The sequence below is a fragment of the Sebastes umbrosus genome, chromosome 17 (genome assembly GCF_015220745.1).
Source record: "Sebastes umbrosus isolate fSebUmb1 chromosome 17, fSebUmb1.pri, whole genome shotgun sequence".
Classification (NCBI taxonomy): domain Eukaryota; kingdom Metazoa; phylum Chordata; class Actinopteri; order Perciformes; family Sebastidae; genus Sebastes; species Sebastes umbrosus.
Genome location: NC_051285.1, coordinates 9,093,091 through 9,237,269, shown reverse-complemented (window position 1 = coordinate 9,237,269; position 144,179 = coordinate 9,093,091). Strand labels below are relative to the sequence as shown.

General features: G+C 40.1%; 2 protein-coding genes across 5 annotated transcripts; both read left to right on the top strand.

Moving 5' to 3' along the window:
• The first annotated feature begins 81,820 nt into the window (after positions 1 to 81,820).
• LOC119475902 (leukocyte cell-derived chemotaxin-2-like) lies at positions 81,821 to 91,219 on the top strand. The gene is made up of 6 exons (XM_037748994.1): positions 81,821 to 81,918; positions 82,197 to 82,267; positions 84,878 to 85,192; positions 85,645 to 85,735; positions 86,215 to 86,360; positions 89,929 to 91,219. The coding sequence occupies exons 2-6, from the start codon at positions 82,216 to 82,218 to the stop codon at positions 90,093 to 90,095; spliced, it is 771 nt and encodes a 256-aa protein (XP_037604922.1). The 5' UTR covers positions 81,821 to 81,918; positions 82,197 to 82,215; the 3' UTR covers positions 90,096 to 91,219.
• A 4,022-nt stretch (positions 91,220 to 95,241) lies between these two features.
• Positions 95,242 to 142,333, top strand: sh3pxd2b (SH3 and PX domains 2B). Of its 4 annotated transcripts, XM_037748472.1 has the most exons (15): positions 95,242 to 95,711; positions 100,351 to 100,431; positions 112,294 to 112,369; positions 119,834 to 119,910; positions 126,164 to 126,255; positions 133,063 to 133,088; positions 133,527 to 133,562; positions 135,676 to 135,807; positions 135,883 to 135,984; positions 137,525 to 137,608; positions 138,403 to 138,520; positions 138,739 to 138,947; positions 139,786 to 139,832; positions 139,917 to 140,042; positions 140,197 to 142,333. In XM_037748472.1, the coding sequence occupies exons 1-15, from the start codon at positions 95,640 to 95,642 to the stop codon at positions 141,733 to 141,735; spliced, it is 2,817 nt and encodes a 938-aa protein (XP_037604400.1). In that variant the 5' UTR covers positions 95,242 to 95,639; the 3' UTR covers positions 141,736 to 142,333. The 4 variants fall into 4 exon arrangements, with proteins under 4 accessions (XP_037604400.1, XP_037604401.1, XP_037604402.1 ...); XM_037748473.1 differs by lacking the exon at positions 133,527 to 133,562 and having other exon boundaries at positions 95,243 to 95,711; XM_037748474.1 differs by lacking the exon at positions 137,525 to 137,608 and having other exon boundaries at positions 95,244 to 95,711.
• Positions 142,334 to 144,179: the final 1,846 nt, after the last annotated feature.

The following is a 144,179-nucleotide window of genomic DNA, read 5'->3' as shown; positions in this document are numbered from 1 at the left end:
ATGAGTACTCATCTTACTGAAGTAAAAGTACAATGTCATAATATATTTGTTGATTATATTTTGTATTAACAAAATGAATCTGCAAAATAACTAAAGTTATCAGATACATGTAGTGGCGTAAAAAGTACAATATCTGAGATACAATGGAGTAGAAGTAGAAAGTAGCAGATAATGGAAATATTCAAGTAAAGTACAAGTACCTTGAATTTGTACTTAAGTACAGCACTTGAGTAAATGTAGTTACTGTACACTCCACCACTGGACATATACACCACGGAGAAAAAAATAACTGAAACCCTAAATGATGATGGCATGAAGCCTGAGACACACATGTTGGGCTGTACAGTACATGAAATATTCATGGGGTTGTGCACGTTTCAGTCATGATGGGGATGAAAGGTCATTAAAACACCTGACAGCAGTGTGATGGATGAGTGGATAAATGCTGACAGGTGCTTTCTATTGCCTAATCACCAGAAAGGGTTTCACAAAGTCATATAATGGAGGGACCAGCAGGGTTAATTAAAATTCTTTACTTAAATAAAGTGCATAATACAAGGAAGGAAGATGAAGAGATTCTACATGCACAATATGTGTTATTTCAAAATTAACTTAAGCCAAGATTTATACCTCCCAAAAAGTATTTTATAGATGAAAATGTATGGCTTAATTGTTCATAGTATGCTTAAGACACACCATAGTCATCTGTTTTGTGCACTTCTTCTTTTCAAATTGAAAAATAGTTCATGGGTAAAGTGTTTTTTTTTATCTTAGGATAAACTAAACTGAATTTAAAATACAAATTTAGTGTTAATGGTAAGTTCCAACTGATGGGATAAAAACAATACAGCATCCACGACCTATCAAAGCGGTTAAAATCAGCCCTACGGCCACAACAAGCCCTTGCCAAACCTCATAGTCTGCTATTTTTTTCCGCTTAAACCTGGCTCAAGAATGAAGTGCTCTCTCTATATAATGACACTTCACCACAGCCTCGAGGCATGTAAACATCCCACAACATTACATTAGAGCTGCTTTCTCTTGATTGGGGTTGCAGTGTTGTCTCGTTGTTTATTCTCAGTGCTTCTGTGTTTTCCACTACAGCTGGCTCAGGTGGTCTACACTTTGTCCCAACTATGTTTCAGCATGCTGTGGTCTGCATTTGTTGTTTTAACAGGGGGAATGTACATGTACACTCATTATTACAAGCAACATGGCACCAACAGAATGTGTGTGTGTGTGTGTGTGTCTGTCTGTATTACTGATGTTGTGGGGACATCTGTTTACACAGTCACATTGTGGGGACTCGCCTTCCTTTTGGGGACAAAATGCACGTCCCCATAACGTAAATTATTATTCCATATTTTAGGGTGAAGACCTGGTGTAAGGTCAGGGTTAGGCAAGTAGCAATGTAATGTCCTCAAAGTGATGGAAACACAACTGAGTGTATGTGTGGTTACAGTGTTCTTAAATGGTCTGTTAACCCAAATTACAAACCCATTCTATCTATATCTATATTTTCTTATCTGGCCACGAGGTGCACACAGTCCTCGTAAAAACTTGTGTGGATTATCCTGAGCAGTGGTTCCCAAGATGATTATCAGGGTAGGAAGTAAGAAAAATCAATACAAAAGTTGTCATATTTTTCTGACTAGTAATTTGTATTTTTCCTTTGTAATACTGGATAATTGTACTGCTTAGGCCTCAAACAATTATTCAAATGAAAATGTCTGAGGAGGGACAATCAACGAACTGCTCACAACTTCCAGACATGCACCAAGTAGACATTACTGTGAATAAGGGAGTCACACAGGCAGCCTCATGCAGGAAGTGATATTAGAAAAAATGTACTCTTATTTTGTTACTACCCTGTCTGGGATTCACCAATGTTTTCTTAATTTTGCTGTTATATATTGTTTAGGGGGCGTTACCTATGCTAATAATAAACAATCAGTTACACATCTCCAATTTATAATCAAGTGAAATTCAACATTAAACACACCTGCTGATTTGGATGGTTAAGAATGTTTAGTGCATCTGGAGTTGACTTTTCTTGACAGAAAATGAAGAAAGAAATCTAAGATAATGTTGCTGTATGAAGTTAAATGATATTGAGTAATGGAGACCCTTTTTCTGAAGAGAATTGTTTTTAAAAATGTAAGATGTAGTAAATGTAGTAAAATGTCTTCTTTGTGCATTTGCCATGGACACATGAACGTTGCTATTTTTGGCATACTGTCTGTCTCTCCACTATGAAAAAAACAAACTTAAACCTACATGGAGCTGCATTGACACCCAGAACTGGATGTATTGATTAGGATAATTGCTAACCTCATCCACAATGACAACAGATGATCGTGATTCGATCCCAGGGGCTTGAATGCAACTTTGGTCTTTGAAACAAAGCCTCTCACCTATAATTTCACATTGATAACTCCCCTGTTTGTATCTACCCTGTCCATTTGGATTAGAGTCAGAGAAGTGAAAAAAAACAGTACATAAGCTCACCTTTACCAACCTCGCCTAGACAACACGGCATCAAAGAGATCAAAGAATAGGACATTGCACAATGTCAATATGACATTTTGTTGCTTGAGGCAACATGGCATTGAAAAACAGCTTGGAGATTAGTGTGTGAGCAAAACCTAGCAAATCCAGACAACTCAAGGTCATACAATACTAACAAACACACAAGAGAAATACGCATCCACAGGAAATGCAGACAGAAATACTGTATGTACGCATAAACCTCATGAAATTAAATTTTTTACACAAATCAAATCAAGTTGGATTCGACGCCGCAAAGTCAATGCACATTGCTGTTAGACCTTGAGAAAATTGCTTCACAACACAGCACATAATCACCAGGGGGCGAATCATTATGTTGTGTTTGTATATTGTTATCTCGGGAAATTGCTCACCCATGCGTGTTCAACATGAGCAACAACTAACAAAAATAATGTATGTCTCGCTGATAATGATCCAGGGGCTAATGTCCAAAACGTTTCCCATAAATGCCCCTCTTGCTTCCTATCTGACAAGTCACAGGGAATGAAAAAGAAATGCCTGAGTGAGGCGGAGGGGCTGGATCCACATGCACCTACACACTCAGACCTTCCACCTCAGACAATATCTGTAATTTGCATAACAATGTAATTATAATCTGCCTGATTCTCTCCTCAGTTGTTCCCCTCTTGAGTAACAATCGCAGTGGCACCAAATCTGCCTCTGATTGTTTTGGCAAAGCACTGGCTATTTAATCAGGTGAAGTGAGTGACAACCGCATTGAAGAACAACCCCCCCCAGCCCTCCCCCTCCAAAGCATTAATCACAAGATAATTGGATTGAAAATTAGGGAGACGTTGTCTTTGTATTCCATTAGTTTGGAGTGGATTTCTCATCACTCTCTGGCAGTGAGTGCTTCTTCTTTTTCTTTTTCTTTTTTACATATCTCACGCTCTCTCTCTCTCTCTCTCTCACTCACTCGTCCTGAGGCTTTTAAAAGAATATAGAAAAAGGTGAAAAGACAGATAAGGAAAAAGAGAGCACAAGGTGGAAAGGGAGAGAGGGAGAGGGAAGAGAGTAAACAGGAGTTGGATAAATTTGATTCACTTAATTTTGTATGAAGGGTGCTGGTGTCCTCAAAGGGTAAATTGATCCAGTCTTTGTGATGAATAGGCTCAATTAATCCACCCACTGTGGGACAAGGGTGAATACATGTGTTAGGAGACACCCCCGTGTTAGCTAATTTCTCAGACATCATCTTACATCTCTTCAAGTAAGTCAAGTCAAATATGGATGCCATCGATTTGTGAAAGCTCATTAATTGATTGCTGCTATATATATATATATATATATATATATATATAATGTCACCTGTCATTTGTATAGTATAGTACTTTGCATACAAACAGCTGTAGTGTAATATATAAAAGCTGTAATGAGTGTGTGTTAAAATAAAATCCAGCATCCGTTCATTCTTGTCACATTATGCCATGTTGTGCTTTGAATTAGTTATAGTCAATATGGCTTATCATAATCGTCATGAGCACCGTTATGCTCATCTGACAGAGATCATAAAACACAGCGGTATAACAAAACAATGGACAGCTGATGCTGCTCTGCCACATGTCATATTTAATTGACATTGTTTTAAAATAACAACTCCGAGGCGAGGATGTCTCATTTGTTTAATGCCTGTTGCCTCAACTCCACTGTCCTCGCGACTGTTCCTCGCCTCCTCCGCTCGCATCTCCCAATGGAAGGAACTAAGACGCAAGGAAATGGGTCAAGGAAAGGAATCGAGGAGGTATAAACTGCGAAATGATAAAAGGCCTCTCCTGACATCTCCCTGACTCTCCTCTTAGTTTTAACGCATCTGGTTGGTTTGGACAAATTACACCTTTATCATCCCTATCAGCACGTGGAGTCTATCTTCAACCTGAGGTCTAATCATACAGATTAAGTGAAAGCACCTGTGTGTGTCTGTGCACGTGCACAAAGCCTTTAGGAAGAGCTCTAATCAGGCAGATTAAGTGAAAACACCTGTGTGGATGAATGTAGGGCATTTCATCTCCTCAACTCCTTGTAGTTCTCAGCAGCATTCCAACACTTTTACATGTTATTGTCTCTCTTTGAGGAAGCATGATTTTATTTTGTTTTTTATACAAATTATGCGAGTAATAATACTGTGCATCATACATTTTAAAATGTTCATGGGAACATTTCAACCTTCCACCTCTCCCCAGTTAAACCATATGTTCCAAACAATCATCACTATATCAAAATAAATTGCTAACAGGCTCACCACGGCAGAGTTGTGGAGCTATAACAGGACTCTGAAGTAGCCGGAGCTGTGTTGTGGACAAATCGAGTTGTGGGAGTTGCCATGTGGCTTGTGCATGTATGCACAATTTCACAGTGACTTGAGATATATGACAATGATCAATTTGCACATAGAGGTTCATAAATCTGGCACAGATTGCATATTTCTGCTTTTGTGCATACACAGGCTTTTTAGTCATGAATCTATAAGGTTTTATGCATCAGTTCTCAGGAGTCCAGCCAAGGCTTTGAATGCTGTGAGCACTTAGTAAATTGCACAATAGTAATTTACACTGGGCTAATAGGATATTCTGCACATCTCCCCATTCTAAGAAACTCCTTTACATCTTTTTTTCTCATATTTCTCATTTTACTCAAGCTTCAGTGTATTACTTTTTCATCACTTTAAATTGGATATCCCAGAATAATAGTGGCCCTGTCTATTATTAATATACTGAATCCATCATGGCAGGAAGAATCAGGGTTTGGAAACCCCATGAAAGATTTTGAGGGCTTGGGAAACTTACATTTTCTCTGCACGTACATCCTCCTCCTGTTCGAATGTGTGTCTGATAAGGATTTGAATGGGGAGCATTATACAAGACCCCCACCGGCAGATCTCTTTTCAGTGACTGTTAATAAGAGTAATCTACCTCACAAGTGACACAGTTCACAGTGGAAAGACAGCCCCAATGTGTTTCCAGTCACCTATTCTATTTCAATTTCTCATACATTATTTTGTCTGAGGGATTAAATATTGACAACATATTATTGAACAGTGGTGGCAAAAGTAAATCCATCAAATTGCCTTTATGACATTGGCAACATACCGTATTTGCTTTATGGGTTAACAGTATGTTTTCTATGTTAAACCTCATTCTTGAATTGAACTACTAACTACAACTGTGTGATGAATATAGTGGAGCAAAAAGTACAGTTAGAGGTTCAAAGTTCATCCTTGACCTCGCAGTTTAGAACAATCAAAGTACAAGGTCTGTAGCTGTCCTGGAGCTTTCGATCAGATCACATGATCTTCATCAGCACATGGAGTTTGTGTGTTTTGTTCGTGTTTCATGGTAACTGCTGATGAAGATCATGTGAAATGATCAAAAGCTCTAAAACAGCCTCTACATGGATCTTGTGGTAAGAGGTTTTTGAAATCTTGCGGAGAGAAATATTAATGTCAAAAAACAGTTTAAGTATTTAATCCCATGTTGTTACTTAAAAAAAAAAGAATCCACATATTTCAATGAAACTAGCCTGACAAATAACAATAACACTATCGATATTTGAGTTTATGAATTTGATGAAAATATGAAAAATGCATACATTTTATATTATATTATATTACAATTTTTATAGATAAACACACAACACCAACATGTTTGATATGGATTACTTACATCAGTTGTGACCAGGATACTGAGCTGTACTGACATTTTACAGTTGAAAAAAAATCATATTGAATCTTTGCCATGACAGACATCTACATCAATACCATTATATCTGTAATAAACTGATATATCCTGGCCTGGCTAATTTATTGTTCAAGCTCTGGTTTAAAAATCAGTGTTGTGAGAAATCAGGAAAACTAATTGTCAGTGTTTTGTCCTTTCCGAGAGAACCAGCGAAAAAGTTTTAAGAGAACTTACTCAAACCAAAGTCGTAGCTGTGTTCATCTATATTTCATAATAAAAAAACTATTTACTTCAGTTTATTGTGATAGTCGATGCCTTGAGGACACTTCATAGTGGCGCCCCGTGAATTAGAAGTTGTATTGTAAATTATGAAAGCAGCTAAAGGGGACAGCAGCAAAGAATACTCATCACTGTGAATGTACTCTTCTTAAATTTATGAAAAATAAAAACAAACAACAGTGTTGTCCCACTGTATCTTGAGTCACAAACACTGTGCCACATATTGTATCTCCCCAGGCACATCATAAGAATTAATACAGAGGTTAACAATGATGCCATCACATGTCAAAGATGCATTATTTATGAGACTACAGTAGCAGCGTAGCCAGCAGCTTTAAGAGCTCCAACACCAAGGAAACAAAATAATCAATCAATCAAATACCCAACACTGCAACCATCAAAGATAAACACACACAAACACATACAAATATATATGTTTTTCATAACCTGTAAAGATTTAGGGGTGAAGAATGCTTCAATGTCGAGTTTGACCTTTTAACAGGTTTGTGGCAGCTCTCACAGCTTGACCTTTCCTTTCCTTCAGCCGATGGTTTCCTCCACCATCACAGGGAAGAGTCTCATTACCAGCTAATCCATGGCTGTCAGATTTGCACCTGTCTGACACATACGTACTGTGTGTGTATGTGTGTGTACTCGTACCACAGTATGAGTAGAGTATGTAGGTTTACTGAAAATCTTGCAACTAAGAGTGCAAGTATAACTAGAAAGTTGCATACAGTTTACAACAATGCAAATTTTTAGGAATACAGAGATTTTCAGGAAATTATAATTAGAGTGCAATTTCAAGTCTGGTTTATTTATATAGAGCTTCATCACGACTGAAAGGACAAGACTATCTACACTATAATTATCATTAACAAGAAAAAAACTTAAACTGCAAGCAGCTATTAGCAGGGTAAGGGAAAAAAAGAGATCGCTGGTGTTGAAAGATTTGTCATAGTTCTTAACCGTGAAGTGAAACATTTAAAGCCCAAATATCATCAATAATTGTGTGAACAGAGTTTATATGTTGACATGATGTATTTTAAACATGCAGTACAGACTATTAATGTTGCCTAAGTTATAGATACAGTCAGGATTATTGAGGCTCATTAACGTAACTGCAGTGCTTTTAAAAAATAATTCACATTTACAGGAAAAAATTAAAAAAAATACAAATCTATTGTTAGTAGTTAACATATTGAAATGTTCTATATTCCAAGTTTTGCAATGGTGTAATCATTTCCAACACGTTCTCACCCCAGCTCCTCACATACCACCTTGGCGTCACGCCATTTTCGGCATCAAAACACTATAGTTACCATTGGCGTCACTTTAGGATTAGGCAGCAAAACCACTATAGGTGGGTTTAGGAAAGAACTACATGGTTGGGTTTAAAATGACTACATTTGTACAGTGAAAATGACACCGAACATTGTGAACAGGGGATACGAACGAACAGCTGATCGTAACATGACGCACAGGATTTGAACAGCAGTCTCCTGGATGGAAGCTTTGTGTTTGTTGGACTCATCTACCTCCCTTCCAACCCACTGTGTGTGTCTCTTTCGCTCTTTAAACTTCGTCACCACAGCACTTTCTCTGAGTGTTTACTGTTGCCACGTATGGGTTTACATTATAGTTAATGGAACACCCAGTAGGTTTTATACCGGCGCTAAAGGATGCCTCGGTATTTAATGCCCTGGGAATAAGAACAACTTCCCCCTTTGCAACTAAGAGAGGACTGTCATTATTCACAGGTTGTAAGGAGGAAAATATAAATTCAACAAAATACGAGTGTCTTCATGTGAGCATGTGTGTTTGTGATCTGCTGAATGTGTGTTATGTCTATGCATAATGTTCTGTTCATGTGTTTGTAGTTTGTTCACGTGCATATGTGGAAGCATGTTGAAGTAGTTCTCAAGGGTTTCCTTAGTTTTGACTCTACATTAGAGTAGTTATGCATTGGAGGTTTGTCTTCATTAGCTTTACGTTTTCGCTTTTTTGGTACGCAGCCAGACATCAAATTGGATGCCTTGTTAACATTTCTTCCGGAACAACAATACAGTGCCGGCTTCATATTATTTTTCTAAATGGCCTGAGGTTGTAGCAATTTACATAGGAAAAAGTCAAAGCTGCAGTTGTACACTTGATGTGTTTACCTATTTGGCAATCAACAAACCAAGCTTTCCAGATCTGTGGGATCATGGGTAATGCACAGAGAGGCTGCCACACAGGAAAAGCAGCGGAGTAGACATTTAATCCACTCCAGCTACATATTTAAGGAAATAATCAGTGTGAGATTATTCTCTAACAATTTCTTTGCATAACTTATTTGAGAAAAAGTAATTAATGAAAAGATAGCTGACTGGAGGTATTGTGCTATAGTCTTTGGGTAATAGTCTTTTTGCAATCAGCACATTATACACATTAAAGAAGTTAATAGCACAAAATTAGCTTTTGATAAGCTCATAATGTATCGAACATTGTTCCCACCAATAATGCACAAAAAAGGTTTTTTTTTTATTTATTTAGTTTTACTTTATAAAGTTTATACATATTTCAGTGAAGACTAGGTAATAGACTATCGTATGGAAGACATTGTTCTCTAAAAGCTGGGATTTAACAAAGTTGTTTACACACAATTTGTTGCAGCCATATGGGAGTAGACATTAGTGAGACATAGGTCTGCTCACCCCAACGTCCCCCTCAAGCACCTCACAGATGTCTCTATCTGAGTTAAGTAATTGTTAATGTGTGCTGGCATACTTCATAAACAGGGGAAAATCACAAACAGTACAGCTTATGATTGTTATGCTTTTAGTCAAATTACTGCTTAATGTGTAACAGTAGTTTACCTGCTATATAGAAAGGGAACTTGACAAGTACACTATGTGAAATATCATGATCATCAAAATACTGTAATACCTCGACAGACTGCCACTAGCCATATTCTGCCACCAGCAGTTGTACATTCTACTGGCACAGATCCATACCAGTTGCTGTTTAACTGACATCTCCAATACTGTTTTCACAATTTTACATCTGCTTCCAACTTTAAAACACTTGGGAGAGACAAATTTCATCACAGTGTTGCTGGAAATATTAACAGTCTGTAGATAAAACGTCATTGTACAATGTCATTGTACTTGCATTAAACACAACTCTAAATCCAGCATTTGGAGAAACAATAAAGCCTCTCTTTGCAGTAAGCATGAGGGACTTTCTATTTGTCCTGCATGTGTGTCTTTTCATCTGCATCAATTGTTGCTTTGTTTTATTTTTTATGTTCTCTCACCAGTTACACAAGGCCCCGTGGGGGACTGATGACCTAGAAACTGAGATTCTGTCAATTCGCTTCAAAGCAATTTTCAGCTGGGTTTTAGTGGTCTCAGTCTTCTCTCCGGTGTAATATAGTCCAGGTGCAAGTGTAACACGTCGTCACTGTGTGTGTGGTTGTACTTGTACTAACTGATATCTGTTCAGAGAGCCCCCTTATCAGGACCGGTCCCCACAAAGCATTTATTTTAGGATTATAAAACCTGTTATTTTGTTCAAAGATAGAAATGAAGCTTGGAGTAAGTTCAGTCAGAAAGACTCTCTTTTACGCTCTCATTCATTCGCTTCTCCATCAGCTGACTATGGATGTTCACTAAATTAAACCAAACAGATTGTGCCACGATCTCCCTAAGCCCATCATATCGTTGCTGTCAAACTTAAAAATCTTGTCATTTCATACGAACTGATGCAACCCTCCTCCACTCCATTCCCCTCCAGTCTTCATCATATCAGTACCCAAGGTTCCTTCCACTGAGCTCATCAGAAGTCCTGCTCTACATCCCATCATTCAGATATTCAGCCAACACCAGTGTCTAGACTCCACCAGGGGGTATATTCCTGTACTAACCATGGCATCACTACCCCTCTAAATATGACCACATCATGATTGGGTCTAATCGCCAAAGACTCTCCAGAATTCTAACTTTATTGTGCACCATGTAATGAATGTATTTGTTCACTCTAAATGAAGTGTCTCCTGATTGAAATAAGCTTAGGTTAAGAGGAGGGAACGTTTTGGATTTAGAAATGCACCGGGTGAGTTTAGGGAATGAAAGTGGGTCGGTTTAATGTTCCAACAAGTGACAAAATACTGTGAAGATGATACTTTTTACAAACTGCAAACAAAAGATGAAAAACCAAAACCTGTAATAATTGGTCACTTATTACAATTTCAGAGAGATTTTTTGTGTCAGCAAAACTGTAAATGGCATCTCTAATAGGATACAAAAAAGTTGTGCAGTGATTTTCAATCATGTAACTACTTCCTCCCAACCCTCTCCCAAACATACTTTGTTTTCCACTATTAAAATCTCATATGGCACAATGTGCTTTTAAATGAAACAGCTCTTGAGTTGGCTGGCTTCCCTGCGTGAATCCAAAGGGAGGACCCTCAAGGGAACCGTGGGTGCTGGTAAACCCCTGAGAGGACACAGCTGCAAATGCTCATGGGAATTAAAGATGGTAGGCTTTTTCAGTTCCTCTGCCTTGAAAAGAGAGACTCCATAGACTCAGTTTCTCAAGAAGATGAACCTCTGTGTGTTACTGTATGATGAATACTACACCCTGGGATCCTTCTCCTGTAACATTGGAAGCATAAAAAAAATATGATGTTTCTCTTCCATCAGAGAAACATCAAAAACTGTAAAAGGATAAACACTGTATTTAATATTTTGTACATAAAACACCAAAAGAAATTCGATATGGTGTCATACTATTGAAATACTACTGGGTTTCAGTTAGCTGCCTGAAAACAACCCCCACAAAATTGGGTGGTACCAGCCAAGATTATTACCATCGCAATAGAAGCAAAAAACAATACAAAACAGTGAATTGTAATACAATGAATTAGTAATGTGAATAAAACAAGACTAAGGGAGGAATCTCCATCATAAGTGGCGAGTGCCACTGGCTGAAATCCAAAAATTGCAAAAGTAAAAAATGTAAACTTTATTTTCTCTAAGTGAACACGAGCAAAAATGTGGAAAAATAGTTTGGATCCCCAATATAATGAACAACTAAAAAGACTAAAAACTACAAATTATGTTGTTTAGGTTTCGGTGTTGTCTGTACTCAGTTTAGCAAAATGCACAAAAAAAAAATTCTATATAAAATATGATACCCAGGACAGTGGTTTTTCAGGAAATTACTTTAAAGATGGAAAAATGGAATTTCCACAAAATGGAAATCAGTGATGCCCAAAAAAATTTAATCGAAAAACGCCTTGCTCACCCAGAATAGCATGTTGATATAATATGGACGATTGAGCATACGCCATAACACTTACTGGTGTTTTATGCTCTGACAATATGGTGCAGTGCTTGTTTATGACATTGTGAATGGCACTTTACAAGTGTGATGTGCCACAGTCAGCTGTGCACACAAATAAATGCGTTTTTATGACATGTATTTATCCAGCATTCAAATGAGTCGGCCTGTAATCTCGACCATTCTTCGCTGTCGTCACTTCATCAAAGATCTAAAACATCATAGCTGCCGCTGGTTCCCTCCAACACTACATTTGTCTTTCATCAACAGACCAGCATCTACGAATCCTGTTAATGTTTCCCAAAGATGACCGTATCCCAGTTGGTTTCACAAGAAAAGCATGTTATGTCCCTTCTTGTGTGCCTCATTAGAGATAATTGCATACACTTATGTAAATTATAGAAATGTGCTGTTTCTCTGGAGGTTTGACACATCTCCTCACCCACTCATTCTTTTCAATTTTGTCTCCCTCTGTAATCTCTAGGCCTCCGACAAACATTGCCAAGTCTAAAATATGCTTATACTCCCCCTCTCCCTCTGTGTGAATGGTGTCCTTATCTTTTCTCCTTCTGTATGAAAAATTGATGAAAAGAAAAAAGAAAAAACTACGCTTCGCTCAGGTCGTCATCACGGAAGCGTAGCGCCTAACCTCCGTGTTACCTCTCCAGGTTAACACTGTTAGCTCTGTCAGCACTTTTGCCATTTTTGCACAGTTAGCACTGTTAGCTGTGAGCCGTCGCCATGTTGAGAGCCGTGTGGAGGCAATAGATATGATCTAAAATTCGTATTTAGCACCTTTAAGCCAAGCTTTCACAGTAAGCTACTTGCACCAACCAATTCTGGCTAGTGCACCACGTAGCCTATAATTAGAACAGAGGGTGATCTGGTGCCAGAAAAGATATCAATTGGAACAGAAAAGGCCCCGTCACAAAAGAGACCCAGTATCACTGATCACTGGTTGAGTTCTGGAGCTAGGCACCTAAGAATTTCACTAAACATTGTACTGTGTATAATTGTGTATGGGACAATAACACTTGATTTGATTTGGTCTGAGTGAAATTCACCTGCTTGTCTTTGTTAAACGGTTATATACATTTTAAAATAAGATATATTTTTTAGATTAACATTATTTTGTTTTGTTTTTAAATGTTGTGACTTTGATGTTTCACATATTTCAAAGCTGAGTTATCATCCATCCTGCTACACCACAATCAAACAAATCAAGAATGGTTATCCCCATTCTCCTCACCTTGACTCTCACTTTGATTCTGGAGCCAAATATAGCATCATTCAGTTCCAGCTTGAACAAAAAGTAGAAACAGCAAGCAAAACATATATATGTCTTATCCTTTCATCTTTACCTTTCAGTGCACCCATCTGGCTCAAACAAGGCAAGTTTGCAACATCCAACAATGGCATATGACATTTTTAACTCCTGAACTACAAAGTGCACTAAGTGTCTTGACACTAGAAAGGTTTCTGCCAACAGTGACAAAGGCTGTCAAACACATTCGCAATCTAGCTTTATTTCTGACATTGCATCACTGAAGCTGGCTCTTGCCTCAGGTTGCAGTGTCTGGTGTGTTGCTTAATTTAGATGCAGAGATGGATGTAAGGATCTGGTGAAGGGCTGGGAAAAGGTGGGAAGAATTACTGTTGTTTTTTATATATCATTATTATTAATATTAATATTAATATTTATATTTATATTATATATAATAAAATAATATAAATAATAATTATGAAAATAAAATGAAATATTTTCAAAATTATTGTTATGATTATTATTGTATTAGTAGTAATATTATTTAATTACATTTATATTATATTATATTATATTATATTATATTATATTTTTAAAGGCCCTTTTAGGGATGGGCATTGGAAATTAACATAATAATAAACATGAAATGAAATGAATATATAACTGAACTAACAGCTAGTTGTATTGTAGCGTAACTACATGCTTTAGAGCCAACCGTGTAGCAACACCCCAGGTCATATGTAACCTTTGTAACATGGAAAGAGCAATGGTACGTAAGTGATCTTACAGTACATGTTCAAATCCTCTATGGAAAGTCTGTATGGGTAACAGTAACATAATCTAGCACCTAATGCATACAGGAAATGAAAGCAACTGGAATATTATGTTAATGTATGAAATGCATTAGTGAGAGTAAAATGTGTCCTTTCTGTGTAGCTTAATGGTGGATCACTTTACTCTACAAGTATAATCATTTTAAAAACTGAGAGCTAAACATGACACGGCATAAAAGCTCCTCCACGAGGCTTCTATCCAAAAGAGATGAAGGGAGGCACATTCGCAGCCTTTGGCTTTGGAAACAGAACAACACGAGTGCGAACATGCACACTAATAAAGCCACACACCCAACACACACACACGGATGTAACTGGGCATGTAAGGCATGTAAGGTAAGGTTATATACAGCCTGGAAGCTTTGCTGTTCCGGTCAGTCCAACTTATGTAAAACATGTACGTGTGTGTGATTGTATTGTATGACACATTGTCTGTACAACTGTTATGGCTTTCAATCCACATAAAAGGAGAATAACTGAATTTTACTCCAATTACATGGTTACAGTCTGCAGATATGTAAACAGCTAATCACATGAACCTTGTTGCATATAAACATTTAGCTCATTCTGTGATTAAGACTGATTTGATGAGGTGCTAATGAATAAAACATTCACCATACCCATGTATGTGTGAGTCACAGAAATCAGTTACAACCTAAACCGGAGCTGGATGGGTACCGAACAGACTTTGCAGCCTTAGGCGTGCCTTCATAACGTGTCTATGTTTATTCTATATGCGGCAGCTGTACTAAGGCCTGTGGCAAAACTGTGCTCCGATGTGTCATATGTGCTGACAAGCCTGCATACATCTTTAGCTTGCAATGACAAGCATTCTTTCACACCACCAAGCCCACAATGCCATCCCTACCCTGAGTGACACACATGGCTGTTTCATATACGCCACACATGACCCTTTTTTAATGTCTTTTTCTCAGAAAATGAGATGAACAAGTTGGTTCATGTGTTAATGAGTGTGAAAAACATCACTCCTCCATACCTAATGACTGAAATCTAAATGCAAATGTAACCTGCCAGCATTTTCAGATTAAATGTAAAACATATAGGGGAATGACGTATAGGATTGACACATCATGCGCATTTGCACATGACAAGATGTTTTATTTAGCCTATAATTGCGCCTCTGTCTCCTGGTAGCTTAGAATATGTTGAGCCTGTCAAGCCACAGCTGAACCAGATGTGGGGGCAGAGAGTTGGGAGAGGAGGAGAAAATAGACAAGTCTGTATTTGGATGTGTGAGAGAGAGGGAAAAATGGGCACAGGAAAGAGACAATGTGTGAGGGAGAGGGAAATCATGCAACAGCAACTGTGATGTGCGTTATTTAAAGCTGCATTCATCTCTCTTTTTTCCTTTTTTGGTCACCTGGGGGCAAAAGAACTCCAAAAAAAGTTGCCTTATAAAGTTATGGCCCACATGTTAGCAAACAATTATCTGCTTACACATCCAACAAGCACGGAGCAACATTAGCATTCATTTGGACTGTGTAGCTCTGTTTTGGTCTCCACCAACTCGGTCTCTAGTTTGCTAACTTTCTTCACCAGCTAGTTACTAACTTTGTCTACTGCTCTATAGAGCTGCAGAGTTGGGTGGTAATTTGTCACTATGAGCTACAACTTTTAAATTATTATTACACAGTAATTCAAATTTGTATGCCTCCGCACCAGCAACAGCCGTGGCTTGAGGCATTATGTTTTCGGGTTGTCCGTCTGTCCGTCCGTCCATTTTTGTGAACGTGATCTCTCAGGAAGGCCCGGATGGAGTTTCTTCAAATTTTGCACAAACGACCACCTGGACTCAAGGTGAACTGATGAGATATTGGTGGTCAAAGGTCAAAGGTCAAGGTCACTGTGACTTCACGGCCGTCCCATTCTTGTGAATGTGATATCTCAGGAATGCTTTGAGGGAATGTCCTCAAATTTGGCACAAACGTCCACTTAGACTCAAGGGTAAAGTAATTAGGTCTTAGTGGTCAAAAGTCACTGCGACCTCATGTCCGTCCCATTCTTGTGATATCTCAGGAACAGCTTGAGTGAGTTTCTTTAAATTTGGCACAAACGTCTACTTTGATTCAAGGATGACCTGATTCAATTTTGGTTGTCAAAAGTCAAAGGTCAAGGTCACTGTGACCTCACAAAACATGTTTTTGGCCATAACTCAAGAATTCACATTGAAATTATGATAATTTCACGTAAATGTCCAACAGGATTAAAATACAAAATGATGACATTTTAGACAGACATGGATGTCGGAGGCATACAACCACAAGGCAGTATTTCTAATTCTTAATGGATAAGGCAGGCAATATTCTAATTCTATATCTTTCTTAATGTCTACAAATCCAATGAAAAGAACAAATCCTAATGTCTATTAGTCCTCTGTTACAAAAGCTATTAAAAACTCATCAATAAGCGACACTGTTGCACTGGATGACATGTTTCTTTATTACCATGAACGTGGCCCCTATAGTTTATTTTAGGCTGAACAATAAACTGTTCTTCTGTAATACAAAAGTGTTGTCTAAAAATGAGCACTTAATTTCTGCATATTAATCAGGCTCAGGCATTTAATCTCCCATGAGACAGCATATGATCTTATTTATGACTTGTGTTTATGTATGCACAGTATTGCACCTTTGTGTTAATTTCCAGCTATATGATATTGGTGCTCTGAGGAGGGATGTTTACACTTTCCCTGCTGAAATAATACTGCATGTATTCCACCAGGAGCAATAACAAAAGATCATGTATGTATCAGAGCACAAATACAGATATAGATCAAAACAGCATTGTCTTTTGGTCTTTGCTCAACAAGGAAAGAATGTTTTATTCAAGACTTTCACAGAAAGCTTCAGTCTTTTTTTCCTTGAGTTCTGGTTTTCCCAGGATTCTGTTTCATTGGCAGAGATGCTGATTTAAGAATTTAACAATTTCTGCAGGAGGCAGACGCACCGGGGATTCCTAGATTGGATTTATTTGAGTTTGCTTTTTTTTCATGGTTAAGGATGAGACAAAAATATGTCTCAAAAGCAATTATAAGACTTGCTAGACAGACCGTCGATTTATTCACAGCTCGGTAGGGTGCATAAGTGCTGAATATCATATTGGTTAGCATTTGGAAATATCGGGGGAGGTTGTGTTTTCTGTAAGCACTGTTCATAAGCAGCAGGACACCTTTCAAAATTTCCCTCCAGGAGTCCCACTCCCCTAGGACATGATTTCCATTGATACTGTCATCCAAACGTTACAGCTCTGGAGGTTATCAGCATGATTATTACTATTAATAGGGACTGTTTTACAGGAGCGTTTTAGATAAATGCTCTCTGTAATTTTAACACATTTTCCTTTAAGTAGAATAACAGTGTTTCAGACAAGTACTTTAACAAAACTATAAGATGAATACCTGTTTATGTTCTCTCCTATTCATAAACTGTGCTATTCTACATTTAGTGTGGGTGTTAAGATTACAGGTAAACGCCTTTTCGTATATATCCATTTTACATGCTATTGAATGGCTTAAGGCGACCATCAGGCCCTAAGCCAAATATGTCATATTTTGCATCAAGGTCAAGCTCAAGCACATGATTGTGGCGCTAGATAAAGGCTGCTCTGCTCTGGCCATCTCATCTCAACCCGACCTCATGTGAAGGCGTATAAATAGCATAACATTACAAGGACATTTCACGTGTCGTGAGAACGCAATTTAGCCTTTTTGCGTGTCATTTGTATGCAACGCAACAAAACTACGGAAACAGCTGCAGTTAAGTTTAGGCAATAAAACCACTTAGGTTTTTGGAAAGGTTAGGTTTAGGAAAATCATCATGGTTGGGCTTAAAATAAGTATGTGAATCAAGCAAAATACATATGTAACATAGGTACAGAAAACACGTCACAAACATCACTAAAGTAACTTACAAAACAAAACACCGGACAAAAGTCCTGTGTTTGTTGGACCCATCCCTTCCCGCAGACCACAAGCTGTCTTTCTCACATTTTATTCTACGTCACCAGCTCTGAGCGTAGCATATTTAAGCAGATGCATTCACATTGCAGTCAATAGGCCTACAGACTACATGTAATACACATATATGACACGCCAAAAGCAGGAGTTCAGTGCAACCAGGCTGCCCATCTACACGCGTAGGACTGTACTACCTACTTGGCAGCATTTCACAGCATGGACAATGTTGCTCCAACTGTGTTTTGCATTGTCGTCCTTTGAATAAACCAAGGATTGTCTCAGCTTGTTGCCTGGTTTGAAAAACAGGGGAATATTGTGTTTGGAAAAAAAACACAATATTAGGCAGGCATACAGTATGAGATGATAAAATGGTTCTCTGACCACATGCGTTGCTCCTAGGCTTGTGACAGTTGCTCATTTCCCCTACACAGACTTTTTGCTGGACTGGACTTTACACCTTTGATGCTCCTCTCACACAGCCACTTCATATTGTTCCAACACTTGAAGAGGTCCTAGAAACATGTTGAGTTGAGTTGATATACATTGCCAATAATAATCCGAGGCATATGAAAACTGAAACTGAAAACTGAAAACTGAAAGTGTTTTTCACTGAAAAAAACAAAAAACAGACAGCATGTTTTCAGGTAAAGCGATCGGTGAACTGGGTAAATAATTAATGCTGGAAAATAGATTTTGGAACAGCAGTGGGGTTTATAGCGGGAGAGATAATTGCCTCTTTTCAGCGCTGCACGTGAGAGGTCACAACACAACATGGCCCACTTCGCAGCAATCAGTATGGGGACAGTGTTGCCGACTCTGCAATGATGGTCAGTAATGTTATGTAAATATGGAGGGAAACCATTATGATCGCAGATGGGAGGGAAGTCAGCCGATTTGAGCTGTCTAATGAGTGCGAGTGTGCGCATGCGAAGCGCGCGTTAACCACTGAGGCTGATGTAGGATGACAGTTGAGATTAAGCATGAGGCAGTCATTGACATTTGTTTTCCTATCCATTCACAGCTGGCAGTTTTCTGTTACTTTATGGTCGTAATATCGACTGCATTACCTAGTGGTTATGATGCTGCCAGAAACCACTTTTCCGTTGTGATTATCAGGATGTACAATGCAAAAGGTGCCAATTTGACTTTTGGGTGGGAAAGACAATCACATTTTTATGTGACTGCAAAGGACACATCCTCATTAACACGTGTGAATAACATTTAGACACCTAATCTGTGCACTTTGCACCTTTGAAGTCGGATTGGAAACAACTGGTAATTTAAACGCTGCTTTTTTTGGCTGTGTAGATCATTTCAATTGAGCTGAAGAGGAGGGGATATGTGTCAATGGAAAGAGAATAACAGGTACTTCATGAAAGATAAGCTTTCTCCCACAAATTACAATAGCAAGAGAGTTCGAAGGCCACTCCATGATGGTGAAGTCAGGACCGAGAATTTTACAAGGTTGGTTCGGGTAGAAAGGGGTAAACAGCTTGAACCGGCACAACAGAAAGCTCGCCTGTAGACCAAGTCCAGTAAGAAGTAACTTTTTGAATGTACTTAGACTAGGGCTGTCAACATAATGGTGATTAATCGCATTGTTGTCCATAGTTAATCGTGATTAATCTCAAATTACATTTTTTATCTGTACCTTTAATGTACCTTAAAGTGGCAGTAGGCAGTATATTTTTGGCATCATTGGGCACACATTCCATAATAACCGTTCAGCATATTGTAATTTAAGTGTTTTGAGGGATAACTACACTTCTGCACCTCATCGTGGCTCTATTTTCAGACTTTAAAAAATGACGTGACGGGAAACTTTGACCAATCACAGGTCATTTCATTGAGAAAGCGTTCCTATTGGCTGTGCTCCGGTCATGTCACCGGAATTTGGCATTCCTTTACCAGATTTCACAATGGAAGCGACGTCACAAACAAAAGTTTTGGGCGTTATTTAATCTCCTTTGCGACAAGCTAGTATGACATGGTTGGTACCAATGGATTCCTTAGGTTTTTAGTTCCATATGATGCCAGTATCTTCACCATAGCTTTACAACTGAGCCCGCTACGATTTGTAATAATTAAGATAAAAGGGAAGTGAGACCGGAGAGCAGTGGGATGTTAAGACAATACTGGTTGCGGCATTATGGATGAGATATGTGATCGGAGGAAGCCTTCCAGGTAGCTGGCCCGGGAGGAGATGTTGTGGTTCAGAAAGGAGAAGCTTACAAAAAAAGAAGAAGGGAATGTAGGATAATACTCGCCTTGTGTTTTGTCATTCAAAGGGACAGGCCGATAATTGGACTGGAGTAAAATGCAGGGAAACGGCCGGGTAAGAGAGAGTGAAGCACGATGAGGGAGCGAGAGAGTCTATGAGGCTACTTTATATTTTGGTTCATTTTCTATTAACGGAGATGGATCATCACTAGGTCAAACTTCAATTTGTTAGATGGCGATAGTGAGCCCCAATCAATCCACTAAAATGTTGTGAGTGGTTTCATTTTAGGAACAATGGATCTGGGGAGGAGGAGACGGATGGGTGCGGGGGGGCACAGTGATGGAGATTAATGTTAAAGTGGACTAATGGACTGTCTGTCTAAGCACTCACCATGGACAAACTCTGTAATCAGGAAGCGGCTCGGGTTTGCAGGGAGGCAGCAGGCTGCAATGGGGTTGCACATAGAATTTATTAGAGTGTGTCTTGGCAAAACGCCTCATTTCCCAAAGCCTCCCAGTCCTGTGATCTGCATTTTAATTGTTACTGCATTTACATCCTAATCTGCAACAGCACAGCACTTTGATTGAGACATTATGACCTTGATGATGCCCCTTCTTTTTCTTCTTTTCCTTCATCCTTTGTCACTGCTCTCCATCACATTTCTCTTTCTAATCCCTCTCTGTGGTCATTCTCTGTTTTCCAACTTCTTCAGCTCTCAGTTTATTCGTCCGTACTTCACTTCCCATTCCATTAGTGTTTGGGCCTGATGAATACACTGGTGTGAAACTGTAAGATTGACATATGGAAAGGTCAAGAATTAGAGCTGATATTGCACCCGATTCCACTGTTAAGCCATTAAATAGGCGTTATTGGCCGCTATAAGCACCATAGCTGTGGGCCAGTGGGGGCCTTCTACGCCTACTACGTTGTAAAAACTTGTAAAGAAACATAAAAGCAACACATTCCAAAACTGAATGAAACGTTATGTTTTGAACACAAACAGAAAGGCCTCTTCAGGTTTAGGCCACAAAACTACAACTTCTTTAGGTTTAGGCAACAAAAGCAGGGGAAAACGTGTTTTGGCTTAAAATAACTACATTTTAAAAGTGACAGTAAGATTTAACGCTTGTGAACACAAAATCAACTACATGTTGTTGGTTTCACTCGGGATGCAAACCCCAGCCTCATGGGTGAAAACCTTGGGTTTTGTGTCCCATCCATTGCCCCCGACCTCCACCTCATATGGAGTATCACGCTGTCTATACTACAACGCCTGACTTCCGCATCAGCTCCTGTGATACTACGGTCACTAGAGGTCGCTGCTGTATTCTTTTATACTTTCTTTCAGTGATCTACCATGGGAATAGATGATAAAAACCTACTGGTGGGTGTAGTAGGCCCCTATTGACCCACATCTATGGTCTTATAGTGACTGATAACGTTTAATATCCTGACAACAGTCTAATCGGCTGGATATTACAAGTCTACCTGAAGCAGGCAACAGTGGCTTGTGCATTTGTACTATATTACATATGTTACACCTCCAAACTGTAACTTTACGCAATTGCTTTTTTTTGTGAAAACGTGCCATTGTGTTTCACCTTCATTTGACTGAGAAAAAGAAATTTGAATGCATCACGTACATTATATGTGAAATGGCACTGACACTACTGCTTTGTAGCTCATGTTTCTCATTCTTCAGTAAAGCATAACTGAAAGCAGAATGTGATATTCTTACATATTTAAATATACGATAAGCTGCTTTTGAAACATGGAAATGCAAATTGACGACTTAAGTACCTGGCTTTTAAACTTTTTCTTTATATGCTTTCATCATGGGCTTACTTGAAGCAATAAACTTCAATCAGAACGCTGCATATCTGTATCGAATATGTTTTACACACCCTGGACACCCTGCAGTTGAAGTAATTACAATAATATTTACACTACAAAGACGGAGGAGGACAGCTGTGTAATACATATCATTCATGTAAAGGCAAATATGCCCGATGGCAAGTGAATTGCATGATTTCAGCATTGCAGAATTGAACTAGCTCAATTAAAATTACAGTAGTGTTTAATTAAGATGGTGGAACCATAATCTTTGGGCAAAACTGACATTTGGGGAAAGACTTTTCTGAGGAAAACAGAGATATTACAAAGGAAGAAGAGTGTTCCATGTCACATTATCTCACATCATCATCCTATCTGGTCTAATCTGTCTGTGTGTCACGTTGCCATGGGGATCATAGCCGAGCTCTCTGGGTCTCCTGTCAGGTAATGGAAACGTCTGTGGCACAAACACGATGCGAGCGTGTTCTAAATGCAAAACAACATCTCAGTGTCCAGCCGTCAAGCCGACGGAGGCTCAGAAAAAGCGGCTGGCAAGCATCCACAAACTGACAGAGCGAATCAAAGCGGACCTCCTGACGGCCCTGAAAGTGACATTTTGATTTGATCACATGCAGAGTCGAACCGCTTTGGATGTGAGCACATGGTCACACGACTGTAGATGAGAAACCTCAAATGGCCCACTTTAGGATGAGGGCCAGCGATGTCTGCCATGGAATTAGAATGGATATGAATACAATTAGCAGGTTAGGGTATTTGTTTACTCTAAATTGATCGTAGGTGTGAATGTGAGCATGAATGGTTGACTGCCTCTATGGTCCTGTTCAGACCTGGCATTAACATGCATCTTGGGTGATCCCATTACAACTGGACAGTTCTAAGTGTCTGTTCACACCTGGCCTGAATGCGTCTCCACATGCGTCTCGAGTGACCACTTGGGATCCGATCTCACTTCCCGCTCTATATGCAAATAAACATAGTAAACAAATGGCTAATACAGCAGATGCTGCAAGGTAATATTAAATGAATGTCAGTAATATCCTACATGAATTCGGGTACATTTTATTAACAACAAAATATGAGGCTATACCGGTGGTGCCCACGGGGAGCTCTGTGCGGCTCACACTGCCGCATTTACCAGGCGGCGTACATAGTTTCAGAGCTGGGGATGAGAGCGAGCAGGCGGATGGGTGTCAGCTCTGTGCAGAGCACCAGAACAAAAACACATCACATTTTACAGTATGATAATAATGCACTTCCTGTGCCTAGTCTGATTTTAATATGTTTTTACGGCAGGATTTGTACACAGCACAAGTGCAGTGGGTGTGTCGATGAAATATTCATTTTTTTCATAGAAAAGGATGGTGATGGAGCTTGTGACAGATTGTCGATAATAAAACAAATGGTAATTATGGTAATGGCAGTAGGAGAAAATGTCTGACACACTTATCAATGGCTCTTAATTTGATGAATTGATCATGGCATGATGCATCTCAAGCTATTCTAAGTCAGTGTGCCGTACTATTGTGTAATCTAGATATTCAGATTTCAATTTAATTTTTGTAAAGAGAAATGAGCCAAGACTTTATCTTGAGTTGAAGTTGAGAGTTGTTTGACTTTAATGAGAGTTCGTGGACGTATACCCCTTGGCTAGTGATATATTATATTTTGTCCTTTGTTCTGGCCTGAGAAAAAGAAACGTTCTATTGTTTTTTGCCGCCATTAGGGGGTGCTGATTCCTTTTAATACAGGCTTTATTGCTTGTCCTTTGAACCCTGTAGGTGGACATCTTTGTTTTCCTTGCACTCCTGGGTAGAAAGCACATTGTGGAACTGTTTGGTCAAAGCATCTACATCCATCTTCTTTGGGAATCACTTTTAGAAGCATTGTCTGTAAGTACAGATTTTAATGGATGCCCAAATTTTGTGTCAATGTTTATATTTTGTGTGGATGGCTAGGTTAGGCCATGTTTTTATGTGTTATGCACTATTCATTGTTCACCATGTAACCCGTCCTGTCTTTCAGCTAGCTACAGTATATTGGTAACCAGACATATCAGATAGGCTTTATGAGGCATATAATAGACATGATAGATATTAATGAGGCTTATGTTACTCATTGTTTCCTTTAATTTATTTATTTATTTCAGTTTTACTCCATTCTCATACTGTCAATACTAAACGGTGGTGCGCAATACAACAGAGCAGAATTTACTGTGTTTCCCTTCTCGGTTCGTCTTTGTTAACTTCACACTACCAAACCAATAGACAAATTGTAGACTAAAGGCCACACAAGTTCTTTATTTTGTCCTTTCTGCTTTATTGGAGCTGTAGATGAGATTGACCGTGCCACTGGATTCAAAGCGGAAAAGTGTGCCATGCCCTCATTTAGATGGTGCTAATTCACACTTCAGTGGCCATCATCAAGGTGTCAGCGGTGGCATGCATGAGCACGCACACATTGTCCATCACTTTCTAGCACCCAGCGCCTTGCGGCTGTCTGTGGCCTGGTCTTAATCACTCTCTCCTGGGGTGGAGATAGGTCACTTTAATCTCAGGGATAAGTCACGCTGACCTTTCACATCTCTGATGCAGACCTCTACATGACCTTTCATGACGAGTGCAGGATGTGTCTCTCACTAGGCAGCCATTTCTGGCAAGTAGGAGCAAGAGCAGGTCACACCAGAAGTACAACATGATGGAATTTGACCTTTAAACTCTAGCGAGTACAGATGGAATGCAACCATCGCAGTAGGGCCAGATTCCCCTGACTTTCTGTAGTGTAATCATCTCTGGCTCGGTATTCAATTTACAGCTCAGAAAAACAGCTAACTCCCACATTTCAGAAGCTGATATGAAGATTAAATGATCGTCAAAATAGTTGTGCACTCTCACTTTGTATTGTAATTTGTCACTTCAAACAGCAGTGCAATAAGGACTGCCCCAAATTAATTGCATTTTTTCCCCCGGCCCACTCCACTCCACTTTGAGAAGCTCAGTGCACTATTCAATAAAGATTACAAACCTTGACTACCTCAACCGTTACAAATTTTAATTGATTTTAATTTTCACACATATAACTGCTGGGCATGCACGCCGAAGCACAGGAGACTCAGGAGTGTCATACCTTATTACCTTGAACAAGACATGCATATGGATGAAAGAGCCTTGCTGAGCTACGTAATATAAAAGTGAAAGGAGCCGTGCAAAGACCGAGACGTGGGGATCTGACAATGACACGCAGCTAGTAATGGGCGAGAGAAGCGTTAGAAAAGTAATTTCTGCAAATCTCCTTGTCCCTGTGACTACTCGTCTCGTTTATGACCAATGATGGCGTTTACCTTTCCTCCACTGAGATGAACAATGCAGCGTTTTTGGGATGTTTGTCATTGATTGACTCTGACAAGGAGCTGTTATAGTGGTGAGCAATGATAAGAAGACAAACACAACAGGAAAAGAGTTGCAAGCTTGACTCATTGCAATTTTTCCTTAAAGCAGCAGTGGGTAGCATTGGAGCAAATATGATTAAAAAAAGTTATTTTTATAAAACTGTCACTATATCCTGGCAGTAGTGCATGAGACAGGTAATCTGAAAAAAACTCATATGCCTCTGTGTCGTCCGGTGTTCTCCGGTGCTCCTAATGTCATCTGTTTAGCTGTTAAAAGAGAAAGTTTGTGACCCGGCACCACTGAAAACATTTCAGGTGAGAAATAGGCATTGCAGTAACAGAATATATATTCATATTTGATCAGCGCGGCCTAGTTTGACCGTTTGATCGGAGTTTGCGAGTGATTGACAGCTGCCTCGTCAAGGGCTAGATTTTTTTAAAAGCCTGAAAACAGAGCCATGAGGATGTGCAGAAGTCTAATTTTCTCTCAGAACACTTTAATTACAATATGCTGGAAGGTTATCATGGAACTTTTGCTTAATGATGCCAAAAACATTCTGCCCACTGCAGGTTTAAATGTAATTGTGTTGTATATTTGCAACACATGAACACAAAACAAACCAAAGTGTTTGTGTTGCGATATATCGAGAGGAAGAAAATATTCAAGATGAAAACAGCTATGATATACAGCAGAAGGAGTTCTTTGCCTTTTACCTTTCACGACCTGTGCACGTAGACTGACAAACAAATGGCTGCAGCAAAGAGCTGGGACATCTACACTCGCAGGGTGCCAGCTGAAAATGTCGACATCTGCCAGCCAGCCTCATGTCTGCCTGTCTCCTTTACTCAGGGAGAGGTATTATTTATGAATGCCAGAGTTGTTTATGCACTGCAAAATAACACTCTGAGTGGGTCAAAATGAAACCAGCGTAGGAGACTGTGATGGGAACCGTATTATTGTCATTACATCTGCTGAAGCCTGAGCTGTAGCTGGCAAAGAAAGTAATGTGAAGTAAGACACTGTCAGCAATTCACATTAAACTGCTTCAACACGCTGTTCTTTGACTCATAGTGGCTATACAACTACAGAATTGTGGCTATTAGAGCTTTGAGTTCTTACATAAATGCCAATAAAATTATATGACTTTATTGATTTTCTGGGAAACCACTCTCCCCTTGTGTTCTCACCTTTCCAAGGAGCCCAGGCCAGGGTGAGCTGCATCTTGTATAGCCACACCTCCATATTAAATGATCCATGTCTGCAGAAAATTCTTTTCAGAAAATGTGCGATAATGAGATACTGCCGAGCCAAAGGCAGAATACTGACAGGCTGCGAGTTTGAAATAGGATTCTTTCAATCGCCCCTGGAAATGGCAGCTATGGTTGGTTTATTTTCCCAGATAAATACGCTCCCACAATACAAAGAAATACGCGCTGGCGCCAACGCTTGTATTTGCACTTTCATGAATAATGGCTTTAATCCTCTCCATCTCACTGGCACTCCAATTAAATTTTATTTAAATGCTGTGACATTTGACACTCGCCTTTTGAAATCCTTTGCTTAAAATGTTAATCCTGACTTTTTTTTCCTGCTGGCAGAGACTGAAGTATTTCGACTCCTGTTTCTATTTATTCTGAGCTCTGACAAGGCCCTTTTTATGACGGTCAACACATTCAATTACGTTGTTTCTGTCATTGTAAGGGTTGCAAATTTTGTCAGGGTTTTCTCGGGCGTCTAGTACATCTTTCTCTCTTAAACAACCGGATTGATTTGTTCCAACAGATTGCCTCCTGCAGCCGGTGGCCAATATGTGGTAAAACTGAAGCCAATCAGAGTGATTTCTCTCACCGACGGGCGACGTCGCCCATTCAAAATGCTCAATCGTCCGAAACACCTCCGAGACGGGCATTGTCGTATATTTTCGTTGTGAAAATATCCGTGCATTGGAACGATCAGATGAGATGAAAATGAAAAATGAGAAGAGGTTTCTGTTTCGGTATGTCCCGCACCGTCGGCTCTAGTCTGCTCGTGGTTTCAGCATATTGAATCGGCGGCGGCGGCGGCGGCGGCGGCGGCGGCGGCGGCGGCGGCGCCGCCCGTCTATGAGAGAAATCAATCTGATTGTCTGCTCAGCTTAAACGAATCAGTGCCCAAGAAGAGAAACGGAAGTGAGGAGAGCAAGCCAACGAGTAAAGTCAAGGGGACAAACACAGAAGGCCCTCTCATTTTTCATCTTCATCTCATCTGATCATTTCAATACACGGATATTTTCACAACGACATGGCCATCTGGAATGAAGCTAAGTGGTGAGTGAGAGTGGTGTGAAAATGGTCGGAAAACGGCGCTTTGCTTCATTTACATATCATAACAACGGCTTGTATATCCGCCATCCTCGGTCTTCCGGTTTCCTTTTTAGAATGACGAATATAGACAACCACGACCTGCTGGTGTGGAGAGGTATTTCACATCACGCAGCTGCAGAACGTACGTGCTAACTGGCCGTCGGCTGTAGTCTTTGCAGTGTGTTCGAGTGCAACTTGTCGACCAAAACAAAGGTGTCGTGAGGCGACGCAACAGGCGGCCTTCATTGCCGCTAGTTCTCTGATGTCGGGTTGGTGTGTCCAGGGCTTACGTTTAACACCTACTGTAGAAAGACATGTTGAACATTTCTCATGAATTACACATTTCTAAAAACAAAGCCACTAAAACGTATTTCACAGTCTTGGAGTTCACGCTCTGTACAGTTTGTACAAGTCAAACATGTAATACAAGTCATTAAAACATAGAAATTACCAGAAATCTGATATTTACTAAAGGTATGAGGTCCATATGGTGGCCCAATCTGGGGATGGCAATGCTGTCTATTCAACCACACACACACTTGCACTCACAGATGAGCATCTAATTCAGAATGGACTATTTTCCCAGCGCAGCAAAGCTTCCATTACTGCCAGAGCGGGCGTCTTGATTATTCAGTCTATCACAGCGGCACAGCGTGGTACCTCTCGCCAATGCTCCTAATGGGCCACTTATTATCATGCAGTATTCTAGCACCAGTTGAACTGGCCTGCAAAGATTATTGCTGTGCTTTGTTGCACAGAATGACAATAAAATCTGCCTTTTTCTTTTCTTGCGCTGTTGTTTTTTTCCTTTTGATAAATGGGCAGTTATGAAACAGGACACAGTGCAGAGGTCAACAGTAACACTTGCCTTTTTTCCCAGTGAATTTGTCTGCTGGACAAGGGAACATTTTCCTTTGCCCAAAATGTCAAGTCAATTTTCAGTCGCATTTTAAGTTGAATTTGAAAAAAAGATTTAACAGATCTTTGACAGTCTTTTCAATTATGTCCATGTTTGCTATTTGGTTTTGCATATTTGATTAACTGATTATGCAATCCTTTTCTACATTTTAAGATGTCAGAGCTTAACACTGAGCTACCTCAGCCTGTGCCAGATCTTGCACTGCGTGGGTCTGTCGCATTAATAAATGTCACAGTGTATGCATATGTAATTATTGACATATTTCTTTGCAGAGACGGCTGGCTTGATAAAATCCACTACTTCAGTGCTGCCAAATTTTAAAATGCAGCCTTTACTGGATATACCCGAAACTCTTGGTGTGAGAGTGAGACAATTTGAGTTTTGTAAAACCAGATGACCTTGATGGTGTCCTGAAGAAGATTTATTCAAGGAAGGTTCTTGCTAATTTCAGAATTAAATTGTATCAGCAGTGCTTGTCGGATATCTACCCTTACCCGCCACACACACACACACACACACCTTTCTGACATCGGCTTATGGGTGACTGTGTCTGACCATTTCTGTAACTTTCGGAAACTAGCCCGTTCGCATGAAAAGGATGATACGATAATGTGCAAGGCATTCAACATGTAATAAGAACGCCGTTCTTGCGTTAGGCATATCATTTGTACGTCATTTAGTCTGTAGACTGCAATGTAGATGCATCCGCGTAAATATACTACGTTCAGAGCTAGTGACAGAATAAAAAGTGAGAAAGACCGCTTATGGTGGGTGGGAGGAGTGGTTTTGTTGCCTAAACCTAACTGCGGACATTACTGTAGTTTTGTGGTCGTGTCTAGAAGGGAACCCGCAAATTGCGAAATCTGTTCTGAGATCTGCAAAAACCTAACCCTAACCTTAACTATTCAAGGTCAATGCCTAACCGTAACAACCCTAACCGTAACAATCTCGCGAGAGTTTCCCCAGTTTGCTGGTTCCCGTCTAGACACTGCATAGTTTAGACACGTGAAATGCCTAAAATGCGTTGTTAAGACACACTGAATGTTCTTGTAATGTCGTGCCATTTATACGCCTTCCTGTAGACCAGGTTGCCGAAACAGACAATCCAACATTCACACCCACTTCACGTCATGGTGGCCAGCTGTGCGGAAAAAGGATCCAGGGTTTGAACTTCTCTCTCTAGCTCTCGTGTAAGAGATAATTAAAATGTAAATATTACATATTTGTTTCAGCTCAGTGGGATTTTTTGGTTCGTGCCATGACTTTCAACCTCTCTATAGCATCACTGTTACCTCCTGAAGAAGTGAGATTACAGTCCTGCGACATAATTCAGAGTCCAGTTTTAAATTCTTGTTAAAATGCCACTGAATCATGCCAGAGGAGTCCAGTTTCTCTAAAAAAAACACACATTATTCATCTCCATATGGTGTGTCAGTTTGGCCCTAGCAGTTGACCACAGGACCAGGGCTCCGTGGCTCGGCCCCCTCAGTCTGTGCATATGGCCTCCTTGGCTCCTCTGGGCTCAGATGATACACTAGCCACTGATGCCATCCTGCTCGCTGCCAGGTAACACCCACCCACAGACACAACATTACTGAGGCCTGTGATCGCATGGAAACTGTGCTTGTTTTTGAGCAGTTTTGGCTCACGCAGTTTCTGTCATGTTTTCGTTTATTTGCCTCAGGCGTCAGCCCCGCAGCAGGTTGTGCAGTTGGTGTGAAACAGCGTATGACGGAGACGAAACTGTATGAGGCGCCGTGTGACAGCAACAAAAGCATCTGTGTTGTTTTCAGGTCAAGTCATTCCGCTTTTCGAGCTAAAGAAATAACATTTACTACCTGTGCTATTTTCAACTTTTGCCACATTATTCCTTCAATTATTTACCAAGCCTGAATAAAATTCCTCTACTGGCTTTGAAGTCAGTCTCACACATGAGTCATACTGCACTTGACTTAAATGGACTGTATTGTGTAACTCCGTGAGTCAGTCGAGTACTAAAAATAGGATTTTTCCATCAACAACGGGAAAAAGAAAGTGTTTACGTTTCATACAGAGATTTATATGGTATAGATAAGTGGTTCCCAACCTGGGTGTTTCCAGTCCCCTACTAGGGGTCGCCAAAGCCTCAGGGGGATTGCAAGGCCTTGTTTTGAATATACAATTAGCCTATATCTCAGTATTTCATAGATTTCTGTGAAGAAAACTAAATTAAATTGTTATTTTTAAAGCTTTGATAATAATATAATATATTATTAGATATTCATAAAATTTGTAAAGGAGTCCCTTACATAAAAATGTTGGGAACCACTGGTATGGAGCATCTGGTAAAAATAGCATAAACATACTAGATGTGTTTTTGATGTCATTTTATTGCATGGATGCATAATGATGTTGATGGTACCCAAACTCTGCAGGGAATCTGCAAGCTCCAATCATGCTAATTTGAATATTTACACAGCATGTATAAGAGGAATGGGTCAATACAGCCGTGGAAACGTGCTGCAGTAAGTATCATATATCCAGAGAAGAATCTAAGGTAAAAGTAGCACAGCTATCCATAAAATCAGGGCATGCTGTGAGATGAAGCCTCAAGCTGTTCTCCTCGTGTCAGTCATTGTTTTCTAATTAGTGCACATTTAGACGATGTCCTGACATACCTTGGCTGAGCCCACGCTGTGCCGTTTGATTACAAACAGCCAGTGTTGATTGTGATGATAAAAAGAGACTTGACCCGTCAGTGCCCTTCTCTCAACCGATCTCGCTCGCACCTTGCCAGACTTTCTGCGGCTGTTTTGTGGAGGTAATGAGGAGGCTTTACCAGAGGCAATTAGTGAGTCTATAATAATGTCTCTGCCATTGCTAAATCGTCGAATGCTTCTAATTCCGTTAATTAGTGTAAACTTGAATGAGTAATACACAATTAACTCTTGAGCAGGATCAATAGAGCCAATGTGTTATCAATATGATTGGCTCTTAACCTTTCAGTTTAGAGGGTGGGAAGGCTTAGGGAAGGATCAATGAGAGCACATGGGTGAGTTGTATGTTGTTTAGACTGTAATACAGGAAGTGCAGCAGTTTCTTTCAGTTTATTTTGAAAGATTATAGTGCCCTAATGCCCTTTTGAGTTTGGCAACAACCCCAGTGTTGAGCAGTTTTTACTTTAGGTGATTTTAACTTAATGTATACAGTCACCCGGCATAAAAACAGCATCTTCATACTGTGTTTTTAAGCAATGTATTCTCATACAAGGGTTTGTATGTGCATTTTCCTACGAATGTTCACCACTCCAGTCTTTTCAAAATAAAGTTCCTTCTTCACAGGAAACAACTTTGTTAGATTTAGGCAAGAAAACTACTTTGTTAAGATTAGAAAAGATCGTAGTTAAGTTACGCCACACTAGGTGTGGTTACGCAACACCTGAAGTGGCGTAACTTAAGTATGGAAGTTACGTTGACAAAAACAATTTAGTTACGTTTAGGAAAAGATTGTGGTTTGGGTTAAAATATCTATGTAAGTGACGCAACTTAAGTACGGAAGTTATGTGACAAATAAATCAATATTGACTTCTGGTTTTAACCACCCCGTACTCCTCTCTACGCAGCATTCGCCACTGTTTTTACTTCCTCGTTGGAATAGATGCACACTGATTTTTTAGGAATTACAGTGCATTACTTTTCGTAGGTATATCTATGAACGGTGTTTGAGCACAGCCTGTTTTAAGCTTTTGTTCCTATCTAATTACTGTTGTTGCCCCAAAATGTATATCACGTCCTTTGCCACCAAGACATAAAAGCTCAATATTACTTTAACAACATTACTTGATATATATAAATGAACGAAAAATTTAATTCTCTGAAGTTCTTCTCCAAATGAGGTTTGCATTTCAGTACTATCAAGAGAGTGATCAGAGAATCTAAAAATGAAACTGAATGAGATCATCACAGTTTGTTTTTCTCTCTCAGTCTAATCATATGTATTCATTAAAAGAAAGTACACAGCATACTGTATGCACACACATGCAAACACACACTGAAACAAATGTACTGGTTTCTCCATCTGGAGCAGTCTTCAGTCAATCAGACAATCTGTGTCCACTTTCAAACAATAAATAGACAAATACTCATGTATTTGTGTGTATGTAAGATATTTTTTCCACTGACTCAAATTAAAGAAATTACTTTGATGTGACTGAAGAACAGTGAAGTTCAACATGTAGGACTAATTTCTGGGTTTTAGGACTCTGGGTTTTGGAGCACTGAGATTGATTTCCAGGTCACAAGCCGATTTGATAGAGGAGACGTGGATGCACAAAATCAAGAAATGAGAGGAGCCCACAGTCTCACCTAGTTGTGTGTGTAGAATTTGGCAGAAATGAATTCTGGTCACGTCCGGTAGTGGCTGCAGTTCAAAGAGATGTAACTGGCTTCGCTTGCTGTGCATGTCTCACTTCGTGCTCCACCTGTTCCTTTGCCCTAACAACACATCACTACGTTGGCACAGGATCCACACACACAAACATGCACTTACATACACACAAGCACACAGTGATACACATGTGCACAAGCGAACACCTCCATATGCTCACATAGACTATATGTACTGTATATACACACTCAAACACACTCCCAGTCACACGCACACAAAGTTCCCCTTCCCAACCTCCAACAGCTGCGACAACAGGAGGTTAGACGAGTAAAATAAATTAACAACATCTGCGGACTGCAGATTAATGGGAGAAATCATCTGTAAATTAGGCATGGAGTTTATTCATTTGCTCATCCATGCATTGAGAGAGAAAGAGAGAGAGAGAGAGGTAATTGTATTTTGACGCTTTGGCAACATTTTCTTGAAACTTTCATGCCAATAAAGCCCCATTGAGAGGGACGCAAAGTCACACCATGTAACAAGGCAGCCAGCTCATCTTCTGGAATATTTTGAGTGTGATACAGTAATTTTGCAGAAGCATTTTTAATGGTTTTAATATTTAATACATTTGTTTTCCCATGAAGCGGATATTTTCTCTCAGAGCTGTTTGAATTGACTTGGTTATAAATTCAATTTCCTTCACTGTGGATAATGTACTTTGTCAATGTGCAAGAAAATATATTTTTTTATCTCATTCAAAGTATTCCGAATACGCAGTGGATGCACAGTGTGATCCAATTTTCTTGAGGATATGCTAAAATGGACAGCAAGATATTGATATTTAACTTCAGTAGAACATGTTTTATATCCGTTAAGATATTCAGAAGCTGTCAACCTCCAACACCAACTACCCTGTGGATGTACATTCATTTCCATAATTTCCTCAGGCTTTAAATGTCAATAACCGCAAACAGACATATATTTGAAAAGTATTTTCTTGGGCACACTGGTCTGTTTATGTTTTATTCATTTTATCCCATGTAAGTTTGGGCATGATCAAGTAAACTTACTAACTTGCGAGCTCTGAGCGTAGCATATTAACACGGATGAGTTCACATTGCAGTCAGTACAAACTGCATGGCGTACAAATGGCACACCGAAAGCAAGAACAGCGTTGTTATCGCATGTCAAATGACTTACAAATTGCCATGCCAGTCATACACCATTTGGTGAGGCCGAGCTGCAAAGTCACACACTTTGTTGACCTGTTTCCTCAAGTACTTACGTACACTACTTACTTGTAGTTGAAGTTGAGGTATTCGTACCCAGGTGCTATGACTGATTTCCCGGTCGAAGTTTCCCCACAACTCTTTCACTATAGCGGACAAACTACAAGCATTAAAATCCTTACATATCAAGCATGCTTTTCTGTAATAAATCGTCAAACACATCTTGTTGATAGTGTGGTCTTTGCTAGTGAATTTCAATTTTATGCTACTGAACTACATTTTAGAGGGAAATATTGTGCTTTCTGTAGACACAAAACATCTGATCAACTTCTTAAATATTGGAAAGAAAAATTTAGACTGAACTACCGAACAGTAATAATTATATGATTAAAAAAAAAAGTTGATGACCATATGCATTTAAAATTTTATCGATGAAATATTTTATGTTCATGACCACGTTTTTTTTAAATAAATTGTACAATAAATAAAAAGGACTTTTAAAGGTGTATTTTTATAGTGCGGTATTGCAACTTTTACCGAAGTTTACTTTTCTTTATCCACAAAGCTTTCTGCAACTAGTGGAAAAGGCTGCACCTGAACAAGTATTACAGTGTGTAACTAACACACTGTAGCACTCAGACTTTAATTCACTCAGGCTTTTTCCCTCTTTATGCTTTAGAGGCACACCCCCTGCCATTACACAGACATGACAACTGAGACTCATAATATAACTGGAGCGAGCTGCCACTCAGGAAAGGAGCTGGAATAGCAGGCAAGAACTGAGAGATGTCGCCTCCTCAAATATCACATCTCGAACAAAATTCTTCAAATGGAGCATCACACTGAGTAATGCACCTTAAGTAGATAAAATATTTGAAATCAGCCTAAAATCCATCCATCCCAGAATCACTTCTGAACCTTGAAATGCTCTGAGTAGAGCTACTCCTTTCTGCTGATAACAAGCCAAGCTTTTTGGCATTGTGGCTGGTCCCTGTTTCACCTTCTCTAGCTGTCCGGTGAGGCCTCAGTCAAGGAAGAAATGAAAGAGTTTGTCCATCTGGGGATGATGCTTTGAAGTCGGGGGGGACTTGTACGCCAAACCCCCCTGAATGTGGGTCATGTTCAAAATAAAATGTAGCACCACAAGCAGTAGATAGCATCTGTATGTGTTGTGTAAGAACAATAAAATCAATCACTCAAACCTGACAGGTGACTGACAAACTAATAAAGAGTCATGATAAAACTAAGGGAGACTAATGCAGACAAAAATACTAAAATGTGAATACACTGTGTTTGATCCAGAGTCCTCATTTGGGCTCTAAACCCTCTCCATCACTTTACAAACGTAGTTTTAAGCCCAACCCTGTATTTCTTTGGTGTGACAAAGCAACGCTAGGAGACGAGTTTGGATGAGAACGTGTTGGAAATCCCGTAGCTGCTCTACAGTGTGTTGAGTATTAATGATTGATGAACGTGAACTAAAGTCTGAGAGAAAGTTGTAACAGGAAACCGAAAAGGAAACGGAGCTGTGTTGTTTCTCTTTTGATTAAAAGTTGCTGGGCAAAGAAGCAAAGATCATCTTCCATGAAGAGCCAGTAATTGCTTCAATGTTTAAGGTCAAGCATACTGACCAAATAGTGGAAGATAAAATGAGTTACTTTCAGGACAGAGAAAAGATTGGAATCTGTTCGAGTCTAACTTTTATCTCAGCACATAAGTATTGTCAGGCCAGTTCCAGTTTGTTAGCAAAAAAATAACCTCTCTATGCAATCATACCTTTGTTTTAATTATTATAAGTACAGCTGGATGTTGATGGATACTTTTTTCAAGAGACAAAGAACATGATCAGTATGCCAGCCTATTTCTTTGTCTTTGTATAATATTTATGTCACCACATTAATATTCTGTACATGGGTCTGACAAATACTGTAGAACCCAGGAGAAGTTTGTTCTAAAAAGTAGAGGCCTGAAAAATCTTATTAAAACTGGGATGAAATGTTTAAAACTTCTATTAAACTCATAATGTACCGTACTGGGTGTAAAAGTATGTATCATCTCCCACTCAAAGTTGCTGTAAACTCTTCCAACTTCTAATGACAGCCTTTCACGCCCACAGTCCTACTTGTGCTCAATAAAAAAACTGACAAGCAATGGGATGTGTAATGGAACAGTGCAGTGACTCAGCCTCTATATTAAACTTTCACCATAAAGAAGTGAAATCTGCGATGCAAATCTGACATATTAGCAAAGACCCTTGAAAACGGTTATATCAGGAAATCCAGTAGCATATGTCTGCAAATCCATCAGTCCGTTTGTAAAACTTGATTGAGGTCTCACTGTCACGGAGTAATGCATATCCAAATGCAGCCATTTGTCCACTTTTATTGATTCAGCTGCGGCACGTAGAGTCTTTATTGGTTGGCACATTATTTCCCCCCCTGGCTTAGACTGTGAAAATGAGCTACAAGCTTAGTGGTGGCCTGTGGCCAGCCACTACCTTCATGAGGAATGGGCAAGTAGCAAGGGGCCAAGCCATTACCATAGCATAAATTGACTGCGCTTGACAAAATAATATTAAATTGGACACTTTTTTTTCAGCCAAATGAAAACATGTTCGGTAAGAGTTTGAATGGAATGGAAGAATTAATGATCACACAGTTATCTTGTATACTAAGAATAATCTGGGTTCGCGTAACAAGCCTTTAATGGCAATATTTTATTTATAACATGCATCCTCCACAGCGGGTCGCCTCCCATCGACTGTGGCAATGCAGGGCCAATTATATCTGCGGGTTCATCCGTGACAGGTCACGCTACAAAGGTCAACATCATCAGCGTATTCCAACTTGTTCATCTACCCACCTCAGCATGATTCTAGGTTTTAATATGATGTTTAGCAGAGAGTATGACTTTATAAGCCAACGTCCATTTCGACGGTTTTAAAGCATGCCATCAACGGCCTTAATTACTGCTGTAGAGGCCTCCCTGAATGGAAAAGGTAAGGGCCAAGCTAATTATATGGAGCCTGAGCATATTGATCCAACGGGACGAGCTTTCTAATCATTGGCCTCATGCTGATAAAGTGTACATGGCGGTAGAAGTCAATCTGTCAATTCCATTTCAGGCAATATGCTGTACATGCACCGATGAGTTCTCCTCAGGTTTTTGCTCCTGCAGCAGGGACCTAATTTGAAAGGACGTGTTCTCTATAGGCTATACTTTGCACAAACTGGAGCTGGACCGTGTTCTGAAAAATGTCATCTTGATTTAAATGTGTTCTTTTTCATCCTAACGAAGAGTGGTTTTTCCAACTCCCCCCTTGTTCTAACTGCTAATGAGAATACATGGGGAGAGTAGTGGAAAACTTTTGTCCTTCAAGCTGGACGCCGAAAAGATTCAAATTAATTCACATGAAAATGCATGTAAAGAAATGTTCCCGGCTTCTAACTCTGTGCCTCGCTGACCTTTATTAAATTATGTCTGCTGTTGCTCGCTCTCTGTCAGCTCTGTTCATTATTTGTCTCGCCTAGCTTTTTTACTCGTCGTGCACTTTCGAATCAACTTTATTTGAATGAATTGTTTGATGCTAATAAGCCATCCCAAGATTCTGATGAAAAGGAGGAACCTGAGCAACTTTGTATTCCCTCTGAGCTCAAAACTAATTGCCTTTTAATTGATAGCTTTCAGCTTGAATGCAGCTTTTTTTCATTGTCTGTTTTGTGTCCGTGTTATTCTGAAACACCCTGGCCTGCTTTCTGTTGGTGTGGAGATGTGGCTACACTGAGTTAGCACAGAGCAGACTTCTTTTCATCATTGTCACTGGACATCAATGGGAGCCCGGTCTCATACAAAGAGTGCGTGAACGGCATCCTGTACAACTCTGCAATTAGACCATTTGTTTTTCTTCTCTTGCTGTGGTTGCTTCAATGCTTTAATCCCACAACTTTCTTTAATTTGTTCAGTCGTGCTGCTCATACTGTATCCTCTTAGTAATGCCTTCTTCCCTTCACATTGTTCTTGTCTGTTTGTATCTGTTTGACATACATGATTAGACATGTCTTAGCATGCTGTAGTGTGTGCCCCTTTGTGAGCATATTGGAAGTCATATGCCCATGTGCGTGTCTAGGAGGCCCATTGCCCCTTGTCTCAGCAGGCCGCTGGTACACTGGCTCCAGTGTCTGGTGGCAGCTGTCTCTCTGTGTGTCCCCGTTTCAGGTGACAAGGTAGCTCCTCGTGTCATATCATTGTTCTGGCTCAGCGCTCAGACACCAGTCATCTGGCTCAGCTGCTTACCGTGAGACCGAGAGGTAGCGCTCCCAAAAGAAGGAAGGTGCTCCAGAGATAAACAAAAAAAAAGCAAGAGTGCTTATTCTCATGCCAAGCCCGGGAGATGTTGAGTGTGTGTATTTGTTGATGTAGGCACATGTGAATTTGCATGCCTGAGTGTGTGTGTTTATGTGTGTGTGTGTGTGTGTGTGTTCTCTCTCCTGTATCCCTCCAGTATTTTGGGTCTCCAAAGCTCACAGCTCACAGCGGGATAAGCCAGAAAAGCAAGGCATTCACTTCTATTTCTATATTATCTTACCCCAAGGGCAATGCTGATATAATGAATACATCATTCTGTTATCTGGAGTGAGCAGTACACTCGCTGATACTTTTTGCCAAGTGGACTTAAATGATTTCCGGTTAAGTTTCACATTTAAAAACATGTGCAGTCCTCTCTTTTGTACATTTAAGTAGTTTATCGGCGGCCCTCTGAATTTCCTCTGAGGAGTAAAACTATGTCAAGGTGATCTCGGTTGATATCCTCAGAAGTGTGTGTGTGTGTGTGTGACCATGTGTGTGTGTGTGGTAATGAGAAAGTGAGAGACTTTCAATATCTTTTGAATACAAAGTCATATCAAGGCCCATTCACAGGGGCTTAGCTTATTCCAATGCTCAGAGACAGAGTTGTGAGTTAGGTCCTCTCCACCAAATTCCTATTAAAGTGGATCTGGAGAGGAGGGCATTGGAGATTAAGAAGAGGCACTGAATTTGCATTTGCAGGTGATGTCCTTGGCATACATTAAAGCTTACACGGCCCTCCAGAAAAAGAAAAAATCCATGATCTCTCCACACATCACCCCTGTTCATATTCAGTTACCACCAATTTTGCTCAAAGGCCCACACAGTCTTTTCACGGCCACTTTCTTTTTGAAATTGTTTATTTCTCTGCATATCCGAATTTTTCTGCAAAACATAGACTTTAACTTGAGATGCAGAATGTCTATATCCATACAAATTAAAGTTTGACAAAGGAAATTTAAAGCAAAATAGTGGTATGGTTCGTGAGGGGAGGCTAAACCTGTGAGAAACCAGCCCTCTGGGAAGGACGGGACTAGAGACTGGAACACCAGGCAATTCATAAGCGTCTGAGAACGCTGGGATCCGTAGCGACCACCAGCATGCTAATGCTCTTCTCCTGACTAGATATGTCACTCTTTCTCCTTACGTCAGTGCACGAGGGTGCCGGTTTAATCTCACAGAACAGATGTTTAGAGGAATACAATCAAATTTAACTCTCCTTGTGGCGTCGATGAACAATCCATCCTGACAGTTTTATTCCACATCAGTAAAAGCAGTTGTACGCTCGTGGCTGAGAGAGCACATAAACGTAGAGGCCAATGTTTCGACGGAGAAGAAGACTCCGTTGGTTCTCTTTATTTGATCGATCACAACCTGTCTGGACTTTTTCGCACTTGCAGACTCACATGCTCAACAGGCGTGTACCTGTGAAGTCTGGAGTGCCTATTGAGGTCCTGCAGTTGACGTCAAAAGCCTCAAACAGCTGTAAAACTGGCAGGCATAAAACCTAGAATTCCCAGTCCTGCCAGCCATATCACTGCATTAATACTGACTGCTGAGATACATGAGTTGTGTGTGTGTGTTATCATTGAAAACTTCAACAATGTCAGAAACACATTGTGTAAAAAAAAAATGAAATAAAACTGCACAACCAGAGGAAATATAAAACCTGGAGTTAAAATGTTTCATATTCCTTTCAATAAATATCACTGGCACTGAAGGGGCCTCTGTTTAGGTTAAACTTGGAGGCTTTGCAGTGATCTTGTTATAAATGACGACTCAAAAGTTAACTGTGGTCACTGTTTTGGAAACAGCAATTGGATTTGAAGAGGTGAAACTTTAGCACAATGAGTAGGGAAACAGAAATACACAGAGTTAAGGTTTATTTCACACAACAATCCTTATTTAAGTGCTACTATCCTGAACAGTGCATTTGCCGTATTATGGTCGTATTATGATTGGTTGTGTGGGATGTAAGTGAACTCATATTGATATAGACAGGCACATACATGTTATTTCCCATATTTTACTACTGGTTATTTTATAAATTTCCTTAACGCGTTATTATCACGTCAACTTTGACAGCCCTATGAGAACCACTTGAAATTCTCTCCACTTGACATCCACCTCTCTCGTATTGTGTCACAGCCGTGTATCCAACATGAATCCAAAAAGTAATCAAACCCTTGCAAACTTGCAATGCACATTTCCAAAACACCCATCAACCCCCTAGTGTTTACCGTCAGCATGCATTATCATTGGATGAAGAAAACAAACAATCCGAATTTTGTTCAAGGCTTTGACTTGCTTTATTGTTTCTCCGTGTCTCCTCATCCAGTTCCACTGATGCTACTTGAAGCCTCCCCCCCCCCCCCTTGTTAATCAAAAGGCCTCTCTCTCTCAGGATCTTCTGAGAGGCAGATGCAGTTCAAATCTCCAAGGTAAAAGTTTTGTGCATTTCCATGTCAAAGGAAGAGTTCTTGCGCAGACAGTCTATCCTCTCAAGACCAACTTCAATCAAAGCTGTGTTAACTAGAGCGCTGATTCAGATCGCACCATATAGTATACTGTGATGCCATTTGCTGGGATGCTGCTTCTCAATTACTGCACGTTACACTAACTCATCTGCAGATTGATTTTTGAGTCCTAACATCCAGCAGTTTTGTTATCGGGTAATTGATTGTGACTGGAAATGCTTACTTTCACCGAAGCTCTTTCATCACTGTGTGTTAAACATTGGTATTCTGTCCAAGTCTAGGTAAGGTATTAAGGATGCAGAGAAGAAAACACGAGATGAGAATTTTTCCACATTTTGCATCACTTGTTTACTCAACTCTCCGATTATGCAACCTGTAGGAGCTTTAGCAAACCCAGTGTCAGTGTTTTGGCCTAGAGCAACAAATCAGCAGAGAAAAGGAAGTGCCGACACAGTTCATTGACATTCTGCATAGATGATTGTTGTTTGCATTATTACTTTTCGCTTCATACTGATCACAGCAAAGAAAACAACGCAGAGCCCAGCATGGGGAGATATTAGTGCAGAAAAAAGATCATCAGTTTGAAAACATTATGGCAGGCAGGATGACCTGAAAACCATGAATGTGAACCTAATGGTGCAACATATTGTCATGCAACGGTTCGTATGATATTTTACGAAAAAGTTATTCCTCCTTTTTCATGCGTTTTCCTACAAAAGTCCAGCAACACGTGTCAATTTCTGCTCGTTACATGAAAAAATAAACTTCCATCATCACAGGAAAAAAATTTGGTTTAGGCAATAAAATTACTTAGTTTGTTGAGGAAAAGATCGACTTGGTTAGGATTAGGCAACAAAACTACTTACAAAATGTTGTACCAATCCATGTTGGAGATGTTGAGATATTTCTGACAATAAGAGAACCTGTTGGTGGCGCTAGAGGTAAAGTCGGAGGATCATCAAAATCTTTAGAATCCATCCATCCAGTTGGACATTTAGTCAACTCATGCATTATGTAAGTTGTGAATGTTTCCTCAATGAAAGGACACATGTTAACAGAACTTTCTCATTTTGCAATGAATCACATGGTGAAGATTGTAAATTAACAAGATTATCTCATGTGGAAGCAAAGAAAAGGTTTTTTGGCTCACCTTAAAGTTTTACTTTAAACTCAAATAGTAATCTCTTACTCAGATTAGATTTTGTCTCCATCCCATTATGTATTTTCTGTCTTTATTAGGTTAAGAAATCCATTTTTAAGTTGGCCATTCTTTAAACTTGCACCATTTCTTGCCCAGTGGTGTCCTGCCTCTAGGTCTATGGCTTGTTTGTGTTTTTGTTCGCTGGCTTAGGTTTTTGGTACATTACATTAATTGCATTTATGTACTACCTCTGTCTCTTTTATTTATAGTGGCTGCTGCAAGCCAAGTTTCCTTTGAAGGAACAATAAAGTAAAGTGAAGTGATGTAACATGAAGTCTTTTGCTCACAGACACATAAATATTTAAGACTCAATGCACGGCTAAATCACATCTGAAGATGATTAGCTTTGTGGTGTATGTCTGATGCTTCAATGAGCTATGACCGTGTGCATGTGTTATTCCTACCCATGTTTTCAATAACCTAGATCTTCGCTTTGTACGGTTGTATGGATCCAGGGTAAATGAGGAGTGGGAGTAATCAAACGGTTCAACCTTTCCTATTAAATGATAAGAAGGCCATCTGCTGACAGGTCTGCATGTTAAGAGACCTGCCACTGACAAACACAAGACACATTTCTCTCTTCTGCATTGTTCTTCATCAAAGGCAGCCCAGGGGTGAAGGTTATGTGGGAGAAGGCTTAATGATGTGTGGACCAAATCAATCTATTTCCCCTCCTCAGTGGCTTTTCTCAACACGATAAATGAAGGGGGCTTGCATTTCCCATCTGTACTCCACATGTGTTGTGTTAAAGGTGCAATGTGTAAGATGTGGCCAGAATTTTAGTTTAAAACATTCAAAAAGTGAAGAGGTTACAGTGTTGACGTCATGTCAAAGACGTTTAGTGGCGTACATATCGACGGTGCAACCGGTGTGGCGCCCCCAGGGCCCAGAAGCTATCAGGGACCCATGTAGAATGGTATTTTTTTTGCCGCTTTTATATTGTCAGGTGCTGTCAGCCATTCATTGAATGCTTGTCGACATTCTGTGTAAGGTACAAACTGCATAATTTGCACTTGAAAAAAAGGTAATAAATCGCAATACTCAACATATCGCAAAATGTTTAAAATCCCAGCAAAATCGTATCGTGACTTAAGTATTGTGATAATATTGTATCATGGGCCCTCTGGTGATTCCCACCCCTAATATTTAACAATATTTATGTTGCTTTAAAGGATAAGGTTGGCTATATTATATTCTATATACTGTATTTATGTCTAAGACATCCCATGAAAAGACCAAAACCAACAATGACTTCAATATTAACAAGTGATGTCTCTATAAGCCTGATATAGCTTAGTCTTCTGTGCCGTAGAGCTCCAATGTTGTCCAAAAACTATTAGAGGCACATTAATGAGCCACATTGTTATGCAAGGTGACATGTTATTTCATTACCATGAAAAATGGGCGCCGTAGTTTAATATGAGTCAATCCCACATACACCGTCCTGCTGTTGTGAATACCCTCTAGAGCACTAAATGTATTAATTAGCCAGCGAAGGTAGTCTCCAACAAAAGCACTATTTACTTCTGTGGAATTATTTAGCCTTTCTTTTCATGAAACTATTTGTTAGCTGTGAGGATTTACATCTTACGTACACTTTAAAAAGCATTTATGGCTATAATATAATATTCTTTACCTTTTTTTCAGTATTAGTTTGATCTTATTCAGCAGTATATGTTGTGCTAGTTTCTTGATGTTTGTTGAGCTATTGTACAGGTTCAGAGGTTAATGTGACCCAGCCCGTTCTCATTCCCAGGGCGTCAAATACCGACGCTTTGTCACTGTCATTGGCATTAGATACCGAAGCACAAGGCACCCTTTAGCACCGGTATGAGATGCACTGAGCTTTCCATTAACTACAATGTAAACCCATCCGTTTCAATATTAAACGCTCAGAGAAAGTGCGCCGGGAGCGTGGCGAAGAAGCTTTAAGAGCGAAAAGACACACACAGGGCGGCCGGGAGGGGAGGTGGATGGGTCCAACAAACACAAGGCTTTCATCCAGTAGACCGCTGTTCGTGTCCCGTGCATCACGTTACAATGAGCTGTTTGTTCGTGTCCCCCTGTTCACAACATTCAATGTCAATTTCATTGTAAAAATGTAGTAGTTTTACGTCCAACCATGTTGTCTTTTCCTAAACTTAACTATAGTGGTTTTGTCGCCTAAATCTAGTGTTTACTGCGACTAAAAAGAGGGACGTACAGGGGTCTGACAAAGCGTCAGTATATGAGGAGTTAGGATGAGAATGTGCTGGGTGAAGAGCCTTGATATTTTTCAAAACTGCATTTGAGAAAAGGACTGAAGTATTAAACACCTTTGTCCCAGTTTCTGGCTCTGCAGGCAGCAGATGTGGCTTGACTCTGGGCCGAAGGACACATCCTCGGTTTTAAGGTCAGCCGTCCTGTTAGTCTGTCGGCCTTAATCACCTTTCGCATTAGCATGTTGGCACTGCTGGGGATCGATCGCCTGCCCACACTCTCCATGGGTTCTGGCCTTTGTTCAATCAAACTTGTCTGATTCGAACCAACTATAATTTATTTGTCTTACAAGTGGAGGAGACGCATAACAACCCGACTTAATCAGTGTTCGAAAGGAGACGGTTGGTAACGGATCGATCCCTTATTCTCACATCACAGGCTTTGCCTACGGGGGAAGCATTACCCCAGCCAGAGACAGATATAACTATAGCAACCAACCTTTGTTGCTAACACGATTCCCTTAATTGCAATCTCCAACAAATAAGAACTCCTTACAGACTTTCTAATAGCATGGTGCTTGTTTAAAATCCAGCCATATTGTCTACGGCAATGGTTTCTGTACTGAAGCATGAACAGGTCAGTTGTCACAACGTGAATGACAGCTTTGCTCTTCTTTGTGGACCCAAGTGTGACTTTGTGTACTATTGTTCTACAAGAGCACAAAACAGATTTTAATTAGTATTTGTGCAATGGCATTAAGACTGTTATTTCCATGGCCTTGGAAAGTTCAATCAGTATCTGTGAACACGAGCTCCTCTCTCTCGAAGCTAGAAACCAGAGAAGTAAGTCTCAAACTTGTGATGTCATAGGGTATAAAGTCTTGAGCTGCTACATGATAGACAATGAATGCGAGACTGATTTTGTGGACCAACAAAATGTTTTCTTTTTTATACCCAAATGAGCTTTATTCTATTGTAGTGCTCTCAGTTCTGAAACAGAAAATGTTCCCATATACTCAGAACTTTCCCCAGGGTGCTCTCAGTGTCATCTAGAACAGGGGTTCTCAAACTTATGATCTATCTTAGACCATAGGAATAACGTGCATGTATGTATGAATTTTGAAAATGGGCGTAGTTCCCATTTAAGGTCCTGGTATTTTAAAAACATGCAACTTATTTTGAGAGTTCCTTGAGGATTCATTTACAAAGTGCTCTTTTATATCTCCACAGATTCCTTGGCTTTCATTTTGACAGTCTCAGTATCTTTGAGTTCCCATATGGATGTCTCACCATCTGCTGCGTCTCAGCTCTGTAACCCAGCCTACGTATATCCACCTGTCAAACCCGAACAGCGTTTTGACAGGCTGCCCAATCTATCCTCATATGGCTTAATTCCTAGAAAACTGCTTTTAAGGTACGACAGAGAAATGGGTCACACGGTTGAAGGAGTTACAGGTTAGTTATAGGCAAGTTATAAATTTTGTTATATGCATGTTGTGTGTGAACTTATTCTGGGTGTGTGAAGGCACCATACAGCATCGCCTTCTCTCCTGATTTTACATTTTTAAGTACACCATGACGCAGGTTACACTCATCACACGGCATTCAGGTTTTTATCTTTACATAATTACGTGTCCTTGTGTTGTCTTTTGCTTTGCACATCATGTACTCAGACAAGGAATTATGGAAATTAGTTTTTCATTCTGTACAAAATGATGATCAATTCTCATTTCCTGAACGTCTTTGTGTGTGTTTGCAGGGCTCTAGATTAACATTTTATATTAGTGCCGCCAACAAGTGCAGCACTAGCAGCATACAAATAAATTCTTATGCACAGCACATTTACCATTTAGATGCATCAAATGCAAATTAACCACAATATTGTGCGTGTGTATTTTTATTTTTTTGAAAACTACATTTTTAAATGTGCTTCAACAAGACAGTTGGGATGAGCTCCAATCACATCAGCCCCTCTCCTCCTCTTTAATCCTTAAAAAGCAGCAGACAGTTTAATGAGCCAAGAGGAAAGTCCAGGTGACTTTCTAGAGGATAATAATCTCAATAACACAACACAATTTATTTGGATTTGCAGAGGAAATGTGGTTGAGAGCAGTGGCGGCCACAGGCGCAGTTTGCGTTGGTTCAGGGGGCTCACTGAAACACCTAGTGGCCGTAGCCAATATTCTTTATAATAACACAGAACTAATAATTTACTGTAATGATGAATAATATCGACCTTGCTGTGTCTTCTTATTGCCAGAATAAGAAATCAACAAGTTCTCAGCTTCTGTCCGTCCAGACTAAAACGCAACCCCGCAGCTTTAAAACTAAAACGGGGTTAGCAGCGTATTCAAACGGTTCCGTTTTAGGAGCTTGAAAACACAGAGTAGTGTGGACGCTAGGCATAAACGTAGCAAAAGTTATATGTAGCCTTACACACACACACACACACACACAGAAGTGCACGCAAACATATAGAGCAAATACCGAACCGTCCTCCCTGAAAAAAACGGCCGTACCCTGTAGGTCATCTGTGCAAGCAGCTTATTACGACCCATATTTAAGTTTATTATTAGCTGGCAACGTACGTACGTCATGTAACCTAAGTTATGTAACAAAAATACTTATTTTAACCCAAACCATGATCTTTTTCTAAACCTAAACAAGTAGTTTTGTTTCAGCTTTAATCCACAACTTCAACCACGTGTTTAAAACTGCGACCGTTTCACATCGTGTGCCTGTCGTATTCCCCAACGGTCACATTTGTTGTTTTAGGAGTCATTGGCAAACAACCTATTCTGTTGTGTTCAGGTATGAGGACGTGTTGGTAAATACACTTACATATACACACAGGCACACACACAAGCCCATATGCATCAGCCATAAACAAATTGCCATTTTCAAGTGTCAGTGCAACTGTTTTCAAGTGGTGACTTGAGGTGAATCGAATTTGCAAGCTGCTCTTCTCGTCGCTTTAGGTTTTTGATGTCTGAGGGGTGCTTAAAATGTCAAAATCGCTCAAGAATAGAAGGCGTTCACCCCCCCAAAGTTCTGTTAGAAGAAGTGGATCTGAAAGAAGGAAAAAGTTATTCAACTTTTTAAAGCTTTGCTTCAATATTTCCCCTTGTAGAAATGCAAGTCTGTGTTATAGGATTATCATGTGTGCACTATGGAGTACAATAGAAATGTATTTATTTATTTCAAAGAACAAAGATAACTGCTCAACATGCGAGTGTTTGTCTTTTGAATGTGACACTTATGTGTGTATCTATGCATGGCTGTGAATATTGCAAGCAGAACATCCAGGATTTGCTTTTACGGATTCATCTACAGAACCCTTCACCTTCTACAATACACTGTTCGATTGAATATGTTCCCTATACGGTCTCTCAATGCTGGCTTCAATCACATAGGTCCACTAAGCCACAGAAACACCCACCACTCTGTGCTTCAGGCGATCTATTCAAATGATCAATATCATGGCTGCTCTGTTTTAGCAAGCAGCTGCCATGCTGTGAATAGGATTTTTCTCTTAAATCCCCCATAATTTAACATCACTTAAAGGTGCTCTATACAATCTCCAGAGCACTAATAAAGCAGCAAACAACTATTTAAATATAGTATATATCTATGTACAGATATAGAGTAATGTCTACCTGAGCAGAGAATGAAGTCGCTTTCCCTCTGTGTGTGTTGTAATCTGAGTTTCTCCGTGCTTTGTTGACATAGCCGGGCCAGCCACGCGTACTTGTGAGCACGCATGTGAGCATGCCCCACAGGCTAGCTCATGGCCGCCGCTCTGCACTGCCAGCCCAGTCTCACGACAAAGCGTGTAATAGCCTGTCCACCGGAAGAAAGCGTGTGTCATGTTTTGCCACGCCGAGGCGTTAATATTACGTGCCTGCACGAAGGTGCAGCATTTTGTAGTGACGGACTCCGTACTACACCCAGAGCTAGTGACGTAGTAATAAGTGCGAAAGACCACTCATGGTGGGTTGGGAGGTGGATGGGTACAACAAACACATTACTTTCAACTGGGAGATCGGTGTTTGAGACCGGTGTTTTGTTTTATAAGTTACGTTAATGACGTTTGTCACATGTTTTGGCCTACCAAAAAAAAAGTGGCCTACCTATTTTAAGCCCAACCATGACATTTTCCCTTAACCTAACTAAGTGGTTTTCTTGTCTGAATCTAAGTGATTAGTTTTGTTGCCCCCTTCTGTTACTGCACATTAATACAGGCATGTATTCATGTCTCAGCGAGGCAAAACGTGACAGTGACACGCTGTCCTCTGGTGGACAGGTGGATCTATTACGCGCTTTGGTGTGATATCGGGTCGGCACGGCTCTTATGCGGCGGTTACAGCTGATAACGCCTTGTACGCCTCTTGTATTTAGCACCTTTAACAGAGTTCTGTAGATGTGCACACACTTACAAACACATTCAAGAAAGAAATCCTGTTGACTAATGTTGGTGTAATTGTAGGCATTTGTGTGACATTTCATAGAAGCATCCCTCTCACCCTCTCTGTCTTCCATGCATGCTTAGTTGATTTGTAGTGGGCAGGTAATTAGTCAAGCAGGTGGGAAGTCATTAAGGAACAGACGCTCTGTTCTAACCAGGAGAAACCTGAGCAACAGAGAAGAAGTTACTGTTGTATGGAAAATGTATATAGATTGTAGTCATTATGTGTGGTATCTATTTTTGTCATCATCTCATGCACCTAGCACTGGGACCAGTCATAGATTTGTAATGGTTGCTTTACTGAGGATGGGCTTTGGTCTCCATCGGTTCCTGAGAAAAAATATCTGGCTCTTCAGCTGCTTTGTCTGTCTGCAGAAAATATTGATTAGAGCAGCTTAAACAATATTATGTTTTGTAATGTAGCCTCAGACTTGGACATATACCTACCAACTGCTATACACCCATGCAGCAAAATACCCCAGTGTGTGTTGTTATTCACCATACAGATCTGCAGTCATGCATCCTGAATTATTCATTCAAGATGCAAGTGCGTCCAGGGTGCAGTGTAGGTATCCAACAACCATGGAAGAGCTGGAGGATGTGCCTGGGGAGAGGGACATCTGAGCTACCTTGCTTAGCCGGACACTGATAACACAATCAAACACCCAACACAGTTTCACAGCAGTTTATGAAATAGTCATGAAATTTACTCTATTTGATTAGAGTACATAGACACGAATTTCCCTTTTTTTTCGTGCCACTAAGCACGACTTTCAACAACATATTTTTTTGTACATTTTCCTACAAATAACCAACACCACATGACACGTGTCAATTTAAGCTCCAATTTTTTCAAAATAAAATGACTTAGTGGTTTACGAATAGATCGGCTTGGTTAGGATTAGGCAACAAAATTGCTAAGTTGAGTTTAGGTAAAGATCGAGGTCTGGCTTAAAATAACTCCGGAAGTGGCGTAACATTATGTACGTTATTGTTTTTTGATCCACCCATCCACTCCGACTTCCTCCCTATGCAGCATTTGCCGCTCTTTATACTTCCCGATTCACAATTACTTTGATTACATAGGAATTGATTTAGTGCTGACCATCACAAAAAATTGGAAATTTGTGCCTATGTACATGAAGCAATGCATTACATTTCGGTTCTATTTCACAAACTGTTGTGTGACTGGGCTGAAATACTTACTTAAGAGTAGAAATCAAGTACATACAATGCATTTTTGATGCAGGCCAACCCATTCATGCAGTATACAACTGGGATGTTTGGTAGTGGTCATATATACCAGCTGGCAGCTCAAGCTCGGCAGTGTGTTCCAGGCAAAATTTTGAATACTACTTTGAGCCCATAAAAACTGAATTATAGCACAGTACCTGTTGATGTTGACTCCATACAAATTCTCCTCTCTGGGACAACTTTTGTCTTTACTCACGACTGTGACCGGTTGAACCTTCACAACACCAGCACTGAATCCTTCTCAGAACTGCATGTACTGAGTCTCCAGTGATTTAACACTGAATGTGAATCAGTTTACCTCGCTGACATTTTCTCCTTGTGTAACGTGCCGCAGGCAGTAAGGGAGATAACACTAACTCACATTGATCCTCCATTTCAGCTCTTTTGTTAACTGATTACTGGGGAGGCTTGTGACCATGGGCTGTTAGAGGCCCAATGTCAGGTCTAACTTAAGGCAAAGCAACCAGAATGTATTATGTAGAGGGATTTTGATATGCAGTTAATCTTTGATGTGGCGCTGGACTTGAAGGACGCTGAAGGCAAATTGCCTCTGAGGCGATATGAATCAACATTTTACACAGAGCATTGTGTGAGCATTGTCAGATGTCATCTGATGTCTCTGAATTTTACAGATGTAGCTAACAAAATGATCTTGCATTAGAACACAACAAAATGAAAAGCTCACAAAACCATGCTCAAAGGTCACACATGGCATATTTTTAGTAAAACATGATATCATCCATTCTGACACATACAGTAAGCTCAGAAATCTGTCTGTGCAGATGGTACAACATTCTCTGTTGCTGCTTAAAGAAAGCTTTTACTCCTTGTAAAACCATCTCTCGGTGATACGTCTTTGTGCATGGGTGCTTTAACACAAACTAAAAAGATACGAGTAATCGAGGTGGTGTTGATTTATTTGATGGAGCCATATGATAACGCCTTTCCCTCTTTTTCTGCCTAATTGCATTACTTCCTCAGGTGCCCGGAGCGCTGTGAACAGGTGGAACAGTAACCGTCTTAAAAGTTAATGGTCTCTGAAATGGCTGATGAAAACAGCCATTCTTAAATTCTCGAAGAGAGAGAAAAATACATGGTTAATGGTTTAGGTGACTAAATTTGTCTCACTTTGGCGTCTTCCTACAGTTACAGTAGTACTGTATAGTGTTGTAGGAGAAGCAGCAGAAGGTGATGAGGATGTTTTTTCCAATTCGGATATCAGCTTTTTATAACCTGAAAACCTAGGTCAGGTTAGGTAAATATTTTAGATATTTAGGGATGTCAAGGTTTACGCGATAATAGCGCGTTAACACAAATTTGTTTTAACGCCACTAATTTCTTTAACACATTAACGGGACTTGCAATTTATAGGTTGTATTGGGCTCAGTTTCAAAGCTAGATACTGGTATCAAATGAAACTAGAAAAACCTAAGGAATCCATTGGTACCAACCTACTAGCTATACTGTCATACTACCTTGTAGGGCAGGAGGCTAAATAACGCTCCAAATTTACGCAAAATTTTGGCGTGGAAAAACTGGTATGGCCATTTTCAAAGGGGTCCCTTGACCTGAAAATTGGTTCTATGGGTACCCACGAGTCTCCCCTTTACAGATATGCCCACTTTATGATAATCACATGCAGTTTGGGGATTTCCAATAATAAATATATACATACATTTGCATAAAGCAAGCATATTTGAGTATTACATATTTGATAAATCTCCCTTAAAGGTACATTTTGAACAGATCAAAAATGTACAATTAATTTGTGAATAATAGCGATTAACTATTTTAATCGATTGACAGCCCTAATTAACAATGGATCAAATGACTGTGTAATATGAATGAAGTTGCTCATAGTTATAAACCCACATAGAATTATTATTTGACTCTGCAAATCTCTACAGAGCGTGTTTGTGTGTTTCCATTCACCGTGTTGGTTTTGTTCCCCTCTTAATGCTCTCATTAACCTTTTTTTCCACAAAAAAAAAGCTCTGATAAGCCCACTGCACATAACCTGCCCAGCATCAGCCGGCTGACTAACAATGCAGACTAGCTGAAGAACATGGTGGAGCATTAAACAGCTAAAAAGCGAAATATTTCCCTCAGGAGTTGGTGGAGACCAAAACCGAGCTAAAAGGAGAGTGAATATTAGACTTATGTTTGCCAGGTGGCCAGAAACACAACTCCCAGTGAATGCTATTATTGCTCCATGTCTGCTAGATGTGTAAATAGATACCTCTACGCTAACACGATTGCTACATAAACTTTATAAAGTGATATTATGTCAATGTTGTGTTTACAGCTTTTTTACAGCTTTTGCAATTTAATCTTCCAGAGGATGCTCTCAAACTATTGCTTAACTTTGGGGGTGACATGAGAGGATAGAACCTGTGAATTAAATTTTGGCATAACTTGTTTTTCAAGGCAGGACAGTTGAATGTCACGTTGCTCAGAGCGTCGTGTTTCCACTTCATCTCCACAGAGCTTTCAGACAAACACTTTGCCGACAAAGCAGGTGGAACTCTGTTACCTCGAAGCAAATCAGTTTTCCATTCCGCTGAATAGAATTCATGAGTAAAAGCTAGCCAAATCCTCAAACTGTTTTTGTAATCTTCTTTTTTTGGTCCATGTCCTTCTCACACAGACACAGTATAATGGTAATCACTGTAGCATTTATTGAACGGTACTTTGCGGTTGTTAAGTAATGGGTAAATGAGTTGGAATGGGCCACCGTGGTGCATTTAAGTGTTTATCTGGCTGTGTGGTGAATGAGTGTTTCCAAATCAGGGTTTTATTTTGCTTTAATTCTTTTAAACATCTGATGGACCAGAAAAAAAGCGAATGTGGATGTGTGTCATGAAGGCTTTCCTTCCACTACCTGCAGACTTGGAAATAATTTAATTAATTGTATAAGTACTTAGTTGCCCTTACAAAAAAGTAGATACTTCAAGTTTATTTTATGAAGTAGAATTAAGTAAAGTTCAGGTATATTTCTTTATGTAGTAAGTATACTAATATCAGTTAACTGGTATATTTTAAGTGTACTACTTCAATACTTCTTGGGACTAAATTGGCCCACTTTTTTGTTTATAAAAGTATACTTTTAAGTGTACTTTAATTGTAAGAATAGTAAACTTTCAGCACACAACTACATCCAAGTTGTATTTTGTAACTATACAGTATTATGAAGTGAACTATACTACAATTTAACTTATAGGTATGCTGTTAGTTTACTAGTTATATACTCGCAGCCCACTTTTTAGTTTATGAAAGTACATAAAGTATACTCTAAGTAAACTACTATTTTAATAGTTTTGACTGCAAGTATACTTGTAAGTTTTCTTCAACTTATAATACTTAGCCGATGATTTATGCATTACATAAAGAGACTTTTGCTATTTGATTTGATATTTTGTGATGAGTGGTGAACGAAGAACGCAAAAACATAGAAAATACTTGAAGATTTAAAGTAAATTAGTATCAAAACATACGTTTACAAAGTCTCACACACTCCAATAGGCTACTATATCAAAAAGTAACCATAGGCCAAGTATACTTAGACCTTTCTGTGTACTTGTCAGTATGAGCCAACTTAGACTTTTCTGTATACTTCTCAGTATTAGCCAAGTATACTTAAGTATAATTTTGTTAAGTATATTTCTGTTAAGTACATAAAAGGTAAACTGAAAGTATACTCTCTTATTTTAAGTTTAAAAGAAGTATACTAATAGCCCACTTGAATAAACTTAATTTTGTTAATGGAAGACTTAGATGAATACATGCTAATTTCTGCCATAAACTCGATAAAATGTGTATTAAATGTATAATGAATATCAATGTGGTTATGGTGCACATTTGATGACTGCTTGCGTTTTGAGATTTTACACCAATCGTATCCATAGCAACAAAGCAGTAAAGACTGCCTATCCCTTTCGGCCCTTTTATGCAGCATCACACAGCTGTGCCCTTTTAAATTCTCATTGTCATGCTGAGCAGTCGACTTCAGAACATCTAAGACCACAGTCTGTCAACATTTGGTTTCAGCGATATATTTCCTCCGTCACGCAATCTCACATTTATAACTTGAGTTTACTCAGTACGTTTGCTGTCAAATCATATTCACTTCATCTACCCATTTATGTGCAAACAAACCCACATTGTACTGTATGTTGTATAGTTAGCTGCTCTCGACCTTCCCCCACAGCGCACACACAAACAACACTGTCACATTTCTTGGTCTCAATGCTAGTCAGTTACAATAGCTGAAGAGGCTCTCCTCGGGTCTTTGTTAAACCCACTTAACATGTCAGAAGCAGTGCTCGTCGCAATCTGTCTCTCAAGATGCATCGTGACAGCCTCTCCTGTCTGCTCCGGACAATGTTCCCCCGTGATATGAGAATGAAGGAGGTGGAGAGGTGCCAGGGTAAAGGATGGTGAGACAACAGATACAGAGAGACAGAGATGGAGTTTGTGTGCGAGTTCTCAGTTCTCTGTCTGTTAAAAACAAACATTAAGGGGAAAAAAATGTTGAGCATCACAATGCTGTTTGTCACAATAGCAATACATGTCGAGGCACAAAGAAGAGTTTGGCAAAGAGAGATTTTTCTTTCACTTGGGGAGAAGAAGTTTATGATCTTTGTGTTTGATTGCGGTTTAATTTGAGGAAATTGGTGAGGTATTGGACTCTCATCATGGTTATCAATCTTACTTTGCTGGTTAAAGCTTTCAGCCTCTCACTGGAGAGGTGTGACAATAATACACAAACACGCATGCACCCTTAAGACTAGGAATGTGACAATGTACTGTGCTTTTGACTGAGATTACGGGCTAAACTGAGGTTTATGCTGTGTGATGTGACAGTGTCACGTTTTGCCTCGCAGAGACGTGAATATTACACGCCTGTATTAACGTGCTGTACCAGCAGGGGGCGACAAAGTCACTAACCTAGTTTCAGGCAACAAACCCACTTAGTTAGGTTAAGGGAAAACGCCATGGTTGGGTTCGAAATAAGTACGTAAACTAAGTAAAACACATATGGAAACAACATAATGTTACATGTACACAGAATCCGTCCATTCCACGCTTCCCATTCATTTTCTAGTAAGCAGCCGTGCAATGCATTCTGGTAGCGTGGCGGCGCGATTTGAGGTCTTGAGGTCTAGGCTATTTTATGCAAATCAGGGGTGTCCGGCACAACTCGTCGCCTCTGGACACTCCCTAGAAACTTTAAAACTAAATGTTGTTGATCTGAAATAAAGACAGATTCAGCAACTGCGTGGCTTATTTTCTCACCTCAAATGTTTTCAGAACCACATTACGGTGAACTATTTTCATAATATAAGATAAGAAAGTTTCCAAACGAGCCGCCATGTTGGTTCCGGTTTGAAAGCTGGGAGCAGCAGCCCACGAGGGAAAGCGTTCGTCCAATCAGGTGCTGAGTGCCTAGTGTCTAGTAGCATGTACTGTAACGTCATTACAGAAAATATGTGACAAACGTCACATGACAACCATCACTACAAAACATGTGACAAACGTCACTAGCGTAACTTACAAAACAAAGCACCGGTCTCTAACATGGGTCTTCCGCTTGAAAGTCCCATGTTTGTTGGACCCCTCCTCCTCCTCCACGCCCGCCCGCTATAGGCGGTCTTTCTCAATTTATATACAACGTAACTAGCTCTGAAGTTACACTTCTATGACTACACAACACGTGACAACCGTCACATGACAACCGTCACTACAAAACACTGCACCTTCATGCAGGCGTGTAATATTCACGTCTCAGCGACACAAAACGTGACACTAACTCGCTTTCTTCCGCTGGACAGGCGGGTCTGAGAGGATTTTAAAGAATAACTGTGGTTTATCACAAATTTGGTCTCAGTTTCCACCTCACCACCTTGATTCCAAGTCCCACACAGCACACGAGGAAAAATCGAATAAAGAAGTAAAAGATAGAACAATCCACAGAGAATGTTCAATAGATTACAATTGAATTAAAAAGGCCGCTGCACAACAAATTCTTCTTATTCCTGTTACTCCAAATTCAGAGCACAACCAGAAAGACATGTGTGAAAAAGCAACATCTGGGAAGCCTCTCCACTGACGTCGACCCACGGGAGCACAGAGTGCTCTTTGCACACAGCTGTAAATGTGGCGAAGCACATTGACACATAGTTTTACTGTTAGATCATTAATAATTTATGAGCATTACACTCTTTCTTTTTTGTCTTTTTTGCCTAATGCACCACACTGCCATTTATTATATTAAACTGTATCTCTGTACAGGTGTTTGTTTACATTCTCTTCTCAGTCACAAATTAATGCAAACATCACTCATGAAAAGGTCAAACGTCTAGTGACATGGATGATAAATACAGGACTACAGCACACATAAGATTAAATGGGAACAGATTTGTAAATGAGGGATTATAGGGTAAAAAGAGAGCAAGAAAGAAGTTGAGAACAGAAATGAGGGGTTGTTAGCAGAAAAGACATAAAAGAGAAGAACTAAAGGGAGTAAAGTCACATGACTGAGCATTACACTGTTCGCCTTTGCTGTAATTTTACAGTTAGATACCAAAGATTGCCCAATAAACCTTCCACAAAACATCTTTACAGTTAGTTACTGTAATTTGCATAGCATTATGGGTATAGTGCAGATGTTATACTGTATATTATTTACAGTAACTTGCTGTATTTTGCAGTAACAAATTAGCAGTAGAGAGGCGTACCTTCCATTCTGGTGTCCCGCATGGGACTTTATTTCGAAAGAAATATATACGGTAGTCAACGGTGAGGGACAAATATTTTTTCTGATCCCGTTTGAATTGCACCATGAATCACACATATGATGTTTGTCAATTTAAAAGATAATTTTGCAAGTCACTACTGTAGGGGTAGACCACATGGGCTATGTATGGCTATTGCGCAATAATCCGACAGGAGAGCTAAATGCGAACGTTTTGTTTGTTTATTTTCTGTATTTGTTTGGCAGCGTGTTAATTCACTTAATCTGTTTTCTTAGACACTGACTGACACTTCTGTTTTGTTATGTGGTTGATATGGTTGCTTTGTGTCTGCTTCATTTCTGTTTTATCCTGGTTTGCATTGTTTAACCTTTGTGTAGCAGTTAATGCAAAAAAAACAATCAAATGTCTTAACAGCAGAGATAAAAGGAAAGTAACTGACATCAGGAAAAAAGTATATTGAGATAAAGGTGAGCTTGACTAAAGAACTGTGTAAACTAAGAGACTAAGGGAGCCAAATCCCTTTGCTCTGCGTCCTCAGCGAGTGATGAAAGTCATTTCAATTTTACAGCCATGATGACATGTCCCCAGTGTCCACTGTCAAATCGATCAATTTGAGCACAAGTGTGTGGTTATGTGTGAATGTAACCCATTTACAGTCTGTGACCGCCCTTGGATTGAAATATATACAGTAAGCCTATTTGTGATAATAATTCTGCTCCCTGAGTGTGAGCGTGCATGTGTGTTTGTATCATTTGGTTGTCGTTGGTATTTCTACACATAGAGGAAGAGGTGTCCTCGTAAAAATGGAAAAATCTTTCAAAGTCAAAATACTCTTCTTAAAGATACATTTTTTTAAGGAGGGAAATTGCTTTTTGGCAGTAAAGTTATATATTTTCTTTACTGCTTGATCTTTGCCTCAGATCTTTTAAGAACATTAAATGTGCTATTAATAATATTGATAACATCCAGCCACTAAATGTCGAATTCTCCCTCACCGTTCCATTGCATTTACTTCACAACAAGTGGTTGCCAGGCACTTACCATCAATCTCAGCCAGTTTTTTTCCACACTAACTGGCAACTTGATCGCTGACAACCAAGAGATACCAAGTGATACCAACGTTGTTATACTATTGCCTCACAAACCTTGTTAGAAGTGGGAACCGAACGTCAGATATCTTCCACAGAGATAAACAAAACATTAATTTTGGACCCGCCAACATTTTTAAAATGATTAATTCACAATCATAGCAATTGTTTTCAGGAAAAGCCATACTTTTATCGGCAAAATAATCGCACAGTTTTTAATCTGTTCAAAATGTACCTTAAAGGGAGATTTGTCAAGTATTTAATACAAAAAAAGTGAAATGTTTGTCTATTTTAAAAGCCCAACTTTGGCATGTGCCTTTGTGTGTCTCTACACCTGCTCTCCTACCAGTGTATCCCTTTGTGTGTGTATTTTATAAGTACCCTTTTCTCTTTTTCTTTTTTTTCCTTCTAGGACATGTGAATGGACTTGTCATGCTCCAGGCAGCCTCCAGTGAGCAAGCCAAGGGGAGCCTCTTTGTCTCCTTGTTTTTTTGTTTTTTGCCTCACTGTCTGGTGAAACTGGTGACATGAGCTGTCACTCTCCTCTCCGCTGCTGCTGCACACACTCCTCCAGAAGAGCTCACAAACACCTCAAGGATCACAGGAGTCACACGGAGGGACGTACACACATAAGACAAGGATGCACATTTGTATCTGCAGACATCCACACGTGATGCAATGCAAGAAGACGGGGGTACGTATGTGTTAGGGTGTGTGCAAACAGCAACACACAGATACAAACAGGGCATGGGGCAAAATTAGAAGATATGTTGAAGGTAGATCGCTGACTGACAGCTGGCACCATTCAAAACATTCGTGGGACACTCACTCAGGCTTGTTTTGATCTGGTGAGCATCTGTGGCATATTCACTCACTTGGTTGAGCAGGGTGGAAAAGAGTGAGAGAGCTCAGCTGACTTTTCCTGGATACATGTGACAATCATCCAACCAAGCAGCCGTTTTCTCTAAAAACCCACACTCTCAGGTATATAATCTTTTAAAAAAATATGTGTTGTAGCATGTCAACATTTTTTTCAAAGCATGTCCTTTGGTGTACCCTTCCTGTCTTGCCCAGGCTACATCCAAAGGAAGGAATCAACTGACTCACCTTGATATCTCAGCTGTTAGTGAGGCCGTCGTCAAATGGGGTAATCTAACTTCAGTTTTTCTTCTTTATCCTTCTTAATTGGACGCCTGGTGAACAGCAGAGTCAGATCTTAATGGAACCCTCCTCTAATCTCTGCGAGCGACTCATGCATGTAGCTTTAATTTCTTTCGTCTGGTCTGATCCAACGCCAAGTCCATCTTGTCTCAACAGTAATGAGTTCAACAAGGATCACAGGAAGTCTGATGACCCGACCTGATATTTATTAGCGTTGCGGTGTTTTGTGTTCTAGCCGTTTAAAACACTTATTAATGTATGTGCGTTCACTGAAACAAAATCTAATCAAATATTTGCCTCCAGTTGTGTTATTGTCTTCCAGATCCTCATATCCGCTAATGGAGTTATACATGATAAGAGCACATTTGTCACTCAAGTTGGGACATTTTTTACATATGTGTATGACAGCGAATTAGGGCAATTGTAGGTAAAAAAAAAAATTATTATTCTGAGAAAAAAGCTCAGTATTTGCCAGATTAAAGTCGTAAATGTACAAGAAAAAAAATCACAAATTTCCTAGATTATAAAATCATAAATTTAAGAGAAAAAACATGGATATTCTCTGATATTAAAGTGACAAAATTTACGAGAAAAAAATCACAAATTTGCAATATTATTAAGTCAGAAATTTACGATAAAAATTTGGATATTCTCTGAGATAAAAGTGGCAAAATTTACGAGAAAAAACAACTCGCAAATTTGCGAGATTATAAAGTCGTACATTTTTGAGAAAATACTTGGATATTCTCTGAGATAAAAGCGGCAAAATCTACAAGAAAAAACTCTCAAATTTCCGAGATTATAAAGTCGTAAATTTATGAGAAAAAAACAAATCGAGTGCAAATCGTGGTAACGGTATTCACCGTCTGAAGTTCTTTGCTCTGTAGTGTTTTTATGGTAAGGAGGCAAAGGTCCTAAAAGATACATAAAGAAAGACAGTTTTTCCTCAGAATATTATCCCCCTATACCCCAGCTTTGTAATTATTTTTTTTAACATACAATCGCCCTACTAAACCGTCGTAGTCTACTTGTCATTCCATGATTGTGTGCGAAGTCATGCCACCTCTACAATGTGTTTCACTTCCAATCTAAACACACCCAACACATTCTCATCCCAACTCGTCACTTAATGACGCTTTGTGAGACCCCTCTGCGTCACTTTTCGGTTGCAGTAAACACATTCTTAATGTTGTGAATTAAACAAAAACCCTTGCTTAAGTTTAGGCAGCAAAACCACTTAGTTAGGTTTAGGAAAAAACAACAAGGTTGGGCCTTAAAACTACTACGTTTGTGCTGTGAAAATGTGACTTAACGTTGTGAACACGGTACACAAATGAACAGCTGATTGTTTGCTGCGTTTAGTGTTGCAGCGGATGGGTTTACATTGTAATTAATGGAAGGCCCAGTGCATCTCCTACTGATATTAGATGGTGCCTTGTGCGTGCGTCGGTATTGAACACCGCAACATCACAAAGCGTCGGTATTTCACGCCCACCTCTGAGTTGTATTGCAGTTTGTGATTCACATTGTCATATTTTTTTTTACTGTGGAGAGACATTTGGGGTCACAAACTCGGTTTACGCTCATAGTAATGAATTATGCTGTGATCAGCAATTGCCTTGCACAGCAGGGACACAGTATAACACAACGAAGCACTCAACCATTTTCTTGTGTACTATGTATTTGACAACATCACACTAAATTATTTCTCAATAGAGAATTGCACTCACTATGCGTCTTTAGTGCACGGCTCCATATTCGACCCCTTTTTTATGTGGTGACAAGGATTTCACGGTCAAATAATTTCCATCTTCCGTCTCTAAATGGTGAGGTCACAGGATAAAAGGCCTCGTAAAGTTCTTTCTGCTGTAGTGAGCAATCCCAGGTGAGAAAGGACAATTTGCATGTATCTAACCTTTGATGTAGCAACTCCCCGGAGAGACTGTGGCGACTAAATGGTCCATTACAACAACTTAACTGTGCTCTCCTTTTCACCTCTTCCATCATTTCTCTGCTGTTTCTAGGAATACGTATGAGGTGTTCATGAAGAGGAAAAATAAAGAAATGCAAATATTGATTTCTATCTAACAATGTGCACTTGTGCTGTCCAGATTTTATGGATTACTTGAACTACATAGTGTACCAGCAGTTTGTTACTTCTGATAATGTGTGTGTTTGTGTGCTGAGAAGATTTTGTTCCTTTCAGGCTGACGGACCCTGAGGGAGACTGAGCTCAGAAGGACACCACAGGAGCCAGAGAGGTATCAAAACTAGACATAGATGCAGAACTGCGGCATATAGCTTCACCACCTGGGACAGAACCTAAAAGTAACAGGCCCTATTTATGACTCATGAAAAAAAAAAAGCAGCTTCCTTTGAGAAGCTCACCTTCGGCTCGTGGCACAGGACACAATCCTACACGGGTCCAGTTTTGCCAGTTAATCTATCTGACCCATTACCCGCAGTTATCTTTAAATCAATGCGGCCCTTATAGGCTCAGAGCCAGCTGCTGGCATAGGCAGATTCCGGTAGGCAAATGCAAGGGATACGGGGTACTATAGGGACACACTTTCCATGCTTTCATTGGATTACATTCATGGCTTTCTGTCGGTTCAGACCACCTCTTTTGTGGCTTGTTGGCACACAAAACCATTCAGTTTCACTTTGATATACATTGTTCCAAATAATATAGATTTCAATGCACATTAATATATTACCCCTAAGGGTTAGATTAATGGCTTCTTCTTCTTCCAACGATGCCATTTTACAACCGTTAGAATTCGGGATGGCCACCGTACTCTTACCGATATTGCATATTGATCCGGTACTTAAACGGTACTCTTAACGGTTCTTTTTGTCATTTTATAAGAGAAGAAAAAACACTCTACACACACACATACAGTATACATCCACCTACAGTGTATATATAAATATATTTATACTGGAACTATAAACTAGAGGGGTGAACTACGAGCTAGTCTGTCGAAAACGGTGAATTTCTCCTCTTCTATCTGATGCACTTTCACTAGATGTTTTGACAGATTGCTTGTGTTTCCGCACAAACAATCAAAAGACTTGTTGCACTTTTGGCAGCGAGCATTGTCTGCATCGACTCAACTGAAGTATAACCACACTTTGAACCGTTTTGTTCTCTCCGCCATTGTCGCTAAGAGCACGGTCTCCAGTTTCTGTGTGTCTGGCTGTGTGTGTGTGTGTGTGTGTCTGTGACAGGCTGAGAGAGAGAGATCTCTCCTCTGGAGTGGAAAATGCATCACTGACAAAGGTTTTAATGTTATTACAAATTAGAAACAGAGTTTGTGAGATCAAGACAACTTTTATGTAGCCTAAATAAATAGGAAATCGATTTTCTTAATTTCTCTACCGATTGCAGAACCGTTAACGTTGGAGCTTATCGATACTACAGTCTTGAAAAAAAATGTGCTCATTTAGTACTGGGTTTCTTTACCCATCCCTAGTTAGAATACAAAGCTGGATCACTAACCAAGCAAAGTGGGCAACTGCTACCTGAAGTTGACGCTCTGTTTTGAAGAGGATCTCTGCGTCAAAATCTGTATTATTTTTGTATTATACTCACCTGTTGAATTGTCCTAAAATAATATGTGGTTAATCAAATCACAAGTAGTATTCCAGCAGATAAAAAACTCATTGCACAGAGAGGAGGAAGCTCAGCTTTTCCATGGTAGAATGTACGAAGGCCTTTATTTTCACAAGACGGTAGCAGGTAGCAGATTCTAATTTTGCAGATGCACTGCACTTAAGATATATTTTTACACGTACCTGTATTATTATTAGTAGTAGGTCAATGAACTCTTTGTGACCCGTCAGGTATCGGACAAGGTGCTTCTTGACTCTGGCACAGAACATCTGTCCTGTTTGTCCCACTGTCTTGAATGCACTTTAAGGACCTCATTGTCACAAATACGCAATAATGTCCTACCCTGGACAGTCCCTCTGCAGTCACAGGAAAGAGGCAGGCCCCGTTGTCAGCGCAGAGGATCTTTATAGCCCCAGATAAAGGCAGGACGTTGGCAGAACTCCAGCAGCTAGAAAGCAGGAGATGGAGCAGTTGTAGAAGGTATAGTTGGTCCTCCTTTTACATAGGGAGAAAGAGGGAAGGGGGGGGGGGATGTTGTATTTCTATTATCTTGAAGTAGGTCACGTACACAGTGCTGCATTTGTCATAAATGACAGCTCTATTAATCATGGAAGGGGCAGTGTTAATGCCCAGTGGCTTTGCTCTGCAGGTGGGTTGTCCCTCTGGATGCCAGGGCTCCAACCTCGGTGTTCTACCCGTGTTCCTTCTCCTCTCATCCCTCAGCGCTTTGCTGCTCTGAAATGGCTCACCTTGCGTGCCCTCCGTGCGCATCCAACTCTCACCTTTTCCCAACTCCAATACCCTCTCTCCCTTCTCTTGGAACTTTTCTCTCAATTTAAAGTCCTGCACTGTCTTTTCCATTAAAAAGCGGACTCTTGCCTCTCTCAAAGTCTCCGGTTTCCCTGACTCTCTTCCAACCACTCTCCTTCTTTACAGTCTTCTTCTCTTCCTCTTTTCCCCAGACGATGGCTCCTGTTTTTTTAAGATACTCCGCAGGACCTGCACCAGCAATCAGCCAGTTAGCACGCCGAGCGCTGACATGTTTGGGTTCCCGGGTGTCTTCACCAATTTCCACTCACGCACCTGTCTCTTCATTCCATCTCCTCCTTTCTGTGTAGATAGTTATACAGGCCTGAAGGGAGAAGGACGTTAAAGGGAGATGCCAGTGTAACTGTCTGTTTTGTTTGTCTGACTGGTTGTCTGTATACTAATGTATGCAGGAACATGGGATATGCTAAGATATGACTCAGGAAGAGTTGTGGCACTTCTGAGTTATCCCTCACACCCTTCAACTGATAAGCAGCATATGTGCAATGTTGAATGATAATGAAAACACTATGTTCTAAGAAAACAGATATTGATACACACATGAACAGAATATCACATAAATCACAAGGGACAGTAAAGATACAGTACAATCCAGCAGATTTATAGGGTACCTGTACATTTTACTTACCATTATGAAATCTGTGTTAAAAACATTGTTTAACCCAAAATGTATTTATTTATTATTATATGTTATGTTATTCATAGTAGATACAGATAAGGCTTACCAAAGCAGTAACTACTGATCAAGGGTTCCCCAACCATTTTCCTTAGGGGACCCCTTTTCTATCATTGCGTAAACTGACGACCCCTGAATAAGTGACATATTTCATATTATATTTGATGTATAACAATAACCACACACAACAACTGATAAATTGAACATTTAACCAAACTAGTGAACGCAGTAACTGTAGGAAGTTTGTATAAAACGAGCAATTTGGATGAATTTTTAGCAGATTATTTCCTTGGATATTGCAGCAGAGATGAGTTTTATTGTTATTTTTTTTGCAACTTTTAATACAATTCTCGGTCTGTATTATGTATTTATTTAATTTTTTAACAATTATACACACTGAATAGGCTTCTTTTTTTTGCCAAATTCTGTGCTTTCTTCTCCCTGAAGCTTGGCCATTGTTCTATTAGGCCGTTGTTTTTTTTAATTGTGTACTTTTCTAATGCAGGACGAGAATTACACCCCGTAAAGAAGTCCTCACGACCCCCCGGGAAGTTTTGGAGACCCCTACTTGGGATCGGGACCTCCAGGTTGGTAACCAGTGCTGTAAATTACTTAAAGTCATAGTGAAATGGAATATTTGAGCGGTGTATTTAAATCAACTCCTTCGCATTTCCCAATTTTCTTACAGTCACTAATCACAGTAGTGCACCTTTACTTAGACATTTTGCATGCTTGTTAGTTTAATGTTTTATGCAGTTTGATGGATGGTTGATTGTTCAGTTTCATCTCTCTGTTTAGTGGAGAGACTGATTTGGTTTGGTACATGTTGGCTTGGTGCAGGGGCTCGGGTCGGGGTGGGGGGAAGACAGCTTGTCTCTACCGAAAGAGTATAAATGTGACTCCCAGTAACCTTAAAGTTATTTCCCTTACAGTATAGGTCGTGTGCTCTTAGCTGGCTTGCCAAGGTTACCCACTGATAAGCCCACAATCAGGAATATCCTTCTTCAGAGATGGAGGGCGTGTGAACCCTGCAGCTTCACTGTGAGGTCAGGACTTCCAGAGTGAAGTTAACCAACTGGGGATAGCATTAAGGTAGCTGGTGATGATGAGGGAATGCTTACAAAACATAGGTTATATAATACACGTCTTGTTTTCTGTTTCTACACGTGTAAACTGCAGAAGATGTGTTGCCGTAGAGAATTTTGAGTGGTTTAAATGCGCACTTTGACGGAGCTGTGCAGAGTTACAAAAGTAACGTAACTTTCCCAACACTGACAATGGCTCTATTAAGACAATCAAACCAGCACATGGAGACCGTGGAGATGTTAACCTCAACAATTTATTCTGTGCACTAACACGTCGGTCTGTCTCTTCTAACACTACCCTCTGTCTGCATATTTGTGTATGTGTGTGTGTGTGTGTGAGGACGGGTGTGCCCATCACCGCTGCTGATAGTGTTACATATTTCAGTCAGATCCCGCGGTCATACATCTGGGTGCATTTGAGACCCGAGATAAGGAGGGATTTATGAAGGCAGCCCTCTGCTAAGTCAAGGTGAACACCAGAGATATGATGCGTCTGTGTGTAGCAGTGTGTGCGTGCGATTCAGTGTTTGTGTGTGAGAGACCAGAAAATGTATGATAGAATTGTACTGTCACGTGCGTGCGCCGTGCCCATGCATGTCTGAATGAGTGTGTGTTTCTGTGTGTGTGTGTGTGTGTGTGCTCACCACTGATGTAGTCGTCTCTCAACTCAATGCCTGTGAAGGATGCGATGTTTTATGGTGCTTGAAATCCATCCTTTCAATATCTCAATATCATTTTATTCCTTTAATTAATTCTTTTTTTTTTTCCTCACACCAACTTAATCCTTTTCATGGCCACATGGCCTGGAGCCTTTCCCAGAATGCATTTGGCAGGAGGCAGGAAGATGGACTAGCGACCTGTTTTAGGTGTCTCCCTGCTTTTCACCCAATGTAGTGTATGTATGCAATTAATCTAATAATTTCATTCAGAGTCTCCTAACTATACAGATAGAAAATCTAATTTTAGCATAATTTCTCTTTCACCTTATGGTATAAATCACTTCTGTCTGTTTCTGATATTTTCATATGAATGAAGAAAAAAAAGATCTAGTTTAAAGGAGCACTAAGAAGGAGCACTCATAATTCTGCAAACTCATAGCATTCAGAGACACTTTACTATTCATTTACTATTACTTAAAATTTTAGTGGATTTCTTAATCCTGTGGTCAAAGCTAAAGTGCAACCTCATGTTTGTGCAGTAGGAAGGCCAACACAATATGCTCCAGAGCTAGGGCTGTCAATCGATTAAAATATTGAATCGCGATTAATTGCACATTTTTTATGTGTTCAAAATGTACCTTAAAGGGAGACTTGTCAGGTAATTAATATTCTTATAAACATGGGAGTGGACAAATATGTTTGCTTTATGCAAATATATGTCTATATGTATTAATGGAAATCAATTAACAACACAAAACAATGACAAATATTGTCCAGAAACCCTCACAGGTACTGCATTTAGCATAAGAAATATGCTCAAATCATAACATGGCAAACTGCAGCCCAACAGGTAACAACAGCTGTCAGTGTGTCAGTGTGCTGACTTGACTAGGACTTGCCCCAAACTGCATGTGATTATCATAAAGTGGGCATGTCTGTAAAGGGGAGACTCGTGGGTACCCATAGAACCCATTTCCATTCACATATCTTGAAGTCAGAGGTCAAGGGACTCCTTTGAAAATTGCCATGACAGTTTTTCCTCGCCAAAATTTTGCATAAGTTTGGAGCGTTATTTAGCATCCTTCACTCTAGCTTTCAAACTGAGCCCGCTACAACCTAAAAATCGTAAGTTGCGTTAAAGAAATCAGTGGCATTAAAACAAATTTGCGTCAGCGTGTTATTATTGCGTTAACTTTGACAGCCCTATCCAGAACATAAACTGTTTTGGGGCATCAAATGTTCACTTGTGTAGCACAACTGGAGCAAGCTGTGTGTCCCTGGAAAGCCCTTTGCAGTTGTTAGTACCGTCTATTTGCTCACTGAGGTAACATTAATGAAGCGCTGCTGTTCCATCTGGCATTTCTTATTAGTAGGTGGAGGATCATTAGACAGTGCATTACTGCTGACTTTTTTCTTTCTATATGGGTCAGTTGCCAACTTCAATATATTTGCCTTCAAACAAGCTCCACCTTCTCTCACCATGCTCTCCAACAATCATGGGCAGATTATCATGACCATGGGCACATATTCACCAAGGGATCTTACACTCACACTCTTCCAGAGAACAGGACCTGAGTGCATGATGGCACAGGGCCAAGTAACCTACACATACAATGTATTAGCTTTTGTTGAAATGATGTTGATTTTTTTTGGTTAATGATAACCACATTCGATGTATTTTGCTCTAATGATATCATGTACATTTATCTTAATAGCAGTGAAATATGCTCTACCTAAACCACAGGCTTTCTCTGGCCTTCTGTAAGTCATCAGTCCTACTCCAACTCTTCTCATCTCCAGCTTCCTTTTCTTAAAGTTTATGCTCTGCTGACTCACTAGGAGGGTGATTTTTCATGTTGAAATCGTGGTTAACACAAGCATTTTAAGTGTTTTCCTTTTACACATTTAACAACTTTGTAAGGTGACTATATGTCCATGTTGTGTTTACAGCTTTTTGCACTGCCTTCAAGCAGCCAAAAATATCAATTAATGCAGATATCCAGAGCATTAATATAGCAGCAAACAATTATTTCCTATGTAAAGATATAGAGGAGTAATGTCTACCTGAGCAGAGAATGAAGTCGCTCTCCCTCAGTGTGTGTTGTAATCAGAGTTTCCGAGTGAGCGCCACTAGCTATGAGCCGCTGGCTCAGCCGTCTCCATGTTGAGAGCCATGCAGAAGCAATATAAATGCTCCCAATCTTGCATTTAGCACCTTTAAGGCCCAGACACACCAACCCGACATCAAAGAACTAGGCCACAAGTTACGTCGCTTTTGTCTCGGCCAAAAAGTTGCACTCGAACACACTGCAAAGACTACAACCGACCGCCAAATACCACGTACGTTCTGCGCCTGCGTGAGAGGAAATAACTCTCCACACCAGCAGGCGGTGGTAGTCTGTATTTGTTATTCAAAAAGGGAAACCGGAAGACCGAGGGCCGTTGTTATGTTACGTACATGAAATAAAGCGCCATCTGCCGACCATTTTCACACCACTCCCACTCACCGCTTCATTTCAGATGGCCATGCCATTGTGAAAATATCCGTGTATTGGAATGATCAGATGAGATGAAGATGAAAAATGAGAAGAGCCTTCTGTGTTTTTCCTCTTGTCTTTACTCATTGGCTTGCTTTCCGCACGTCCGTTTCTCTTCTCGTGCACCGATTCGTTTAAGCTGGACCGCCAATCAGAGTGATTTCTCCGCCGCCGATTCATCATGCTGAATCGGCCAAAAGAACTCAGACACAGGCAGACTAGAGCCGACAGTGCACACCGCAAAAACGTCGGCTTGGTGTGTCAGGGCTTTAAAAGACAAGGGCCCCTTTGCCATGGGCACTTTGTCAATGCAGTCGTCCATGCATCCAGCAATCCAAACTTTGGTGTGTTTGAACTTGGTTTCATAGTTTGTCTATGTGAAGAGGTTTCATAGTTTGACTATGCGAGGAGGGGTGGTATTTAAAGTTCAGAGTTGGGAAAAGGGACTTTTTTGGATAGGTGATAGCAGAAAAGTACGTTTTGGAGAATAGGATTGAGACATCTCTGCTGAAGAGAGTGGTGTTGGGTGATGTGTGTCACTCCCTATTGGGTGTCTCTCCCGCCCCGCCAACCCATCCGCTTGCACACTCCTAACCGAAGAGGATTGCACTGCACCACACGCAGCGACTGCTGCCCCCTCGCATTTTCTTATTTCATCGAAGAGTCTTTCTCGTTTTGGACTTTCCTTTCAGGTCTCTCAGATCCCCTTGTCTTCCCTGTCACGTTACTTTCTTCTCTGTCTCTTTGAACTTTTCTCCCCCCTCAGAACAAACTCTAAAGCCTTTATCTACTTTATTTAACACTCAATCATCATCACAAGACACTCTATGCAGAGAACCGGGACAGAGAAAGATAAAAGGGTGTTTTTGAGGGGGATCGCAAATGTGTGACTCACTTATTCTATTACATTGGTTTTGGCACGTCTGCCAAATGCCTAAGATGTGGATATGAATTGGGTTTTTCTAATAAAAAATAGCCACATGAATTTATTAATTTGGGTGCATTATATAAAAACAGCTCACACAGTTGTCAATTAATTATTATCAGCCTCTCTTTTGACCACAGAAAAACTCAAGGCCACGTGATAATGTGAGCACTGCTGGACAGACAGGACGTTATCTTTTATATGTCACTGTACTTTGTGATAATGTTCAATTATACTTAGTGTCAGTCAAGTGACACTCACGGGAAGTAAGGCAAGTCTCCACCAGGAAATAATTCCTTCAAAACCATCACGTTCTGCTTTATTGTCACACTCGTGTCTTCTTATACACCAGAACCGGTACTTCGCAAAAGGTCAAGGCCGCGTTCCCTTTAGGGGGAAAGAAAGATTCATTAATATTGTCCTTTAACACTCCCATGAGTAAAGACTGTGTCTGGCTGCAGGTCTTTAATTAACAGCACTTCCTGTGTCACACACTGTGTGAGTTCTGACATTGAGGCGGTGTGTACAGTATATTTGCGTATCACATAATAGATTTTTTTTTCAACCTCTCTGTACTATCCTGGAAAATATTCAAACCACTGGTGATTCCAGTGACAAAAGACCATTTTCCTACGTGGGAACAATGAAAGAACATTGCCGCCGTGGGAGTACAGCGTAATTGGGATACATTCTCACACACGCTGAGCTTCTTCACCATGTTGGTCAATGCTTTCTGTGCTAAATGGGAAAAAGGTGCCCCTGTGCATTCTTTAAACTATTTATGTCTGACTGTGGTGACACTAATGGCTCGTGTTAACAATGTCCACGCTTCCAGCCCATATTGACTATAGGCTTATTAAAACACATTGTAGCTCTCTCTCTCTTTCTCTCTCTCTCTCTCTCTCTCCCCAGTGCTCTAGTTCAGTGATTCTCAAAGTGGGGTTTGGGGACCCCCAGGGGTCCGTGGCACTCTGTCAGGGGGTCCACGACATAATTACCTATAAATAATAAAACTGTGCTCTCAACAACACTCATTAACAAGTGCAAATGTACATATAGGGACCATTTGCGCCAATAAAACAAACATGTTGAAAGTCAGCTTTAGCCTGGTGAGTTTAAAGATCTGGATTTAGGACTATGCCAGTCATTTTCTAACAGATCAATGTGAGATCAATAACTTGAAATGAAGGCTATAGATGCTGTCAAGTTGAGTCCAAATGGACTTAGAATAAAATCACCCTCTGTTTAAAGGTATATACAGTAAGTGGTGTTATTGCACGGCTTTTTTGAGTACTTGATTCTGATTGGTCAATCACGGCATTCTAGGGTCTGTCATTTCTTTGTAGCAGACTGTTGCTATGGGCGCAGTTCTGATGTTGGACCCTGGCGGACTGTTTTTGTGTCAAATTATTGATTTCTTAAGCAAGTAGTCGTGTAATAAGCAGGATAATGCACAGCTAACGGGTCGTTGTTGTGAAATAAACCCCGTCAGGGCGATGTAAGACCCCTCTGCTCCGCGTTGAGGTGCCGCATCACCCTGTTGGGGTTTATTTCACAACAATGACCGGCTCGCTGTACATTATCCCTTACTTAACATTCAATAACATGGCAAATTTCCCCGTTGTGGGACTAACAATGGATTATCTCATCTCATCTTAACCTGTTTCAAATTGAAATGTGTTTCTGTTTATCACTATGAAACATGTCTGAAGTATTTAGGTTGAAAAGTTTTAGAAAACACATAGTTTCAATGACATCTAAGAATACAAATGGTGGTAAGCATTATGCTTAATCTGTGTTACGTTTTAGAGGGGGTCCTTGGAAAATGTTTTCCCCTCTAAAAGGTCCCAGCTAGTTCATTTAACATTGTTTATTCATTCTAGATATGTACATACACAGATAAACGAATAACGAATAAACACATAACCACAGAAACATGCACAAAATATTATGAACACATACTGTATAATCTTTTACACCAATCTTGTAAAATTGCCTGTATTTTTACATTGTTGTACTTATTTCCGCTCCATGAATTGACTGCAGGAAATGTAAACATGTTTTTCTTTAGTTTATGTAAACACAATGTAGACACATTTTTTTCATTGACCTTCATGAACAGGTTTCATCAGTACTGGAAATGCCAATACCAATTTTCTTGCAGCAGTTTCCTTGCAAAAAAACAACTTCCAGCATCCAGTATATCCAGTAAAGCACTATAACAGTAGTTCATTCGTTCACCTGACAATGGTGAATGGCTGACAATGCACAGTGGTAAAGTTCATCATGCACTGAATCAATTCACATATAACATCCTCTTTGAAACTGTTTTTTGAAATAATAAGCTTTATCTGAGGTTTGCAAACTTGTATTTGTAAAATCCTCTGAATAATATTTTTTGTTTTATTTAATTGTTAACCACATGTCTAAAACAGTTTAAAACTGCAACCTTAATCCGGGAGAAAATATGTTTCCCTCGAAACTTAATTAAGAATGCAGTTTAGTTGTATGGGAACTTTGCAGGAGACAGGGTTGCTTTGAAAGGATGTGCTCAGCTAAAATCTTTTATTTTGATAGTCAAGATTGGTTAAGGATCTACAGTATGTGACCTTGTAGGATTGCTACCCGTCTATAACTCCATTGCAAACTTTGATTTGTTTTGTGTTGCGGTTTTGGTAGGTGGGCATGTTGAAACTATTTAGCATAATTTATACGTGCTGCATGAAAAGACTGAATCTATAGAGAGGCTGAGTACTGTGGAGTGAGTTTCATCAAGCAATAACAAGGTTTTATCAAAGATTCACCAGGAGAGCTGTTTAGATTTCATACACCAGCATAGTTCTCTATCCGGGTGCAGAGTTTGATACTCATGAAGTTGCCATTTTAGAGTGAAATGGTCTCATACGGTGGCACTTCAACGAAAAAACGGTGTAGGGGCAGTTAAGGTCAGAGAGAAAACTGAAACTAAAACTCTACCCTTAAACAAACTGGTGTAGTTAACTTGCCCCAACTCGTGCCTTGACCTTAACCTTAAATGTTAGCTTATAGGTTTAAATGGTAAGAGATCTTTATTGACCCTCCTTCACTCTTTCAAAAATCATTGATAAATTGCACCTGCCTGTGGACAATTTGAGCATATTGTGTAAATAGGTGTAAACTGCAGCCCATCATGTTGGTGCTTAAATTAAAAAAGAACCCTCATGAGGCCCATCTGCTACAGCCATTGAAGAATTTGAACTTACCCATAAGAAACTGATTGTGGTAGACGCCAGCAGCCTCTGGCAGTCTCGCCGTATTCAGTCTAGCAGTTGAGAGTGAACATTTCATGTAATCAAGCAACCTTGAAAGTACCAGTACTCCTCTCACTGACCCGCTTGGTAATAATCACTAATCACCATTGCCTTTTCCATCCAGTTAACTTACCTCAAGCCAGCTGCTTCCAGCACCTGATAGTAATGTCAACCACCAACAAAAGCCGTCCCCACCAACTTAAAGGACCAGTGTGTAGCATTTAGCGGGGTCTATTGGCAGAAATGGAATATAATATTAATAAGTATGTTTTCTTTAGTGTATAAATCACCTGAAATTACTAATCGTTGTGTTTTCGTTACCTTAGTATGAGCCATTTATATACATACAGAGCTCTTCACGGAGCCGGCCGCCATGTTCTACAGTAGCCCAGAACGGACAAATCAAACTGGCTCTAGATAGGGCCATTTGCGCTTTCCCGTCGGAATACTACATGGTGTACACATGTCACGCCAAAAGCAACAAGGGCGTTGTTATTGCTCGTGAAATGACTGACAAATTACCCTGACATTTGCCATTCGGTGAAACCATGTTTGAATCCTCAATCTCATCTAGTGCTGTAACACAAATAACCCTTCAGTATGACATCTCCAATTTGAATACTTGTATGCATGTGTTTGTATGTCAACACATATTGAATGTTTGATCTTAGTTCCATCCTCTTAATGCCAGTGGTTTTCTGTTTATACTGGCATACCCATCATTATGCGGACAGTGATAGAAAGAGAGGCACTGTAATGACACATTGAGTTGATGTGTGCAGATTATTAGCAAGCAAACACAGTGAGACAATTATTAACAAGCAAAACAAATGATTTCTTATTTTTTTCTCTATTTGCCTTCCCTCTCACACACATTTTCTTTTGTTTTTTATCTCTCTCCCGATCTCTGTTGGTGCTTCTATTCAGTTAGATACTGTTTGAATGATCACATTCCCTGGCATGAGAGTGCTATGTAATTAACCTATGAGATTCCTGCTGTTGCAACGTGCCTCCTGCCTGCCTCCCATCGCCTCCTCTGGTGGATTATTACTGCCATCTTCTGGCCAAAATACTAAATACAGTCAGAGAATTGGATTATTTTTTATTTTTTTTAAATCAGAGGAAAACTCATCTCTGATGCAATATTCACAGGAAATAATCTGCTCAAAATTCACCCAAATTGCTCGTTTTACACAACTTCCTGCAGTTATTGCGTTCACTATTTGGGTAAATCGTGCAGTTTATCCTTTGTTCTGTACTGTTATTGTTATGCATTGAATATAATATGAAATATCCAGAAAATATGTCATTTAGTCAGGGGTCGTCAGTTTACTCAATGATAGAAAAAGAGGTCTCTTAAGGAAAAAGGTTGGGGACCACTGCTTTAGAGCAAGCTAGCACCTAGTGCTAAATGTCTCATGGTAAACGGAAAAAAACTGAACCTGCAAACTTTCCGTCTTTAGGTTGCTGCTCAGTTGCTGCTCCACCCTCAGCACGATCATGTTTCTGTTTCCTGAACTTATTCCACTTTTCTCTCTTTGCTTTTGTGGCTGCTTGAAGGACAACTCCTCATTTTGCCTGTCAGGTTTAGAGTTTGTGCTTCAAAACAAGCTGAAAGTCACAGTGGGCAGGAGGACCAGAGTGAAACAGGGCCCTTTTAGGGAGGTTTGTGTCATTGCAGCAGTGGCTGTAGGAAGGCTATTTTGCTACAGCTGGCAGTGGTGGAAGGATTACTCAGATCCTTTACTTAAGTATAAGTAGAAATACCGTAGTGTAAAAATACTCCATTACAAGTAAAAGTGCTGAATTAATTTTACTTAAGTAAAAGTACAGAAGTATTATCAGCAAAATATACTTTATAATGTATAAGTACTCATTATGCAGCATGGCCATAACAGCGTTATATTATTATAGAATATAATACTATACTATGCGTATTCTCATAAAATGGTTTGTATGATATCTTACGAAAAAGTTATTCTTCCTTTTTCATTCGTTTTCCTATGAATGTCCAGCAACACATGTCAATTTCTGCTGGTTACATGCATACAGTCTCCTCAAAATAAACTTCCGTCTTCACAGGACACAACTTTCTTAGGGTTAGGCAACAAAACTTCTCAGTTCGGCTCAGGTAAAGATCGACTTGGTTAGGTTTAGGCAACAAAACTACTTAGTTCGGCTTAGGTAAAGATCGACTTGGTTAGGTTTAGGCAACAAAACTACTTAGTTCGGCTTAGGTAAAGATCGACTTGGTTAGGTTTAGGCAACAAAACTACTTAGTTCGGCTTAGGTCAAGATCGACTTGGTTAGGTTTAGGCAACAAAACTACTTAGTTCGGCTTAGGTCAAGATCGACTTGGTTAGGTGTAGGCAACAAAACTACTTAGTTCGGCTTAGGTCAAGATTGACTTGGTTAGGATTAGGCAACAAAACTAGTCAGTTAGGTTTAGGAAAAGATCGTGGTTTGACTTAAAATAACTCCGGAAGTAGCGTTACTAAAGTACGTAAGTTACGTAACAAATAAATCAAAGTTGACTTCTGGTTTCACACGGGACACAAACGCCGGTCTCCTGGGCAAAAGTCCGGTATTTTTTTGACCCATTACTCCACACCGACCTCCTCCGTATGATGCGTTCACCGCTCTTTATATTTCCTTGTACAAGATTATGTTAATTACACATGGATTGATGGAAGTAGAAAGTAGCTTAACATGGAAATACCCCAGTAAAGTATAAGTACATGACAGGGATGCTCTCTTTTTCTCCCACCTCTGTTCAGCAGAGTATTATCCCAGCAGGGGATCAACTTGTAGTATTCAGTTAAACAATAATCATCCCTGTGAAAAGGTTTATTTTGTGTCTTTGTAGACGGCTACTTTTTTTCTCTTCCCGGTAGACAGGTGTATTAGTATCAATTTCTCTCTCATTACGTGTGTATGCTGTGCTTACGAAGGCTAATTATACATCGAAGCTGCATTGAAGGAGTTTTATCTTGCAAGTGTGATGTAAAAACACTGTAATTATAGATAATGTGGGTGTAATTAGGTACTTCTTAATGAACAGACTTTAAATGAGATGTTGCTCGGGTGAGAGCAGGAGCTAGATGGGGCTGAGAGACTTTTTTGAACTTACTTCTAATGCTGTTGTCCTGACTTCGAGAGGTCTGTTTCTCCTATATGAGCTTGTAACAACAATCTTTGATGTGAAAATAGGGGGGCATCTGTGTTGTTTGCTCATCAATGCAACCTCACAGCGCAGGCTAATCGATCCGGCAGCTGCTGGGTCTATGCTTTGCCACATTTAACACCTGGGATGAGCTTCATGATGAACAGAATAGCAGCTAAATCCTATAAATAACCAACGTTATTGTGCACTCTTGTGGGAGGCGTGATATGTGGGAGGCTTTTGTGGTACATGTTCCTGCATGGCTATATTCAGTCTGAGAGACTAAAGTGTGAATCTTCAGCTTATAAAGTCTCCATGAAAGGAGTGAGCCTGAATCAAACTCTTTTAAGAAGACAGCAGGTTAAAAAAGCCACCCACCTCTCTCTCTTTCTTTGCCCCCCAGCTGGGATCAGACTCTAGTGAGGGTGACACGGCTGACTGCCATGTTTCTCAGCAGTGACTTCGCTCTCTTAATTCATTTATTCCCCTGCTCCACCTCATCTTCCGCTGCGCACCTCTGCCTTCTCCCTCATCAAAGCGAGGGGAAGTGATTTAGCCGCCCTCCCCGCTGTGTTTTGATGTTCTCCCTCTCCTCCGCCGCTGATCCATCAGTCATGAAACCGCGCTTTGATGCGTACACGATTGTCCGTGACATTCATTGTCTTGGCCTATCACATTCACCACCGTCGTCGTGTCCACTCCTGCACAGTTCAAAGGCTTCAAGCCCTTGAAATTTAAGCTCTCCTTCGCTCTCTCCAACCAACTAGTATTATAGGCACATTTTTTTCTCCTTCACCCCTGTATTCATTGTGTCACGGGCTCCGTTAATTCTCTCAGAACGAAGGTTGCGAAGCAACAGGAAGGAAATGTTACAGGTTAAAGTGTCAAATGGAGCCATTTGTTTGAACACAAAAGTTAAAATACACAGCAGTTACCGTTTTTTTTTTTTGTTTTTTTTAAAACTGTTCCAAATGCCAACTTTAATTACAGAAAACAGCACTTTCTCACTCCCAACTCAAATACCGCCACTTGGTCAGTGCCCCTCTTGCGTTAATTTGGACGGACCAGGGACGGCATGTCAATATACGCTTGTTATATGCATAGTGTCCTTTCAAAATAACATTCCATTTTCACAGGAAGTTACGTTTAGGCAACGCAACCATTCAGTTAGGGTTAGGAAACGGTCGTGGTTGACGTTAACTTCACTGACTAATGACTCACGTGAGTAGCGAGTGACAAGACTCACGGGGCTGACGTGACTCACCCATCCACCACCCCTCCCGCCTGCCCTGAGCTGACTCTCATGCAATTAACACTACGTCACTTGCTCCGACCGTCGAATAACGCCGCAGGTGGGTTTACACTGGAGTTAGTTGAAAGCCCGGTTCGTCACATACTGTCACTAAAATGTGCCTACGTGCATCACTGCCGAGTCGGTGGTATTTGAGGTTGGAAAAATAGACATTTCTGAGTTTTCAAATCATATGACTTCCCCTTCGGTACTTTTTACACCATTTGGGAACAAACGTAGTGAATCTCAAGCTGTGTAAAATCCATTGGATGGTATCAGACTGAATGATCTGGAGTAGCATTTCATCTGGTGTCTTTCATCTGATGCTATAGTCCATGCCTTTGAGGCTGATGGGCCTTAAGATTCCAGTCACACTCTGCTTTTATTGTCTCTGCTTGTTGCTCAGGTCGGCTTTTAACTTGTACTGTAGATTCATGGGAATTCACGAGAGGCATGAAGGACATGGATTGACATTTGTATATCTTAAAGGATATGCTCTGCTTAAATGTTGTTGTTTTGCTCCCTGCAGACTCAGAGAGAGAGACAGAGAGACGTGTGACCAGACTTCAGTCCATCCACTAACGCCCTTTGAAAGCCCTCCCTTGGCAGACATGGAAATGCTTTTAGTAGAACACATTATTCAGACTTTGGTGCCCCCTGTCTGCTGCCGCCAGCGTCGCCCAGTTCATCCCCTGCCCTGTGGCTCTAAGTTTGTCTGCTCAGGCCGGCTAAACACCTGCTCCCCAAACCCCACGAATATGTTTACAAATGGACGAAGCCAAGTGGGTGTGACTGGGCTGAGGAAGCTGATTTAGACCCGCTGAGCAGTTCCGATCCGTCAACAGACCCATAGAGCCTTTTCACGAGCCTGTTTTTTGTCAGATGTTCCTTTCACCTGAGCAGCAGAAAGACTCCAAATGAAATGAAAGAGTAAAAGTCAGGCTCATGCCCAGTAACCGCTCAGCTTGTAAAAAGGTGAAATATCGCTGCGTTCTTTCGATATTCTGTCTGCCAACGGGTCTCAGCTGCAGCGCCTTCAACCTTCACAGGGGAAAGCCTCGCTGTGTGCTTTTTCTTTACAGATGACAGGGGCCTGAATGTCATTTGATGCAGGCCTGGCAGTTTGCTGAAGGGAACAGGAGGGAGAGGGAGGGAGAGTCGGGAGAATTAGAATGTATTTCAGGTCTGAGGCAAGTGGTGCATTGCTGCAACTCGTATCTCAGGGAAGGAGGGAGTTTAAAGGGAGGGGGGTTTTGCAGCGAACTGTTGCTAGGAAACACTTGTGGCATCCTTTTACTCCATCTCGTTGAAACGCCAGAACTAACTGACAGAGACGCCGGAGTGAAATGTCACTCCTATCCTCCCAGGAGTTTGAAGAATGCGGCGCATGTTTCTATTTAAGTAGCCATGTTTATCAAAGGGTTCTCAAAGAGTCAACACTCTGCCGGAGCAGAGGGTGTTTAGGATGCAGGGAGGCTGGCTTGTCTGTCTGTCTGTCTGTCTGTCTGTCTTCGTCTTTGTTTTTTATCCCCCTCTCGTTCTGTCTTTCAAGTTCTTCTACCTACCTCATTTCCCTTCCCTCACTCACACACTCTCAGTTGAGCGCTATTACTCCATCTCTCATTATTCCACCCCCTATTCTCTGTTTTATATTACTCTCTAATTCCCTCTCTCCTTTTCCAACTCCAAGTCATATGGTCCATCAGTGTAATCCTCCGCTCAGATATTTGATTATCAAAGCAGTCTGGCTGCAAAAAGGCTCAACTCTCCACCGACCACTACTGAGCCCACTCCCCCACACTCCCTCCGTACATTGTAATTCAGAGCGAGTAACCGGCTCTGAATTAGAATAAAAGCATTTAAATTCCACAGTGACCTCATCTGCACCGCAATACATCAGTAAAGTAAGATACACTTGGACATACAGATGAAGAGAACTTTGAATAAGCAAGCAAAAATCACGTTACTCTTCATTTCTGGATTTTAATTCCATGTAGCTAACAATACTTTTTAGTCCTGATATTAAAGGGGACCTATTTTTGCTTATTTTCAGGTGCATTCCTGTATTTTGGATTTCTACTACTCCATGTTTACATGCTTTAATGTTCAAAAATAAATGTTTCTCATACCGGCTTTTCGCCCTCAGTCTGAAACGCTCTTTTGGAGCTCCTGCACCCCCTCCCAAAAAGCCCAGTCTGCTCTGATTGGTCAGCTGGCCCACTCTGGTGTAATTGGTCAATTGAACCCAACTCTTTGGACTCCGCTCCAGCTCCGCTCTAACTAGCTTTGTTTGAGGGTGTGCCAAACTAACAGCTAAGCAGGTATTATGCAAATATGTTACTTGGTGACCTCACCACGTTACAGAAGAAAAGGCGGTACTTCAATCAAGGCGTTTCTGGCAGTTCAGGAGCAGTGTGTGTTGGGGAGAGTAATTCCCTTTGGTGTGGACTTTGGGCTTTGCGACTTTGCAGACCTTTTACATGCACAAAGAACTATACAACACAATAAAGGAAAGGGAAAAAGCATGGAAGCATAATAGGTCCCCTTTAATTAAAAAAGGAACAAAAGTAGGGATGTTTGAGTTGCACATAATTATTAACTTCTATAATACACAAATCATCTTTATGCGCATGCCAGATAAGACTAGTTGCCAGCTATTTTGTAAGTAATCATGCAACATCTCTGAAATAATGACTGAATAATGAATTTTTAGGTGGCTCTCGCATTGTTTTACCCAATCAGAAGGATTGCCTTCACGCAGTTTCCCCCAAGCTTAGAACTGGATTAACATCCGCGTAACCTTGAAGAAATCTGATTTGCCGTCCTCGGCTTTCACCACATACGTGCTGCACAAAGCCTGACTCTTAAATACCCTACACCCACACGCTTTACCGCATTCATCCATGTACCTACTTTGCACTCTTCCGCTGGGAGGGGATCAAATTCATACCATCGATTGACTTCCGTTGCATTGTGTGAGGCCTTAAAGCTAATTATCTCATAATAGATGCCAGGCTCATGCTTGGAGAATAATGATTTTTTTGTCTCGTTAAGGGGTAGAAGCCGGGATTTGACAGCGTGAGGGCACACAGCGGTGACAACAGGCCTATGCCTGCTGACTGCACTGCACATACTAATAGGTTTATATGGAAGGGTGCCATGAAAGGAGGTCTTTATTGCATACACTAAAGTCAAAACATCAACATTATGAGAAACTCATACTGCCATTTTGGACTGACACAACGAACTGTAATATAATTCTTTATTGCTTTATTGCTTTGTAGCAGTTGACATTGCATCGACTGCCTGACATGCATGTGAACATAATCCAGGCAGTAATTACATTTCCCACCACAATGAAATTGGGAAGACAAATAAGTAATATATAAACATACTTTCTAGAAGACAGGGTTGCAATATATGAGAAACTGTAATGAAATGTCCCCCTGAGCATTATGATACAATGTATGATTCCCTAATAATATTATAAACATCACATTATTGCATTACCTAGTGATTCTGTTGAATAATTTCCACTGAACTAAAAGTATATTAATAATAGTGCAATACGCTGAAAGAGTAAGAGTCAATACAGTTTATGCATCATCATTTACTGTCTAACAAAGACAATCATCTTTAGACAAAAATGTATGATTGAGGCTTACGGAAGCAAAGCTAATCGATAATATGTCATATGAGTCTGTGATAGTGCATGATCATTCATTTTGTGATGTGCAAAATATTATAAAGTGAAGAAAAAAAAGTAGGGCTGTAAATCCTACTAAAATATTTAATCGCGATTGTCCTTAATTAATTGCAAATGAATCGCACATTTTTTATCTGTTCAAAATGTTATTTAATACACTTATCAACATGGGAGTGGGCACATATGCTTGCTTTATGACGTATGTATATATTTATTATTGAAAATCAATTAACAACACAAAACAATGACAAATATTGTCCAGAAACCCTCACAGGTACTGCATTTAGCATAAAGAATATATCAAATCATAACATGGCAAACAGCAGCCCAACAGGCAACAACAGTTGTCAGTGTGTCAGTGTGCTGACTTGACTATGCCTTGCCCCAAACTTCATGTGATTATCATAGAGTGGGCATGTCTGTAAAGGGGAGACTCGTGGGTACCCATAGAACCCATTTTCATTCAGATGTCTTGAGGTCAGAGGTTAAGGGACCCCTTTGAAAATGGCTATGCTAGTCGGATTTTAAGGGGGTCAATTAAAAATCGCAAGTTGCGTTAAAGAAATTAGTGGCGTTTAAACGAATTTGAACAAATTAACACATTATTATCGCGTTAACTTTGAAGCCCTTAAAAAAAGAGATTATAATGCCATTTGTCAATGCTGTTGCTCAGCTGGTAATAACTCATTTCACATGGATATTTGTTCAAGCCTCACTTTCAGGTGTTTTTTCTCAGACGCCAATAACTAACTGTGCAACTTTCGGTATAGCAACAAAAAGTCAATAAAGAGAGCCTTTTTTCCAGCAAGTAAATGGGTGTGTTTTCTATAGGCCAATATCAATATTGACAGTGGGGGAACGTCCCGTGGCCCTGGGAATGCAGCTTCCACAGCGGGCTGGTTCTCCAACAGTCCCGGCTTTGTGTGTCTACCCACCGCGCCGGCCGCCACATCGCAACTTCTCCGTAAGTCCTTTTTCTCTCACTAGAAAATCTGAGCAGTGTTCAGTCAGAAAAGGGTATCTGGTCTGCTTCTGTTTGAGATTTTAGACAGATTAACTACTGTATGAACTGAGTCAGTGTGCAAGAATACGTCACAGATTTGAATCTTAGGGTGAAATCTGCATGTATAAATAACCCTAATATGCATATACGCCTGCTGTTTTATATGACAATGACACCTATGGGACACTTACCTGCCTAGATGGAATAATTCTTCTGTTTTTTTTATTGTTATTCTGCAGATTTTTAAGCTCTGATCTGATGATGAGAATGCTGTCGAGGGTCTGTCTCATTGCAGCTCTGCTAGTATGCTGTAAGTAGCGTAATATATGCAAAATGTACACTACATATAACATGTACAGTATTCCTGGAGGATTTATGTAAAGTAACCGTATTAAGTTGAACACACAAACATGCATGTGTAGGCACACATACTGTACACACACAGCAATTTGCCATTCCAGTGTTCACTAATAAGATCCCTATTACAGAAACAATAAACGGTGTATATTGTAAATATCTGTCCGCCCCCGGAGATTATTACCATGAACCGAGCCCTATTAGGAGACTGCAAACTCCTGTGAACATAAAACCTTACGGGGGTTCTCGGGCCTATTGCTGGAGTGACTGTGTGCTGGCGCAAGTGGATGAGACATTTAAAGCCTGATTGAATGCTTAATGCAACATCACATAATTGCAATCTAACTGCAAAGCTTAAGGCGCACTCTGACTCTGAGCAACGTGGAAACGAGACGGACATCTTGTTGCGTAGATGAAATGATTCATGACGCACACAGTGGGCGCAACTTTCACTCTGCAGCTCCATGAATATCACTAAATATCCTCTTTTTTGTTACTTTCAAGTTGATGTGTGTATTTATTCCACCCACAGACAGCATTTCTTGCCATCAAAGTAAAAGACAATGCAGCTGCCACATCCAGCAGGTTATTTCCCGATCCCTGTCACAAACTATCCCCAAATTCTTCTTTTGTGTCTTTGGCATATATTTACCAGAAAACTCAAACAATGCTCACCCACTCCTTTTTTAAGGTTATTCAACTTTATCTTTTTCTTCTTTTTCAATCTTCTTTATTTTTTAGATGACGAGTCCAGACTACTGCCACCTGCTGGTGTTGGCTATGTCTGATGCAGTTAACATAATATGGAAACAGACACCAGGCCAGACTGGTTTAGAGGGTTTCAGGTCCATAGAGGGAGACAGAGGAAGGAGTTTGGTTTGAAGGTTTCAGCACCTCGGGTTAGAGAAAGATAGTTTCAACTCAGTGGATGTTTCTCAAAACCAACCGAAACAGGGATCAAATATGTAGCACCCTAGCAGCCCCATAATGTAGCAACCACCTAGTAATGCGCTAACAACCGTTTAGTAAAATACCAGTAAAACCCTCCAAGCTAATATCGCCCAGGCAACAGGCAGTTCCATTTTTGTCACAAAATTCCGGCCTTTTCTAATTTTAGCTCACATTGCTGAGGAAAATTGCTTTTTTGTGCCAGAGCCAGCTATCCGGCCCGACTGTCTCCCTGTCATTAAGGCCTTCTAGTGATAAGCAGCTCCTTTCAATCACTGAGCCCAGCATGTGTTCCTGTGCCGGGCCAGCGCGATTGAAATATTTTCTGTGCCTCTGAGGTTAATAGAGTTAATGAAGATCAAAGACTCATGTCTGGGCAGGATAATTAGTATTCTGCCGGAATGAAAACACACTATGAATAACTGAACTATGACTCAGTCTGTCTATAATGGACAAGTAACACAGTTCTCAACAAGTGTGCCCAGGCAGTGAGCTAAGAGAAAAAATAACCACCTCTAAGAAAAGTGTTTCTTAGAGATAATCAAAAGCAAGTTCCGTGAAGTCATTAAAGCTTTTTCCATGAACATTCGTCAAGAATGTCTAGAAGGTGTGCTTTTTCTTTATTATATCATCAGGGGTTTTTATGGCATTTTAAAGCAATCAGCCAGTCAGGCGTGACTTTGAAATGTATCAAATTTGCTTCAGCATCAGAACGTTTTGGAGAATAGTATTTTAGTTCTCTTTTTTATTATTTCTTTGTGATTGATTTTTGAGCCCTAAAGTGAATCCTCTTAACTCTAACCCACCTCGTGATGACTATAAATAGCTAAGAAAGGTAAATAGGTGTTGTCTGACTTTGAGGGGAGTTTCTGGTGCTGCTGAATTGTATTGTGTTATACCGACAGGTGTTTCTATTCTTGTGTACACCGCATTTATATCAATGAGGGAAGGCTAAATAACAGAAGCACCTCTCTTTATGATGCAACATTGTTCAACAGTGCTGCAATCTACACTACTGTGTAGATTGGTAATTTGAGTACAGACAGTAAAATCATATCAGTGTCCCTTAAGGCCGAGACACACGAAGTGAACATCAAAGAACTAGCGGCGACAAAGGCCGACTGTTGCATCGCCTCACGTAGCCTTTGTCTTGGCCGACAAGTTGCACTCGAACACTCCGATGGCCGGTTAGCACGTACGTTCTGTGCCTGCGTGAGATGAAATAACTTTCCACACCAGCAGGTCGCGGTAGTCTGTATTTGTTATTCAAAAAGGGAAACCGGAAGACCAAGGACTAAGGATATACAAGCCGTTGTTATGATACGTACATGAAACAAAGCGGCGTTTGCCGACCATTTTCACACCAGCCTCCGACACGGGCAGACTAGAGCCGACGGTGCGGGACACACCGCAATAACTAGGCCGACAGACGCTCGCCGACGGCCCCAAACTGTTCGATGGCCGAGTGTTGGCTTGGTGTGTCAGGGCCTTTAGATCTGTGGCTCAGATTCTCTGTAATACATGTTTAGCATACACAAACATTCAATGCAATCCTTAATCTAAGAAAGTTGTGTAAAGCCACATTTTTACCTCTCTCCTTTCATCTCTCCTTAAGATGTCCTTTTAAGAAGTTGTGCTTTAGAGCATGAAAAGAAGAAAGGTGAAGAATCCCAAAGCCCTGACAAGAACGCTGACAGTAACTTCAAGGTGAAGAGAAATCACTCAACAGCAAGTGACGGGAGACCTAAGGCCGTGGCTCCGAGGAAGAAGGTCAAGCACACGGGAAGTAAGAGAGTTTCCACGGGACCGAGAAGCGACGTCAGCTGCGCCAGACTGGGAGGCATCTGCCAGCCCAACCGATACATCTGCCAAGGTCGATACCTGAAAGACAAGTGTTCAGGGGCCAAGACGCGGCAGTGTTGTATGCCAGGTATAGTGACACACAGTTACACATTAATGTAAACACATACCAGCACATTCATGCATATATTACAAAGACAAATGGGCTATTTTAGACACTATCAGTCACACAAGCACGCTGCTGTTTTTTTGTAGGGATTAAAAGACCGGTATGTGTTGAAACCACTAGATGCCGCCAAATCCTACACACTGTACCTTTTAAAAGGTAGTCAGGAAAATGTATTATAATGGGTGTAAGACTGATATAAGAGACATCAAAAAACGACATTTGAATAGTGTCTTTCTGCTGTAATTGGCCTTATTTCCATATGAATAGAATGTGAGGTGACTCAGAGGACGTTGAAATGTTTTTATTCAAATGCAATTTTTTTTGCGTGGCCTTTTGGAATGAAATGCAGCAACCTTTAAATAAGGAAGAAAAGAATCGGACTAACATATTACTTTTCATACCTGTCACTGTAGTCGGAGCCTGGAGTGTCCTTTGTGCCGGTCACCACAACAACAGAGTGAGGGCGTGTGATGCGCACGGCTGTGGAGCTTTCAACTCTAACAGGTGATTCCTCCTGATCTAATCATTTTGAAGCCTCTGAAGATTACCCATGCGGCAACACGAGAGCTTCCAAGTGCAGATGAGTTGATAATACAACATTTCTGGAGTTACATATTATTCTCTTCAACTGTTCACTATGTGGCTTCTGACATGTCTTGCTGTGTGATCAACCTGGTTATGAGGTTGACATGACAACAGCTCTACATCACGGAGAAAATGGATGAAGTATGTAATCATCTAAGGGATGATGCAATTTCACGGCACAGCTCCCTCGCAACCAAATCTATGTCTATACTAAAAGGACAAGAGAGACCAAAATTATATAGATGATCATCCAGCTTTCTCTGGGTGGATGGCTGGGCAGACGTGTACCACATCCATAGAGAGACATTAGAAGTTCTTTCCTTGAAATATGACTAATTGAAACAGGCTTTTTTACGATATCTGTGCAATTCCAATCTTTTCTGTCGCTCCTCTCACAGAGATAATGACCGACATAAAGCGGTGGACCTGGTGTGTGATGACTATGGTATCGTCAATGCTCCATTCTCAGGCTCTCTGGCGGGCCCAGTGAGTCGGAAAGAGCCTGCTGGGAATCAGTATAATGGGGTCAAACTTCTCAATGATGGTAAGGAGGACAAGATGTCAATAAAGTACTTGAAAGTGAGTGCAGCAAGGGAAAGAAACTTCTGGAGATTATCAATCACCATTTCAAATTATAAGAAAAGATAGAGGAAAAGTCAGGAATTCACCAAGGTCTTTTAAGAGTCGTCCTATGGCAACCAAGAATGTCTATCACATTTCATGGCAATTCATCCAATAGTTGTTGAGATATTTCAGCAGGGACCAAAGTGGTTACATTGCACGGCTGCTGGATTCTCGCAATGTCATGATATCATGTGGGAATCAATCTTGTCAGGCTTCAAGTTATGCAAGCCAGTGCACGGACCAATCAGCGTCCTGTGAGGAGTTACTGGCAGCTACGGGGTTAAGGTTAATGTAGATGCTGCGATAGCGTCAGTTATATCAGAACTGGAGAGTATTTCTTTATTGAAACAAGAGCAAAGAATGTGTTTTCACTCTTCTCCCAACTGGCTTCCACAAGAGTTTGATTGACAGATGGTTCTTCCAATCACCTGCCAGGTATTTTTTGAGAGTGCCAGCCCTTTTCCAAACAGTTTCCAATATGGCTGTCATTTGATTACAATCTTTAATTGCGATTAATCACATGATTGCCCATGATTAATCACTATTAATCGCATGTTTTTTATCTGTTAAAAATGTACCTTAAAGGGAAATTTGTCAAGTATCTAATACTCTTATCAACATGGGAGGGGGCAAATATGCTGCTTTATGCAAATGTATGTATATATTTATTATTGTAAATCAATTAACAACGGAAAACCATAACAAATATTGTCCAGAAACCCTCACAGGTACTGCATTTAGCATAAAAAATATCCTCAAATCATAACATGGCAAACTCAAGTCCAACAGGCAATAACAGCTGTCAGTGTGTCAGTGTGCTGACTTGACTTTAACTTGCCCCAAACTGCATGTGATTATCATAAAGTGGGCATGTCTGTAAAGGGGAGACTCGTGGGTACCCATAGAACCCATTTTCATTCACATATCTTGAGGTCAGAGGTCAAGGGACCCCTTGGCCATGCCAATTTTTCCTCGCCATCATTTAGAGCAAGTTTGGAGCGTTATTTAGCCTCCTTAGTGACAAGCTAGTATGACATGGATGGTACCAATGGATTATTTAGATTTTCTACCAGTATCTTCACTCTAGCTTTAAACCTCCGAAATATCGATTGTGTTAATGCGTTGAAGAAATTAGTGGCATTAAAACGAATTTGCGTTAATGCGTTATTATCGCGTTAACTTTGACAGTCATAGTTTCCAATGATCTCACAAGGTTCTGGCGGGTCAGGTTACCAAAATCGTGGACCAACCAACTGACTGAGCGACATTGCCATCCCTAGTCCCACGTCGCTAACATGGCTTAAAATTACTGGCTGCATCAGCTCAGTTTTCTTGAAATTGCATCTCAAAGTCATACTAATATTTTCTACAACTGAATGAAAAAGCAGGTTTTAATAAGTAACCTTTTATTGTTACCTCAGCAAGTAAATTCCTGTAATCTATAGTGTATGGGGCCACGGCGAGGGTAAAGGTGGTGTTATGGTGGAGGCGTTGGGTGGGGATGAAAAGAAGGGGTGATTTAGATGGATTAGTCAAGGTGCTGGAGAGGGGGGCTGAGACTCCATTGAACTCTCGGTTGCCTCTAACACCAGGACCCAGCTGCATGTGAAACCCCATCAAAGGCTGTTTATGAGTAATGACCCCCACTAAGGGCCATCATTATTACAGAACAAAGCAGCGCATCAGCGTTTGTGTGCGTTTGTGTCGACGTAGCCTGGCGGAAGAGCGCACACATGCCTTTGCAATGTACAGTATGTTTGTGTCTGTGTATTATGTGAGTGATTGTATTTTGAAAGCATCCTGAGTTGATAAGGCGCCAGATTTGATGAGTAAACATCATTAGTCGCTCATTCTGCCTCTACCCCTAATTGAACTGTATTATCAGAACACATGTACCGTCAGCTCTTTTCATCTCAGGGTAAAACACAGACATGATTAGACATCACAGAGACACATTACCTCGCCATGATACCCACATTAATGGTGAGACACTGATCATTAGGAGCTTGTAGGATTTAATGATGGTGCTGCGTTGTAGACTAGCCTACTTTTAGGTTGTTTGTTTCTAAGTTGGCAGCTTGCTTGTTTTTGTCTGCAGAATGGGGAAAGGGGGATGGTAAGACTTATTTATGCATTTCATATTTGTTGGGTGGCCTGAGAATATTTTCATCAACACAGGTGTGCTATCAGCCCAGTCGCACAGCAGTTCGTGCAGTAGTCACGAAATTTAATGTATTGATTTGTGTACATAGACACAAATTATTTTCGTGATGGTCGGCACAAAATCAATTCTTATGTAATCCACGTAATTGTGAACCGGGAGGTATAAAGAGTGGCGAACGCCACGTAGGGAGGCGGTCGGAGTGGATGGGTGGGTCAAAAAAACACTGGACTTTCGTCCAGGAGACCGGTGTTCGTGTACCATGTGAAACCATGAGTCAACGTTGATTTATTTGTCACGTAACTTCCGTACTTACTTTAAAGCACTTCCAGAGTTATTTTAAGCCAAACAAAGATATTTTCCTAAACCTAACTAAGTAGTTTTGTTTGCCTAAACCTAACCAAGTAGATATTTGCCTTAAGCTAACTAAGTAGTTTTTGTCACGTAACTTCCGTACCTTAGTTACGCCACTTCCGGTGTTATTTCAACCACGATCTTTTCTTAAATCTAAGTTTTATTTTGAAAAGACTGGAGCGGAAGATTGAAACGAGTGTCACATGTTGCTGGACATTCGTAGGAAAAGGCAGGAAAAATACATTCTTCTGTTTTTATAAAGCTTATTATTTAGGGCTTTATATTGCCTTTATTAGTGCAGCTGGTGAATGACATGAAAAGGGGGAGAGAGAGGCGATAACATGCAGCAAAGGGCAGCGGGTCGGAATCGAACCCAGGCTGCTGCCAAGGACTCAGCCTACATGGGGCACACGCTCTACCGGGTGAGCTAGAGGTCGCCCTCTTGAAAGTCGTGCTGAGCATCATGAAAAAAAGGGAAATTCATATCCATGTACACGAATGAAATAGATTGAATTTTGTGTCTATTTCATGGTCTGCTGTGAGACTGTGTTTGTGCGATGCTAAAGGTGTCTAACTCCTTTGCTTTTCTCCAACAAACACATTATTATGATCACTTTTAATTCCTATTTTACACATCCATTCCCCCGTGGTGTAGAAACAGCTTTCTGCTGAGACGTATTTCAACTAATTTCTCACAAATTTACCCCATGAAGGTAAAGTAATGAGAACAATCTGACATCACAGGTATAAATAAGCAAAAAAAAACATATTCTTAGTTGTGTCTGTGAGCTGAGTTGAGCCACTCTTAGCATCAGCAGCATCTCACTCTATTACAAAAATGTCATTGATATCCTAAAATTGTTGAAAGAAAAGGGTATGCACATAAAGAAAAATGTCTCAACACGTCCACGCAAGAGATAACACGGCCATAATATACAAAAAAGTATATTTTTTTTGTTTCTGTCTCATCCAGTGTACTGTGTGAAGATCTTCAACATCCGTCCGTACCGTTACACGGGCCCGGTGGCTCAGGGAGAAGCTTTGGGCTACCTGTTGCCGCTGCAGGAACGCTTCTCCGGCATCACATCACACCTAGAGCTGCAAATGTGTGACGGCACTGATCCTTCACCTTTCATATGACCTCTAACCTCTCATCTTGTATATGGCGTCTGAGCTCTGACCTCTACTCATTTAAATTACCCTTGACCCTTGACCTTTAGTTTGACCTCTGATTGTCAGCATTCATGACACCTGTTCACCTTTTGACCCCCTAAACATTTGACACCGTGACCCTGCAGATATAATCCCTGATGCCTATAAAGATAATTATTACATCTAATGTTAGTTGTAACTTTTCTGTACATATTCAAAATATGGCCTATGATGCAGCAGCAATTCTTCATCCTCTATAGAATATAGCCATGCAAAATGTTGATCTCTCTAATGACAGCATTTAACTATATTGTTTTTTTCCCCTGCTTACAGCAATTTAAAGGGCCAGTGTGTAGGATTTGGCGGCATCTAGTGTTGAGGTTGCAGATTGCAACCAACTGAAACTGTGAGCCATGTGTGTAGGAGAACTGTGGTGGCCGACATGAAAATGCCTGTCTATAGTTAGTGTTTGGTTTGTCCATTCTCCATGAAGAGGACCCGCTGTAGATATAAACGGCTCATTCTAAGGTAACGAAAACACAACGATTCTTATTTTCAGGTGATTAAACATTAAAGAAAACATACTTATTAATATTATATTCCATTTCTACCAATAGATCCCCCTAAATGCTACGCACTGTTCCTTTAAGTACATACTTTTTTGATGGACAACTTTTGTGTGACTGATTGATCCTTGATCTCCAAATTGTTCTACTTTTTTGGGGGATATTTTTGTATTATCATTAGTAGGACTGTCCTCGACCAAAGAAATTCTTAGTCGACTAACACGATTTTGTTGACTTATCGATTAGTTGATTTAATCCGCAGATCTGTAAAAATTGTGTAATCCAGAGATGTGCTCATAAATTTCTTGGAAATAAATCATTCAGCATGAAAAAGCATAAAAAACAACTAGAGAAATCTAAGTCGACTAAGACGTAAAACGACTAACGGGACAACCCTAATCATTATTCACATTTTTTCCACTGAATGCCATGTTTATTTTTAAAAAGTTCCCTGGATTTTTTTTCTTTCTATCCTTCAACATGGACTCATATAACCCCCTTTGATGTGCTCTATTTATAGGCCTATTTGAGTGATGCAATAAATTCTTACTTTCATTTCTGCTTTTGATTAAAATGGTTCCTATTCCAAATAACCAAGTTGGAAGTTAAATGTAGGATGTGACAAGTTTAAATTGGGAGTCACATAATGTCACAACTTGTCATAAAAATAAATTGTTCAGTTTTTCAATACTTGTAACTCACTATGACAATTCTGACTCCTGACATTGTCTCCGTAATGCAGTCGTCATTATTAATCAGCTGTAATTCTATAGCAAGGGCTGTGCCTCTGCAGATAGGAAGGAACTGCCACATATACAGCACTAATGTAATGAGTACAATGCACCAAAAGATGGAGCTGTTTTGCAACAAAATGGTCAGTCAAATCTCAAACTTGGTGATTAGTCTTTTTAAAATCTCTATATATCAAAGTGTCAACTTTGCAATTTTTTGAGTAACTTACAAAATAACTACAGTTCAATCTAAAACAATTAATTGCAGCATAACACTGTGATATTAATAGGGAGGAAACAATGACAAGTTTCTACTTACAAAGCACTTTTCTGGAACAAAATTAGCACATTTCCAGTTTAACCCATCCCAACTTTAATCATCTCATGACCGAGAACGAGACATTAAGCACGCACACACATGATGATATCATGTGTTGGAGTCTCAGTGAGTCATCAGTTCCTCGTTTACACCCCAACAAATCTGTTGCTTTCCATGTGATCAAGCAATAGTACAACTACAAGTGAACATGTGAGCAAATTACAAAATTAGCCATAATTCACATAATTATCTATAATACATTTGCATCCAATTATCATGAAACGTGGAACAGAACTGTATGTTGTTTCCTTTCAGACATTTTCAAATTGACCAATAGTGGGTGCAACAAACAACACAATAGTTCAAGACACTTGAACCTAGATTCCCAAGTTCATACATCAAATTTGCTTTAAAAGGCTGTCCTTACAGTGGTAATAGACCTACCAACTGGGGAAACCTTAACTCATTTGAATAATAGAAATTCAAATTTGAGACAATGTCCCACATTTTCATTGGTTCTAGTTTTCAAAAGTCAAACCACTGCAGGACAGACGCTTTTCTAAAAATCTGGCTTTTATCCAATGGCTGTGAAGAAAGCAGAGAAGGCTGTCATCACAGGGCTGTGTTTGCTGTCAAACTGCGCACACGTAGGTCAAGTGCAGGTTAACATTTCATCGTCTTTGCTACGCTACACACCCAACGGAGAAAATTAAGAGTCACCGCAAAGTCCCAAACAGTTCAGATTCAGGCGGAATATGATGGAAACTATCACAAAGAAAAGGAAGAGCGGCTACAACAAAGACGGATGCATTCGGGCAAAGCATAGAGATGTTACAACATAAGGAGCAAAATACAAATGTTTATTATTGAAGATAGTTAGACATATCAAAATTGTAGACTATATCTCTCAGCCTTTGTAACATGTCCCATATTGTCCCACACAAACATACTCTTTGTCCCACATTTGGTTTGTTAGGATCTGGTCACCCTAATAAATATTAATGAATAAAGACTATAATAGTTTTGAAGCATTGACATAAAATATCATTATTGACTATTATTTGTTTGAGGAAGACCTACACCCACTGGAGCTTAGGTGTCCCACATTAGGCATTATCCCACTTTACAGCAACTTAACCTATATTTCACTCTCCATCCACTCCTCTTCTTAAATCTGTGTATTTGTGGATTATTGACATTAAGAGTATTTGATACATGTGGATGAAAATGTTCCCACCCAGTAACAGGCCTAAACATTACACACCATATGTCATGTGGCATTTGTTGTTTTTTTTATAGTTTTTTAGTATGGCACATTGTACAGTTTTCAGCCATGCCTGTTTTAGGGCTTTACTTTAATTGGACATGTCTGCTTTTTATAGCCAATAATTAGACTATTTACACAGAATAGCTCCAGTTCTGCTGTGTTAAGTTGATGGAGACTTTTAGAGCTGCAACAAGTAATCGATGAGTTGTCAACTATTAAATTAATCGCCAACTATTTTGATAATCGATTAATCGGTTTGAGTAATTAAAAAAAAAAAAAAAAAAAGTCAAAATTTGCTGAATAAGACTATAATAGTTTTGAAGCATTAACATTAAATATCATTATTGACTTTGATTTGTTTGAGGAAGACCTACACCCACTGGAGCTTATCCCACATTAGGCAGTGTCCCACTTTACTGGCAACTTACCCTATATTTCACTATCCACTCCCTTTTTTAAAATCTGTGTATTTTATGGATTATTGACATTAAGAGTGTTTGATACATGTGGATGAAAATGTTCCCACCCAGTAACAGGCCTAAACATTACACACCATATGTCATGTGGCATTTGTTGTTTTTTTTATAGTTTTTTAGTATGGCACATTGTACAGTTTTCAGTCATGCCTGTTTTAGGGCTTTACTTTAATTGGACATGTCTGCTTTTTATAGCCAATAATTAGACTATTTACACAGAATAGCTCCAGTTCTGCTGTGTTAAGTTGATGGAGACGTTTAGAGCTGCAACAAGTAATCGATGAGTTGTCAACTATTAAATTAATCGCCAACTATTTTGATAATCGGTTAATCGGTTTGAGTAATTAAAAAAAAAAAAAAAAAAGTCAAAATTTGCTGAATAAGACTATAATAGTTTTGAAGCATTAGCATTAAATATCAATAGTGTTATTGACTTGTATTTGTTTGAGGAAGACACACATTGTCCCACATTACGCAGTGTCCCACTTTACTGGCAACTTACCCTATATTTCACTATCCACTCCCTTTTTTTAAATCTGTGTATTTTATGGATTATTGACATTAAGAGTGTTTGATACATGTGGATGAAAATGTTCCCACCCAGTAACAGGCCTAAACATTACACACCATATGTCATGTGGCATTTGTTGTTTTTTTTATAGTTTTTTAGTATGGCACATTGTACAGTTTTCAGTCATGCCTGTTTTAGGGCTTTACTTTAATTGGACATGTCTGCTTTTTATAGCCAATAATTAGACTATTTACACAGAATAGCTCCAGTTCTGCTGTGTTAAGTTGATGGAGATGTTTAGAGCTGCAACAAGTAATCGATGAGTTGTCAACTATTAAATTAATCGCCAGCTATTTTGATTATTAATCGGTTTGAGTAATTTAAAAAAATAAAAAAAAAAGTCAAATTTGCTGAATAAGACTATAATAATTTTGAAGCATTAACATTAAATATCATTATTGACTTTGATTTGTTTGAGGAAGACCTACACCCACTGGAGCTTATCCCACATTAGGCAGTGTCCCACTTTACTGGCAACTTACCCTATATTTCACTATCCACTCCCTTTTTTTAAAATCTGTGTATTTTATGGATTATTGACATTAAGAGTGTTTGATACATGTGGATGAAAATGTTCCCACCCAGTAACAGGCCTAAACATTACACACCATATGTCATGTGGCATTTGTTGTTTTGTAGTTTTTTAGTACGGCACATTGTACAGTTTTCAGTCATGCCTGTTTTAGGGCTTTACTTTAATTGGACATGTCTGCTTTTTATAGCCAATAATTAGACTATTTACACAGAATAGCTCCAGTTCTGCTGTGTTAAGTTGATGGAGACTTTTAGAGCTGCAACAAGTAATCGATGAGTTGTCAACTATTAAATTAATCGCCAACTATTTTGATTATTAATCGGTTTGAGTAATTTAAAAAAATAAAAAAAAAAGTCAAATTTGCTGAATAAGACTATAATAGTTTTGAAGCATTAACATTAAATATCAATATTGTTATTGACTTGTATTTGTTTGAGGAAGACACACATTGTCCCACATTACGCAGTGTCCCACTTTACTGGCAACTTACCCTATATTTCACTATCCACTCCCTTTTTTTAAATCTGTGTATTTTATGGATTATTGACATTAAGAGTGTTTGATACATGTGGATGAAAATGTTCCCACCCAGTATAACGTTGATACAGCTTTAAGTGCGTTGGATTGAACCCATAGCTGAGTCCTCCTGCAGCCTGCAGCCTGCTGTGGTCTGCTGTGACGCTGGAGGGCTGGAGGGCTGGTCCATGGAGCAGGATAATGAAGCGTCCCAGTCGCTCAGTGGGAGTGGGCGAGCTGGGATAGGCTGGGAGTTTGGTTGGAGACGTCAAACGGGACGGGAAACCAACAAGAAACCGACCGACTAGTAACTTCTGGCTTTCTGAGCAGGCTGAATGTTGGACAGGAAATCTGACGTAGACAGCTTTTTACTGAGGGGGGAAAAGAAAAGAAGCATTTGTTGCATTCAGAGGTCACAGACGGAGCTGATCGGATGACAAAAAAGAAGCGAAACTTTCTCTTTTGATCGCTCGTAAAAAACCCTCCAACCGGGATTTTCTGTTTTTCTTTTCTTTGTAACGGAGGCGCAGAGAGAGAGAGAAGAGGACACCATGCCACGGCGCACAGTGCTAGAAGTAACAGTGCAAGATGTCCAGAAACGGAGGAATCCAAACAAACACTACGTAAGATGACTTTCATTATGACAACAGCAACAGCAGAGCTTAAAGTGGGGAACAGATCAGGGCTATTTTGCAACACTTCTCTCTTTTCCTGTCGGTAAAAGTAAAAACAAAGGGAGGATCAAATTACAGTTTACCAAAGCCAGCCCAAGTGGACTGTTGATCAGACTCTTTAGTTTTACACTGTTAGCACTACAATCAGTGGAGATTTATGAGATCCTAAACATACCAGACAGTGAAGAAAAGACATTATCACTGACAACCTTAAAGAGTTACAGAGTTCAAGTTGCTCCTGGCTGTTTTTCAGCTTGACTGAGTCAGACTAATGTTGGGTTCATCACTTCTTTGTTTGGGTTTTCAGATTTAACCAGCATCTTTTGTCTTATACTCAGAGGAATTATGGTCACCAAATGGATCTAACTCTTATGACCTTTCACCCTCTCTGTCTGCATACATTCAAGTGACCCTCAGCAACTCAGTATCACATGTTTAACATCAGTGAAGAAACTGAGTTATTAGATACCATACAGTGAAGAAAAGACATTAAACACTGACGTTTGACAACCTTAAAGAGTTACAGAGTCTCATTCCTGGCTGTTTTTCAGCTTGTCTGAGTCAGACTAATGTTGGGGTTTATCACTTCTTTGTTTGGGTTTTAACATTTAACCAGCATCTTTTGTCTTATACGATAATTATGGTCTAACTCATGTGACCTTTCACCCTCTCAGTCTGCATACATTCAAGTGACCCTCAGCAACTCAGTATCACATGTTTAACATCAGTGAAGAAACTGAGTTATTAGATACCATACAGTGAAGAAAAGACATTGAACACTGACGTTTGACAACCTTAAAGAGTTACAGAGTCTCATTCCTGGCTGTTTTTCAGCTTGTCTGAGTCAGACTAATGTTGGGGTTTATCACTTCTTTGTTTGGGTTTTCAGATTTAACCAGCATCTTTTGTTTTATACTCAGAGGAATTATGGTCACCAAATGGATCTAACTCATGTGACCTTTCATCCTCTCAGTCTGCATACATTCAAGATGACCCTCAGCAACTCAGTATCACATGTATATATGTGAATATATAGGCATTGTACTAATTCTACCAGAGTCTGCAGTCAAACAAAGTAGTGCTTCTCCTATAGCCTGCAGCTATGTGTGTGTGTGTGTGCCATCAGAAAACATTTTAATAGGCAAATCAATCCAGTCCTGAAAACATCCAGACTAATCCCCATGAGTTCAAATTGAGCATTCCAGCTTTGTCGCGCCTGAGGCTCTTCAATTTGCTCGTAAATACATACAGGCACTGGTAGGTAACCAGGAAGTAGAGTTTAAGGTCATCACAGTGAACACAAGGCAATGTTTGAACAAGGGAAGGGTTTAAACATTACAAACCATATGTCATGTGTTGTTTTGTTACTTCAGTTTTTTAGTACGGCACATTGTACAGTTTTCAGTTAACGCCTGCTTTAGGGCTTTACTTTAATTGGACATGTCTGCTTTTTATAGCCAATAATTAGACTATTTATGCAGAATAGCTCCAGTTCTGCTGTGTTAAGTTGGAGACTTTTAGAGCTGCAACAAGTAATCGATGAGTTGTCAACTATTAAATTAATTGCCAACTATTTTGATAATCGGTTTGAGTAATTTTTTCTGGTTTCTTTACTCCTTTATGTCAGTAAACTGAATATCTTTCAGTTGTGGACAAAACAAGACATTTGAGGACGTCATCTTGGGCTTTGGGAAACACTGATCGACATTTTTTTTACCATTTTCTGACATTTTATCGACCAAACAACTAAAAAATAGTCAACAGATTATTCGACAATAAAAAATAATCCTTAGTTGCAGCCCTAGAGACGTTAAAAGTGATAATATCCTGATGTCAGGTGATAATGCTATAGGGTTATCTCATTAACAGTGTCTCTCTATTGGCGTACAGTATCTGTGCCAATTTAGGAATCTGTTCCACTACCATTACCGTGTGTGGGGGTGAGCAGGACAAAAGTAGGGAGAGAAGAAGAACAAGAATCAATGTGTGAATATTTTTCCTGTTTCTAAAATCATTTCCCGTTGGTACTGCAAAGTTGTGTGGGAGACAAGAATGTCAAATAGACAAAAGACCCATTGCTCGCTTTTCTGCAATTCTTAAACAATGGAGCTTTCATCATTCTGGGGGATACATGTGGGTGAAATTGTCTGCAAAAGTGCACACAGTCCATTTTTAGAGTAACACGTATGACATCATATGATGTAGCGGGCCAAACAGTGAGAGCCACTGCCAAGGCCTTAGGAGGTGTTCGTGTTAGTTCCGTGTACATGGTGTGTGTACTCGTATGTTGGTCTGCATCCATGTATGTGTGAAAATGATGCCTGGGTTGAAGGACCAACAGACCTTACACCGCTGTGAGTGTTAGTGGTCAAGGACGCAGAGTTCTCGAGGTCCCGTGTCTTCTCCATCTGTCTGTTTGCTCTCCGTGTTGTACTCTTGTTACCTTAAAATCTTCCAGAACCCTGGAGGTGCGGGTTAAGTGTACAAAAAAGCAGCTTATAGCGCTACTGCTCATCAGATTTGAACCAATCCCGTAGGAAGGAAAAACACCTGAAAAATCACATTCCTAAGACACTTACAGATATAAGAGCATTTTACGGCCAGTATTAGTGTTTCATTGCCCAGAGAAGCTTTTATAGCTCAAGTTATAGCCTTTCCCTTTCTTCCTCAGAGCTATAGCTTCAGCCTCATTTACCATCATAGGTGCTGTACTTGTAGATTATTTGTCTTAATTATGTTTATAGACTGTAGCAAGGAAATGGAAAACCCTTTTGCATATAATGGTTCTTAATTGTTTAGAATTAAGCAAATAGTTATTGTCCACCCACAGGCAATACCCAAGAAATAGTCACTATGCTTGTGTTATTGTATATATTAGAGTTGTTCCGATAACAGTATCGAAAGTGCATCAAGTATCGGCGAGTATGCAAGTCTATGCACCGATCCAATAACACGTCATCATATTATTTATCAGCTCATTTACGCTACACAGCAATACTAGTCACTCGCTACCCGATCCATACATCCTGCCTGATCGATCGGTACTGCGCATGTGCAACGCTCAACAGAGATGAGAAAGAAACTCATTCGTTAGCTACTTCCATCATGGATTTTCGGACACCGGGATCGCTTTTCTGCAGCTGATGATGGAAGTAGATAACGAGTGAGCCCTCTCGCTTCTTCCTCATCTCTGTTGAGATTTGCACATGTGCAGTACTGATAGGGCAGGTGCTAACGGAGAGTGTAACGCTAACCAGAGCTAGCAAAACATACGCAATTTGGCAATATCTTACACAGGAAAATACCACCAGTAAAACAGTGACGTGTTTTTAAAAACTGGTATCGGATCGGTACTCGTTATCGTCCGATACGCACGTTCAGGTATGGGTATCGTGAGGGAAAAAATGGTATTGGAACATCTCTAGTATAGACGGCCCTCCATTGGTTTAAGTTTACACACTGACACATAACTCTTTTTATTCAATGAAGACAGCCTCCCTGCTGGTCTATATAGCTCCTGTAGTTGGTCCATCCATGGCCATATCTGACTGTACTGCCCTGAAAGTGAGAGCGAGGCCAGAGGAGGTCTGGGAGTGGGGCCAACAGCATTCAGCCAGACACAGCAAGCCACCGGGGAGTTTCCAATCACCTCCCTGCCTCTCCCCTCCTCTTATTCTTCAACAAAATAAAGAACTGTGTCTGTTGCCTGTAGACGACAATGATTAGGCTATAAGCTTTTGGTTGGATGCTTTGTGCTGTTTTATTTTGGTTAAAGGGTAACCTTGGTATTTTTCCACCTGGACCCTATTTCCCCATGTCACCTCTTCAGATTTTAGAACGAGACTTCTCCTTGAGTGAGACTCTTTCCATAATGTCAGACACTTATAATAACAATCAGAGCCTGTCATGGCAAAAACAAGCACTTTTAGTGGGCGTAAATGACAGTACCAGCTTGCCCCAATAGCACCACATTGCAGCCTGTGAGCAGCTGCCGTCCGCAGTGCTCTCCCTCAATACTGGACCAATTTCAGAAATTGTTGTCCCTATTAGTCAATTAGACACAAAACCGTGGGTAAATATATTCCAGGTTGAAAAATACAGAAGTTACACTTTAATATGAGGCTGATGGAATCTGCAGTTATATATATTGAAGGCTTCACATCAAACTCATGAATTGATATTTCCATTGCTGCTTTTGCTGCTCAGGTCTTTATGGGAACAGCTGCTACAACAATGTTTCTCAGTAATTTTGAAAAGACAGCATTGTCAAATCTGCTGCATCTATACAGGATAATGACTTCCTCTTCAGCAGGAAGTGACGCAGATGGACTAGGAAATGAAATAATCACATATTCCTAGTACTGTGTTCATGTGAACGGATGATGACAGTGACCGCTGCCTGTGTGACAAGCGTGCTGTTTGCCTTTCCTCATGCTACCTTCCTCTGGGAGTCACAGCACTGCCAGTTACCGGCACCATGAGTCAGGAGTGATGCCCCAGGGGGGGGTTTGGATTTTCAAGTGGTTGACAATAATGGCTATTTGTTAGTTTAAATGTTCCACTTATTTTTGTCTTTTGTTTTTTCCAGGTTTACATCATCAAAGTGTCCTGGAGCGATGGCAGCACAGAAAGCATTTACAGACGCTACAGCAAGTTCTTTGACCTCCAGGTGAGTACGTGTGTGCATGAGTAACTGTGTGTCTTTGGTATGTCTACTGTAGTTGTGTGTGCAATTGCATGTTTTAGGGGACAAGGAGTGGGACAAGACTAGCATAGGTCAGGAAAGTAAATGTAACTCCTCTCTCCATACAACGCTGTCCCCCTGTAGACCTAGTGCTTGTAGCCAAAGCTCTCCCTGCTCCACCCATATGACACTGGCAATTAAATTGTGCGAGAGGAGTCGGAAAATGTCCCAATGAAGTTAATAGAGGACAGTGATGAATGCGACGACCACACTGATGACCACAGAAATGTCTGAATCACTCTCGAGCGTCACGCTGGCAGCGTGTGTTGCACAAGGAGGGAATCTCATTAGTATCCTAGTTTCCGTTCCTCTTTCGAAGGTAATGGATCGGAGGCCTCGGCCACGTCCTTGCTCAGAGAGCGTGGACTCCAGGAAACACAGAAAGGCAAGCACTATTAATGAGCACAAAGTCAATTTAGGCGGGGCATACCGTCAGCCCTAATTGGATTACATTCCTTTTAATTGATTAGGATGGTCAATGCGTGAGCGATGAAATCCAGAATTCTAATGCTCCACAGAGGTTTTTCTGAGGCTGCAAGTGTCATATTGAGCGGATGAATACAAACCATTTCATTAATAATATTAGTTTGACTTAAGGCTTCAAAAGCTGCCAACAGTCTTACGTATGAATCAGCTCCTATCACACTCATGATTGTTTTTTAACTGTAGCAACTTTCTGTTTTTTGAGGCCATGACAAAGTAAAAGTCCATGTGTAACTATGAAAAGTAATCTTTGTAGTGTAATAAACACAGATTGGCTAAAAACATTAAGGGCTGTTATCTGCCCTTTACTGATAACATTTAAAGGGGTGTTTAGTCATATGGCCACTGTTGAACTGTTGTCAATCAGTAAGACCTGCAACAACAGTTAAAGAACTTTACTCGTCTTATAAAAGCTTTTACCAATATAGATCCTTGTAATTAAAGGAGCTAAATACGCGATTTGGAGCATTTCTATTGCCTCTCAACGGCTCTAAACATGGCAGACGGCAAGCCAGTGGCTCGTAGCTAGTGGTGCTAACAGCGCAACAGTGCAAACAATGGTAAAAGTCTTGACAGAGACAACAGTGTTTACCTGAGGGGAAACCTGAGGGTGGACGCTGCGCTTACGCTATGACGCCGTCGGTTGGGCCACTATCGTTATCAGCTGTAACTGCCATATAAAGCATATTTCATTCCCATATCTTGTGGTCAGAGGTCAAGGGACCCCTTTGAAAATGGCCAGTTTTCCTCGCCGAAATTTCGCACAACATTAGAGCGTTATATAGCGTTCTTCCCGATGAGGTAGAGCAGGTTCTCTAGTTTCACATGATACCAGTATCTTCACTCTAGCTTTAAGACTGAGCCCGCTACAACCTCTGAAAGACAGCGATTGTTAAGAGGTTAATAGTTTATATGATAAAAGATCCATACTTGACGTCCGTGTATCGATACAATATTGCCACGCAAAATATCGCAAAACTATGTTGTATCCTTTCTTTTTTTTTTTACACCCCCAGAATTTAGGCTGAATGGTTGGTTGAACATCTGTCTTTGGCTTCTGTAGCTATTCTCAATTACATATATACTGTGTAATCAGAGTATTTATTGATGTTCTGAACATTGCAACTAAAGTAAATTAAGTTTGGTGAAAGAATAACAATGTTGGTAATTCAATAAATTTGGTTTGATTATCCAGCCGTGGCGCTGCTTTGCTTTTGATGTTTTTGGCTCAAGAAGAAGGCTCTTTGGACTTTGTGAGTGTGACTAAGTAAGAGGAGGAGATTTGGGAAACCTTCAAAATATCAATGAGAAGGGAGTTTTCTTTTCAGAAAGGGCTAAGTGAGTTTTGAAAGTCAGAAATCTTAGCAGCGGATGAATAATAGTTGCATCAGAATGAATCAGTGTTGCCATTTGTGTGCTGGGAAAGCACAACATTTCTCCTGTTGCCTCTTATAGAACATCCAACTATATTAATAAAACACAGTTAACTGTCACCTATCACTTCCAACAATATCATTCCATGTTTACTTCATCCATGCTTCAGCACAAATTACCAGTTGCAATGCTAAAGACCTACAGTATCGGATCAATGGCATTGAACCAGATGAGCATATGTGAGATATTTTCAGCATGGGCATTCCCCCGCAGGTGCTCAGCCTGCCAGGCCATGCAGCTGCTTCCTGCTGCGTTGACAGCCTGTGGGTGGGCCCTCACTGGTGAGGGAGATGTAGATAAACCCAGCTGGAGAGATTACAAGCCAATCTCTTATCTCCTGTTAGATTTGGCATTGACATATTGTAAGCCACCTTGAGGCTTGGGTATTTCTTCCAGAAAAGTGGCGAGTTGTAATGATCAAAATCTCATCAGCTCCTCTGTCATAAAGGGATTATACGTGTTTTATGTGCCGGCATTTTATGTAATCTTTTTAACATGATATTTTATCATTTTGAACTGTTATACAGTGGACTATGTTGAGGAATAAGGCAGTGGTTTGACATCATCAGGCGTCATCCCAGGTGCCTGGCAATAATAGTGACATAGAGCTGAGTCATATAGCTCCTCTTGTTACCATTTCTTCATTTCCTGTCATCCCCCTTTGCCTTTTTCCATCTTATGCTGCCTATTCCCCGTCTGCTCTGGTTGTGTCTCATTCTGTGACTTGATGATGTTGTCTTGTCTTTTCATTAAAGAGGGGTGTATGTGAACATAGAAAAGATGATACCGTAAAAGAATGACACATGAAGTTTACTGGTCATATAAAAGCCGCAGAGCCAGACAGGAAGTGTTATTCACCACATCCTGTCAACACAGCTGGACCAAGCAGCTGAAACGTGCTCTTTCCTCACTGACCACAGACTCTGTTTATTCACTCAGTCTGACTTCAATTGGATTTCTACAATTGTTAAGGGAATTTGTATTCTTTTAGATCTGCTTGGTTGTTTCAATGCACATATCCATATTTCATATTTGGATGGCACAATATTGGTTTCTTTTTATAAGCAGGTAGAATCTACACCAAGCTGTGTTGAGCAGACAGTGATCCTGATGACAAGGAGAATAACACACACAGGGTATCATTAGATAATTATAAGGTTAATACTAATTTACATTCCTTCACCTTTTTAAGTGTAGTTCTGTTGCAATAAGTCACCCAGTAATGATAAATATATTTGACTTCAGGACATCTCTGACTGGGTGAAAATCAAAATTTGACTGTATTAATTTAGATATTTTCCAAAGTAAAAGTCCTTTGAAGTGTATGATTCAACTTTTTCCCATGGTCTAGTGTTAAAAAAGTGAACATAAATCGTAATATTGAATCGCAATACTTAAAAATCACAATATATATCGAATCGGCACCCAAGTATCGTGATAGTATTGAATCGGGAGATAGGTGTATCGTCCCAGCCCCAGTATATACCGTCATATCACTCTCTCACCTGAGATATTTCTGCTACTGCTCACCCACCTTTTTTCTGCAACACCCACACAACAGTTTCTGTGTAGCTTCTACCCCTAAATAGCATCAGGTAGTTTAGTATCCATTTTTTCATGCTGGTGAACGACTGCATGATGAGACAGAGTTATTGCCCACACTTATGCAATAATGTATGTAATGTAAAGTATGTGTTTAGTCTTGAGAGCTGTTGAATACGGAGAGAACGAATTGAGCAATTAGCATTTTAACATAAAACCTGTGGGTGTTTTTTCCCTCTCTGTTCCAGTGTGTTAAATTGTGACCAAAAATAGACCGATCTGTTGCTTCAGAAGGATGGAAAGTGCAGAGATTCTTTTTGCAATGGGGTCATCAATTTTGTTTCCATGTCACTAAGAACAGTTTCCATGCTGCACACGTGTCCGCTCAACTTCACAAGCTTAGTCTTCCAACATTCCCAGTCGCTTTTGGATACAGGAGACACTTTTACTTTAAAGCTGTAGGAAAACAATCCAATACATCACTACTTGCTTATTCAGCGCTGCACAGCTGTCACATATTTTCCAGTAATCAAGTAACTAAACTTTTTAAAGGGGGGCTGGTTATTTTGCTTAAAGCAACGGGGCTGCCTGTTGTGTGCATTCCACCAAGCAGCAACAATGTGCTCATTTCCTTCTTGTACACAGTCATTTGAAGAATAACATGTACCGTATGTATCCTTAAGCAGGGCAGTTTGTTCCTGGTTCAAATAACTAAAAACATGTGTTTTTACTAAGGGGAGGTTGAAAGATAGGCAAAAGTATTTTGTGTTATGGATCTAGATGATGTGGACTGAATAATGAATCAGTCAGAAAATATTACGTGTTGTCAAAAACTGTTTAATGCACTGAAATTGTCTTTGGTAGATGAAGATGAACTATTGCAGAGACTGATGATTCAGTGAAATTGATACAAAAGACCAAACTTCTGAAGCTAAACATCACCATAACACTCTTTTTTTTTTATTTTCTTATTCATATGTGTTTGATTATGACTGCTGGGGATGGAAGTGGTATCCAAGCAGCATGGCTGACAGAAAGCCAAGTGTGATATGGGAGCTCTGTTTTGTTTTTTTCCCCTTATGGCTCCTTAACCATTTGCTGTCTTGGACAGCATGATTTGCAGTTGTCTGTCAAATGACTAGCCTTCATTGGGATGAGTCATGTTTTAGGAAAATAGCTCATTGTTGTTGACTGCCTGAGAGAAGACGGGCACAAATGAACCCGCTTGCTAATGTCACCACATGCATGTCAAGAATCCAAACAGAAACAGATTGATCCTCCTTCCGCTTGTGCTCTAAAATAGCACAACTGAGATTGGGAAGTTGTGCTTCACATCTTGAGATAGACTGGTGACTAGGAGTGCAAGAAAATATCAATACATGAATATCACAATATAATTTTTTTTTATATTGTATCGATTCTCCAAAACACTGTATCAATCTTTAATTTACATCTTAAAAATCGGATGGCCCGCCGGCCGCTATTCTGTCTTCCAGAGGTTGTAGCGGGCTCAGTTTTAAAGCTAGCCTGAACTAGCAACAAATGAAACTAGAAAACCTTAGAATTGTGTATGACAGAAGTTGAGACACTTATCCAAGGAGTCCAATTGTATTCAGGTGTTAGTCCCCATAGTAGCCATTTCACATAGTGATTTTTTACTCAGATTGTATGCATATGATGGTGTGTTCTTTATACTATGACAGTTTTCCTAAACTTAGATCTAAAACTCACAATATATTGCCTTATTTACAGTATTGCAATATCTTGAATCGTTACCCCTGCATCATGATACGTATCGTATCGTCGGACAGTGAATGACAAATTGTGTCATATGCCTCTAGAGAGAAGGAGTCCAGAAATACAGCATACCCAGGCTTTTCAATGTGGCGTGGGCCCACACCACATTAAAACAGTAACTCTTGGGTAAGCACTTAATCCCTCTGATGAGAACAGTGCCATGGTCCTGTAACTCAGGGGTTAGATGAGGATAGCATTTAAGAAGCCCAAGTTACATTGGAGCCAACCTTGCTGTAACAAGCTCAAATCTTCAACCAAATGATGCATGGTGGTTGGATATAACAATATACTGTATATCAAGGCTGAAATATAGAATTATATTATATACAATGATATTCATATTCCCCATCCCTATTAAGTGATCAGGGATACGATCGTCAAATTGATGATCCAGGGTCAAGCCACTTTATTTACTGAAGTGCACTTGAGAAACACTGAGCCTCAACCAGACCCTTGGGTGCTGTTGTTGAGCTGACCTTCTGCTGTGACCTCTCAGGAGGTGGATATGTTCAAAGAGAATGACGCTACGGGGACTAACTAAAAGCAGGGGTGAAAATAGATTGAAGTTCTTGCCGGTACTACCAGGCTACCCCAGCCGTCATCACTTAATGTTGTTCTCCTCCCACCCCCAGCTTCATGCATCCCCGAACATGCGATTCAATGCCTGTATGGTGTAGAAAGAAATTAGAAACACTAGACATCATGTATAGCAAATTATTTATTTGAATGGTGAAAGTGCTGGAGAATTATTCGTAAATGTTGACAAAACTTTTCGAGTTTTGAGTTGTTGTTACGACTGGGGGCATATTGTATTTCCGATTATTCTGGCACCACATGAATGCAGCACAAATGCCCTACCTCGCAATGTTAATGAAAGTGAAACAGTATTGCCACATGTGCCAACAAATCGAGCTGTGATTAGGGATATCTGATACATCAAACGGTTGTATCGGCAGGTATGCATAGCCTGCAGTAGTGCACAGAGGCCGTTTCCATGGTTTCTATGCATAGCGCCTGACGTTTACTCGCGGAGAGCTTGTCTGCATGAGGAGCACATTCAGACCCCGCAGGCGGAGGGTTGCTCCCCATCTGAAAAGACCTTCATGCGTGTACAAACAAACTGAAAATATAATCTCCTTGTTGGAGGTAACTAACTGTATGTTGACCTGATATTAGCAGATGTGTTTTCTTGATGGAAATGTGATCGTGAGTGAAGGGTTGTATTGTGGGTTTTGGCATTCAGCTGCTGTCCCGTCTTCCCGTTACTGTGAACCAATCCTGAATCTTTTAGTGGTACGGAGTGCCAGACCGTACCGGCCTACTTTCACCTCTGACTAAAAGTACAATTATTTAGACCGACTGAACTGTACCTACTAGGCCCTGTAATCATCCATGAGACCCCAGTAATGGCCGTTTGCGTTTACATGCTAACATCGGCATATAGTATTAATCAAAGTAAGAAAACCTGTCTGTTATTATTAAAACAGGGACACTGAGGTCTTACGCATATTAAAGATACATAGATGTTATTTACTCATCCATCCATTCATCCTGCTTACGGATACAATCTTTGTTCTCACTTCTTCAAAAGTGGACTAACAGCTCAGCCCTTCACAAATGTGGGGTGTTGCCTTAACAGTATGGTTGTCTGTAAAGGGTTAAAAATGACCTCAAGCATGAATGTACAGTGGACTGAGTGAAAGAATTAGAGGACTACCGAGATAGGCATGTTGCAAAGAGAGCAGCTATTGTTCTCTCATTCAAGAGAGTCTCAGATCTTCTTTATTACGCCTTTTTATTTGAAGGCTGACAATGTGGTTAAAGCGGATATGGACTAGACAAATTACAGCCCGTTGGAAGTTTACGTTACTCTCTGCATCAGCAAGAATTTGGTGAATGAAATAACAGTGTTGTGCACTTGCACATTATTGGGCATATAAAACAGACTAGTAACATGACATGTTTACAATGGAAATGTTTGTTCTTCTTTACATTCCTGCACTTGGTCTGTTGTAAATCAATGACTGAAATGTGTTTGTTTTTTTAAGTAGTAGTGGTAAAATCAACATTGACACATCACAACTAAGAGACTGTGTGTTGTAAACAGATTTTGAACATGCTCATTTTTTCCATTATTCCATTTCCCTGGCACATGAAAGCTTTGCTATGTGTTTTCTTTTTATTGAGGGAAATGTAGATATCTTCCAAGCATTGTCATTGTTCATTAGAATAATAGCAATATATCTCCTCCTCATTGGGCTTTGGTGAACGAGAGAATGAGTCAGCCAGTGGTTCTGTCAAGTCAATTAGTTGGGAAAAAGTAACATTGCAGTTTAGGGTTTGAATTTAAAGAGGACCTGTTGTGTTTATTTTCAGGTGCATACTTGTATTTGGGGTTTCTACTCGAACATGTTTGCATACTTTGATGTTCAAAAAACTCTTTACTTTTCTCATACCGGCTGCGGCACCTCTTTTCACCCTATGTCTGAGCTCCTGCCCTGCCTTCTCAAAAAGCCCAGTCTGCTCTGATTGGTCAGCTGGCCCACTGTTATGATTGGTCAACCGAACCAAATGCTTCTAACTCCGCTCCAGCTTTGCTCAAACTAGCTTTGTTTGATTGCGTGCCAAACTAGCTGCTAGGAAAAATGTGTTGCTTGGTGACATCACCACGTTACGGAAGAAAAGGCGGGACTTCAATCAAAGCATTCCAGGCAGTCCACAAGCAGTGTTTCTGTTGGGGAGAGTAACTCCCTTTGGCTTTGACTTTGGGCTTTGTAATTTCGCAGACCTTTTACATGCACAAAAAAACTAAATAACACACTAAAGGAAATGGAAAAAACATAAAAGGTCCTCTTTAACATTTTGACTGCATTTTGAATATTCTGACAGCATTGGCATAAATACAGAGATATAGTACATATCCAGAACTGATGAGTTCATAGACTGAAATTATCATTTTTGTAACCTATGTTCCATATAATCAGTGTGTGATGTGTCCACAGATTATTATAGTACTATGTGGCATACATTTCCTTGTAGCTGAAATGAACTCAGCAGGATATAATTTACAATAACATACTTGAGAATATCCTTGGAAAGTCATGTGGAGCTTGACTGTGCGCCACCTTGGCCTGTCATCCTCCTGCCTGTAGAGCATGAATATTTGATGTTGGGCACATGATGTAACTGGTATTTTGAAGAGACATCTTTACTCTCTCCAGATGCCTTTTCTTGTTTGAGTGGCTCTGATTACAGAGTAGATACAAGGTTTAGAGTAGACACAGAGACTGGGTGTGTCTGCACTCACAGTCAGACACATGGGAACAATTACAGTGTGTGGGGTATTGGCTCTTCTGTGTTGGTCTCTCTCTCTGTCTGCCTGTCTCTTTGTTTGCTGTCTCTCTTAAGGTGGTAATACTGTGTCAATGATGAAGCGACTGACTCATAAGCCAAGCAGATTGTGGCGTTGTGATTCTTTTTTTCTGAATTCCTTTTTCACCTTCTGCTGTCTTAAGAAACAACAAGACCAAAGTGGGCTGACTCAACTCTTTCCTTGTCTTGCTTTAGTAGAAAACGAGGGTTCATGGCTCTCTTTACTACCCCCTTTCTTTGTATTATCTTTTGCTTAACAGTGGGAAACTAACGCTGAGCTTTAGCCGTCATAGCCAAAGAGAAGTCATTCGTAACTGTCTTGATATTCAACCATAAAGCCTCATCTTTGGCCTGATAGAATTAAACATGCCCACGTCATGTTTTTTTTCTTCTTACAACCAAATCCAAGACTAACCAACATATTTAACATACAAGGACTATACCGACTGGGGTCCCCAAGAATAAACTTCTGTAAGAAACAACCATCATAAGCAAAATGTTAACTTATTTCTGACAGAGTGCCCATACCCCCCTGATAGTGTGTGATACTTTAAAATTAAGACCCATAACAAACATTTTAGCTATAAGCCTATTCTATTTAATCTATTTTAACTGCATAGGCTGCACTGTGTGCTTTTGACTGGGGTCCCCGAGGACCCCCATACATTGGTCTTTTTAAAAAGCACTAATTAAAACAATGATATGAAGTCATTATAGGAATAAATTGATTGACAAAGTCATGAAAAATTGGAATGATAAAGAATAAAGCACTTATGAGATATGACAGTATACCTCTGGGGTGTGTGGGGAAACCAGTCGGTAGGATGAGGGTTTGGTTGTTTTGAGATTCTCCAGTTTTCTGAGATGCAATTAATCTTCCTGTCAGGTATGAAAGCTAAGAATGTTATTGGATTATTTGCATTATAGTTAAAAGCATAGCTTTATTGGACTCATCACAATGGACTTTGTTGTTATTGTTTGGCCAGCTTAAGGCCTTATAAATGCCCGTTGGGGTGGGAGAGTAGGTCGAGTTAATCAAACATCATTATAGAATTGGATTTAGGATTCCAAAGCGTTTTCTTGGCATGCTTGGAGATTTGTGGCTTGTAAAGTTCATTAGAGGGTTTCAAGATTAGGTTAAAATGAGATTGTTGAACTTTCTTGTAAGTGGAACAAGGCTGTTGCACAAAGGCTGAAATTAAATATTTAGAAGCATACGATATGAGCAAGAGTTAGTGAAGAAATGAAGTGAAGCAGAGAAAACAAAGGTCAATGGGTTCTTTCTGTAAAGCTGAAGATCTGCAAACAATCATTCACCTGTAAAACACATGTCCTCTTGTATGTTTGAACATGTTTCTTTTTTTTCTTCTAACTGGTGCTTTCCCATCCAGATGCCTGCAACTGTCCAGGCACTAAAATATATATTAATATGGATGCTTATACATGGGTGACATCTAATGCAGGTTTGCAATCTATTCTTCTTGCAGTCTTGGTCAGGATCACAGTGGCTATAGAGGGCAAGCTGTCGGGAAAATAGGGAAGCATCAAGCCCTATCTACTTAAGTGTTTTAAGTCTGTTTAATCTTTATGCCACTCATGGTTTTATGGCACAACAACACCTGTTTGGCACCTGAACAGACTGAAACAGTCTATTTGGCACATGTCTCTGCCTTTCCCATAACCTCTCCATCACCTCACCTCCCCATGTCTCTGTTAGTTTTGGCTCAATGCAACTTATTGTTTCTTTTAAATTTACCCTAGGACATTTTGTGATAGCTGTACTCCTTTATATTGCTAGAAAACTTGTTGTAGAAACCGCATGATTACCCTGGAAAAGACAGAGAGATAACATTTAATAGCAGCATCAGGGCAATATTGTGTACTTTATTGAATAATCAAAGCTCATATAAAAAATAATGTCATGTGAGTAGATGTAATGCAGCACCCTACAGCTCACATCCTCTACCTGGTGATGTGCGTGGTTCATGTTTCATTACCCACATGCGTAAAATTAGATTCAAGAGTAGGCGGATCAGAGGAGGCCGATGAGTGATTTGATATTTTGATTCAGTTATGTTTCATATTGACAACATTGACAACAGGCTTGATGCTTGTCATTGGCACATACGGGATGAGTGGGAGCAACAAACCAGATACATAATCTACCTTACGTAACACATGAAAAGACTATATATATTTGTTGAAACATCTAAACCCAGAAAAGACCAATTAAGGATACTGTATGCACTCACTGTGAGATCTGAAATTTAGCTATTGAGGATCGAAGGTAAAAATACCGAAGCACCAACTTTAGAGCATTCCTGTTGGGTATTTCCAGTGCTGCATATTCTCTAAATGAGTCTCTCTTACCAGTCAAGGTACAGTGTTATTTAAAGATGGGGGAAATGAAAAACATCCCTGGTTTGGATATCTGGAGAACCAACTTGTTTTGACCCTTAAATGCCTCCATGGAGCAGCCTTGATGGATGTAATTTTATCAGGTTGACATTGAACAGACCACACTCAGAATTGCTATTAATCTTATTATGTGATAGCCCTGTGACTGTCATAGCAGCCTACACATGGGCCAGCTCTAACTGCATCCTCTACAGACTAGGGATGCACCAAATGCAAAAATACATGATGTATGTGTGGAAGCACACTGATTTCATTAAGCGTCATGAACAAAGGAGACATTAGTGGCCAAAGTGATGGATCATATAGTTGAATGTGACAGTGGGATCAAAGGGAAAAAGTGCTGAAGGAGAAACAAAAGACTGAGTTTTAAAGAGAAAGAAAAGAAGGATCAAGAGAAGCGGTGATCAGCAGATTTAAAGAACCATTGCTCTCAGGCCTTTGAAAACTATGGAAACCGAAATGTTCCACTATGTCAGTGGTGCCTTGCTGCTAACAGCCCCTTTGCTGCAACAACATATGAAGTAGAGGGGGAAAACCATACCATCTGCTCAGGACATTCCTAATCATTGGCAGACCTTCCTTTATTGGCCGAATTCCTTGTAGGAACTGCTGATTTGTAAAAACGTGAACCCTTCCTCTCCAGCCTCAGCTATCCTGTTGTGTGTAATGTAAAGGGCATGTTTATGTGAAAGTGTAAGTGCTTTGTGTGCTAATAAGTCTTAATTGATTGGGGTGTTTCAGATGGAATTGCTGGACAAATTCCCGGTGGAAGGAGGCCAGAAAGACCCTAAGCGCAGGATCATTCCATTCCTACCAGGTAAGACTTACAGATGCACAGTGTCCCCCAAGGCCCTTTCTCGCACATATACATAGCACGCACACAACTGTGGCTTTTTTAGTAAACACAGAAAGAACTATTTTTATATTAGATTAAGTTATATCGAGAAAAATGCCAAACATTTGCTGCTTCCAGCCTCTTTCCAGCCAGCTTTCTCCTATTTATATCAATAGGGTTAGGGTTAGGGTTTTGGACTGTTGTTTGGACAAAGATTAAAAGATGAATCAACTTATATAAAAAATGTATAATGAAAATAATTGAGATATGCTCATAACAAAACACAAATAACAGTGAACTCCTGGATTATCACTTAAATCACTCTGTATTTCCCCTTTGCTGTATTAGTGTGTCTTTGCCTCATTCTTGCTACCTTCTCCATCGCACACATTTGCACACATCGGGTTAAAATGTGGACAACAATGACTCACTGATAGGCTGTGTATGAACCGAGAGAAGCAGAACAATTTGCACACAAAGGAACCCACCGGAACAATCTGCTGCCTGCAACCATAATTGTCCATAATCTCACTGTTTCTGTGAATCGAGAAAGAATATGTTTTTCCATCTACTCTTTAAACCTTCGGCTGACTCAGCTGATCTCTAAGCATATAGCCCAAAGACATACTAGACAATTATACAGAGTAGTGTTGGAGCCTTTGGGTGTAACATTAAATATCTGCCATTTTCGCACAAGAATACTCTACCTGTGATCATAAAATAAAAAATGGTTACAATGCATAATGTTCATTATGAGCTGTTTCCTTGGCTTAGCTGCACCATTCTCCTGACTGAATCATCGTCTGGTGTAAAACCTGACTGGCTAAAATACTGGTTTCTTCTTTTTTAGTTGCCATTACTCACTTTCAAGTGCAAGTGGCAGTACATTTTGTTCGGAATAAGTGCTTTAGGAAAGCTGTGCACGACCAACTTTTAGAATAGTTGAGATTTAGATCCTGCTGAAAGTAATCCTTTATGGGAGTTTGGAAGAAAGCCTCGCCCTAAGACCCCACCCACATCTCCCCTACCAGGCGAGTGGGGGATAGGATTTTTTTTTGTGGCCATGCAGGTCTGGAACTCATTGAGAGAATACACACAAACACACACACACTCTCTCCGACTGTTTGATGGACTCTGAGTGGGAGGAGGGAAGAGAGATAGAAAAACACTGCTTTTCATACTATCCCCTGCTATCCCCTTACAGCTGACCATGGATACTATTATGAATTCTCCTCTACACTAAACTCGGTCTACTTCCTTCCTGCTTTTACCTTTTAGACCCTGAAAGTCTAGATTTTACTCTTAAATTTCTGTCTACTTCCAGTGATGCTCTGAGTATTTGTAGAGACTTTCACTTCTCCTTTTTTCTGTGGAAGAAAATAACCGCTGAAGTGCCCCAGAGGAAGCCACCAAATCCCCTACTGCTCTTATGGCACTGCTAAGAAAGCAAAAGTTAAAGACTCTACATAGTACCCTCTACGAATGCCACTGTGAAACCATTTGCTTTTGTGGCGCAATGGTACTGACTATGGCTGTGTATTGGGAAGAATCTGGCGATACGATACATATCATGATACAGGAGTTATGATTCAATATATCGTGATACTGCAAGCAAGGCGATATATTGCAATTTTTTTTAAAAGTAGTATAAAGAACACACCATTTGCATAAAATCTGAGTAATGAAAGTGTACCTTTTTATGCAATCAGAACAGTGGGATCTGCATTTCATCACAGTCCCTGTAACATCAGGCATCATAGCACTACTTTTAGAGGGCACATACACTGCTACACGGATATAGATATTGCAACGATATTGTAGGATTGGCTATTGGTGCTTTCACAAAATATTTAAACAATGAGATTTTTGATAAATAATCATCAGCAATGTGGATTTAATGACTAAGTGGGTAAAGGCAAATGATAAAACAGCTAGAACAGTCTGGTTAAGTACAGAAAATGACATCCCTTTACTGTAATGCAGCATTTAAAACCAGGAAAAACAACACATGCCATATTACGATATCCAAAATCTAAGACGATATCTAGTCTCATATCACAATATCGATATAATATTGATATATTACCCAGCCCTACCCAATACTGACATTACATTATTTATTCTCTGTGCCTGCATAAATTGATGTTTAAGAGAATGACCGTTACTAGTCGTCTCAGATCCCAGATCAGGTTATACACCTCTCTGAGATGGATTTCAAGCTAAAATATGCCTGATTTGCAGAAGAATTTTCCTGACAGCAGAGAAAATCCTTCCCTTGCAAAGCAAAAGTCTGGCCTGTGGGCTGAGACCAACCTAACAAGGCACGGAAGTGGTTTTCCCTTCTTGGTTTGGTTTGTTCAAGCTGTTTTTACTCCTTTGGTAGCTCCGCATCAGCAAAGTGGCTTGTCTGCATGTGTGGATAGTGCAGAATTTCTGCTGCCTCTTTTTGCCAGGTGTACGCATTGCTACATTTTCATCCTTTGCTGTAGAAACTACATAATTTCCCTGGAAAAACATATCAAGATAACAATTAATAGCAGTATCAGAGCGTGTGTATCCTTTACCTCAAAGAGGAAGTTAAAAAAAATCCCAAACTTGGCCATTTAAACCCATAACTCTTTTGTTATCTCATGATCGCATGGCATGTGCAGAGTATCTATAGGCCATTTGTCATCTGAATACCTCCCATGGTGCTCAATTCCTTTGATAGGTTCATACATGACATTTAGATGATCTCTTCACCCTTTAAGCCAGTGTCAGCAGGTCAGCCTTTGAAAAAGAGCTGATGCCAATTATCTAAAGTTGGGGTTGTTAAACTATGTGTCCAAACCAAAGATGGAATGTGGGTCTGTTTTCTTAGGCCCCCTGCATGATAAAAGAGGTTAAATTCTTCCTTGAACTCTGATCCCACAAGTAAACTATGAATTTGTATTTGTTTTTTTTCCCCCTTTCCTCTTAATGATAGATCTACAGCACATACTTCTTTCAGCTACTCTGTCTGGCTAGAGATCTCTCTGCCTGCCACAGTAGGAGGCACAGTATGTTGGGCAGGTCAAATATGTTTCTGTGGGTCTGAATAACACATTCCCCAGCCGGTCCTCTATATGAAAGGCAGAAAATAACCGAAACATCTCAATGACCTCGTTGCTTATGCCTCATTCATGTCACGTTCATCTCTCGTCTGTAGGGGAAAGCGATCACTGCTCTTGTCTTCTTGAATGTGGTGTACCAGTAGCAGACTTGTGGAGTTGTGTCTGCCTTAGTCAGCAACTTGCCTAAGAACACAGTAATTAAAATACACACACACACACACACACACACACACACACACACACGCACATACGGCTCATTCTTAGTCTTGAGTCAAGTTTCAACTCTTGTACTGGAAGTCTCAAGTAATTCGAGACACGTGCAAGTCAGTTGTTAACTTTTGTAACAGCGAGTCTCAAATCATGTATCACTTTTGTCTTGAGAGTTGACTTGAGACTCGCTAATGCCAAAGATACTCTATAGCAAAGATGACGCATTACAAGCTCCGCCAATGGCTAGAAATGGTATACACTTCTTGTCTGCATGATCACATACATGATCGCCTCCCCCCCATACCCTTGAGTCCTTTTGCTAACATTAGATATTTATACAGCTAACAGCCATATTTAGCATTACGAAAATTAGTTAGCGAGGGCGTTCGTGAACATTAGTTGCCAGAGTGTGTTTCTGAGACAGAGAAAGGTCTCGAACAAAGTTAAATTATCATGATTTGTCCATCTGAGATGAGAGATCTCAGATACAGGAAACCAACCCTCAGTGCGCCGTCTCCTTTCTGAACTGTCTCTGCTCCTACAAAACCTGGCAATGACTCCAAGTCAAGTCTTAAGTCCTGTAAAAGCAAGTTTCAAGTCGTCTCAACTTAGTCGAGACAAGTCCAAGTCAAGTCTCATATTTGTAATGGCAGGTATCATGTCCAGTCAGTTTTGTGAAAGGCAAAGTCCTTTCAATGCATGGGCCTGATGATTAAATATTCAAAGTGTGTGCTAGCCATTGTCCGATTTAGATTTTTTTTATATTTCTTGGATTTTTACAAGGTCAAACAAACTCCCTCTAAGTCTCAAGTCAAGTCTTTGGGGAGTCAAGTATCAGAGCAGTCAAGTCCAAGACAATATAAGTCCCCAATTTTGTGACTTAAGTCTGACTAGAGTCCATGGCTTGATTGATAACATTGATAACATTCAGCCACTAGATGTCACATTCTCCCTCCCTGGTTCCATTGCATTTACTTCACTACAAGCCATTGCCAGGCACTCACTGTCAATCTCAGCTATTTATCCTTTTTTTTCCCCACTAACTGACGACCCCAAATTTGTAATCATAATACATTTTTTCAGGAAAAGCTATAATTTTATTAGGAACCTTTCTAACAGCTCTGTGGATGTAATTTTTTTTTTTTTTAATTATTAGTCTAAATAAAAATGTTATCAATAAGACCTTTAAGTCTATGGCTTTGGTGTTATGTAAAGGTTTTAGCTACTCAAAATCCCTCTATGTAGCCAAACTGGGGCGGATAAACAGGAGGAATTCATGTGTGGTGAGTCCAGTGATTAAGAGGTGAATGCTGAGAACAGCTTTCTGTATGTGAGGTGTGTAACAAAGACCCTCTCTGTGTTCCCATCTCTATCTGTCACTTCTCTCATCTAATTCCCTCACTCTCTCCGGGAAACAAAAGTTGTTTGATACCCTTGGTCACTGCTGGCTCTGAGATTTGCCATAAAGTCTGCCCTGCCTCAGCCGTGGCTCCAAGGCAGCAGCTTTCCTACCCCTCCATCCCTCCTCCCTTCCCCAAACAAGCCCTTTTCTCGGCTGCACCCATGAGCTGCCCTGCATACAGAGTGGGCAGTGTTGAGTCAGTGCTTCTCTCCCCTGACCCCTGAGAGCTTTGGAAAACCGTCAAGAAAGCTTTCTGTTTGGGGAGTGACGAGGGGAGGAGAGGAAGAAAGAGACAGAGGGAGAGAGGAGGAGGAGGAGAAGAACTGTAGGCGTCGAGGCAGGGTTGACTTTCAAATCTCTTTAGTTTTCCTGAGCTGTCCAGACAGTGTGTCCTGTCGGCTGCTAACACCTAACACTTGCCAACACCTTAGAGATTTGGAATGTCTCCTCTCATTCTTCATCTATTTAATCTCGTTTTTAATAGTCTCCCTCGCGTAGTACTATACTGCTCTCCTGCACAAAATGTGGTGAGAAATGGTCAGATGTCGTCAAGACCGTAATAGTCTACAGCCATGCTAGAGGAGCCATGTGGAGGCTGTAAAAAGCCACAAGAACAGGAGCTAGACGAACACACATTATTTTGAAGATCTGACTTCCTCGCCTGTTCATAGCAGCCAACTATAGTCTGTGCTTGAAGTTATATTAATTAATGAATCCCCAGGCAAATCAGCTTTTTATTTAGCTCGCTGACAGCATTTACAGTCTGGCTCTTTGATATTCTAGTAAGCTACACTCTCAACACATTGTTAGGAAGTGTATGAATATGACTTCCTGTGGTTTTTGTCTTTATTTTTGTCACGCACCTGAGTCAGTGAGTAGGTTGCCATCGGCGATGGGATGGTTGGAGAGAGTACAGAGGTGGTTCTCTTTTAGAAGTGGAGTGGTGGTTATTGTGTAAAACGTGTGAGATCTGAGGTCTTCAGAGGAAGTTACCACACATCCATCCACTCAGCAGTCTACACCTCTCTGCACACTCTATTTCTTCTTAGTCTTTCCCTTCATGTATCTTTATTTTCTGTTGTCTTGATTCACAAGACGAGCAGTAACACATGGGAATACATATAATCAGACATTGAGATGATCACACACACTCTCTGCGTGCCTGCATCTATTATTCATCAATATGTCATCCACTCACAAACAAAACAAACATTTGTGGTTTTGAGCTGTATGGGTCACGGAAGCACGAAGGCATTTTTAGTAACATGGGTGAACGGGTAGGGTATAGAGCTGTAGGGGGGTTGACTGCTCAGCAGCGATCTTCTGTGAGATAGATTCATGTTTCAGCAAGTCTGCTTTAAAATATTCTCTGAACAAATACCATAACCCCTTGATCCGGGTGATACAGGAACTTCTCAAAACATGTCCCTTTTTGTGTTCAGGATCTTGTTACAGCCTTGACTTCCTGCCCAGTTTATATGTTTTCATTAGAAATGTCTTCAGCAGCTAAAATGAGGAGAAAAATAGATGCCGGCTCTGAAATTTCCTGCGAGTTAGAAGAGTGTTTTAAGAGGCCCATTTGTAACCATTTCTTGTTATTGTTATGGCGACCCGTCTCGTCTGTGCCTGTGGTTATTTGGGCCTGGAGATAAGAGCAGGGGAATAGCATTCAAGCTGTCATGCATTTAATTTGCTTTCCCAAAATCATTTATTCATGACTTGGAAAGGCCAGCTATTCACCTACCTCCTCACCCACCTCATTGTGCTGTCAGTGTTATTGATGACACGACTATATTGTGTCTGCATGCTAATTCACTAACCATGTGTTGTAAAAAGTACGGTGTCCTTATTGTCCCTCAGTGGATTCTTAACTTTTTAATGGTGCTCTTAAGAGCACGAGCTGAAAAAAACTTTTTTTTATAATATTGTTTTTATGTATATAAACAAATACATGCTAATTATAAAGAATATAATATATTATAAAATTTTGCTGCAGTGGAATGCTGGTAGCAACACTGATATCTGATTATAAGTTTGACTTTTCTGAGTTTTAATCTCTTTATTCCTTATGTGTAGAAACAGAAAAATAAACTGTCATCAGACATGGGCAGTTAGAGTTAGTACATTTTTTTTTAAAGAGGACCTATTATGCTTTTGTGCTTTTTCACTTTTCTTTAGTGTGTTATACATTTTTGTTTGTGCATGTAAAAGTCTATAAAGTTACAAAGGCCAAAGTCCACACCAAAGTGAGTTACTCTCCCTCACAGAAACACTGCTCCTGAACTGCCTGAACTTTTGTAACGGGGTGATGTCACCAAGTAACATATTTGCATAATACCTACTTTAGGTTGGTTTGTGGCTAATTTGGTATGCCCTCAAACAAAGCTAGTTAAAGCAGAGCTGGAGCGGAGTCCAAAGAGTTTGGTTCGGCTGACCAATCATAACAGTGGGCCAGCTGTCCAATCAGAGCAGACTGGGCTTTTCGAGAGGGGGAGCAGGAGCTCAAACAGATCCATATGAGAAAAGTAAAGTGTTTTTTAAGCATTAAAGCATGGAAATATGTTCTAGTAGAAACTTAAAATACAAGGATCCACCCGAAAATTAGCATAATAGGTCCTCTTTAAATCTAATTTTCCCAGCCGCCCACTTCCTGCGTTCCCATGGCCCCATAACACCGTTTCCCCACCTTACCAACACCTGGCTTTTCTGAGTTCTAAGTCTGTTTTTCCTACTTTGTTACAGGGAAGATCCTGTTTAGGAGGAGCCATATCAGAGATGTGGCCATGAAAAGACTAAGGCCCATCAACGAATACTGCAGGGTGAGTATATTGACCAAATCTTCACTTTAACCTTGAAATCTCCTGTGGTCGTATATGTGGTAGTTCATGAAAGCTCCACTGACCAGTGAGCGTTTACATCTTCAGCACAAAATCAAGGTAGGAAGCACAGTGGTCAGGGGAAAAGAAAAACAACTATCCCACCCACGTAGTGTCAACCTAGTCATGAACAGGAAAATGGAAAATTTCATGCCCTCTGTGTATATATGAGCAACACCAGTCACAGTTTCTCTCAGCACATTCAGGATTCCACTAAGCGACCCGACCATCTGATTTCAGTCGAGCTTATTTATGCTTGAATGCACATCTTGGATTACAAATTTGGTACATTGGAGTTACAAAATCAGAAACCCTTACCTTCATCTGTCAGATATTCAAATACATGGTGATATTCATTAAAGTTAAGCTCATAGCCACACTGCAAGATTTGAATAAGAACCCGATTTATGGGATTACATTGTCCCGAGAACAGCTGTATGAATAATGCCATTGCCCTTGCCTTGAAAATTGGCTCTTCGCGATGCGCGCCATGCTAAACTCCCTGGAGCAAACCTTTGTGACAGCAGGCATCCACCCTGCTGAGGTGTCCTAAACGCTCCCCAGGTGCTCTGTATAGCTGACTCTGACCTCTCTGCTAAAGGAGACAAACTAGAGGGGAATTTCTCCCAAGGGATCGATAATGTATGGGCCAAAAATCTGTTGTGAATGCGAATAAAATGTCCTTGTAGCTCCCGGATGTACAGTAAACCCTCTGGACAAGATATTTATGAATGCACTTTATATGTTTACGCTGTTAAGTTGCTGTCAGTGACAGAAGAAAGACATGAAGAAGTGTTTTGTAATGTGTTAGTGGTGTCTGTTTTACCATTTGAAATATTGCAGCTCTTTCCACCAGTTAAAACAGAGATAATGTAAAACCTGTGCATTATACAGCCCATTACATGGCTTTTTACCAAAGAGATTAATCACTTAATGCCTCAAGAGAGAAAAAAAAATGCATCTGCACATTCTCAGACTCCACTGTAGCAGAACTGCAACCATAAAACTGCCAATAGCGAGCTACTAATTGCTACAAACTGACAGAAATGTAACCACAGCAACATGATGAATAAACTATGATTGATGTTCAGCTTCTTAGCAACAAGACACAGTTGCGTGCCCCTTGAAATAAATTCAAAGCAATCGTTTTAAAATGTCTTTTTTTTCTAAATTATGTTTATCTGCAGTAACCAAGGAGTGACTCCTTGAGTGTTTTGCAACCATGGGGTTGTTGCTTTTTATGATCAGACGTCTCCAAGCGGATATCTTGGCTACAAACTCACATTATTTTGGTGTGAAACAGTTGAACTGAAGCCTGCACTACGAAGCAGGATTTGGGGTTAGCGAGGTAACTTCAGGTTTATCCCTGGGTTTTCAGTTCTACGACGATTGTTCACTTCTTACAGGGGTAGATCGCCACGGTAACTTATGCTGAACACATAACCTGCTCAGGAGCAAGTTATATTCAGATCAACTTGTATAAAAGCACCGCCTACTGACAAATCAAAGCTTGATGCGCAGATCGTAAGGTAATATTCAACAAATACAACGAAGTTAAAGTCATAATCCAGGCTAAAAGCAACACAGTTTAAACTGAGAAAATGCAGGAAAGACAGCTGACTGGATGCTGTGGGTGTTTACCGCTTTGAACTATGTTTTTATAGTTATTTTTTTACTTGCTCTCAAGTCCGTTTCACACCGCCAGAGCTGAAAGAAGGCTGAAATAGTCATACATTTATCCATTCTATTCTGAAAGCTATTTATATTTCACTGCCCCATCTATACGAATATATATCTGACTTTTGGATATTCCGTTAAATTAATAAATCTGTTAATTTCCGCATTCACACATCACCATTTTTATCTTTCGCCAGCTGTCCTTCCTGTATTTGTCAGCCTCACTGTGTTCCTTTTAGCCTGGATTATGTGTTTAACTTCTTCGTATTTGTCTAATATTATAGTTTGCTCTTTGCTCTGCTGACAGTAGACTTGTCCATGTTTGTGATCGGTCATATGCTGCAAACACCGCCCCTTTCATGTGAACGCGCTCACAGCCATATTGAGAAACCCTGGGTTGATTTACCGAGTTGATAACCACCGTCGTAGGACCGCTTAACGGGATCGTGTTTGTTAGGGTTAGTGAAACCAGATAACGAGAAGATACCCTGGGTATGTTGAACTCGCTTCGTATCAAAGGCCTCCGTTGTTGTAATCTCATGTTGTGGTGGGAACTACCAGCAGAGAGTTGTGCCAAAGGCAAAGAGCTTGCTGGTGCTCTGCTTGCATGTAAGCACATCCACAGCCCATAGGTGGTGTGTTGTTACCTTGGGGCCTCTAAACCATACACACACCTCCTTCTGTCTCTCTCAGAGAGAGGAAATTTGAGGGTGTTTTTACAAGTTAGTCGTGACTTAGCCCTTACTCATGCCTTCTTGAGTGTGTTATTTTATCATGGGATCACTTCTCTTCTCCATAAAGAGCCTCATAAAACCACCAGTTTACAAATTAGTTTGTGATATGGTGCAGATTGTCACTTCGGAATAAAAATAACAAATCACAAGGCCTCAGAGTGAAGAGAAAAGGTTTTTATGTATGATAAACAGTGTTGAGGACCAGAGGGGCTGGTGTATATACGGTCGTCTGGGGTTAAAGGAATGTACAGCTGGTGTAGGCAACATCTTTAAACACTTATGCGAAAATAAGAGTTTGGGGGAGGAATGGGTAGAGTTGTTGGTTCGTGTCTATGGGTGTGGATGTTTATGGGAATAGCTGAGCAACTCTTACAGCAGCGGTGTTGCTGTTGTCGAAGTTCTTATTGTGGAAATGTCTGAAAAGTTCTGTGTTTACCTGTTGTGTAGTTGAATGGTTTTTGATTGACATCCATGTTTTGTCAAAAATTATTTAGGGTTTAAGGCTGAGTGATGTTGACACAAATGTGAATCGCTGAAACAAATCCAAACTTGACTGTAAGCACAAAAAAATGGCATTTTCATCCACCCCCACACGCACCCAGGTTGACAAGGTGAAACTTCATGTTTTTCTTGAGGGGGGAGAGCTGAGTCAGCCCTTCTGTTATACAGCTGAGGCTTTAACCTGACTCATATGGAATTTCCCTGGTTGTAAAGTCTTGTGTTTTTTTGACTCGGGAAACACAGTCGGAGAGAAGAAAGAAGGAAAGAAAAAAACAACAACATGGAATCAGGGACTGTTTGCATAAACCAAGAGTAAGACTGCTGAGCTAGGATGACTAGAAAGGTCACGCAGCTTAATGAAATGCATCACATCAAAAAGTATTTTAAGCAATAAAGCAATTTCCGCTCAACCTTCATTTGTCAGCATTCAAAAGATATGAAAAAAGAGTGTTTTGTAAGTAAAAGCATCAATATTTTTGCATAAATAATACCTCAAAATGTCCTTTTTATTTAATTTTTTTTAACGCAAATGCTCCAAACATTGAATATGTGTGAAATATATTCACTGACAGACAGTTTTCAGTGGATGATTTGAGATGTTACAGATGCAAAATATAACCTTGTAAACCTCCTTTGTTGTCTGTGTTTGACGAGGAAGACTGAGGATCCTATTGTCTGCATGTATCTACATAGATTGTAATGATGTAATGATGTTAGTCCCCATAGTAGCCATTTCATTTTTTAACTTTTTTTGTATTCAGATTGTATACATATGGTGGTGTGTTCTTTATACTATGACAGTTTTCCTAAAATTAGATTTAAAAATCGCAATATATGGCCTTGCTTAAGGTATCGCAGTGTATTGAATCATTACCCCTGTATCATGATACGCAACGTATCGCCAGATTCTTGCCAACACACAGCCCTGCAATGCACTGTACCTTATCAGAGTGCACAAGTAGATCTCTCATTTCCATTACCTATTTTTCCTTGGAGAAAGCACACATGCGCACACACAGGGAGGCACACACAATTACCTTAATGCTGCCTGCTGTAAAGAACACCCATAAAGTCCATTTGCTGTAATGTACCCTGTGCCTCCCTCCCGTCTCCTCCCTGGGGAGAATTGTAATGAGTGGACGGGCCACAGGCTGACACGAGGAGAGGGATAAATCCAAGGAGAGGATAGCCGGTCCAGGTTGCACTCTGACCTCAGGCACAGTGGAGCGTTGTGGGCTGCAGGACTAGAGATTGGAGGTTAAGGGGGGGGCTCTGGAGGTCATCCATAACATCTCTTAAATCAGCTCCTTAGCTTCAGAGTCTCAAGATGTAAGATATGCATGAAGCTACTGTAAAAAGGAGGTCATGTATGAATCAACAAACGCAAGCACGCTCCATATGACTTTGCGGCTAATGGAAAACACTAGTTATACTTTGTCCATGGCAGTAGTCCCACTCCTTTCCTTCAACATGAGCTGTTGGCTTGGACGTATGGTCGTAAGTATGACAAGGCAAATGTGGCACATGGGGCAAGGGCACCTTGGTTGGGTCTTTGGCTTTCATTCCATATCTGTCAGCCCTGACGTTATATCCACAGAGTGCGAGAGGTAGACAGAGACTCTGCTCCCCTGAAAGGACAGAACTGAAACACTTAGGAGTATTAAAATCAGAGGTATAGGCCAGCAGAGGAAGCTTGATGGATAGCATCAAGCTTTGCCTGCCAGCAAAAAGAGAAGGAGTGGCTTAGCTCCCTGCTGTAGGAGAGATAGTCACCACGGGGTCGTTGGCGGCAGTTATTCTGTCTTCTGGTTGTTTGAGGCATCAAGCTGTTGAGGTGATTATCTGTTTCACTGCTACCCTTTAGTGGTTTGGTTGAAAGAGTAGGAGAAGCAGATAAAACCCAGACTCAGGAGAGAACAAAAACAGAGAGAGCTAAAAAAAAGAGACTGTGCGATAACCAGACCAGACGTGCGTGCAAGGGAGAGATCACAATAAAGAGAAAACTGAATGTGGCTGTTTGTCTTTCATCTCCTGCCTTGTTGTCAGGGCTCATGTCTCTGCTGCTGGTGATCCTCCACAGAGGCATACATGTAAGATGAGGGAGGAAGTTAGGTGAGACGGATCAATGAACTGAGAACCAGAGCAGAACCAGCTGGTTTGACTGAAAAACACTGCAAAAAGACAATGGAAATCCCTAGTTTTACTTATTATTGGTGCGCTTTTATTCTGAAATTGTTTAACTTTTTTGCTCTTCATCTTGAAATTAGGTCTGGCAGTTGATACAAATATTTAATCGCGATTAATCACACATTTGTTTATCTGTTCAAAATGTACCTATAAGGGAGATTTGTTAAGTATTTAATACTCTTATCAACATGGGAGTGGGCAAATATGCTGCTTTATGTAAATGTATGTATATATTTATTATTGGAAATCAATTAACAACACAAAACAATGACAAATATTGTCCAGAAACCCTCACAGGCACTGCACTTAGCATAAGAAAAGCTAAAATCATAACATGGCAAACTCAAGCCTAACAGGCAACAACAGCTGTCAGTGTGTCAGTGTGCTGACTTGACTATGACTTGCCCAAAACTGCATGTGATTATCATAAAGTGGGCATGTCTGTAAAGGGGAGACTTTTGGGTACCCATGCAACCCATTTTCATTCACATATCATGAGGTCAGAGGTCAAGGGATCCCTTTGAAAATGGCCATGCCAATTTTTCCTCACCAAAATTTAGTGTAAGTTTGAAGCGTTATTTAGCCTCCTCAACGACAATCTAGTATGTGCTTATGTCATCGAATAGTGCAATTGCGCAATATGTTAATCATTATTGCGGCTTATGTAAAATAGACCACACCCACAAGAATGTGGGAATCGCAAAAAAAAACGTTTGGCATAATAGCGCTGATCTTTGGGAATTGGACTCATTTGCATAGAAAGGGTCCAATTTTGCGCGAAATGTATGCATATTACCTCATTTAAATACATGCAAATAGCACAGCTTGGCATCGCAGTTATGGGTGCATTTCACCCTTTGCGAGTGCTTTGAGAATTTCACTGTTTCTTTTTGTCTCATTTGTGCCCGTTTAGCAGCCGCAAAAGCAATCCTTTTTCTGCCCTGTGTGTAATAATTGCTTGCTCTGTGACTTCATAGAGGCCAGACACCGAATGAACACTATGTTTAACCTCTGGTTGACTTCTGTAAGTGCTGAAATGATTGTACTTGTCAGTTGATGTGATTACCGAAGTTTCCTGCTATCTTTTGTGCCTGCAGGCTCTCATTCAGCTGCCAGTCTACATCTCCCAGTGCGAGGAGGTCAGAGTGTTTTTTGAGACCAGACCCGAAGACCTCAACCCACCAAAGGAGTGAGTACCACACATGGGCACACACATAGACAACACACAACCCTCAGACTCCCATACAATGGAAAACACCAGTCATTGTTCCCCTGACTGATGTCATGTCATGTCACGTCCTGCCAACATTTACCCCGAGCCTGCCAGTAATGAGCATTCATTACACCCTCTAATGGATATGATTTCATACTGTTGCACTACTTCCTGTCGTATTCCTCAAGCAGAAACACACTTAATAGGTCCTTTTTAAATGCCGAGTTAGCATTTAAGCATGTCGCTGCAGCTCCGTTCAGCCACCAGGCTCCAGACAGCTGAGGCTGCACAATCGCTCTGAAGGCGTCGGTGTGTAGACCTGCTCTGTTGTCTCTTGAAAATCTCACTCAACACATTAGCGTCATATCCAGCACTGACAGTTACTATGTGCCAAAACTAAGACATCAGTGGGCAATGAATGCCAGCGGCCAACACACACACACACACAAGCACGTGTTGACACGCGCATAACTTCACACGCGGGGCTCTGTTACAAATGTGTTGTTAGTAAGGTTACTGGCACCTTCGGGGCAGCGGAGGTTACGGGTGGCTGGTTTCATAGAGACCATAATGTGGGGCTCACATTTTGACCCTGGAGATGGTTTTTACACCAACAGCTGTCAGCTGGGTTATTAGTTTTAACCTCTCTGTCATCACGTACTGATGTGTGGCACCGGGCGTTGAGAAGTTGCCTCATTTGGCAGGAAATTGAGTTGATAAGTCCTGTGATATATACTGGGAGTGCATGTAAAGGCCAGCAGTAAGATAGCGCGTAAAGAGAGTGGGGTTTTCAATTTACAAGACTTGATTGCAAAATCTGGGTCTTTGGAGTGAGACTCTATCCCTGTGTCCCAATCCCTTACTACAAACTCATTACTATAATGCTATACTGCACGGATAATTTGAACTTAACATATTGTGCACTAATATCAGGTTACTATAGGAGAAATGAACTTCATAATTGTTGTACTACTACTACGAGCAAAATGTTTTTTAAAGTATTACTTCATTTATTGTTTTTTGAGATGTCACTTGAGCTGTAATGTTAAGTATCCACTTAATGTTGTTTGCATTGTGGACCAATAGTGAACAATACCACATTCAAAAATCTAGCTACTTCAGTAAGCATATGAAGTTAGTTACATTTATGTCATTATCGTGCAATCAAACAGAGTAGGCTGTTTAATTGCAAGTAAAATAAATGTGTGATTAAAAATGTAATGTGAATCAAAAACTTTTGTTTGCGAATCCAAAAGTTTGCTTGCTGTTGAGCGGAGTATCGTGGGCGCGACCTTGGGATTTGTAAACCAAACTTTTGGATTTGTAAACAAAACTTTTGGATTTATAAACAAAACTTTTGGATTTATAAACAAAACTTTTGGATTTGCAAACTAAACATTTGGATTTGCAAACAAAACTTTTGGATTTGCAAACTAAATGTCTGGATTTGCAAACAAAACGTCTGGATTTGCCAACAGAACTTTTGGATTTGTCAACGAAACTTTTGGATTTGCAAACAAAAGATTTTGATTCACATTTATACATTTGTAATCATGAATTTATTTTACTTGCAATAAACCATTTTTTCGGTTTGATTGCATAATGAAGACACAAAAGTAACTCCATATTAGGCATGCTGCCGTGTATTCATTTGTCAGCATAGATACACTACATATACTCAAAAACATGTACCCCCTCTTTAGTTATATTAACATTAAAGCAAGGCACTTTCTCTGGCACGGCTTGGTTCAGGCAGCCACAGTCTTGTACCTGCCTAGTGCAGTTGTACGTGTGTCTTTTTCATATACCAATTGTCCCCCACAGCCACCTTGACATTTAAACAAAATGTTACTCCACTTTTGGATCTGCTTTTTTTTATACTGTAGCGCCTAGTGGATTTGACCCAAACGCCACTGTGTGCAGAATTTTTGTGATTATAGTATCCTAAAAAAATGTTTTTGTCGTCTCGTTTTTGTTGGTACAAAAGTGAGACAATCCCTGTGCCAATCGGTGAAGTGTGTGTTCATTTCAGCCCTCCGTTCACTGTGTACCTGTAGATCAGCGTGTCTTCTGTCTGCCACAGTGTTTTGATACTACAGCGAGATTTTACAAATTGCACACATTCTGGCTTTGCATTTTATTTTGAAACTTTAGTCCTAACATTATGTAATGTATAATTATTAAAACATCTTGTGGAAAGCAGCACAATATTCCCATTCATATTCTTGGTAATTAGGTAATGTCTATCAGGGGTGACTGAGTGAGCAGCTGGGGGTTCTCGCTCAAGGACAATTAACGGGGACACATTGCTGTTATGGGGATTGAATATGAGACGGGTGCTTGCACCAGCCTGCCATATTGTCATCTATAATGTGGATGGATCGCATGTCACTTTGAAGTGTGCTGTGTGTGTTGCAGTCATGTGGTTTACTGAGTTTGCTGTATTGCTCAGGGCTGCGATGATGTCATCACAATCGTGTGACTGTGTCACTCGACAGAGATGCTTCTCTCATCCCAACATTATTACTAGTGTGACAACCATAATCCTCTTTAACTCTCCCATAAAAAGAAACATCTTCATATCTGTGTATGATATGAAAGTACTTTCTTCACTTGAGTATTTTTGAGAAAGACTTTAGACTCTACCCATGTTATTAGTTTATTTGTAGAAATGCTTGCATTTGACCACTCCTATGACAGATGTAAAATCAATGTAAGACCAGACTACATGTTTTTGCACTGTAAATTATTACATTATACAGTTGTACTTTACTTACGCACAATCCTAATGTTTTTGCACTTTACTGGCGTATTTAAATTTTATGCTACCTCACACTTTTACTATATTTAAAGGTGCTATTGATAACACTGATAACATTCAGCCACTGTATGTCACATTCTCCCTCCCAGTTCCATTGCATTTACTTCACAACAAGTCGTTGCCAGGCACTTACCGTCAATCTCATCCATTTATCCGTTTTTTTTCCACACTAACTGACGAACCAGAGATACAATGTGGTACCAATGATGTTTTACTATTGGCTTATAAGCCTTGTTAGAAGTGGGAACCAAACGTCAGATATCTTCTACAGAGATAAAAAAAACCAAAAAAAAAAACCTTCATTTTGGACCCGCCAAACTTTTTAAAATGATTAATTCACAATCATAATAATTCTTTTCAGGAAATGACATATTTTTTATTCCACGCTCTGTGTGTATATATTGTTTTAAATATTTGGATTGTTATACAATGAATATAAAGCAGGTGGCGGTTGCCAAGGACACCTACCTCCTCACTCCTCCTACACAACCCTAAGCATGTGTTGGGAGAGGTAGGAAAAAGGGGGGAGCATTTGCTCGAGGCGGAGGAATATAGGAGAGACCTTGGTTTGTCTTTATTGAAATTGGATTACTGCTTTCTGCTAGTGCAGCCTGTTGTTTGGCTGACTGACAACAGGGCTGGTGTACAGACACAGCAGCCGCTGTGGGAGAAGATTTATCACGGCCTATAAATCTACTGCACTGAGAGGGACATCTGAGACGTTCTCCTTAAGAGCAGCAAAGTAAGAGGAGAGGAAAAGGCGTATTTAAATTTAAAGAAGACGTAGAGGTTTCAGAGAAGCAGAATAAAAGGGAAGAGAGGAAGTGTTGTAACAAGGAAGGGGCAAGGAAAGGAAAAAGGGAAAGTAGGGAAGATCATAGGGGAAGGAAATAGAATTAGACGGTGGATCCAGATGGAAAGAATGAAGAGGAGGTCATATACAACAAGGACAGAAGGAGATGACGCAAGGAGGGGTAGCGGGAGAGGGATTATGAGAGGAGGGATTTCATTTACCATTCAAATCAATATGGTATCCTTGTGGTACCCATCTGTTTATTGTAAGGTTTGGCTCCAGGTGTAGAAACTTGAAAATATGTCTGCAAGAATCAGATCCCAGAGTGAATGTCCACATGATCTCCTGCAGTAGAAAGTTTGAGATATGTCACCTCGCTTCTGTAGGAGTGAACCTGTAAAGTGTGTTCTCACAATTCCCCTGTAGTTATTTGTTCTGTCATTCATCATGTGGCCGCCATATGACTCAGCCATGGTTGTCTGATGTGACTGTTCCCATGAAAGATTAAATTGAAGTTGGCCCCATGTTTGTTTGTTTTTTTATGCCTCCGTGCCGGCGAGAGCCGTGGCTGGAGGCATTCTGTTTTGGGCTGTTTTTGTCAGTCCATTCTTGTGAACGCGATATCTCAAGAACGCCTTTAGCGAATTTCTTCAAATTTGGCACTAACTTGGATTCAGGGATGAACACATTCGAGTTTGGTTCTCAAAGGTCAAGGTAACTGTGACCTCACAAAACATGTTTTTGGCCAGAATTCATATCCTAATTATGACAATTTTACACAAGACAAAGACATTTTGGACAGACATGGCTGTAAACTGCAACTTGACTGTTTGGCGGAGGCATACAACCCCGAGGCAGTGATTCTGGTTCCTTTCTTTTTTACGTAACCAGCCTCAAAGTAACATGAAAACTTCTGAGTGTGAGATTTGATTTTATACTCTAAACTAGTTACAGTAAATAATCACATTAGGCCAATAATCCAGGTCAGTGGTTGCGTCCGGTGCATTACAGTACTTGACCCTGGTTTCACCTCTGTTCAGAACGAGCAAACAAAGAATACACATACTGTACACACACATTCCTGCTCTATAATCATCCAGATCATCGGTACTGCTTTGGTCGGCCCTACCGGGGATTTCTTTTTATAGTACGTTAATGGGTGCGCTTATGGGTATAGATTTATTGAGACTTAAAGCCTCTGCAATTAACAGCTCTGCCGATCGAACAATGCTTTATGTGGCTGAGAGCATTCATGTTGATGCAGGGAAAAGGAACAAGCAGTAGTTGCCAAGGAAAATGATCAAGGGAGATGAAGGAGTGAGTTAAGTAGACAGGGAAGATGTGAGATGGAAAAAGGAAGAAGGCGGAAGGCCATTAAGTAAAAGAGTAATATTTAGATAACAAAGAGGGAGACGGAGAAAGAGAAATACTAAGCATTAGCCACCACTGACTTTGCCGGGCATCTGGACATTGAATCAGCTCCCGATTGCTGCTGTGGAGTGATGGTCTATTTATCAGGCTAATGTCTAAACCAGACACAGCAGATTATTGAATTTAACATCAGACTAAATTTCAGAGATCTTCGATCTAGAGGCTTTTTATTCACATGGGCCTGCATCGGAGAGAGGCAGAGAGACGGATCCTTTTCTCATGTGTCGGTTGCATATTAACAGGTAACAATAATGTTGGCAATTATTGTTAATTATTAGCTAGAGTAATCAGTAGGTTAGGTTAGGTTATCTTTATTGTCCCACAAGGGGAAATTTGTTTTGCAGCCAGGGTTCACATAAAAACTGAATACAAAAGACATCTTTTCAGGTCTGAAAGGTGAAGCCAATGAGGAAGTGCCTTAAACTTACATTCTTTCTAATAGCCAGCAGGGGGCGACTCCTCTGGTTGCAAAAAGAAGTCTGATTGTACAGAAGTCTATGAGAAAATGAGCCTACTTCTCACTTGATTTATTACCTCAGTAAACGTGAGTTTATGATCTCAATCGCTAGTTTCAAGTCTTCTTCAATACAGCATGATGTTCATTTAGCAAATTATGGTCCCATTTAGAGTCAAATAGACCATAAAGCAGGGTATGCTTTAGGGCGTGGCTACCTTGTGATTGACAGGTCATTACCACAGCGTTGTCCGGTCTGGGAATTGTCTGTGTTTTCGTCTTACAACTTTAACCCTTTCACGGTGTGTTCTCAGTTTCAGTTAACTATAACCTTTTTGGTTGCTTGAAAACACCTTTTTCAGCGTTCGTTGTACTTAGCTCCACCTCCTCGTGTCACTTCTTGTTGCAAAAAAACGAGATGGCGACGGCCAAAATGCCAAACTCGAGGCTTCAAAATGGCATTCCACATACCAATGGGTGACGTCACGGTGACGAAGTCCACTTTTTATGTACAGTCTATGTTTTAGACACATTAAAATGGAGGAACGAGTCGTCAAACCAAGCAACAAAGTCATCCACCACCGGCCCATGATCCTGTACCCCCCCTTCAAGAAGGCTAACAATAACAGAATCATCAGCAAACTTTAAGATGTGTCTATTGTTATAGATGCTGCGACAATCATTAGTGGATTGGTGGATGAGTAGAGCTGTTTGGAGTGAACACCATTAACTCTCACACACTGAGACCCATCAGTTAGAAAGTCCATTATCCAACCAATCTGGTTATGATAAAATTACAGTGTAAGTGTTGTGCTGTGACGCCATGACAAATTCAAAAATCAAATATAACAATTCTCAAATCTGATAAAAAAATCAATTCAAAGTTGATTTAAAAACATAATTAGTACCAGCTATTGCCTGCAATAGTGACATAGGTGGTACTGGTAACAATATCAGTAGTATAATGACGTAAATGCATAAATACAACAACCAAACATCTTGGAAAACAAGTATAAACCATTACTTTCTTTACACTGGTCATTCCTGCAAAGTATGGATTAAAAAATAGTAAATCTCTGAAAGTAATATGAGTCTGATTCATTAATTATGGGCACTTTCTTATCTTTTTTTTCAAGTTTTAAGACATTTTGTGACGTCCCATGAGATGATGTGAATTATTATGCATACTGACAATAGTATTTCTAGGTCAGGAATATCTCCTTAGCTCTGCAAACTGATTTGATATTTCTTGGTAGTAATGTGATTATCCCCTCTCTTTAACAGGGAACCCATTGGAAAGAAGAAATCAGGTAAGACACATCTTTATTTGTCTATTTGAAATGAAAATGGGGGTTAGGTTGGCCTTGGCTATAGTGTGTTATTTTGTCTCTGTACAAATGAAAAATGGAGAGGAGAAATCAGGTACTTTGTAGTTTTACTGCTTTTATGAGACTCCACTTTTTAAGAATTATTTTCATTATAAATACAAGTATTCTGCAATTCATCTGTAGTATACAGTATAACATAACATTATCTCCATCTAGTGGTCACAGAGTTTTACACAGATAAATAAAAAAAAAATGATTCTGAATCTGCGAAGTAACTTACAGTACAAGTACCGTTCTCTCCACCACTGTTCACTGTTTATTTTTTATATTCTCTCTCTTCTCCCCATTCCTCTAATATCCCTACATTGCATCCATGTCACGTTTTCAGTTTTCTTCTCCATTCATTTTCCTTTCCATTAGGGATTGTGGACAGAGCGACTACTTTCCTAAAGCGAGGTAGTAAACACTTGGTCGTGCTGTGTGTGACCCAGCGAGTTGCTAGTGGCCTGTTCCCCCCCTCTCCTCCCCTGGCCTGGGCAGGTGGGATGTGGCTCTGTTGACGGCTTGGGGCTTGCATTGGTTCTGTAGAGGGACTATACTATATAGCTGGTGATCTTCAGACTCTGTGTGGCTCATTTCTTGATTGTAATTTAAGTTTGTTGAGTTGGGACACAGTAGAAAAGGCAGAAGATAATGGCATTTTAACTGAGCCCTGTAGGCAGAAGGGTTGTCACTGGTTGAGTTAGATGTAAATAATCGAAACCAAAGAGCCCTTTGTGTTTTAGGAAAGTAAATTAGTGATTCAAAAGTTAGAGGTGCTATTGATAACATTGATAACATTCAGCCACTAGATGTCACATTCTCCCTCCCCCGTTCCATTTCAATTACTTCACAACAAGTCGTTGCCAGACACTTACCGTCAATCTCAGCCATTTATCCATTTTTTCCCCACACTAACTGACGACCCAGAGATACCACTTGATACCAATGTTGTTTTACTATGGGCTCACAAGCCTTGTTATAAAGTGGGAACCAAATGTCAGCTATCTTCCACAGAGATAAACAAAACATTCATTTTGGACCTGACAAAATTTTTAAATGATTAATTCACATTCATAATATTTTTTTTCAGGAAAAGCCATACTTTTATTCGACACCGTCTAAAGGTTCTGGGGATGTATGATTATTTTTTAAAATATTTTTCTACATAAAAATGTTATCAATAAGACCTTTAACTTGTTTACTTGGGTTAGTTTATCAGTCCAGCTGATGTTCCAAGCTCAAACTCGCTTACCCATCTACTTTTTTACGTGCATTTGTGACTTCATTTTCGAGCTAACTGTGGTTATTTGCTTAAAATTAACCTGATATTCGTGTTCCTCCAGTTCTGCCTTTGAGAAATGTTTCAAATACTAATATTCAAATTTCTGATTGACAGAATTGAGAATCTATTGAAGACTAATTGAAGATAAATATGGCTCTTTAATTAAACCCATTTGCCTAGCTTGCTGCTGCTCACTGAAGGATGTGTATGGAAAGACAAACTGTGGTATTTTAATCTGTTTTAAGAACAATATAATTTGAATTTGACATCATCTGTACTTTACAGATTTTCACATTTTCTTTCTGCCTTAAAATGTGCCTAGTCAGCACCTTCAGTGACCTGCATGCTGAGGCAGATTTTAATGTCCCTTCACCATTCCTGCAGTTGATGCAACTTAAGGTTGTTAAAATTGCAACATGTTGATATGTATCAACCAAAAGGTATTTTGTTTTCAATTATTTTCCACATGTACTATTTAGGGTTTGTTAGACAAATCCAGAGAAATGAGCCATAGTGTCATAAATTGGTGCTACTGGTTGTATTATGAGCCCTAAAGTTAAAGCTGAAGTAGATTTTCCTCAGGATTCCTTGGTGCTAACATTGGTGGCGGTGTCTTTGTGGTGCTGGTTTGTTTCTGTGTGGAAGTCACCGCCATGTTGATGATTTGACTTAACCCTCTCCACTAAAACCCCACCTTTTGCTCCCAATCTCTCAGTTTCCCTCACGCCATCTCTCCAATCACATCCGCTATGTACGTCCTCTGCTTCATGTCTGGGTGAATCTCCATACTCTAGATAAGCCTCCTCTCACTTAAACTTTTTGTTCTTGAAATTCTTCTTGGCATTTCATTAAAAATGAGTTGTTCTGGGATTATATGCATTTTGGCTGTTTTTTTTTTTTTTTAAAGACCGTGCTTAAATTGGCTTTTCAGTAAATCTCCTTAAAGTGTGTATAAAATCTGACATTTTAGAAGGTCATATTCCCTTCAGTCAGTGAGATGCAAGACGTCTTCAAAGGTCAATATCTCAAAGCCACACAGATGCAATCTTATGATTCCAAGTTCTTGGACATTCATTTAATATCACATTAACAATTATTACCAAATATCCTCACTGGAGACCAGAGGGTAATGAGTAGAGGCTTTTTTACATTATTGAGATTTCATCCCTAGCCTGCCCAACAAAGGAGCAGAAATGACAAAAGAGCTAAATGAGCCCTTGTTCTGATTCGCTCCCCTTTCAATAGGAGATTCCAGCTCAGCGGACCCGCTCCTCCTCGACCAGTATGTGGCAGTAACAGACTATGAGAAGCAGGAGAGCTCCGAGGTCAGCCTGCATGTGGGTCAGGTGGTGGAGGTCATTGAGAAAAATGAGTCTGGTAAGTTCTATACAGCATCCGGTATACGCTTTCCTTTTTTTCCTCAGTTTGATTAAACAAATTCTTCTCATTTAGGGTGGTGGTTTATCAGCTCAGACGATGCCCAGGGCTGGGTCCCTGCCACCTGCCTTGAGGCGCAGGATGACCCCGATGACTTCAGTCTTCCAGGGGAAGAAGGTACATAACCCTTTCCATCCAGGTGCTATTGTTTCAGATTCAATACCCTAAAGAAAAAGTTTAGGATGTAGCATTTACTGTCAACACAACTGTATGTGTAAGTTATTTCTTACTTTTGGAATAATAACAGCAAGTAGAAATTTTTGACACAAATGTTTTGTGCTATTGTCTTTCTGTTGCCTTCTAAAGTGCAACACACACCACACATTTGTTGATGCCAATACACATGCCATGCACATTCAGTGTGTGTTATATTCTGCTGGTATGTGTTGCCCTTAAGAACAGCAATCCAAATATGTTTAAACACCTCAATTATAGAGCATTCATCATTACAAATAATATGCAGCAATTCATTAAAAGGTGAAACTTGAACAAAAATGTGAACAATTGGGAATAAAAAGCCATCTCTGGCATATATTGGGGTAAGATTCCACAAAATAGCCCAATGTAGATGCTAAAAGAATGATGCTGTAATGATACAGCACATCACAGGGTAGGAACCCTACTAAGAAAAGACGTGTAGCCAGCCCATATGCAAATTACAGACTGTCCTTCAAGTCTTGGCAAGCCTAGGAAGTATATGGTTTAAAAGTGGAAATTGAGCTGGCCGCCCTGTCTTTGTTGGGCAGGTCAGTCCTCAGAGCCCTGGAATTAGAGAGTCACTCACATCTAACATTCACTTTCACTGGCATGAAGCAAATAAATTAGCAATTGAGCGAGTACGTAAGTACAAAGTATGGTTATACATTAAGCTAGCTTCTGTGGCAGTAGAATGGTGCAGTAGTATCACCAACATACTAGTAAGGACATTACATAGAGTTTGACACTGGAATGGGGATCCAAAGGGAAATAAATAGTCTATCTAGAATGGATGAAAACTCTACAGGCTGGTCTTATACACAGTTTGTAGCTATACCTACAAAAAGTAATGCACTGTAATTCGTATATATCCCATGAAGTCAATTTGTGAACCAGGATATATTGTATATATAGAGGAAACGGTTGGGGTTGCGGACTTTTGCCCAGGAGACCGGTGTGAAACCAGAAGTCAACGATGATGTATTTGTCACATAATTATGCGTTCCGGAGTTATTTTAAGCCAAACCACAACCTTTTCCTAAACCTAACTAAGACATTTTACTGCCTAAACCTAGGGAAGTTGTTTCCTTAGAAGACGGAAGTTTATTTTGAAAAGACTGTATGCAGAAAATTACAACCGTTGCTGGACATTTGTAGAAAAAACAACAAAAAAGGAGGAATAACTTTTTGGTAAGATATCATACGAACCGTTGTATGAGAATACGTTGAACTGTAACACTGGGATTTAGGGGGAAAAAATAATAAAATGTGCATAAACCTAGAGGGATTATCTGTCAGTAAATGAGTAAACCAGCATCAGGCCTGCCAGGAGTAGAGCTTTGATTTTTCTAATAGGCCGACCAAAATTGAAAATGCTTTCATTTAGGATGAAAACATCGTCCAGATGGGATATGTAATGTTCACTTCCTATTTTGCCTCACTTACTGTGCTGGGATGTCAGTGCCTCGGAGGTTCTGGTCACTGCCAAGGCACGTGGGTCGTCGCAGAACTTTAGGGGATCTATTCAGCACAGGCTTTGGGCAAGGTGGAGCGCACGCCTTTCTTCTCCCCCTATTCTAAATGTGTGTATGTGTATGTGTGTGCACGCATACACAGCTGTGTACATGTTTGTTTGTCCATGTGTATGCATGAAATGTTTGTTGCATGAGAAATCCAAGCATGTGAATCAAATCCTTGCATGCAAAATGGACTGTGTGTATTTTCTTTTTATCTGATACGAATAAATAAAATATAAGTTGATTAAAAATAATGTAGCATTTCAATTAACCAACCAACATTTAACACTCGATAGGTCCGTAGTATTACATATAATATTTATAATGTAGTAGAAATAAGAATAGGAATAGTAGAAATGGCTGCATTTCTAGTACAGTAGCAAGTTTGTCAAGTTTGTTTGTGGTCAACATGTGTGTTTTGTGTGTTGCACATGTGTGTATCTTACATCTTCTCACTCCACAAGATGCTGCTCAAGCCTTGCCTCATTTAAATCAGTTAGCCAATGTAGAACCAATCCACCTCTGTACCTTTTGCAGTATCTCATCCTGAGTGTTGTGATGGAGACAGTTCATTAAAAGGGTTGCAGACATTTTTACTGCATACCAATAACGACAAGTTTAAATTATTTCATAAATGATACACACTATTATACAAAACGTTACAGTTTGAAACGCTACAAGCCATTGTAATCCAAGTGTACCACTATGTGCTTTTTTTATTTTTTTTATTTGTGCTCCTTTTATTCCTGAACCTATACACAGTAATCTTCAAAACCAACATTATGTTCTTACATTTAACAATATTGTCTTTTTATGACTCCAGATGAGAAGTATTCAGTGATTTACCAGTACGCGGCCAGGGATGATGATGAGATCGACCTGGAGAGAGGCATGATTGTAGAGGTGATTCAGAAGAACCTGGAGGGCTGGTGGAAGATCAGGTAATAAAATCAAAGACTCTGGGAGAAATAAATATGATTAACAAAAAAGAAATCTGTATTTACTAAGGAGACATGTGTTTGAAAACATGAATTGACATCAGATCTTAGATAATAATGAGGAAAATGTATATCTAACTGAAACCTAACTAATGCCCATAAAGTCCACCCAGTCCGTCTTTCACCTGAAGCCACTGATTGTACGTCTCTCCTCCTCTCAGGTACCAGGGCCGTGAGGGCTGGGCCCCGGCCTCCTACCTGAAGAAGACCGACATCCAGGGCCAGAAGCAGTCAGCAGGCGCTGCTGCTCATGCCAGTACCAATGACCTAGATGGGTTTTCTAAACAGAACCACCAAAACAATGCAGCCAAAGAGAACCGAGACAACAGCCAAAAAGAAAACAGACTCTCATTTTTCTCTGACAACAAAAGTAAGTGGAATTTATATCTATTAACTGTCGTTCGCTCATTATCTATTTTGCTGCTGCATCACTTAAAGGGATAGTTCAGGTGTTTTAAAGTGGGGTTGTACAAGGTACTTTTCCATAGTCAGTGTATTACCTACAGTAGATGATGGTCGGCACGCCCCCAGTTTAGAGAAACAAACAGGAGTACCAACACAGGAGCAAAGCAATGTACTGCTGTGGACGGGGCCGGCAGCAAAACATATTTTAGCCACCTAAAAGAAAGGTCCACCTGAAAAATCTACATATGTTTAAGTATACGTTATATTTAGAATATTTTCCGACAGGGAACTGTACTGAAAGTGAAACTTTCTATTTCTTCAAAGCCACCAGACTCAGTTGACAAAACAGTATAGATACGTTTCACTTTCAGTTCCTTTCCCCGTCAGAAAATATTCTAAATATAGCGTACACTTAAACTGCTTTGCTCCAGTGTCAGTACTCTTGTCTGTTTCTCCAAAATAGAGGCATGCCGACTGCCGTCTATCATATGTAATACTCTGACTATGAGTAAGTACCTCATACAACCCTACTTCAAAACACCTGAAATATCCCTTTAATATATTTTAAAGCTGTTTATCTGTAATGTGATAATACATAATGCCAGGATATGTAAACACACTCTAAAAAGTATGCAGAAATATACTTGCACACCTCTATTATTTGACAAGGTTGTGATTTGCTTTAGGATACAGTCTTATTGCCCAGCCACAGTCAGCATAACCAGCATTCAACACAAAATCCAAATGATAACCTGTGTAAAATGAATGAATTAGTGATTACTTAATGTCTTTTCCCTCCACAGAAGTGGGATTAAGACACAGACCTCCTCCACGCAGAGATCTAACCATTGTAAGAGATCCAGTTCAAATCTCTATTTGACACAGTGGGGATTTCTATTGTATTGGAGAATAACTTCTCTCTCACATTCCACAGCCACGTGGTGCAAACCTACCCAAACCACCTGTTGCTCCTCAGGTTGAGGAGGAGTTCTACACCATAGCAGACTTCCAGACCACCATCCCCGATGGTATTAGCTTCCAAGCCGGAGTCAAAGTTGAGGTGGGTCAGGCATTTCCTAAAGTTGTATTAAAATGAAGAATATAGTGAAATATTTGGTTTGAATAAAGATTTGTACATTTTGTCCTTTCATTTATTTCATACATTTTAAAGTGATATAGTAAAATGAAATGACCCTTTTTTTTTTACCTACCAGGTGATTGAGAAGAATAATGGTGGTTGGTGGTACATCCAGATGGACGACAAAGAGGGCTGGGCCCCTGCCACCTTTATTGACAAGTACAAGAAGACCAGTAACGCCCTGCGACCTAACTTCCTTGCCCCTCTGCCCAATGAGATGGAGAAGCTGAGACTGGAAGATGGTGGACCTTCAAATGTTTCCGGGTCAGATGACAGCTGGTCCAAACCTTTACCAGATGAGCCAACCACAGCCCCTGACTCCCGGCCCAAGCTGAGAGATTGGAAGTCCGCTGCCAACAAGGGACCCGCTACCTTCACTGCGCCTTTACCTCCAGCCCCATCTGCCCCTCCAGTCGAGGAGAAACCAGCTCTGCCACCTCGAAGGGAGTCCATTAATAAGAGCTTTGAACTGGAGGTATCAGAGAAACCGAGGCCTGATCATTCCAAACCTTTGCCTCCAAAACCCCCAGCTCCTGGGGTCATCATGCCGCTGGTTCCACCCAAAGCAGCCCCCTTCAAACTGGACAAACCACCAGAGCCAAAGAAAGAAGATAAGAGCAAAGCTCTTCACCTTCGGAACGAGATGGGTATTGAATGTGGCCACAAGATCTCTGCCAAAGAGGTGAAGAAGTTTAATCTGAAGCCCGTACCTAAACAGCCACCAAAACCAAAACCAGAAGCGCAGGAGGAGAAACCAGAGGCGGCCGGCCCAGCGGTGTTTATGAAGCCGAAGCCGGTGCTCCGACCTAAACCTGTTCCAGCTGCCAAGCCAGATCCTCCGGCAGAGAACAAACTAGACATCACCAACCTGAGAAGCAAGCTGAGGCCGTCAAAACCTGCGGATCCCAGCTCTGCGTCAGCTGAGGCGAACCATCAGAATGACACCTCGGCATCATTAAATAGTTCCCATCCCAGTGCACCCTCCAGCTCTCCCCCCATGCATATCCCTACTCTCAACAATGGTAAGCACTGCGACGAGCCAAAACTCCCCCCAAAACACATTAATGGCCATAGCCAGGAGAGCTCATCAACCCCTGCAAAACCAGCAGTGCCCCCCCATAAAGAACCCCCACAGAGACCCCCCGCCATGGCTCCAAGGAGACCTCCACCTCCAAAGAAGACCGACCCATCCAGCCCGACCGAGCTCAAACCGCCACCTCCTCTAAGAGAAATCCAGGACCCTCCCAAGGGCCCGGCACCCCAACTCAGCAGACCCCCTCCCCCGAAACCCAAAGGGTTTGTTCCAACACCTCCAAACAAAGAAAAAGAAGAGCCCAAAATTAATAAAGTCCCGGTTCCTCCCAAGCCTCAGTTGAAGAGCGAGAAGCCCGGCCCGCCCAGGGACAAGCTTCCACCTTTACTCATGGAGCCCAGTAAGGATGAAGTGTATCTTGCGGTGGCGGACTTTGAAGGGGATGACCAAACATCCAGCTTCAAAGTGGGTACGGTGTTTGAGGTGATGGAGAAAAACAGCAGCGGCTGGTGGTTCTGTAAGAAAGCAGGACAAGATGCTGAGAGCTGGATTCCTTCGAATTACCTGAGCAAGAAACCTTAGTGTGAATGTGCTCTCAAAACCGTCGCCATATGAATAAGTAAACAAACTAATGATTTAAATGAACAAAATATCACTACTTTGTAGCTAATTAGCATTTTTTTTTTGTTTTTATTTATAGGTACCTTTTTTTTAAGTGACACATTTTTGTTATGTTGCATTTTGATAAGAATATTCTACCTAAACTGAACCAGCAATAACACATGACCTTGTTGGGTCTTGTGATGTTTACGTTTTTTTTTTTTTTTTTTATCTCAATTTTACATGAAAAAAAGTTCTTTGCTTTCGTTGCCATATGCTACGTGTGTCAGTCTTGCCATTACTTAGGCTAGACGCTAGAACAGCAGTAAATGTATCTCCACCCATGCCTTCTATGATATGGTGCCTCTATATTATATGCAAAGTGCTTCAGTGCTTAATATACTGTATGCAACTGTAGATATAGTCCTTGTTAGAATCTGGAAAAACCTTTAAATAAAAATCCAAACTCTACATCACAGGAGAAAAATGTTCATATCCAGCAGTAGACAAAAAAAAAATCCCAAATCCCTTAGACAAAGACTGCACATGAACTCACCGGGGGAGTTCAATGACTACATCTGGGCTTTCAAGTGCTATTAGCAATTACTAAAAGAGATGTCTTTGCCAAGTAGAAGTGCTGTTTGTTATACGAGAAACATGCATATTAGTTTTTGTGCTATTGTAATGCTTTTCTTGGTCGACTGCATAATTAACGTTGCAGTGACTTGTAACAGATGTGCACTTTTTTCAGTCATTTCTTACGAGATCATTTTAAGGTTTGCACACGCTGAAGGGAGGGGAAGAATGCCACAGTGCATTTGATTTCTTAGTTTTCCATTTTTATTAGTTATGTGTACTCACTGTAACGAATATCCACCAATGTAAAGATGACGAGGCTAGAACATCCAAACTGACAAGTTGAAAAGAAGCTCTCTGTCATATTATTTTAACATAATCATGTTATGTCACACCCAAAAATAAGAAGTGTGAAATGTGACTTGCAGAGCACATCTGCATAACAGATGTCTGACCTAAGAACTAAGAAATTGGTGATCTACAGTGATGTGTGCAATGATTTACAGTATTGTAAGTGTACAGTCTGTTCTCAACCGAAGTTTGGTGCTAAAATAACAGCAAAGTATGACCATTGTATAAAAGTAATGTTTTACATTAATGCTTGACTGGTCTCAAGCATGGTCAGTATAGCAAATTATTTTTTATTTTATTGTACAGAAATGAGAGGCATATCTTAGCTGTTGTCACTTTTTCTTTGATGGTCCATCTGTCAGGTCTTTTACTCTGTACTGATGAAGGGATTAGAGGAAGAAAGAGCCAAGAAGGAATTTGGATGGTTGATTTACAGGATTTGCTAATATGAGGAAAAACAAAGAGTTGTGCCATTTTTTTTTTCATCAAGAGATGAAAAAAGTCACTTAAGAAAAGTGACAGTAAAAAATGTGAAACAACTGATTGTTAATTTCACACCAAATTAAAGTTTACTATACACATTTTTTAATGAAGTGTTAGGTTTACTAAACAAATAAGCAAAATTGGAACATAAAAATGCACATTCATGGTTCTCTAAACAATCAGACAAGGCTACAAGCTGTTACACTGCTTCTAGTTGCTATAATGTTATTCCACCTTCCACCCATGTTTTATATATAAAACAGATGATATGTTACCAATTACAGAGAATAAGAAATTGTATTGTTGGGGTTTATTTCATGAGGACAAACGGCAAGAAGGTACAGTACAGTACAGTGTAAGGCAAATGTATGGGTTGATGGTGTTATCATTTCAGTATTGTAATCTTATTTACTTTTTTTGCTATGTATTTTTCATTACATTGAGTCTACTTTTCCTTAAGTCAATAAAAGTTTCAGATTTTTCAGTTCAGCTGTCATACTGTGTCTGAATTGGTATTTCAAAAAACCCAAGAAAAATGTGCACTGGTGGAATGTTTCTGGGTTATTTATCTCTTATTGATTTTTTTTTTTTTTTTAATTGTTAGAACATTGCAAGGCATAAATCGAAGCAAATGAGTAGTCTTCTACTTTTTCATACATTTTCCCTCCCACCCCAAACAGTAAGAAAAATAAAGGAAATGACCAATATCACACGTATGGCAACAGTAACAGACTTAAAGCAGCAGTGACACCAAAATTGGTGAAATACTACGCACATGAAATAATAGAACACATACAATATACACGTATACACACCAAATAAAAAGTAAAAAAAAAAAGTAAATAAAAAATTAGGCTCAGTTGTCACAACCAGGCAAAGAGATCAGAGATTCAATATGAATATCTTACTGGTTTATTTGAAGAAGTGAGAAACTTTTCAAGTATTCTCTCTTAACTTTTTCGACAAACTATATCATGACTTTCTATTTTTTCGACACACTATACTATGACTTTTTT

What these genes read in the sequence shown, in the direction of transcription:
- LOC119475902 (XM_037748994.1), top strand. Translation starts at nt 82,216, where the DNA reads ATGATGAGAATGCTGTCGAGGGTCTGTCTCATTGCAGCTCTGCTAGTA. An exon ending in TGCAGCTCTGCTAGTATGCT is followed by an intron (nt 82,268 to 84,877) that starts GTAAGTAGCGTA and finishes TCTCTCCTTAAG; the next exon opens with ATGTCCTTTTAAGAAGTTGT. An exon ending in GGAGCTTTCAACTCTAACAG is followed by an intron (nt 85,736 to 86,214) that starts GTGATTCCTCCT and finishes CTCCTCTCACAG; the next exon opens with AGATAATGACCGACATAAAG.
- sh3pxd2b (XM_037748472.1), top strand. Translation starts at nt 95,640, where the DNA reads ATGCCACGGCGCACAGTGCTAGAAGTAACAGTGCAAGATGTCCAGAAA. An exon ending in GACTACTTTCCTAAAGCGAG is followed by an intron (nt 133,563 to 135,675) that starts GTAGTAAACACT and finishes CCCTTTCAATAG; the next exon opens with GAGATTCCAGCTCAGCGGAC. An exon ending in CATTGAGAAAAATGAGTCTG is followed by an intron (nt 135,808 to 135,882) that starts GTAAGTTCTATA and finishes CTTCTCATTTAG; the next exon opens with GGTGGTGGTTTATCAGCTCA.